The sequence below is a fragment of the Lynx canadensis genome, chromosome D4, assembly GCF_007474595.2.
Source record: "Lynx canadensis isolate LIC74 chromosome D4, mLynCan4.pri.v2, whole genome shotgun sequence".
In the NCBI taxonomy this organism is placed as follows: domain Eukaryota; kingdom Metazoa; phylum Chordata; class Mammalia; order Carnivora; family Felidae; genus Lynx; species Lynx canadensis.
In genome coordinates, this window is record NC_044315.2 from 986,261 (window position 1) to 1,122,198 (window position 135,938).

Below are 135,938 nucleotides of genomic sequence, written 5' to 3' on the forward strand. Positions count from 1 at the left end.
TACGCTAAATGGAGATGTTTGGACAAATAGGATCGTTCTGCTGTACGAGAGTCTAGGCTGAGTGTCAGGGGGTGGCCTGTGCAGTAAAGGGTTAATTCAGGGGGCTTGGGATGCCCTGCTCACCCCACAGCAACGGCCCTGGCGGGCCCTCACCTTTGTATCCCGCAGTTACGCTGCGCTTACTAATTAGCCCTCCCAGTTTCTGTGCAGACTTCGTCATTTCGATTTCCGTACAAACATATCCCCACTTTCATTTCAGGTTTTAGTAGTTTGAGGTCTTCCTTATTTTTTTTTCTTAGTCCTTCTAGCTGAAAGCTTGTCAATTTTGTTGACCTTTTACAGAACCAACTTTCGGGGGCACGTGGCTGGCTCAGACAGTGGAGCATATGATGCTTGATGTCAGCTGGTGAGTTTGAGCTCCGTGCTGCGTGTTGAGATGACTTAAAAATAAAATATTTGGGACGCCTGGGTGGCGCAGTCGGTTAAGCGTCCGACTTCAGCCAGGTCACGACCTCGCGGTCCGTGAGTTCGAGCCCCGCGTCGGGCTCTGGGCTGATGGCTCGGAGCCTGGAGCCTGTTTCCGATTCTGTGTCTCCCTCTCTCTCTGCCCCTCCCCCGTTCATGCTCTGTCTCTCTCTGTCCCAAAAATAAACGTTGGAAAAAAAAATTTTTTTTAAATAAAAAAAAAAATAAATAAATAAAATATTTAATGGGATACCTGGGTGACTCGGTCGGATGAGTGTCCGACTCTCGATCTCGGCTCAGGTCATGATCTCAAGGTTCATGGGATCAAGTCCCATGGCGGGCTCTGTGCTGACAGCGTGGAGCCTGCTTGGGATTCTCTCTCTCGGTCTCTCTCTCTCAGAATTAATAAATAAACTTAAAAAAAAAAGAACCAACTTTTGATTTTCTTTCCTATTTTTCCATTCTCTGTTTTGTTGATCTCCACTGTAGTCTTTATTATTTCCTTCCTTCTGCTTTGGGCTCAGTTAATTCTTCTTTTGCTAGTTCCTTAAGACATACAGTTTGTTTACTGATTTTTTAGATTCTTGTTTTTTAACATGTGCGTTTACAGCTGTACATTTCCCTGTAGCTGTGCTTGTGCTGCATCCATCAGTATTTGTGTGCTGTGTTTTTGTTTTCATTTGCCTCACGATATTTTCCGATTTCCCTTGTGATTTATTCTTTGAGCCACTGGTTGTTTAAAAGGAAGGCACTGAATTTCCAGATGGTTTTGAGGGTCATGGCTTATGTTACCGATTTTAAATTTCATTCCAATTTGAATGAAAAAGATACTTTGTATGATTTTAATCTTTTTTTTTTTTAATTTTTTTTTTCAACGTTTTTATTTTATTTTTGGGACAGAGAGAGACAGAGCATGAACGGGGGAGGGGCAGAGAGAGAGGGAGACACAGAATCGGAAACAGGCTCCAGGCTCTGAGCCATCAGCCCAGAGCCCGACGCGGGGCTCGAACCCACGGACCGTGAGATCGTGACCTGGCTGAAGTCGGACGCTTAACCGACTGCGCCACCCAGGCGCCCCTGATTTTAATCTTTAAAAATTTACCAGGACCCGGGGCGCCTGGGTGGCTCAATTGGTTAAGCATCTGACTTCGGCTCAGGTCATGAACTCAGCGGTTTGTGAGGTCAAGCCTTGCATCCAGCTTTGTGTTGACAGCTTGTAGCCTGGAGCCTGCTTTGGTTTCTGTGTCTCCTTCTCTCTCAGCCCCTCCCCCCTTCATGTTCTGTCCGTCTCTCTCTCTCTCAAAAATAAATAAACATTAAGAAAAATTTACTAAGACTTATTTTGTGCCCCTTTGCTGATGCTAATCTGTGTGCTTCAGCTGTAAGAAACATTAACCAGTGCATAACTTGTGTTTCTGGGCCCTGTGAGTTGTCCTCATGAATCGCTGAACCTGAATGTGGTCATGGGGACCCGTAACACAAAGTCCAATAAAAATTTTTTAAGTAGACATGCAAAAAATGAACAAATGGAAAAACTACCAAGTTCTTGGGTAGGAAGACTCAAAATAATAAAACTGCCAAGCCCCACTGAGCTATTTCCTAGTTAACTCAGCTCTAGTAAAAAGGCCATTAGGAATTTTGTTGTCGTCGTTGTTATTTTAAACCAGCAAAGATGATTTCAAAATCTAAATCAGGGGTGGGAGAGGGAAAGCAAGGATAACCAGGATATTTTTTAAAAAGAAAAATAGGGGTGCCTGGGCGGCTCAGGTCATGATCTCGTGGTTTGTGGGTTTGAGCCCCATGTCGGGCTCTGTGCTGACAGTTCAGGCCTGGAGCCAGCTTCAGATTCTGTGTCTCCCTCTCTCTCTCTGCCCCTCCTCCACTCGCACTCTGTCTTTCTCTGTCTCTCAAAAATAAATAAACATATAAATAAATAGATAGATAAATAAATAGAAAAACAAATGGGGACTTGAGATATTAAAACAGAGCATAATCTTTAGCCCTGAAAACAGTGTGGAACTGATCTATGAATAGACAGCCAAATGGCACAGAATGGAAAGTCGGAAAACAGTCCCAGATAGGCACAGAATTTAGAATAAGATAAAGGTTGCAATTCAAATACATATGCTGCTTGGAAAAGTATCCGTTTTCAAGAAAAAAAGTGAATCCATGTATCATGCCATACAGAGAGGATACATTGCAAATGAATCTAAGATTTAAATGAAAAAAATTCATAAAGCTTATTGGGACTTACTTGCTGGGACTTGGAGTGGACACAACTTTTCTAAGGATGGCACAAAGCCTAGCAACTCTGACCAGAAAGGCTTGATACCTTTGGCTACATTAAAGTGAAAAAGCACTCGGTAAACATCCTATAAACAAAATCAAAAGACCATTTCAAGCAAGCCAAATGCTACTAATAAAAATGGAATTCTCTTTGTAGCACTTGGCATTCTTGAATTTTTCCCCCCCGTGTACCTGCATCGCTACATATATGCAAACTGCTTCACATACTGTGTGTATGTATTTGGGCACTGTATGAGTTGTGCGCGCGCGCGTGTGTGTGTGTGTGTGTGTACTACGGGTACGTGTGACGATACTGTGATACTCTAGTCGGTGAGACATCAAGTAAGGAAACTCTCCTCCAAATATATAGAAAAAAATATGGTGGTTCAGTCGGTTAAGCATCCAACTCTTGGTTTCGGCTCAGGTCATGATCTCATGGTTTGTGAGTTTGAGCCCCATGTGGGGCTCTGCGCTGGCAGTGTGGAACCTGCTTGGGATTCTTTCTCTCTCTCTCTCTCTCTCTGCTCCCTCCCTTCCTCTCTCAAAAATAAATAAATAGGGGCGCCTGGGTGGCTCAGTCGGTTAAGCGTCTGACTTCAGCTCAGGTCACGATCTCACAGTCCGTGGGTTCGAGCCCCGCATCGGGCTCTGGGTTGATGGCTCAGAGCCTGGAGCCTGCTTTTGATTCTGTGTCTCCCTCTCTCTCTGCCCCTCCCCCGTTCATGCTCTGTCTCTCTCTGTCTCAAAAATAAATAAACATTAAAAAAATTAAAATAAATAAATATTAAAATCTATATAGAAAAAATAATTGATCCTAGAAAAAAATTAAAAGAGCCATGGGTGAACCATACATTTCAGTAGAGAAAGGAACAGATTTAGAATTGGCATTGTTAAAATACGCAGAGACTCTTAATTCATGAATATCTGAGTTGATAAACTGAAGTTTAAAAGAGTCTTCAACTAAAAAAGAAATCAACTCAAAATGTTTTAGTTTAATTTACAATATACCCAAAAGATGTGGTTTCTCTTCTTTATTTTAGGTTTTGCTTTGTCTTTTCAAATGGGCCGCATAACGACCCTCCTTGGTGCCTTGTGATCAGACACAGAAGAGGTTGTAGGCCTCTGTCTCCTTTCACAGGGATGAGAGGGCCCATTCCCTTCATCCTGGCTGGCTCTGAGTGTGGGTCTTTCCAAGTTTTGCCAATCTGGCGTGAAAACAGTGTTGTGTCGTTTTGATTTGCGACTCCTAGGCCATAGGCGGGGTGTGTCTGAGAACACTTGGGCGGGGGGGGGGGGGGGGGGGGGGCGGTTCAGGGCGAAAGCTGAAATCGGTCACGACCGAGTGTGGAAATAGCCCTGTGGAGAATCTCCTCAGAAGGCACCACGTTGGAGGCTGACGCAACATCCGTGTGGATCGGGGTCAGACAGCAGGGAGCCAGTGTTCTGACACGCTTTACTCAGCAAACCGTGTTATCCAGCAACGTTAGCGGCACCGGTTCACCGGCTGACCTTCCGAGCTGAGCCATCCCCCGCGTCTGCAAAGCTGGCCGAGCCGCCGCCCGGGGTGGGGTGGGGGGGGCCTGGAGGCTCCAGGCGGGTTCGGAGCTGCTGCCTAGAGGCACAGCCTGGCTCGGCCCGTCTCGCCCCCTGTCTCCACACACTGACAGGCGCCAGCCCGCGCTGGTCTCTCCGTGGGGCCTTCCTGAACTGTTCCACAGGGTGCTCACTCCCCGGGCCGCACTAGGGAGAAGGGAGGGCCCCCGCGAGGCCGGGAGCAGACTCCCGCCGCCCCTCTGTCCCGCAGATGGTCCCTGCCAGGCCTAGGCGTCCCAAGAGTCTGTAACTGGCAGGAGACATCACTTTGGGGGGCACCGCTTTGGTATCAGAGGTGCTGCAGATTTCCAATGGTGGAGATGAGGGTTAGGTATTCAATGCTGCCCGGGCCTCAGACTGGTCACTCCGGCTGACCCTGTCGCCCAGCTCCAGTTTGCGCTTCACGGCTGGCCTGGCATCGGGCTAACGTCCTCAGCCCAAGGCCCATCCCAGGAGCCCATCTCACCGTTGATGCTGTGGGCCAGAGCCTTTCCAGCTCTGTGAGCCTCAGCGTCCCCATCCGCGTGTGGTAGACAACAGGATGTACTGACGGGTGGTCGTGAGGTTCCGCTGGGCCGCGATCGGTCCCATCCTACCCCACAACACGTCTGTGGGAGATGGGGCTTCCCCACCTGGAAGGGAGGACTGTTGCCTCCCGGTGTCCGAGGCTGCTTCTCACTGCCTCCTGGCTGTGTGACCCTGGGTGCTCTGCCTCACCTCTCGGAGCCTCTGTGGCCCTGAGAACAGGGAAGGGCGCGAGTTCCTGTGTGAAAGCGCCCAGCAGGCAGGGGCCATCGGGTGTGAGGCAGCCTTACCATTTGCTTGCCTGTCGGGGAAAGAAAGCACTGAGCAGCAAGAATTACTGATTCATCGGGGAGGAGGGCGCCCGCAGTCCAGCCTGGCACCTTTCTGGTCTGGAAGCGATGTGGGGAGGCAGTGCGCCCCCCGGTCTCCTCTGCCGGACTCTGTGTGGCCTGCACCCCGCGGGGGCTGAGCACAGCAGCATCAGGCGCCCACAGTAGCCGGGGTCCTGGGCAGCGGCTGATGGATGGGGACCCCCTGCAGGCCCCAGTCAGGTGCGTGTCACTACCCCCATATTACAGGTGAGAAACAGGGGTCCTGGGCTCACCCCACGGCCCTGCGGAATGGCTGGGCTCTGCCATCACCAGACTTACACCCTGCTGTTCCCTGGACCCCCACTCTTCCTCGCAATCACACATAAGGAGTGTTCTTGCCACCACTGCCTCCCCTGCTCCCACGGCACTGACTGCAAGCTGACCGCTGCACAAGCTGTAGGCCGTGGAGTCCAGGGCAGACACGGCCATCACAGCCATCGAGGCAGCGTTACTAGTCGAGGTTGTCCTCAGAGTGACCCCCACCCATCATCCCGCCCAAGATTGTTCATCGGCTTCTGTCCTTTCACATTCTGTTCCCACCTTAGAATGCTTGTCCCAGCGTTCCTCTGACTGATCACTGCTCATCATCGAGACTCAGGAGCCTTTCCCTGGGAAGCCTCGCTGCCTCGCCGGGCTGGTGTAGCGCCCCTGCCCACCTCTGCTGCACAGCTGTGCCCCCACCGCTGCTTCATGGCCGTGCCCACCGCTGCTGCACGGCTGTGCCCCCACCGCTGCTTCATGGCCGTGCCCACCGCTGCTGCACGGCTGTGCCCCCACCGCTGCTTCATGGCCGTGCCTACCGATGCTGCACGGCTGTGCCCACCACTGTACCCCCATGGGGCTGCTGTTACCTGCTCTGCCAGGACCCTGCTCTGCTCCCCGTTGCTCAGTCGGGGTGGCTGCGACCTTCGCAGTCCTCAGGCCTCTGTGCTCACCTGTGCAGGCCCTGCACCTGGCTGAAGGTTCTGCTGCCCAGAAGCATGTCCACAGCTGGCTCCAAGCTGGGGGCCCTCTCGTCCTCCTGCCGGCCTTCCTGGGCTCAGCGAGCAGGGCCCTCTGTCAGGAATGAGCATCAGAACACAGACTGCACAACTCCGTGTAACTCGAGTGAGTTAAGTGCTCTTCTATTTGCATTTAAAAGTGGCATTGCAGCCCGGCTAGCTCAGTCGGTAGAGCATGAGACTCTTAAAACTGGCATTGGATCCTATAAAGGTTAACGGTAAAACTCGTGCTAATAATTTAAAATTCAAACTTTTCGTTATTTTGAATCAAATTAAATAATAAATATATGACGTTATGGCAAGTCAAGCGAGGGACCATGGAAGAAAGGAGAAATTTTGTATGGCCCTCTACAATGCTTTTTATATTTATTTACTTACGTATGTATTTATTTAACGTTTGTTTATTTAGTTTAATGTTTATTTATTTTTGAGAGAGAGAGAGAGCACGCAACGAGTAGGGAGGAGCAGAGAGAGAGGGAGACACAGAATCCCAAGCAGGCTCTGCGCTGTCAGCACAGAGCCTGATTCGGGGCCTGAACCCACAAACTGTGAGATCATGACCCGAGCTGAAATCAACAGTCGGACGTTTAACCAACTGAGCCACCGAGGCGCCTCTTGGACTTTTAGTATTTTAGATGAATTTTTGAATCAGCTTCTCTAGTTCCAAGAAAAAGCCTGAATTAATTTTCTATTGCTACCATAACAGATTACCACATGCGTCATGGCTTGAAACAGCAGACTTGACCCGTATAGTCTTTATTTAGGTCGGGAGCTCGGTATGGGTCTCATGGGCTAGAACTCGTGTGGCAGACCCGTGCGCCCCCCAAAGGCTCCAGGAGAGGGTCTCTTTCCCTGCCCCATCTTCAAAGCCAGCAGCTTTCTGCTTTGTTTAAAAGTTTCAGATCCCGCAGGATCCAGCTACATCCGAAAGGTAAATTCGATGTGAGAACACAAGAGCTCCCAGAACGGCAGGAAATCAAGTCTAGCTTTGTGCCCGCGCGACAGGAGCGGCTTGTCAGTGGGCTCCGTCCTGTGGAGGGACCCTCAGCGAGTCACTGGGCCCCAAAGAGAAATCCTAAACGTGAAGCCGTTTCTGCACCTCATTTGCAGGCAGGACGTCAGCCCTTGGTCGTGGAAACCACCCTCTAAGCGTGCGAATAGAACAGCCGAGATGTTTCCTGCTGTGGAAGGTGTTGGTTTTCACAAGTGAGCAGCAGAACAGAATCACCAAGGACGCTGGTGGCTCAGAACCAAGAGGGCTTCTCAGCCCTCCTCCCTGCCCTCAGTTTTCTCCTGGACGAGTGCGAGCATGAGCAACACGGGCCCCACGTTTGCTTCCACATTTGCTCCGGGGCACCCAGCAGGTGCTGCGCTCTGGTTAGACTCTGTTCCAGGTTCCAAGTGTTGACAGTGACCTGGGGAGCTGCAGTGTTGGGCACGCCCACATGGTCACAGGGGCATGCCCACCAGCCTGTGGGGAGGTGATATCCTGGTGGCCCTGACAACAGGGGCTGTACTAAACCTCTTTTAATCCCCTGAACAACTGGGAGAGATCGGTACTCATTATTCTCATTATATGGATGAGGAAATGGAGCTCAGAGAGGGTGAGTAACTTGTCCAAGGACGCACAGCCCCTAACCGCTGCCCCTGGATGACATGTGAGCACAAAGAATAGCAGAGTGGGTGCCCACCCAGCGCCCCCAGGCTCAGAAGACCAGGAGGCTTGCCAGGTATGTGTGTGTGTGTGTGTGTGTGTGTGTGTGTGTGTGTGTTGTGTGGTGGGCCCAGGGGTCCATGAGGACGGCCAGGAGCTGGGTGTGATGGGTCAGAGAGGTCAGGTGTGGCCCTCAGGTTACCGGAGCCAGAGTAGCTTTCCCCTTAAAGGCCGAGCAAAACGGGCTGTTGCCTGGGAAAGGAAGGGCATTTCCAGCCCCACGGAAGGCTGGAGCCTTGCTGAGGAGCCTTGAATGCCAGGACAGGGCGTCTGTGCCTCATCCTGCGGGCCATGGGGAACCGCCGAGGTGTTTATTCCAAGCCAATGTTAGAGTTACAGGAAAGCTGGGGAACTGGTAGCCAGTCCCTGGCTCCTCACGGGGTCCCTGAATGTAGGCAACCACAGCACACCCGCCGAATCAGGCACAGCCGCCTTGGTGCCCCCCCGCCGTCTAAACTCCGGACCCACCCACATTTCACCCACTGACAGTGATTTTCCTTTCCTGCTCCGGATGCCACCCTGCACTTAGCTGTTCCTCCCCTGACTCTCCCCAATTTGCCACAGCGCAGGGCCCTCAGTTTGAGCTTGCCCTCCGTTTCCTCGTGGCTGCAGGCTGCTTACATTTGGGAGGAACCCTGCAGAAGGTCACACCGGGGCTTCAGGGATGGCACGCATCTGCAGCGCCTCCCTGGCGACCTGGCCTGGTCACTGGGTTCCGCTGGTTTCTCCTTCGCCTTCAAGGTTGCTAAGCATCTCGGGGGAGACGGTGCGGATCCGGTCTCTCCTGAGACCCCCGCCGTCTTCCCGCGTGTGGTCCTGTCCTCAGCCCCTGTTCCTGGCGCCTCCCAAGCCTCTGTGCAGCGTCACTGTGGGCTGGGGTTCTGGTCCCCCGCACGGCTGGCTGACTTCAGTTATTAACATCAGCTTGGACTCATGGATATTGACTCTGCGGGTTAAATCTGACACCCTTTCTTTTGTTGCTTAAGTGATTCCTGCTCTGGCTGCTGGGAGCTGCCCCAGACCAGGTCCTGAGTCCTGCTGACAAGTCCCACCTTTTTTCTGAGCATTTTCTTCCTTTCTGGGGCAGCACATGCTCCAGCCTCATCTTTCCAGGGGATGTCCAGGGACAGGAGGGCGTGGTCAGGGGGTCCCTGAGGGAAGGAGGGTGTGGTCAGGGGGTTGTTCTGGCTGGGCTGCCGTGGGCTGCAGAGGAGACGGGTCAGTGGCCTGAGGTGGATGGGGTCGGCTGCCCTCCGGTTCAGGTCCCAGGTCCCTGCAGGTGCTATCAGAATCTGAAGACCCATCAAGGCGGGGTCTCACCGGGTTTCTCTGTCTGTTGATGTTCTTCTGGGCTGAATGGAGGACGTGTCCAAAACTGAGATGAAATACGCTGTGTTCCAAGGGACAGCTGGCACGGGTTTTAGCACCATATTCCCCAAGCGCGGATGCACTCGTCATTTAGGCCCGTGGTGCCCCGTGTACGCAGCCGTGACAGAGAGGCAGCCTGCGAGAAGCTGCGTGCTCGTGTGTTCAGGTCTGAGACCTGGGACGTGTCACCGAGAGCGCCGGAGCTATGGCGGGGCCGGGCTGGGGCATCTTTCCCATGACACGGGTGAGGCCTCCGCAAACACACGGGGCTTCCGCCATCCTGGCCAGGCCCTGCGGCCACCTCCACCCCCTGCTACACCCTCTGTGTGGGCCAGGGGGCACCCCTGAGGCTGCCAGGGGAGGGGCTTCGTGCTCAGAGACCCCCTGTCTGCAGACTGATGGGAGAGCGGCCGGTCGGTCAGGGCCCCCTGGGAGAGGGGCTCACGGGCCCTGCCCCCTGGGTATGGCCAGCCTTGTCTCGGGGCCTCCACCAGCAAAGCCAGGAGACAGGCTTCACTCCAGGGCTGCCGGGATCAGATGGCACAGGTTGTGCCTGTCCTGCTGCTTCTGGAGGGCCACAGGCACCCCTCCCCGGGGAGGTGTCCTGCATCACCTTGGCTCACAGCAAGCTCTGTGCCAAAACAGGCCTGGAGGCGTGTCCCTGTATTCCTCCTACTGTCCTTTAGAGAATTCTAGGTGTGTTTGGGGGCTCAGTCAACTAAGGTCCAGCTTCAGCTCAGATCATGATCTCACGGTCCATGAGTTCGAGCCCCATGTCAGGCTCTGTGCTGACAGCTCAGCACCTGGAGCCTGCTTCCGATTCTGTGTCTCTGGCTCTCTCTGCCCCTGCCACGCTCACACTCTGTCTCTCTCTCTCTCTTGAAAATAAACATTAAAACATTTTTTAAGTAAAAAAAAGAATAAAGTATTTTTTTTTTTAATTTAGAACATTCTGGGTTTGTCACAGCACAGAAATGTGGGGTGGGAGCGTGTTATACACACTTGCATACGGTGTGTGTGAGCGCGTGCGTGTGTGTGAGCACACAGGTGTGTGCGCACACATGTGGCTTCCATCCACCAGCTGTCAGGACGAGAGCCACGGTGGCACCCATGCCCAGGCCGGTGAGCCAGGAGCCGGCAGACAGAGCTCCAGCCGTCTTGTCTGGAGGCGCTCCCGGCTCCCTCCCAAGCATTTCACCCGCCTTGAGGCTTCTTCATCTGTGACTAGAATTAATGATGCTCACCTCCCTGGGGGCAAGCGATGATGCCCTCACGTGGGGGCCTGGCGCCCAGCGAGTGTTCAGAGCAACTGATTCATCACTGGTCAGTACGTAAGCATTTAGTAAACAGTCCTTATTGGAGTTACACTCACCGTGTAATAGTAGCTTACTTGCCGTCCGTGTGTCTGGCAGGGGGAGTCAGCGTCTCTGCGGCAAGCGGCCAAGCTCCGGGCTGTGGGCCCCGCAGGTGCGATGCCTGGGTGCTGAAGGAGAGTGTTCGGGCACATCAGACCGGCACAGGAGGGGGCCCCTTCTCGGTGGTCACGCAGCTGGTGGAGGTCAGGGGAGAGGTGCAGGACCCAGTGTGCTTGGGGGCCAATGCTGCAGAGAAGAGTGTGTGTCCAGCTCGCTGGGGACAGGATGCCTTGCCTCTTGTGCTCCAGGCAGCACAGCAGAAACGTTTGTTGACAGGCCGTTGCTGGCTATCTTTAAACGCAGCAGATAAACGTTTGGGATTGAAGTGTTTCTGCCATTTCTTGCATGCCACAGGCCAATCACATGGCTCCAACCTCAGCCCAAGACACCTTTTCTTTACTGGGGTTGGCAACAGTCACCGTGGGTTCGGGACCCCGGGATGGAGTTACCTGGTGGCACCCGGAGGCACGGGGTCTCCTTCCGGGATGACCTTGGGGCTGAATCTGAAGCCCCCTGTGGCTTTGCACTGGGAGGGAGCCTTTCTCCGAGAGGCAGTCGGGTGGGAGTTTCGGGTGAAGAGACCCGGGTTTGGACGAAGAAATGCAGCCCGGGTGGGAAGTGCCTGAAAGCCAGCGGCCCCGTCCTTCCTGGTGGCTATTTGCCAGACTCTTCCTTCACGGCTGAGCGGGAAGAAGGGACACTTGCACTCGGTCCCTCCACGTGGCAGAAGGCATCTTTCCCAAATGGTGAGCCGGCCCCCACGGCTGCTGCACATCCTCCTAACCATTTAATGCCACGTAGCGCTCGCCTCAGGAGCCGATGACACGACATTCTTGGTGGACCACAAGCCTGTGTTTCTATCTGCAGATTTCCTGGCAAAGGAAAGGCCACATGGGGACACTTGGAGCTGTGTCCAGAGGACAGGACGACGGGCCCAGCATCTCCTGGGTGTCGGGGGCCTCACCCTGGCTGTCACCTCCTGTCTCTGATGCTACAGGCATGTTGCTGTCCTGTGGGCACGTGTGTGTGTGTGTGTGTGTCCCTCACTGACCTACGGCTGGTTTGGGGTGGCCTGGCAGGGCTGCCCATGTCTTGCCTGGGTCCTGTGTCAGCCACACACAGCATCACACACACACAGCGTCTCACACGCACACATGCACACACACACACACAGACACACACCCGCACGGCCTCCAAACAAAGCCCTCTGTAAGCAACTGTGTCCTCCCGGGAGCTTCCCGAGACACGTGCTAAGCGTGTACACACAACCGTGCTGGTGGAGTAAAGTGTCCTGTGGCCTCAGGACCTTGTAACAAGTCTGTAAGAGGGAGGGCGGGCCGCAGGGGGTTGCGGAACAATAGATAACACCTCTCTTCTCCCAGCCTGCCCCGGCCCGCTTCCGCCCGGCTCGCGTCCCACCGCACCCAGCAGCCGGCCCTCCGCGTTGCCACGGAGACGGTGGGCATCCCTGGGGCCGCCCCGCCCCCTGCTGGCTTTGTCGGGGCTGGAGAAGAAAGGGGCTGTGCGGGCGCCGCCCCGCCCGAGGGAGGGCCGGAGGGGGCAGGGCCGCCGTGCCCGCCCCGTGGTGGCCTCCCCGCGCGCGCCGGCCGGACGGGGGCTTCCTGCTGGGTCCCCTGGGCAGGGAAGGCGGTGAGTAGGTGCGACTGGAAAGGTTTCAGGTGGCGGTGAGGTCCCGGTCCCCGCGCTGCTCGTCCTGCAGGGTGGCGGGCAGGGACACAGCGCCTGCGTGCGCCCAGGTGACTTGAGGAGGGGGCCTGCCCCTCCCTCGGCGGGTGCCCGCCCCCGGCCTCCCGCCCCTGGATGTTTGCTGGGCACGTGCGTGTCTGTCTCCGGACGTCCCCACGTCTGGTTGAACCGCCGGGAGGGGAGTGGGGGTGTGCTTAGAAACGCCACGGCCTGAGGTTGCCACGAAAACGGGGACCCCGTTTCAGACGCCGGACAGTCTTTTTATAACAGCAATTTTTTTAGAGCAGTTTTAGGTCCACAGCAAAATGGAGGGAAGTTCAGAGATTTACCCTGCGCCCCCGGCCCACCCTCCCTCCCCCTCATGGAGGGGCGCCTGTGAGCCTGCATGGGCTGGGCGTCGTGGCCCGGAGTCCACACGTTGTTGGGGTCACTCTTGGTGGGCCTTCCGTGGGCTTGGGACAAACGTGTCCTGACACCTGTCCATCATTTCACACCCTAAGAAGCCCCTGGCAGCCAGGTCACACCGGCAGGACTGTGCGGGTGTTGCCTTCTAGGATTGGCTTCTGTCACTTAAGTTTCCAGCGTTCCCCCGCCCCCTACCCCCCGCTTTCTCTCTCTTCAGGAAAACCAGCCCCTCGGATGCATGTGGTCGAGGGTACCTTTTCTTGACAGAGAGGCTGAACACTGCACACTCCCGAGTCCTTGGGGACGCCAGGCCCCAGGCTCTTTGGAGGTGTGGACCAGGACATGGGCATGTAGGGCGACTTCCCAGCTCAGCCTGGAGTGAAGGGGTCTGCACACACGATTCCTCTTTGAACTAGTGTAAGCCGGCAGGCCCGGCCACAGTGCCTTCGCGGGAAAGTTCAACGTGCCTGGGGTGGGGGTTCCCTCCAGGCCTGGCTGTTGGGCTGCTGGGGCGGGAGGCTGAAGGCCATGGGCTCTGGGTGCAGGGCTTCTTCTGTGCCAGGCCAGGGTCCCATCGGCACAGAGACTCCCTCGGGTAGACCCTGGGCTGGGGCCTCAGTTTCCTCCTCTGCACCATAGTGGTTGCCACAGCTCGTCCCCGGGCCCTTGGTGGGCTCGCTCAGTGACCTCAGCCTGCGCCGTGGGGGCCTGGCCCTGCTCTGGGCACAGTGGACAGACGGGCTCTGGGGGCTCAGGGCAGGCCACGACCACCTGCTCCCCAACCATGTGACTGGGGCCCATGCCTCAGTGTCCCCAGCTGTCCAGCAGGGCTTGCTATGGGTGACAGGAGCTGAAGGGTGCCCCTGTGCACGCACATGGCTGGTCAGACTGCAATGGCTTCCCTGGGTGGCGGGATGCCTTCCCAGGCTCATGGTCGCCAGTCCTGCCTCAGTCCCACAGCCTCGGGCCAGCTTTGGGGGCTTCCTCCCACCCCAGGACACATGGTGAGGGACCCCCAGGGTCCCCGCAGGAACAGGGAGATGGGGGCAGAATGGGGGTGGCCGCCGCCCCTGCCTGGCTGAGTGGGAGGTGAGAGACCAAGGAGGCCAGGTCTGGCGTGTCTGGTGCCGAGGAGGGAATCCCCACGGGCTTTCTAGAGCTCCAGCTGGGGCTTTTAGAATGAAGTTGCTGGCGACATATGCCTGACCAGGAAACGAGAACCTTTTGTTTCCCAGTAATTAATTTCCAGTAAGCCCCTCCCGCTCCCTCCTTTCACACTGCGTGTTTGGGGGGGGGGGGCTGCCAGCAGATTCCCATCCTCCCTCCCCTGAAAGGCAGTCCCCTAAATACACAGAGCTATGAAGGCTGAATCACTTTGGTTCATCAGGAGCTGAGAGTGAGGGTCCCGATGGGAGAGGATGCGTGCGTGGGGCTGCAGTATGCAGCCGGGACGGTGGTGGGCCCCGAACTCAGGGCCTGGGCCTGGGTGCTGGTGGCCACCCTGTGTCACCCTACTTCTTGAATCAGAGAAATTGAGGGTTTCCTTCTAGACCACTGGGACAAAGTGAATGTTGCAATAAGTACTTAAGTACTGTTAAGAAACGCTAACCATCATCTGAGTTTTCAGCGAGCCACGATCTTTTTGCTGGTGGAGGGTCTTCCCTCAGTGTTGAAGGCTGCTGACCCCTCAGGGCAGTGGCGGCTGACCCCGCAGGGAGGTGGCGGCTGTGGCCATCTCTGGAAATAAGACAACTGTGACGTTTGCCACGTTGACTGACTCTTCTCTCAAGAACGATTTCTCTGTAGCACGTGATGCTGTTTGGTAGCATTTTACACACAGAACTTCCTTCAAAACCGGAGTCTATCCTGTCACACCCCGTCCGCTGCTTTGTCAGCTAAGTTCGTGTGATATTCTCAATTCTGTGTTGTCATTTTGACACTCTCCACAGCATCGTCACCGGGAGCACACTCCGTCTCAGGAAACCACTTTCTTTGTTCATCCACGGGAAGCAAGTCCCCATCCGTTGGAGTTGTATCCTGGGGTGGCCCAGCTCCCTGCCGTCTTCAGGCCCCCCTTCTGCTTCCGGTTCTCCTGTTGCCACACGTCTGCGGCGACTTCCTCCCCTGGAGTCCTGAACCCCTCAAAGTCCTCCCTGGGGCTGGAACCAGCTTCTTCCCAACTCCTGTTCGTGTTGAATCGTGACCTCTTCCCACGAATCCCCAGTGTTCTTCATGACATCTAGGATGGTGACTCCTTCCCAGGATGTTTTCAGTTTACTCTGCCCAGATCCATCAGAGCAATCGGTGTGTATGGCAGCTATGAGCTCACGAAAGGTGTCTCTTAACTAATGAGACTTGGAGGTCAGAATTACCCCTCGATCCATGGGCTGCAGAATGGTGGTGGTGTTGGCAGCAGGCGTGAAAGCAACAGTAATCTCATTGCTCGTCTCCATCAGAGCGCTTGGGTGACCAGGTGCAATGTCTTTGAGCAGTAATCTTTGGGAAGGAACCTTTTCTCCTGAGCAGCAGGTCTCAACAGTGGGCTTGAACCAGTCGGTCAACCGTGTTGTGGACAGATCTGCTGTCCGCCAGGCTTTGTTGTTCCAAGTAAAGAGCACGGGCGGGGGAGATTTTGCGTGATTGCTACGGGCTTAGGATTTTCAGAATGGCCAGGGAGCTTCCACCTGGCTTCCACCTCAAGTCACCAGCTGCATCCGCTCCTGAGCAGAGTCCGCCTGTCCCTGGAGGCTTTGAAGCCAGGCACTGACTTCTCCTCTCCAGCCATGAAAATCCTAGGTGGCACCTTCTTCCGGCAGAAGCCTCTTTCATCTGCATGGAAAGTCTGCTGTTTAGTGTGAGCACCTTCCTGAGTCCTCTCGGCCAGATCTTCCGGATAATTCCGGCAGCTTCTGCGTCAGCACGTGCTGCCTCACCTCGCACTTGGGCGTCACAGAGAGAGCTTCTTTCCCCAAACCTCCTGAACCAACCTCTGCCAGCTCCTACCTCTTCTGCTCCTTCCTTACCCCCTCAGCCTTCGCCGGATCGAAGAGTCTGGGCCTTGCTCTGGGCGAGGCTTTGGCTGAAGGGAACGTCGTGGCCGCTTTGATCTCCCATCCAGACCGGCCAGACTTCCTCCATATCAGCAGTCAGGCTGTTTCCCTTGCTTATCACCCACCCGTGTGTCCACTGGAGTGGCGCATGCGTGCGGTGTCCTTCAAGGACTCTTCCTGTGCCTTCACAACTTGGCCACCTGTTTGGCACAAGTGGCCTAGATTTCAGCCTGGCTTGGGTTTCGCCCTGTCTTCCTTACGAAGCTTAATCTTTTCTGGCTTGTGACTGAACGCGAGAGACGCGTGACTCCTCCTTTCACTTGAACGCTTGGGGGCCGTTGTGGGGTTCTGAGTGGGCCTAATGTCAGTACTGTTGTGTCTCAGGGAATGGGGAGGCCTGAGGAGGGGGGCAGAGATGCAGGGGGGGACAGGTGAGCAGCCAGAACGCGACAGTTCATCAGTTACCAGTTCAAGTTTATCAGTTAAGTTCACCATCTTATATGGCTTGGCTCGCGGTGCCTCAGCTTAGCATGGTAACATCAAAGATCACAGATCACCGAAACAAATATAATAATGGTGAACAAGTTTGGAAAAATGGTGCCAAAAGACTTGTTCCACACACGGTTGCCGTAAACCTCCCGTTTGTGAAAAACTGCAGGGAAGTGAGGTGTGCCTGTATACGCACAATGATTTTCTTTCTCATGGGGTTAAAAAAAGGCCCGTAGACACGGCACCCCCTCAGTGACGGGCGTCAGAGTGCTGTGTCACAGGCCAGGGGCCACTTCGCCTGGGGCGTTGCCCCCACTCACCAGGACCTCCCGTAACTGTCCTGTTCTGTCTGCAAGGCTCCCAAACGCCACCTCGGGTAAGGGACTGAGGCTGCAAGTTCTCCATCGCATCCCAAAGGCTCCTTTTGGCTGGGATGACTGAACTGAACTGTCAAAGGTTTTCAGAGCAATTCTGCTTCTGTGTTGTTTACGTAAGGAGGCAATGGGACTGCCCAGCAATCAGGCCCTCACTCTCTCACGCTGACATCTGGCGCCCAAAGCCAGGTGTGGGCTGCGAGGCCGTCCTCGGCCACTCGGTCGTCCTTTGTGCCGCCTGGCTTCCGGCTACATGCTCAGCAGCGCCCAATTTAGGGGGCATTTTCTGTCTTTGAACAATATGCACTTTCAGTGGAAAGGAACCTAGAGAACAGTTTGCAAAAGTGTGTTTTCAGAAAGCAGAATTACATTCCGGGTCCATTCCTCCTGGGTTTCTTGACCGCATTTTTCCTCAGAGAAATTTAAGACAGCTAAGTAGAAATTAAATTTTCCATGTATAAACAGACGTGGAGACAGTAGTGCCTCTGACGGCAACTGCTGGAGGTTTGGAATCTCGAATGAGCAATAAGAGTTTACCGTCTTATTTTTAAATAGGTTGACTGTTCTCCCAAATGCAAATACGATAAACGTTCTTTGTAAAAATGCATATATTCCTGAGAAGCAAGGAGAGGAAAATGGAAAACCCCAGAAGCCCAGCCCCAGAGCCGGCAAGCCCAGCGGCCCGCACGTCCGTGGGGAGTTTGCTGTTCCCTCCCGGGTCTTGTCCGGCACTGGGTGGGTGGGTGTTCAGGCACCTGCCGGCTGACAGAGCTGACCCCTCCAAAGCCCGTTGTGTCCCACCGCCTCAGTGCCCGACACTGTCCCACCCTGGCCTGACGGTCCTCCCCAGAGTAAGCAGGAGGGGCGGGGCGCAGGGAGCCGTGCAGGGATGAGAGGCGGGTGAGCCTCCGTCTTGGGGAGCTGCTGGGAGACTGAGTGAAGGCCTCGCGCATCCCCGAGCCTCGGTTTCCTCGTCGCCGCCGGTACCGGGATGCTCCCCTGCAGGGCCTTGGCTCGCCCTGCTGCCCTGTGCCCCGTGGCAGTGGCCCGCTGTCCCGGCCACATCCTCTGCTGGCTCCCAGCCTGGCCTTGGCAGCTGCTTGGCCTCCTGAGACATGGCTTCCCTTCTGGGAGCAGGGAGGCGGGGTGTCCCCGAGGCTGCTCCTCCTTCACTCTGTGGGGACGCAGGGGCTGCGATGCCAGGTGCCGACGTTGTGGGGAGGGCAGGAGCGTCCAGCCTGCGCCCCTGTGCTGGGTGTGGACGGTGCTGCGGGGGGCGCCCTGGGCAGAGGGCACAGGGTGACGGGCGGGGTGTGCTGGCTAATGTGGAGGAGCTGCGAGGACTTGGGGCTCGGCCCCACGTCCATTTCTGTTGTGCTGGGGATTCTGGGAGCTGCCCTGTTTCCCTGGATAAGTCACTGTTTGTCTTAACAATCAGAGGACTCCATTAGCCCCTTTTTCTTTGAATTTTTAAAAAATGTTTATTTTTGACAGAGAGAGAGAGTGCAAGTGGGGGAGGGACAGAGAGAGGGAGACACAGAACTGGAAGCAGGCTCCGGGCTCCGAGCTGTCAGCACAGAGCCCGATGCGGGGCTCGAACTCACAAACCACAAGATCATGACCTGAGCCGAAGTTGGACCTTTAACCGACTGAGCCACCCAGGCGCCCTCCATTAGCTCTCTCTTAAAAATTAACCTTTTTATTCTGCAATAACTAACTGTACGTTCACGTGTGGTTTACGCAGCCTCCCCGGAGGGTGACGTCCTGCACAACCGTGGAGTGCCGTGCACAGCAGGACGTCCGCACGGGCACAGCCAGGTGTGAACTGCCTAAGGACGCAGCTCGCCTGTGCTCCGTGAACGCACGTCCATGGACGATGCTCTGTAGGTGGAGCTTGGGGCTGTTTCAAATGGACGCGCCGGGTCTGCCGTGCACCCAGCGTGTCGGGGCTGCGGGCGTGCCTCAGCTCGGCCCTGCACCCCTGGGGCTCACGGGGCTGTGTGCGGGTCGGGGCTGTGGGGAATGAGGCTGCACATGTGCGTGCAGGTGTCTGCATGGACGCAGGACTTCACGTCTCCGTACGGACACGAGGCCACTGCTGTGTCCTGGGTGGTGGCCTTTTCCTTCTAGAAGGACCTGCCGGGTCTTCCCAGAGCAGCAGCCCATTTGTGAGCCGGGTGTGGGTGGCCAGTTTCAGCACATCCTGGACGCCGTGGGCTGGCGTGGCCTGTCTCCATGTTCTCCTTCCCACACGTGTGAGGGCATCGAACCCCGGCCAAGCTCGCACTTGTCAATTTTCCCATCAGGGCTCGTGGCCCCAGGTCCCGAAAGTTTTCTCCTGTTTTTCTTGAAGTTAGTTTACATTTTACGTTTGATCTATGACCCACTTTGTGCTGGTGTATCAGGCGTGTGGTTTAGGTCGGGTTTCTTGTTTGCCTGTGGAGGTCCCGTCCTCCGAGGCCATTTGTGGACAGGCTCTTTTTCCTCCCTTCGCACGGTTGGCAGCCCCCTACCCCCCCGCCCCCGCGGTGGGGCTCCCGCTGTGCCCCGTCGATGCCTGTGTGTGTCCCCCCGGCGCCACCCTGTCCCCTTTGCCGTGGCTACAGAGGGACCTTACTGTGGGGCCAGGGGCTCCTCCAGCGTCGTCCGCCTGCTCACGGCCACCTGCTGCCCGGGGACCCGTGCCCTCCATGTACCTTCTGGAATGAGCTCCTCTAAGGTCTACAGAAAGCCTTGCTGGGACCTTGATAGAAACTGAATTAAACTCACAGGTCATTTGTGGGAGAATTGACGTCGTTACTGTCTTGAATCCTCAGTCCATGAACACAATGTGCCTTTTTTAAGACTTCTGTTTCCTTCGTCATCATACTATACTTTTCAGCACCCAAGCTTAGCACATGCTTGTGCGTGTGTGTGTGCGTGTGTGTGTGTGTGTAAATGGCATTGTGTTTTTTGGATTTTGGCATCTGCACGTTCATCGCCAGCATATAAACATTCAAGCGATTTTCGTGAATTGATCTTGTGTCCGTGACTTGCTGCTTCTAAGTGTTTTTGTAGATTCATGGGATTTTCTTAGACAAGCGTGTCATCTGCACACATGGACACGTTTATTCCTTCCATGTGCTCCGCTCTGATGAGCAACAACAGTGACATCCTCTCCCGTTCCCACCCTGCAGAGGTGTTGTGGGATGAACGGTGCCCCCCAAATTCATGTGCTGAAATCCTAACCCCCAATGCCTCACAATGTGACCGTATTTAGAGACTGAACCCTTAAAAAGCTAACTAGTTAAAATGAGGTCTTGTGTGTGGGCCCTAATCCAGTGTGACCGGTGTCCTTATAGGCAGAGATGTGGACACAGACATGCACGGAGGGACGACCCCGTGAGGACACGGGAGAGGATGGCCGTCTACGCACCAGGAGGAAGGCCTCAGGGGAGGCCGGCCCTGCTCACGCCTGCCTCCCCAACTTCCCTCCCCCGGGACTGGGGCAGATGCATTCCTGTGGTTTCTACGGTATTTTGTTACAGCAGCCGGAGCAGCCCCCACCACAGAGGTTTTGCCGCCCCAACTTCATGCCCAAGTTCTGCCTGTTGATTCACTTTGCCTAGAATAGCCTTTTCCATCTGGCTTCTTATAAGACGCATCCCTGTCGCTGGTGTATCAGTAGCTGAGTGATGTTTCCTGTTAGGACCGTTCCACACTTGGCTGATTCATTCTCCAGTTGGTGGACATTTGGGTTATTTCCAGTTTTGAGCTATTATGAAGAAGGTTTCCACAGACATAGTGACCAGGTCTTTGTGGGGACAGGTGTTTTCTTTTCTCTTGGGGAGACCCCCCCCCCAGGAGTGGGATTGCTGGGTCGTAGGCGGGTGTATGCCAAGTGCTTCTGTCACCCCTCATCCTGTCGGCACTTGGTACCATCAGCCTTGGACTTTGGCCACTCTGATGGGCATGGCGGTATCTCAGTATCTCGTGGAGGCTTTAATTTACGTTTCCCTGATGACGGTGCTGCTGAGCCTGTCCCTGTGTGCTCCTTGTCTGTTTAGACAACGTTTGTAAGCCAAGTGCCTGGTCTAGTCTATTCCTCAATTTATTTTTATCAGATTCTTTGTCTTTACTGGTTCATAGGAATTTTTTTTTAACTTTTGTATCATTTGACTAGTGTTTACTATCACACTAGAAAAATGTGACAGATAGAATGTCTAATGTAGGAAAGAGGTGCTAAAACATTGCCAGAGGTGAAAACTAACCTTAACATCTTCCTGAAAGGTGTAGAAATAAAAGTAGGGAAAGAGAAAGGCACATTTCACAAGATTATTTCAGTAATAATATCTTGTCCCAGAGGCAACAAACAGCAAACTAGCCTTATTTTAAAACATGTATCCATAGGAATTTTTTATATATTCTGTACACAAGTCCTTTGTCAGATGGATATATTACAAGTACTTCCTCCTACTCTGCAGCTCCCCTTTGGATAAGCACAAGCGTCATGTCGGTGACGTTTGGTTTATCACGTTTTTTTCTGTGGCTTTTAGGCCCGAGACATCTGCATGCCTTGAGGGCGTAGGTGTCTCGCCTGCGTGTTTTTAGAAGCTCTCTAGTGCTCGCGGTTAAGACCGATCCGTCCCAGCTATTGTGTGTGAGGTGAGTGACGGCTGAAGTCCACCTGTCCGTGCGGTGTCCACTTGCTAATGCACACTTGTGAGGGGCTGTCCCGTCCCAGTGAGCGCTCACACCATCAGCCAAAACCAGCTGACCACGTGCGCGTGACTGCAGTTCTGGACTCCCCATCCTGCTCATTCATATGTTCCTCCATCCTGACCCGCCGACACTACCTGTCTTGTTTTAATTCAGTTTAATTTTGTTATTATAGGAATTATTTTACTTAATGAACTAAACCATTTTACTTATTATAGAAACCTCTGCACTGTGGTAATGGACAGAAGCGGTTCCCCATTGTCAGCCATTCATGGCTGTGATTTCCCTCCTACAGACACGGCCGTGTGTCATGTTCTTGTTCATCTGTGGGCACGAAGGACTGGCACGTGCAGGGGTCACGGCACACAGGGCTGTGAGCCATTTCGTCATCGTTGTTTTGGTGGAGGCTCCAGATTGCCTTCCACGAGGTGCAGGGAGAGGGGTGCTCCCCAACCACTGTTTGCACCTGTTCAGGCCTCCCTTCTTCTCCGGGGTAGCAGTGCCCCCATCCTGTGCTCCCCCCTCCTCCTCCCCCCTGTGCTCCCCCATCCTCCCCCCCGTGCTCCCCCATCCTCCCCTCCTGTGCTTCCCCATCCTCCTCCCCTGTGCTCCCCCATCCTCCTCCCCTGTGCTCCCCCATCCTCCCCCCTGTGCTCCCCATCCTCCCCTCTGTGCTCCCCCACCCTCCTCCCCCCATGCTCCCCCATCCTCCTTCCCCCCGTGCTCCCCCATCCTCCCCCCCGTGCTCCCCTATCCTCCTCCCCCGTGCTCCCCATCCTCCCCAACTGTGCTCCCCTATCCTCCCCCCCCCGTGCTCCCCATCCTCCCCCCTGTGCTCCCCCATCCCCCCCCCCCCGTGCTCCCCATCCTCCCCCTTGTGCTCCCCCATCCTCCCCCTGTGCTCCCCTATCCTCCTCCCCCTCTGTGCTCTCCCATCCTCTCCCTGTGCTCCCCATCCTCCTCCCCCGTGCTCCCCCATCCCTCCCCCTGTGCTCCCCTATCCTCCTCCCCCTCTGTGCTCCCCCATCCTCTCCTTGTGCTCCCCATCCTCCTCCCCCTCTGTGCTCCCCCATCCTCTCCTTGTGCTCCCCATCCTCCTCCCCCGTGCTCCCCCATCCTCCTCCCTTGGGCCCCTTCGTGCTCCCCCCATCCTTCTCCATTTATCAAGTGTCAATATTTTGCCCTATTTGTGGTCTCCCCACATAGACAGGTAGGCTTTTTTCTCACAACCATTTTTTTTTTAAATGCAGCACTCACAACTAGAACATTCTGTGGCCAGTACTTCATCCCGTTTTAGAGACCAGCCGGGTCAGCCCATGAGGAGTCCTTGCCACCCCAGCCGTCAGCCAGGTGCTTCTCTGTACTGACCCAGGACCGTGCAGTCCACCCGCCAGTGCTCAGGCCTTGGTTGTTTCCAGGCTTGCTCTTACCCGCCCTGGTGCAGGGAGCCACCTGGCCCTCGCCACCACGCACCTGTGCGGTACGCTCAGCACTGATTTTGGAGTGGTCAGTGCTGGGTCAAAGGGCAAGTGTCCCCTTCCCTCGCCCCACCCATCCTGTGGAGGGGTCTCTGCTAACCTGACGGGGAGAGAGGGTACGTGGGTGTGGGCCGTAGCTGTCCCATCACATGTGTGGCAGGCCACTTAGATTTCCTTTTCTGTGAGCTATCAGCTTCTGGATCATTCCACAGCCCACGCATCCCTCATTCCTCACGAGGACTAAATGACGGAGGTGACTCATCCAATGGAGGCCAGCTGTCTGAATCTTGAAGAAGACACAAAACCGAGCCAACTTGCAATGAGACGAAGTGCGGGCTCAGTGGAGGCCCTGCACGTGAAAACAGCAGACAGGTGGCTCTGCGTCCAGTGACCGTCTTTACCACCTGTGTCCCTCACGTTGCCTCCCTGGTTGAAGTCATTCAGGACATGAAAGGCTGTGAGAAGCATGATTCTGAGGGAAAACAGCGTGGCTCGTGGTCCCACAACACGATCGTTCCATCCATTAAAACATGAAGTATTGATTTTGGAATAATTTTAGAGGCACAGACGAGTTGCAGAGACAACACGAGGGGCTGCTGGGTAGCCTGGACACAGCTTGTCCCGATGTCCACGTGCACACAGTGGGCTCCGTTTGTCCAGAAGCTTAGCCTGGGGGAAATGCCACTGGCCACAGATTCAGGTTTACCCACATCCGATGCGGGGCACCACAATGTGTTTAGTAAACATGGAATTTTAATGTTTGTGCCCAGAAATCTATCAAAGGACAGGAGAGAGAATTTGGCTATCTTGGCAAGGTTTTTTTTCTTTGCAAAGAAATAAACACTTTAATTCCGGATGTTTTCAACAAGGGGCAGGACCGGAGGGGGCACAGGGCTCCCACCGTCCAGGGCTGGGTCATGTGAGCAGCGCCCGTGGAGGGTGGGTGCATGGAAGACGGGAAGGCACGTGCGGCCTTCCCCCAGAGAGCCTCGGACCCCGTGAAGCCCTCTGGGCTCACCGAGAGTGAGCAGCACAGAACGGGTCTTCACCGCCATCAGGGAGCCCTTCCGGGTTGAGGCCCCAGTTTGGTCTGTGGGGCCACTGGTTAAATCATTGGATAGAGAAATAGTGCCTTAAAACAAGACTGCCTGTTGGTGTCTCTCCCCCGTGGCCTGACACCCTCTGACCTTAGGTCACCCCTGGCCCTTTTTCCTGATGACCGCAGCATATCACCTATCACTGCATAACAAACAACCTAAACCACGTGGCTTAAAATGACAGTAAACACTTATCAATTCTATTGGCGTTGGTGGGTCAGGAATTTAGGTGCAGCCTGGCTCTGGTCAAGGTCTCTGGTGAGGCGGGGGCTGCAGTCTCACCTGACGGCCGGACAGGCAGGGATCCGCTCCCTCATTCTCCCTCGAGGCAGGCTGGTGCCGGCTGCTGGCCTAAGGGTCCTCACCACGTGGCAGCGGCTCCCCCAGAGCCGGCGGCCCAGGAGGGAAAGGCAGACCTGACCTTGGAGGTCGCCCTCTTCGTTTCTGGTGTCCCAGTGGCATGTCACCGGGTCAGCCCCAAGCAAAGGGCACAGGTGTGCAGTGAAGGAACACCCAGATGTGACTGTTCCCCGGCCATCCTGGGAGCCGGCTGTCACAAGTGTGTTCCTTGTTGGACGGTGCCACCTCCCTCTCCCTGGTTGACATGCCTCCCCCCCCCCCCCCCCGCCACCCACCACAGGATGTTCTCCAGCCAGGCCGCGCCCCACTGCACTTTTTGTTCATCACTCTTGGGTCTTTATACCTGGCCTGCTGCCGTGCCGTGTGCCCTCATCCCTGCCTTCTTAGGCCACTTGTGTGCAGCAGGGCTCCGGGCCTGGGTCCTCAGGTCCTGATGGGGTCCCACGGCCAGTGTCCTGGCCCAGGGATGTCAGCGGGCAAGGGCCACGCTGGGGGAAGGTGGCAGGTGCTGCTCTTGCCACACCTGAGCCGGGAGCATCTGGAGGGTTCCCCTGCCACGGGCCAGGCCCTCGTTCCACCCAAAAACCCCATGTACCCCGTATTCTCTCCATTTTATGGCGCAGGAAGCGGGGCTCTGAGAGGCTCTGTGGCACAGAGCTCTTGGCCCAAGAGCCGGGACGTGAGCCCAGGTGCCGGTGCGACACCGGCCACTGTCCTTCACCTGCCGGGTGGGGCAGTTCTGAGTCCTCAGTGAGGTGGCGGCGGGGGGCGGGGGGGCACACAGAATGCGCACCCGCCTCGGTCTTCACGTTCCCGGAAGGAAGTGTACCTGCGTCCATGCACACGGCGGCCCCCGCTGCGGGCTGACCTCGGTCGGCACCTTCCTCACAGACTCTCTCAGACCTCAGCTTAGAAGGAAGGCTATCTGGAGGTAAAGCCTGACCGCCCCCAACAGCAGGGCATGGGAGCGAGCGTGCTGTGTAGACCCCACTGGGGAGCCACGTGAGCTGTGGGGATGCACGAGGCAGGTCTTCGTGGGCCAGAGAACCCCGTTAGCTGCCCCTTTGCTCATTTCCTCACCCTCACGCGTTGCCTGTGTGTGCAGTGCTGCCCCGGGGGGCTCCACAGTGACCCCTGGCCAGCAACGAGGACATCAAGGTTCAAAGAATCACTTTGTCTCTAAAGAAGCATCATGGCGGGATGAAGAAGCCACCATTGGATGGTGGGCAGAACTCGTGGCCCGAGCTCTAGGACTCCACTTCTCAAGTATTTACTCCCCGAGGTCACGGAGTGTCGTGGGTAGGGTGGGCCCTTTTCACCGTTCCTCTGATGGTCTGTTGGCCCCTCCTCTCAGCTAGGGGACCCCACTGCTCACGTCTGCTGGACACCCCAAGATCGTGTGCTTGCAGATCTGTGCAGAAAAGCCCACAAGGCGAGCTGGAGGCAGGAAGTCTGGGGCCTCCGCCACGTCCGTGCCCAGGACAGTTCAGGGCACTGTGAAGCCACCGCAGGCCACGGTGCAGGGGCTCGGCGGGGCCTGGACAGCTCTCCAGCCGGTTCGGGCTGTACTTTCACAGAAGCGGCAGCTGGGGAACCAGTGAGCTTGGGCGTGTGACGACGCGGAAATGCAAAGGCAACGTCTTTGGTGACCTGTATTGCAAAACTAGCAAAAGGAAGTTGTGTTCGCTGCTGCCTGAGGTCCGCCCCGGACAGAAGCACACGCTCCCACGGAGAGCAGGTGAGTGGTTCCAGCTCCGGGGTCTTCGCCGGCCCCCGCAGCCTGTGCTGGTGCTGCACGGGGCACTCCCGGGGACGAGGGTGTGTTCAGAGCAGGGGCCGTTTGGGGTCGGTGGCTCCAAGGCAGGCACCGTGTGGTGGTGCGTGAGCAGCGTGTCGTGCGCACTCCTCTGCCCCCCCGGGGGCCTGTTTGTGAAGAACCAGGGTGCTGTGGGCCTCATCCAGCGGCAAGCACGCCGTTTGCCAGGACAGCACTCGGCATCGTCTGGGGCTGCTCAGACTGGCTGAGGTGAACGGAGCCCGGGAGGGGCCGGGGTCTGAGGCCCACCTGGCTCGGGGTGACCGCCCCCCTCCGTGGGTCCGGCCTGCACATTTGTCGCCGAGGCCCTGACCAGTGCTGGTCTTCCCTTGCCTGGGCTTAGGAGGCGGGGGTGGTCCCAGACACAGTCCCCGGGCGGGTAGGCCTTCCCACAAAATGTGGCTCTGGAAGGTTCTGCAACCTGCAATTTAGATGCTGACAGGGCTTGGCTGTGGCGGCCCTACTGGGGAGGAGGACCCCCTGGGAACCCCACACGGCTGACTCCTGGGTGGGGGCACAGCAGAGCAGGAGTGTGTCCAGGGGCACAGCTGCGCCCCGAGCACCCAGCTCCCAGGGCCCTCTGGGCTCGCGGTCGACTGGCTGACTACTCTGCCACTCGGGCAGGAGAGGAAACAGGGAGCTTTGGGCCTCGGCCTCGGGCCCAACTCAAACCTTCGGAGCCTGACAGCTCAGCCGGGTGGGGCCGGGTGCGCAGGGAGGAAGTGGTTTGTCTCCAGCTGGGTGTTTGCAGGATGTCGAGGGCCCTGGTTCCCCTCCTCGGGGCTGATGTCCGTCTCCCCACAAAGCCCAGCACCTCCTACAGTTCAGGGGCCTCCGAAACTGGACGGGCCCATATGCCCTGACACGCAGAGGCCTGAACCTCAGTTGGTCTGCTGAGGCCGGAGCTCAGACGGGTTAAACGAGGCTCTGAGGACACACGGAGCATTGCTGCCCTGAGCCCCTCAAGAGCCCAGGATTGGGGCTGTCCTTGGACTCAGAACGGTGACAGTGGTGCACCTGCTGGCCCAGTGCTGGGAGCACCTGCCCCAGGGGGATTCTGAGGATTCCCACTGACACACGACGAAAGTGAGGCACCTCAGTAAAGGAGGTGAATAGGGAAGTCAAACCGTGGGACAGATGTGAAGCCCAGCCTTGAATGGGGCGTCACCCACCTGCACAGCCCCCTAGCTGCCCACAGCTGGGAGACCCATTCTGTCTGCAGCCCTAAGATTCTACCTCCTCCATCTCCAGGCGCATGACCTGGTTCTCCGGATGGCCAGGTTGATGCTCGTTTGCCCTGTTTCTTCCATCAGGGACGCTGTTCCCTCTGGCTGGGACGCTGTTCCCTCTGGCTGGGACGCTGCTCCCTCTCGCTGGGACACTGTTCCCTCTGGCTGGGTGCTGTTCCTTCTGTCTGGAACACTGCTCCCTCTCTCTGAGACACTCTTCCCTCTCTGAGATGCTGTTCCCTCTGTCTGGGATGCTATTTCCTCTCTGGGATGCTGTTCCCTCTGGCTGGGACACTGTTCCCTCTCTCTGAGTTGCTGTTCGCTCTCTGAGACGCCATTCCCTCTGGCTGGGGTGCTGTTCCCTCTCTGAGACGCCATTCCCTCTGGCTGGGGTGCTGTTCCCTCTCTGAGACGCCGTTCCCTCTGGCTGGGGTGTTGTTCCCTCTCTGGGATGCTGTTGTTCCCTCTGGCTGGGATATGTTCCTTATCTGAGGTCTCGCATATGATGGTGATGATTGGTCGTGTAGGTGTCCAGGCAGGTGGATGGTGACTGACCTTTCCAGAGTGCTCTGCAGGCTCTGACGGGCCCACATGAATGAAGCCGTGGGCGCCCAGGACATGGCACTCTGGCTCGCCCAAGTGAGAGGGTTTGGGAAGGTGAATCCGCTGCCTGATGTCCCTTTCCCACAATTACCTGGCAGGTCACTCACTGCACAGAGACCTGTTGTCATGGGGAGGGCTCCACCGGGGCAGCAGGGACAGTGACTGCAGGTGGGGGATTCGTGGGGAGGCCTCCCCAGGGCGGTGTGGACCCGGGTGGGACCGGGGTGCACGCACACAGGGTGGCTCTCGGGAGCGCGGGGCAGGGTTTCCGTGAGATAGCTTTGGGAATGTGCACGTCTGCCTGTTTCACTAGATGTTTTAGTGAAAATTTCAGATATAATGAAAGGTAGGGCCACACATACCCCAGAAGCAGGTGGCTCAGTGCAGCACCAGCAGTTGGTGGCCCACCCCCAGCACGCAACCCTGCCACACAGCCCGGCGCCCGCATGGGCCTACACACCGGTGGGAAGGCCGGGCCTTCTTCCTGCAGCTGTGTGATGGCTGGCAAGGGCTGCGGCGTGCAGTGACGGTGAATACCAACAGCAGGAAACAGAAGTACGCGCGTATACAGAAAGTTCAAGGGGAAAACAAAATAGGAAGGAAAAGGAAACAGTAAGTAGAGGCAGCGGAGGTGGTCGGTTTTGCAGGCACAGCCAGACCCGCGTGCTGTGCGTCCCATGCGAGTGCCGTACACCTGTGTGGCGTGTGTCCCACAGGCTGTTTGTCCTGCGTGCCGTGTGTCTTGGGCGTGCGCCGTGCACCTGCGTGCACCGTGCTGTGCGTCCCACAGGCAGTTTGTCCTGCGTGTCATGCGTCCCTTGCGCATGCCGTACACCTGCGTGCCGGGTGTCACGCATGCTGTGCGTCCTGGGTGACGTGCGTTCTGGGCATGTGGGTCCCCTGTGCCACGTGCCCCGCGTATCGTGCGTCCCATGCGCGTGCGTCCTGCGAGCCGTGCGTTCTGTGCGCATGCGTCTCGCGCGCAGTGTTATCAGCGTCCCGTGCGTCTCGTGCGTGTGTCATACACCTGCGTGCCGCGCACCTCTCATGCTGTGCATCCCTGCGCGTGCGCCCCGCATGCTGTGCATTCTGTGCGCATGCGTCCCCCGGGCCGTTCACCAGCTTGCGGTGCGCACCTTGTGCCGAGCGTCCTGTGCGCTTACCGTACACCTGCGTGCTGTGCGTCCTTCTTGTGCTGTGCGTCCATCAGGTCCACACTCCCCCCTCAACCCCGGGTCTGTGTCAGCGTCCCCCCTCCCCGTTTGTGTCAGCCATTACCAAGTGTGCCCCCCCCCCAAGTCTGTCAGGATTCCCCCCAGGTCTGTGTCACAGTCCCCATCCCCCCGTCTGTTCGAGCCCCAGGACCAGGTCGGGGGGCGGGGGGCAGAGCAGCAGAGCAGTGGCTTAGCAGCAGCAGGTCAACAGGTTTTCAGGCAGCTGGCTCTGGGCCAAGCTCTCACCACAACCGCGTGTCCCCACGGGCCGAGGGGCTTCCGGGGTGTGGAGAAAAGGCCAAGGCACAGCGGGGGAGTAGGTTTTAGGTGCTTTTGAATCACTGTTGTCTCGACTCTGGTTCACACAACTTCTAATAGGATTTTCCAAAACACACCTTTTTTTAAAAACTGTGTGTGTGTGTGTGTGTGTGTGTGTGTGTGTGTGTGTGTGTGGTAAAATACAGGTGACATAAAGTTTGCCATCCAAGCCACTCTAAAGGTCTGGTTCAGTGGCATTAAGTGTATTCACATCTTTCTCCAACCGTCCCCACCATCCATCGTCCAGAACATTTTCATCCAAACTGAGACTTAAAAACACGAACTGCCCCGGCCCCACCACCACTGCCTCCGGCCCCGGGGTGCACCATCCATGTTCTGTCTCTGTGATTTGACGACCCCAGGGACCTCGCGTGGGTGGAATCACACGGGGCATGTCCTTCTGTGACGGGCTCACCGCCCTCAGCATCATGTCCTCAAGGCCCATCCGTGAGGTAGCAGGTGTCAGGGTCTGTCTCCTCTTACTGGCAAGTTATGTTCTGTCACACAGCCCCCGTGACCACTTGGGTTGCTTCTCCTTTTTGACTCTTGTGAATACTGCTGTTGTGAACATGGGTGTGCAAGTACTCGTTCAAGTCTCTGCTTTCAGTTCTTCTGGGAGGAAAGCATTCTTGAGGACAAGACGCATTCGTGTTGGAATCGGCATTGAAACAAAAGCATGTCTCTAAGAAAGGCTGCAGCCCACCCAGGACCCTGTTGGGACCATCCAGTCCCCAGGCGGCTGCCCACACGAGCATCCCAGTGCTAGGGTGACAGGGAGCTCTAACTTCCTTTCTGTTTTCCCACAACTTCTAAGTTTTCTGGAAAGGATGCATCAAACGATTTGCAAAAGTGCAGGAACTTTGAGTCAGGATGTAAGCTGGTGTGGGCATCCCAGTAGGCAGGGACAGCACCGTGTCGATCCATCTCCTTTCCTCCGTGCTCAGCTTGCCCTGGTGGCCCCACCCGCCTCCAAGACCCCACTGACCCCAGACGCGTGCCAGGGCCTGCGTGTGCTCAGCAGACGGGACGGAGACCGCAGGCTGAGGCCCCAACACAAGTGCCTGACCTGGAGCGGAGCACCCCCGGGTCACGGGCCTCTCTCACTGGCAGCTCGTGGGTTCTGCAGCCGTGTCTCCCAGCCTGGACCCGCGTGCAGGTGTGGTGGCACAGAGGTTCCTGGTGCCGCCCCATCGTATTTTCATTCTCGTTCAGGTCACCTGCTGCAGGTGACCAACCACTTGAGCTTGGTGGGGGAGAGAGCAGCCCACTGAATATCTCGCATAGTTTTGGGGCTGGCAGGGTGCTGCCAGGTGGCTCTCACTCAGGGTTTCTCTGGGGCCAGTCAGGGCCGGGACAGTTCCAGAGGCTTCTCTGGCTCATGCCTCTGGCGGCTGCTATTTGACAGGGTGCCAGGTGCCAGGTGGTGGTTCCAGCAGGGGTTCCTGTGCGGCTCCTGAGGAGCAGACCTCGCCACAGGGGAAAGTAAGCAGCGGTCGGCCCTGTGGTCCATCTGCAGGACCGTCCCTGCCTGTCTCGGGCAGTACTAGGGCCCCAGGCCCGGGACGACAGCGTTCGTGCCTCCCCGTCTGCTGGCTGCTGCGGTGGAGACCCTTAAATGGTCCCCAGCACCCTGCACAGAGGGGGACATTTGATCTGTCCGTACTTCTACATTGCCCAAACCTCCCCCAGCCCCAGTGTTGGCGCCTTCTCTGCTGGGTAGTGGCGGTCTTGGCTGTCAGGGGCCCTGGACCCCAGCTGAGTCCTGCAGTAGGTGCAGGAGCCGGCCTCACTCAGCTGGGGGGACTCGGGGCTTCTAAGGGGAGAGCCAGGGCCTGCTAGAGATGTGTCACCTCCCGTGGTGACACCCCCCCCCCCCCCCAGGCCCTGGACATGTCAGAATGAGCTCAGAGCCCAGTCCGGGGTTCAGAGCAGCGTGTCTGGGTAGAGGCTCCCAGGTGCTGCTTGTCTGAGACCCAGAGCATCACCCACCTTGGTGACTGGTGACTGTGACTGGGCAGGTGTGCACAAGTGCTCGGCACAGCTCCTGGCACGTGGTGTGTGTGTGTGTGTGCACGTGTTGTGGAAGCATGCGTGTGTGTGTGCACACGTGTGTTCCCTCCCCAAAGCCGTCTGGTCCCCTGAGCAGCGTGGAAGGTGGGCGGCAACTGGGCTGGCCCTCCCTGACCTTGGCCTCGACAAGGCAGCGGGGAGGCCAGTCCTGGGGTGAGCAAGGTCGTGGGCTGCATCCCAGGGCTTCCCGAGTCAGAGTGGGGGGCGGTGCTCTGCGTTCCCTGAAGGACGCGTTGATGTTGAGCCTTGGGCTTTCCTGTCTGGCTGAGCTGCTTCCTGCCGCTGCCCTTGGAAGAAGGGGCCTTCGTGGCCCAAGGGCCTCTGGGGGAAGAATGCAGCCCACTCCTCCGGAAGGGAACGCCCAGGTGGGCACCAGTGCTGCCGGAGCCTCCCTAGGCCACAGGCCTGGCCCTGTGCTCTGGCTGACTCTCCGTCCCTCCTGGAATGAGGAAAATGGCGCTTGGGGACATTGACTTGCCGAGCCGGAGCAAGTCAGAGGCATCACCATCTGTGCGGTGTAACCGACACAGGGAACTCCCCGTGTTCAAAGCGCACAACCTGATGTTTCCACGCGCGCCCATACCTGTGACTCGGTCTCCCCCGTCACGACAATGAGCCGCCCGGCATCCCAGACCGCGGGGTAGCGTGCGTCTCCCGGAAGTCCGCAGATGGAGCAGCAGATGGGGACCTTCCCTCGTGTCCATCTGCTTCCACCCTGCACGGTGTCTCCAGAGCCATCCGTGCGGTTGGCAGGCGTTCTCTTTCCCTCGGTGTTCTGGAAAGCTTTGTGTCGAGTTGATATCATTTCTTCCCGAATGTTGGACAGAATTCGCCAGAGAGGCTTTGTAAGCCGAGTGTGCTCTGTGGGAAAATGTTTAAGTGCACGCTTTTCTTGTGCTTGGCGTCGACGGAGCTGCTTAGATCCGTGGGTTTACAGCTTCTATTAAATCAGGAAACACTTTGGCCGTGATTTCCTCAAGCGTTTCCCGCTCAATCCCTTTTTTTGGCCTGCAGTTATATACACGGGGAGTGCAGGTACATGCACACTGTGCCGCTGGGTTTTTCCACATCCCGCTATCTCTGTGATTCGGTCGGGATGGTTTCTGTTGCCCACAGCGGGTCCGCTCCTGGAAGACAGTCCTGTGCGCCCCCGTCTCTGCTGACCTTGTGCACGGAGTGGGACGTGCGCCCGCAGCTTCCCTGGTCTGTGCTCTCATCACCGGTTGTGAACGTTGTTCAGGGACGCAGTGACGCTGCGTGTAAACGGGGGCTTCCTGGGACCTGAGCAGGGCTCCCCGTGGGTCCCCCGTGGCGACCGCATGGCCCAGCCCGCACCCGTGCCATGCCCTCCAGCGGCTCCTCCTCGGTCTCGTGGCGTCCTCTCGCGTGCGCTGAGCCATCCTTGGGGGCCCTGCAGCGCTCTGCTCCCTGACGGGCTCTCCTTCCAGCGCTCTGCCTGGTGACCGCCACCTCCTCTTCTCCTGGACTGTCGTCACCCAGGTCCCTGTCCCGCTGGGTGACAGTGCGCGCAATGCCGGTTCCCACCTGCTGGGGGCGCTGTGCTCTGCCGCCCGGTGGAGGCTGTCTCTCCACCCCGACCAGAGGCAGGACAGCCTGAGGTGGGGTTGCGGAGGCTGCACCTGGTGCGGGACGTCCCGCTGGACACAGGGAGGCCTAGCCTGCCGCCGGCATTCCAGCCACGCGTTGGCAGGGCTGTGTCCTGAGTGTCTGCGGGAACCTGAGTTTGTCTCCGAACGGCGAGCACAACGCAGGCTGGAAATCTTGGTATTTCCCAACCCCCCACCCCCACCCACCCCCCCCCCCCCCCCCCCCGCGTCAAGCGATCCGGAGCGTGGCAGCCAGGGCGTGCGTTCTGCTGTGGCCTGGCGTCCCTTAGGGAAAGGTCCGCTCGGGAGCAGTCCCGCCACACGGAAGCCAGCTACGCAGGTGGCAGGTGCCGTAGGCAGAGCTGGTGCCTCAGGACTTTGCCCTGAGGTCTTCCTGCCCTGAAGCGCCGCGGAGGGGGAGGGCCAGGCCCTGGATGCCTGTTGGGTTTTGTGTGAGAGCCAGAGGGAGCTGCGTCTCCACCGGTGGGTCTTTAGCCTTGTCTCTCGGGGGAGGAGGGGAGGGGGTGCAGAAACTGCTTGCTGGCCGCTGGGCTGACTGTGGGCGTGAGCCCTGGGCGCCGCGTCTGGGGGTGTTGGGAGGGTGCCCGCCGGCTCTCTGCACACCGGGTGCGACCCTGACTCCGAGGCGTCAGTCCTGGCCCTCGAGCCGCCCCTGTGCTCCCTCCGCCTGTGGCCGTGACCCTTGCAGGGTTGGCCGCGCTGGGCGGGGCGGTGAAGCTGCCCTTACACCCGCTGCCTTTGGAGCCGGCCTGGCATCCTGGCATCGGCGGAGCCGCGGTTTCATGATCCCTCTCCCACCGTGTTGTTTCAGGACCCCCACTTCTAACGTGATGGGCAGGAAGGAGACTTTCGGCCAGTCCCTCTCACGCCGGCTTCTGGCCTGAGCCGCCCACCGTGACCCGGAAGGAGTGCAGCCAGCAAGGAGCCAGGTGCAGGGCCCTCACTGGGGACCTGGGGCCAGGTAAGTGAGGCATGAGGAAGGTTTGGGGGGAATGTCATCTCCCCTGGCCCAGCCCCACCCTCCCAGACTGGCACCTGACTCCCTCTCCTCCAGGAGAGGTGGGAGGTGAAAGCAGGAAGTAGCTCCAGGGTGCTCTGGTGGGTGCGGGGGGGGGGGGGTGGGGGGTGGGGGGAGGAATCTGGGCAAAGCCCTGGCCTCCTTGGCCCCGGGTCTGTGGAAGGTGCGTGATCACCTGTCAGACACGCAGCCCCAGTGATGCCAAGGAGGGTCCCCTCAGAACTACATCATGGGGTACACAGCACCCAGAAGCCAGAGCACCTCGCAGACTGCTGGTGACCTCATGACCGTGACTTTTGTGCACATGGTTTAAATGTATGGAGCAGTGGCTGGCTTCACACTGCGGCACTCCTTCTCTCCCTCCTCCCTTCTCTCCCTCCTCCCTTCCCTCCCTCCTCCCTTCCCTCCTCCCTTCCCTCCCTCCTCCCTTCCCTCCTCCCTTCTCTCACTCCTCCCTTCCTTCCTCCCTTCTCTCCCTCCTCCCTTCTCTCCCTCCTCCCTTCCCTCCCTCCTCCCTTCCCTCCCTCCTCCCTTCCCTCTCTCCTCCCTTCCCTCCCTCCTCCCTTCCCTCCTCCCTTCCCTCCCTCCTCCCTTCCCTCCTCCCTTCCCTCCCTCCTCCCTTCCTTCCTCCCTTCTCTCCCTCCTCCCTTCTCTCCCTCCTCCCTTCCCTCTCTCCTCCCTTCCCTCCCTCCTCCCTTCCCTCCCTCCTCCCTTCTCTCCCTCCTCCCTTCCCTCCCTCCTCCCTTCCCTCCTCCCTTCCCTCCCTCCTCCCTTCCCTCCTCCCTTCCCTCCCTCCTCCCTTCCTTCCTCCCTTCTCTCCCTCCTCCCTTCTCTCCCTCCTCCCTTCCCTCTCTCCTCCCTTCCCTCCCTCCTCCCTTCCCTCCTCCTTTCTCTCCCTCCTCCATTCCCTCCTCCCTTCCTTCCTCCCTTCTCTCCCTCCTCCCTTCCCTCCCTCCTCCCTTCCCTCCCTCCTCCCTTCCCTCCCTCCTCCCTTCCCTCCCTCCTCCCTTCCCTCCTCCTTTCTCTCCCTCCTCCATTCCCTCCTCCCTTCCCTCCTCCCTTCCCTCCCTCCTCCCTTCCCTCCCTCCCTCCCTTCCCTCCCTCCTCCCTTCCCTCCTCCTTTCTCTCCCTCCTCCATTCCCTCCTCCCTTCCTTCCTCCCTTCCCTCCCTCCTCCCTTCCCTCCCTCCTTCTCTCCTTTCCTTCCTCCCCTCCTTTCTTCTTCTTTCCCTCTCTGTCTCTTCTCCTTCCTTTTTTTTTTTTTGATGTAAAAAAATTGTATTTTAAAAATAAAATGTTTTCCATTTGGTATTCTCTAAAAGTCTGTCTGGATAGGGCCTAGCTGGAGCTGTGTGGGCTGTTCACTCCACACTCAGTCCCCTCCCACCTCCTCCCTTCTCTGGGGGGACATGCCTGTGCCCATGGACTGGTCCATGCCTGGCTGGCACTGACCCTGCTCATTTCCTCCCACAGGAAGCCCCTGGCTGGTCCCCCACAGAGCTCAGCTTTGAGGATGGAGTCGGGAGAGGGGTCTTCAACAGCCCTGACCCCCGCTGCTGCCCTGGAGGAGCCGAACATCGAGCCTGACTGCTCTTCCCCGGGGCTGCCAAGGGCAGCCCCGGGGAAGTTCCAAGCACTGCCCCTTGGGCCCAGAGCCCCCCGCAAGGACCCTGACCCCGGGAGTCCCGGCAGCCCGACCGCAGGGGACAGGCCCCCGGATGCAGGCCCCGCGGGGGACCCCAGTGGTGGCGCTAAGATCCCTAATCGCGACAGTGGGATCGACAGTCCATCCTGCAGCGTGGCCGGCGAGCACTTTCCCTGTGAGGAGGGTGGTGAGGCCGGCCTGGGCCCCATGGTCCCGGGGCTACACCCAGAGGCAGCCCCAGAAGGTGGGGCCCTGCGGGAGGAGGCCGACAGCGATGACGTGGGCGAAGGTAGCGGTGAGGAGCCAGACACTGAGAACAGCCCGCCGGGGGCCCGTGCGGACACAGCCAAGGTAGGCCACCCCACCTCCAGGCAGCAGGGGTCTTCTGAAGGGTCTTGAGGGTCACGGTGGCATCGCTCCCGCCTGGTTCCAGTAGTGGCTGCACGTCAGCACGCTCAGACAGGCCCTGCAACAGGTCAGTGGGCAGGGCAGGGGCCCCAACACCTCAGGCGGCAACCTCACTGTCGAGCCTAGGTTAACATGTCCACACGGTGGCACGGGGACCCCACCCCCGGTGGCCGTGACGGTGCTAATGGAACCACCACCACACCCTTCATCAGGACTGGCTGCCCGCCTGGCAGAGCCCCTGTGAGGAAGGCAGCATGAGTGTCCCCTGTGCTAGGAATGGGGAGCCCCAAGGTCACCGTGGAGCATGGCAGGGGCGGGAGGGGAGCCTGGGCACAGGAGCCGAGCCCTGTGCAGATGCTCCGGGAAGGAGATATGCCCACAACATGGCGGGTGTGCCGTGACAGACCCACCCGTGTCCTGTCAGCATCTCGGGCTCTGGGCGCCGTGCGGGGATGTGTGGGGATGGGGAGATGAAGCAGGGGGCCCTTGGCTCTGAGAGACGCCTGTGCGTGGGGAGGGTGGCACGAGCGACCGGGTCCTACGAGAAGCCCAGGTGACCCCTGGTTGAGGTGACCCCCGACCTTGTGGCCCCGGTGGAGGGGACCCCCAGCCTGCTGGCCCCGGTGGAGAGCCTACTGGCTAACGTGACCGAGACAGAAGACAGGCCTGGAGGGTGAGGGGCCACCACGCGCCCTCGCTGTTGTGAGCCAACTTTTCGGGGGCAGGCGGGAGCTGTGGTTTAATCTAGGTTTTGTTACTGTTCGGGTGTGGTAATGCCAACCCATCAGGAGGCGGCAGCCGTTGAAAAAGATGGTGGGGAGTCTGGCTGGCTCGGCCAGTAGAGCACGTGAGTCTTGATGTCCAGGTTGTGCGTCAGGCCCCACGTTGAGCGTGGAGCTTACTTGAAAACGGATGGTTTGTTACTTATAGTTCCCAAGAAGAGGAGCAGGCCGGGCCACGGGGCCACACGGGCAGGACCAGAGTGGGTCAAGAGGCAGAGGGGGTGAAAACTGTGGCAAGTACACATTGTGGTTTCTGTGGGAAGGAACGGGAGAAGCAGGGTGAGCAAGTTTGGGTTGGTCAACTTGAATGACCTTAGTGTGCCCTGGGCACAGACGCGTTCCCAGATGTCTGGATCAGCGTGGCCTGGCTTGCATGTGCAAGACACGATTGCACGTGGGTCCTTTATATCCGCAAGAAACAGCCAGACCTGGGAGGGGCCCTTGCTGTGGGGTCAGCAAGGTCCCAAGGTGTCCAAACACCTGAAATACAGAAAATAGGGGCATCTGGGTGTCTCACTTCGTCTCAGGTCACGATCTCACCATTTGGGAGTTTGAGCCCCACGTGGGGCTCTCCTTCAGATCTCTGTCCCCCTCCCTCTCTGCCCCTCCCCCACTCGTGCGTGCGATGTCTCTTTCTATGTCAGAAATAAGTAAAATGTTAAAAAAAATTAAATGCAGAAAATAAATGATGTGGTTACTAAGGACCACACCACCTGTGGCTCTCAAGGTGTGTCCCGGGTGCTGGGAGCAGGTGCAGACCCCAGGCTTGTCCCATCCTGCCCACACGGGCTCTGGGGGTGTGCCCGGGGCCAGGGGCTTGCTGGAGAAGGCCCAGGTCTTCGTGTCTCTAATACGGAGATGCCAACACTTCTGGCTTTGTCTGCCTTCTCCATCCTGGGTGTCTGGTTAGAACATCACACACTGGCCCATCCTTGGGGTGAGGCACTGGACCAGAGCCCTGGGACCCTGTGCCTCACGTCCCCCCACCCAGGTAGAGTGAGGGCATGCTGATGTGGGAGGGTCACACACATCAAGTCAGCCTTTATTATGTGGAGGAAGTCCCCGTTTATTCATAGTACATTGCTTTTATCACAAAGGGTATTGCATTTTATCAAATGCTTCTTCTGTGTCAATTAAGATGATCAGGTGGGGTTTTTCATTCTGTGAATGTTGTGTGTTGAATGTTGATGGATGGAAGCACTCTGGCCTCCCAGAATAAATCTCTCTTGGTCATGGCATATGATCCTTTTAGGTAGTGTTGAATGAAATTTGCTACTGTTCTGTTGAGGACTTGCGCATCAGTGTCCTTTAGGGAGGTTGCTCTGTAGCCTCCTTATAAAGTCTTTGAGTGGCCTTGGTATCAGGGTAATGCTGGCCTCACAGAGCTCAGCTATGTTCTCTCCTCTTTATTTTTTTTTTTAAGTTTTTATTTTATTTTGGGGGATGGGGAGAGAGAGAGAGAGAGAGAGCGAGCACACACACACACAATTGGGGGAGGGGCAGAGAGGGTGGAGGGAGCGCGAATCACAAGCAGGACCCTTGATGTCGCCACAGAGTCCCACGCAGGGCTGGATCCCATGAACTGCAAGATTATGACCTGAGTCGAAATCCAGAGTCAGATGCTTAGCAGACTGAGCCCCCCAGGCACACCTGTTTCTCTCCTCTTCAATTCTTTGGAAGCATTTGAGAAAGACTGGTATTAATTTTCCAAAGAAATCATCTGGTCCTGGGCTTTTCTTTTTTGGGAAGTTTTTTATTTCTTAGCCAATCTACTTACTCATTGTTGGTCTATTCAGATTTCCTATTTCTTCATGACTCAGTCTTGATGTGTTTCTAGGAATTTATCCATTCTTGTAGGACATCCAGTTTGTTGGAGTATAAATGTTAATACCAATCTCTTGTGATCCTTTTTATTTCTGTGACATCAGTTGTAATGTTTTCTCTTTTATTTCTGATATCAGTAATTTGAGTCTTCTCTCTTTATTTCTTAGTAATTTAGCTAAGAGTTTGTCAATTTTGTTGACCTTTGCAAAAAACAACCCTTAATCTTGTTGATTTTTTCCATTGTTTTTCTATTCTGTGTTCCATTTATCTCTGATCTAATCTCTATTATTTCCTTCCTTCTGACTACTTTGGGTTTAGCGTGTTCTTTTTCTCATCTCTTGAGGCGTAAAGTTAGGTTGTTGATTTGAGCGGAGGGTTCTGTGTACGTCTGCTTGGCGGGTTGGTCTACTGTGTTGTTCACAGCCTCTGTTTCCTCACTGGGACTCTGTCTGCAGGTCCAGTAGGAAAATGGGGTACACAAGGCTCCTACCATCTCTGTGTTGCCGTGTCGCCCTTCAGTTCTGTCAAGTTTGCTTCCTATATTTAGGAGCTATGAGGCTTGGTGCATAAACATTTGTGGTTGTGTCTACATTGATCCTTTTATCATTATATCCTGTCCCTTGCTCTGTCTTGTAACAGAAGTTCTGTCTTGTCTTTTTTCTTTAAAGTCTGTTTTGTCTGATATTAGTGTGCCCACCCCTGCTCTCTCTTTGTCTCTATGTGCATGGAGTATCTTTTCCATCCTTCTCACTTTTAGCCTACGTCTGTCCTTAAATCGAGAGTGAGTGTCTTGTGGACAGCAAGTAGTTACTTGGATAGTATTTTTTTAATCCATCCATCCAGTCCATGTCTTTTGATTGGGGAGTTTAATCCATTTACATTTAAAGTAATTACTGATTGGGAAGGACTTAACCATTGCCATTTTGATCATTGTTTTCTACATGTCTTGTGGATTTTTTGTCCCTTTCCTACTGCCTTCCTTATTTTTCATTGAATTTTTGTAATGGTATGTTTTGATTCCCTACTCATTTCCTTTTGTGTATATTCTGTAGGAATTTTTTTTCTGTGGTTACCATTGAAGTTACAGAAAACACCATAAGTTATAGCATTCTATTTTAAAGTGGTAACAAGTTGACTTTGACTGCAAAAACCACGCCTTTACAGCAGCCCCTCCTCCCCACTCCATTACCGATGTCGTGAATTACACACTGATATACTGTTTACCCTTTAGTGTAGACTTCCAGGTTTTTAACGGTTTCTGTCGTTTAAATTTTATGCACCAGAATTACAATAACACAGGTTCTATCTGTCCATGTGTTTTCCTTACCAGAGCGCCTGTATTTTTGTAGAGCTGCATGACTCTCTAGCATTTCTTACAGAGCAGGTCTGGTGATAATGAACTCCTCGCCTTTTGTTTGTTTGGGACACTCTTTTTTAGTTTCTTCTTCATTTTTGAAGGACAGCTTTTCTAGATAGAGCATTCTTGGTTTACAGGTTTTGATTTCAGCGCCTTTCTGGTCTGCCATCTTGCTGACAAAGGCCACAGGATACTTTGATGTGGCCACTCCACCGGCTCTGTGGCCAGGGTCTCGGGAGGGCAGAGCTGTCTCTGGGCTGCAGAGGCTCTGAGGGGATTGGCGGGAGCTGCTGTGCCTTCCCCAGAAACCTCCCCGAAAAGTCCCAGGCCTAGCGGTCTCCTCCGGCCCTCCGGGACCCCTGGTCACCCCGCGTCAGAGCCGCCTCCCCAGGGAGCTGACGCTTTTCTCTCTGCAGTGCTCCGAGCCCCAGAAGCTGCTCCACATCGCCCAGGAGCTCCTGCACACGGAGAAAACCTACGTGAGGCGGCTGCACCTACTGGACCAGGTAGCACACGCGGCCGGGCCCTTCTTCACGCACGTGAGGGTGTCTGTGCGCAGTGCCAGAGGCAGAGTCCCCATCTCATGGCGCTGGCTAGGCCTTACGGTTGGAGTGTGAGTCTCGGCCAGAGACCCCTCCCTTTCGCTGTCTGAGCCTGGGGCTCTGGGACAGAGGTCTTGTCCTGTCACTGCGGGGTCTTTCTGCCTGGCAGTTGCGTTGTCTCAGCTCGTGAATGGCCTCTGGAAGTCTTTCTGCGTGAGTGGTCGGGACGGCGGCTGGCACCTCCCTGTCCCCACAGCAGCACGGGATTTATGGGCACAGGAGATAAACCCCTGGGGAACTCAGAGAGCGCTAGGTGCTGCTTCTGTCTGTAGCTCACGGAGCGGAGGAAGGCAATCGGGACCTCCCAGGTCCCGTGGCAGGTGGGTGGAGGGAAGATGGCCTGTCCCCATCAGCGGGAGACTGTGTCTGCCTCACCCACACTCCTCAGCCATAAGTTCGCTCGCTGTAAAACCATAGTTTGAGCCAGTTTGATGAGGAAAACGGGCAGCAGCAGCCTCTCCCGAACGCCTCACGGGGCAAGTGCGGTCGTGCTGTCTGTGGCAGCCCTCACTCAGCGCCCGCTCTGTGGGCCTCTGCACCCCAGGTTTTCTGCACCCAGCTGGCGGAAGCAGGCATCCCTCCGGAAGTCACCACAGGCATCTTCTCCAACATCTCCTCGATCTATCGTTTCCACGGGCAGTTCCTCCTGCCGGAACTGCAGACACGGATCACGGAGGAGTGGTGAGCGTGGCCCCGGGTCCCGCGGAAGTGGGGGCGGGCATCTCCCCAGGAGCGTGACCTCAATGCCCTGGCGACTCTGCCGTGGTGGTTTTGTGGAATTCTCACGACCAAGCGGCCTCTCAATGTGGTTTGTGTGCCTGAAAGACAAGGAGGCACCTGAGGGCCTGGCTCCTTCCACGCGGTGTCCCCACATCGAGGCTGCCTCACCTGCAAATCAAAGGGACTTTAATACCCACTCAGGGCTCTGTGGGATCTCAAACATCGAGTAAACAGTGCCGGCAGGTTCATTTCCCTCCTCGTGTATACTCCGCCTTGGCCTTAAAACCTGAGATGTTCCCCCTCGCAGTGCCCCTTGGATCCTCTGCTGCTGCCCCCAGGGGCGGTCCTGTCCCTCTGCCCCTCTGGGCGTTCTTAGCAGAGGGTCAGCTCGGCCGTGAGGCGTGGCCCCGGACTTGCCATTCTCCGCAGCATGTGCCTCCCCCCACTCCCCGCACCCCGGTTCCGGGTGCTGCTGCTTCGCGCTGGGGCCTCTGCTGCTCCCTCCCTTCTCTGGCGCCCAAGAGCCCACTCTCCAGCTGCAGCCAGGCCGCTGAGAGCACAGACGCCAGGACCCTTGACTCGGGTGTCAGGGAGGGTCCCTGGCAGTTGGTCGGTCTTTGTAAGGATGTACTCCACCTGCAGTGAGGGTTATACAGTCCCCAGGCCGCTGTCCACACTTGCTTAAAAGTGGGTTTTCTCCTTGAGGATCTAGAAAGACCACATGTGCACAGATACTCCCCAGGGGCTTGCCCGCCTGCCTTCACAGGTGGCCAGCCTTTGAGCGACATCCCCCCCCCCCCCCCCCCCCCCCGGTGCACGGTCCAGTGATGCCACAGTGGATGGCTCTCTGCACTTGCTTTCTGATCATCTCTTTAGGATCAGTTCCCCACAGTTCCAAGGTCAAAGGCCGTTGATCTCTTTTTCCTCTTGAAGTTCATTTTCAAATCCCCGTCCATGCCGTTTTCAGCACTGCACTCCTTCCCCTTCTTAGGCCAGCGCCTTGCTCAGCCCCTTGTTCCTAAAATCTGCTCATCTAACGGCTGAAATGGGCTTTCATGGACGCTCTTTGGTGAGTGCCTGTCATTTGAGCGGTCACGTCACCGCTGGCACCCCTGGTCTGGAGCAGCGGTCCTGTGCCTGCACTGTCGAAGGGCCCATGCGATCCTCTCGTTTACCTTGTGTAGTGTGCTGTTTCCCAGCCCGTGGGATATGGGAGGCGGGGTGGAGGTAAGGCTCCGAGAGGGTGACCGGTGTGCCCACCGTCACACAGAGCTGGGGGCTGGGCTGTTGGCCCACAGATTCCTGGTGAGTCCCTGTCCTACCTCTGGCCCCTTGCCCAAGCTGTTTCTCGGACAACCTGTCTCCCCCGCCCAGGGACACGAACCCCCGGCTTGGAGACATCCTGCAGAAGCTGGCCCCGTTCCTCAAGATGTACGGCGAGTACGTCAAGAACTTCGACCGTGCCGTGGAGCTGGTGAGCACCTGGACCCAGCGCTCACCGCTGTTCAAAGAGATCATCCAAGGCATACAGGTAGGGCAGCCGCCTGACTGTGCAACATGGCGCTGGGTCGCGTGCTGGCGCGGGGAAGTTCAGTGAAACAGCAGGATGTGTCCAGAAGCTCTACGCGGTAACCACGGGACGTGAACCCTAGTTGTCATTTCACAGGAGGGAAGCATGCCTCAGAGAGGTGGTGCGATGTGTTACTGGGTAGATTCTGGGTCCAGTGCCCGTGTCTCCCGCTCACCAGCCACGCAGGCATGGAGGGAAATGTGCATCGCTCTTCCTTCTGTCTTTCTGCAAGCCGCCTGGTCACGTCTCTGCTGCAGTAGTCTCTTCTATGTCACTTGTTTTTTGTTTAACAATTTTTCAGCTTTTTAATGTTTTGTAATGGAACTTTTTTCTCTCTTTCATTGTATAATTTTTTTAATGTTTATTTTTGAGAGAGAGAAAATGCGCACGTGCACAAGTAGGGAGGGGCAAAGAGGGAGCCACAGAATCCGAAGCAGGCTCCAGGCTCTGAGCTGTCAGCACAGAGCCCGACGCAGGGCTCGAACTCATGAACCATGAGATGATGACCTGAGCCGAAGTCAGACGCTCAACCGACTGAGCCACCCGGGTGCCCCAGGCTTTTATATGTTAAGAACATCTTCTGTGTCCTACAAGTTATTTCCCTCATTGATCTTTTATTTTTTAATTTTATTAATGTTGTTTGCCATACAAAATTTTTGTTTTTAAGTACTCACGTTTACTAGTTCTTTTTTTTTAAATGTTTATTTTGTTTTGGGAGAGAGGGAGAGCACGAGCAGGGGAGGGACAGAGAGAGAGAATCCCAAGCAGGTTCCACACTGTTGGAGCAGAGCCCAATGTAGGGCTCAATCTTATAACCTTGGGATCATGACCTGAGCTGAAATCGGGAGTCACACACCCCACTGACTGAGCCACGCAGGTGCCCCTTCACTAGTTTTTTAATATATTAACGCTTCAAGAAATCTTCAAAGTAATGCTTACAAATGCGTTTCCCATTCCACGGCTGTGTTATGTCTTCATTTTAAAAAATTAGAATTGCTATTCCAGAATAGTTTCCAAAAGGATTGTGGTAGGAGGTAAGAATCCAGTTTTATCTTTGTGAATAGTTAGCTGCTTGTCCCAACATCTGTTTACCCTGAGCGCCACACTTGGACACCACAGAGTGCATGTGTGTCACATGCCACACACACACACACACACACACACACACACACACACACACACGTGCATTCACACACACCTTACTCCACTCTGCATCTTTCCCAGATCCTGCAGCCATCAGGTCACCTGTGATTTCCTAGTGTAGAGTCCGAGATCCCCCTGCGTCCCAGCTTCCCTCCCGCCCCAGAGAGGACAGTGCTGATGCCGAGTCCTTCCTCCCCCCAGCAGCCGCATCCGCCCCAGCTGTCTCCACGGAATACCCCCTCCAGCCTCCCAGGCTGGGCCCGTGGCTGAGCCCCAGCCCCGGGTGACCAGCAGGAACCGGGAGCTTGTGCCGCCTGCATCAGCAGGGCCCGGAGGCCCAGCGGTGGGGCAGGCACTGTCGGCCCGAGCAGGCCATCAGGAGGGCGGAGTGTGCAGGTGCAGCAGTTCTGTATGCCCGCCTGCTAGAGCGTGAGTTGTGCCATGGTCTCCTTTCCCAGGAAGCACGTGCCCTCCGTGGTCCCAGTAAGTTTCTTGCAGGGAGCTACTTTGAGATTATGTGAACATCTGGTTCCTCCTCACCCCTGATAACGCCCCCCCCCCGCCCCGCCCCTGCCGGGAGGATCGTGTTCGTGACAGCTGCAGGCCAGCGTTTCTCCAGGCCTGTTGTGTGTGAAGCCTTTGGAGCTCATTTGAGCTGGAAGCCGTTCTGTTGTGGGCCTTGAGTGGGCACAGGTGACAGGTGGGGAACAGCGGGTGGACAGTGCACCTCCCCTGGCAGGGGCGAGGGGGACTCTGTAAGAGGCAAGCAGGGCCTCAACAGGGGTGCTTCCTCTTCATCTGCGAGGAAGAGGAGGTGGGCAGCAAGGGGAGGGGGCCCGAGAGGGGAGCACAGAGGTGGCACTGTGGGAGCAGAGGGTCAGGGGGTAGGGAGCCTGTGAGCCTTGCTGGGCAGGGGCAGGGTAGGGCCTGAGAGCCCACCCCTGCACGCAGGCAGGGTTGCATTTCTATGAGAACACACAGCAGCACTCAGAGAACTCCTGATATCTGGGAGGGGAGCAGGCCCAGCCCCTGATGGAGTGGGGGAGTTACCAGTGAGGGAAAGAAGCCGTCTGGGTGCAAGGACTCCAGTGAGGACGTGTATAAAGGAGCTAGCACTGGGAGTCTGGGCCCTTGCTCCATTGTGCAGCCTCTCCAAGCCTCAGTTTACCCCGCTGTAAATGTGGTCTGCAGTCAGCAGGGTGCAGGTGCTGTGGCACCATAAGCAGGGATGAGGGCCCAGGGTCCACGCGTGTGTCTGTCGCCCCCACAGAAGCAGGAGGTGTGCGGGAACCTGACTCTGCAGCACCATATGCTGGAGCCCGTGCAGAGGGTCCCCCGCTACGAGCTGCTGCTCAAGGACTATCTGAAGAGGCTCCCCGGAGACGCCCCTGACCGGAAGGATGCAGAAAGTGAGGCTCCTGGGCAGTGGGAGCCGGGGCCCCTGCTGGGAAGCCAAAGAGAGAGAAGAGAGACCGGGACAGAGCAGGGGAGACAGCCGGGTGCCCCCAAGCACGGCTGGGGAAGGGACTGAGTCTTTGAGGACAGAGAACCATCTGCCCCCCCTGCACTGTGAGGGGTGGACACCGGTTCTGGGGAGAGGGCTGCTGGATGCTGGCCGAGCTCAGGCCCCAGGAAGGGGCAGCTCCTGGTCCACAGGCAGTAACTGTGGCGGCAGGGGGAGTGGGGTGCCGGCCCCGGCAGACCCCCCGCAGACCCCCACAAAATGGAGTGTGTCTGCAGGGCCCCACCCTTCCCGAGCAGGGAAAGGGCAGGAGCAGGGCAGCACCTGGTGAGGTCAGGATGTGTGTGTGGCGCCAGCAGGCACCCCGCAGCCTGACTCCACGTCTTCCTCCCGCAGGGTCCCTGGAGCTCATCTCCACTGCCGCCAACCACTCCAACGCCGCCATCCGGAAAATGGTGAGTGTGGGGATCCTGGCAGATGCCTGAGGGCCCCACAGCGTGCACACCACCCACACCTCTGCCACGAGCTCTACAGGCCAGCCCCTTACTAACTCTAGGGTTGTTGGTAAGCTGTCTAGTGCCCTGTGCCTCAGTTTCCCCATATGTAAAGTGAGGTCACTGACAGGACCTGTCTCACTGGGCTGTTGTGGGATCAAATGAGTCACCCTACGTAGAGTGCTCAGAACAGGACCCACCATTCATTCATTCATTCATTCACTCGTGGAAGCTCTGTCTTAGCGCAGGCTGCTGTCACAAAATCCCACAGACGGGCTTACACAACAGTGTGTATGTGGCAGGTCTGAACACTGGAGAGCCCAGATGGAGGCACCTGCAGCTTCTAACCCAGGCTTCTGTCCCGTTCTCGTGTGTCTGCACATGGCAGGCAGATCGTTCTCTCTGGGGTCTCTCATCAGGGTTGTGGCCAAACTTCATCACCTCCAAACACAGCCTAGAGGTGGAGGAGGAGCCCATGCCCTGTTGTGACCCAGGTGGCTCTGTCCCTTGTTTGGCCTGCACAGTGCCTGGGCAGAATTTCTAAGTCCTCATCCAGCGTTGTAGATCGGGGCGGTTCACAGGAGAATCCAAATCCCTGGCCTCACTGGGAAACCCCATAAGCTCTGCACTGCACCTGTGATGCCATCTGGGTGAGCCTGTGCCATCAGCTGGCCCTAGGGTCTCCCGATCCTGAGACCTAATTTATTTTCACATGGGCACTGTTGTTTTTGAGAGGACAAGGAGTGAAATATTTGTTCGGCCCCACGTCTCTCACTGTGAGAAAGGAGAGGCAGCTGCTGGTTCCCATAGGTGCTGCGTTGCAGTCCAGCCCCACATCCTTACCTGCCTGTCCCCAGTTTGCTCTGGGGCCCCAGGGACAGATCAGTCAGAGATCAGGCCCACTGTGGGGTGCCCACCGCAACCTACACAGGTTACATTTCACCCTGGGTCCTTTTTGTCTAATTCCCCTTTCCGCCTCCCCACTAAGTCTGGTGGATGCCAAAGAGAACTCCATGGTCACAAGTAACATGGAGACTGTGGACGTTTGGGGGAGTGCCCACAGGTTTCCATCTCTGAGGGGTGTAGACGAGGCCTCCTCCTTGGTGGACTCCTGCCCCACCTGTAGCACACCTGCAGCGGTTCTCTCCCCTAGTCTGGTGAGGTCTCTGCTTGCCAGGGGTGGCGGGTGGTGTGGGGTCCTGGTCTGACCCCAGGGCATGGCATTAGGGAATTATCAGTGTGTGCTCACGGGAGCCTCTCCACACTTGTACCAGGCCCTACCCCTGCTCAACCTGGACCACTGCCCTGGCTTCTCCCAGCCTGAGAGTCTCCCCAGTTTTGATCCACACTTCTCCAGCTCGGAGCTTTCTATGGGGCACCTGTTTTGTCACTCTCTATTCAGAATCTTCTGGCCTGCTACTGCCTCCAAGGTGCACACCAGCTTTCCCACACGCCACGTATATACACAGCCCCTCAGTACACGCCAGTTGCATGCCCAGCCCCCCAGTACATGCCAGGTACACGCCCAGCCCCCCAGTACATGCCAGGCCCTTTGGCCATGCCCTGCCTGCTCCTGCTCACTCTCTATGCTGGCTCCCCCTTCTACCCCTACACCCACATCTGCCACCTGAGTTTGTACCAGAGACAGAGGGCTAGCCAAACGAGCCTGCTTCCGAGGCGTGCAGGCTGAGGTTGGCCAGGTCTCCGGGCCGAGGTTGCTGTGGCTTGGCAGGTCCAGGCTCTGTGTCACTGAGTTGAGGTTCCTGCAGGCTCAGCTCTGCCTTCTGCTGCATTCATTCCTTTGGTCCCAGCTCCAGCCCTGGTGCTGGCAGCGCAGGGCAGGGCCCATGGCCTCTCGGCTCAGAGCTGGGGCCACAGGTTGCCAACCCTTTCCTATCACAACCCGCGTGCCCATGTGACCACCCAAGCAGTCTTGAGGCCAGACGAAGATGACCTCCAGCCCGCAGAGGTCTGGCGTCTTGACGGCCCTGGGCCACGTGGTCTGAGAGGAACAGGAAACCAGGCAAGGTTACCACAGGCAGTGATGACAGTCCAGGGCAAAAGCTGCAGCCACCGGAAATACCTCCTCTGACCACAGAGGGACCGGGGGTGCAGTGTAGAGGTCGTGAGAGGGCCAGTCCCTGTTCTCTAGCAGAAACACCTTCAGAAACTCACTTGACTTCTCCATGCCTCAGTTTCCTTGTCTAAACTGGGATAAAATGACACCTACGTCATAGGGTCGGTGCTGGAATTGAGCTGATAACTGTATCGTGAGGAGCCCAGCCTGGCCCATCGCAGTGGTGTTAGTGGCTGTTATTCGTCGTTCTCTGCGGGGCGACTTCATTTCATTCTTTAATGCCCAGCCTGAGTGGCACCTGGCGTGTCGCTCCCACCTCTTCATCGGCATGCTTGCTGCCCCATCTTGGTTCTGGGCCGCACCTGCAGGGTGGCCACCACGGGCCCTTTGGTCCCTGTGCCCATGTGGTGGCCTAAGCCCTGTGTCTGTCACAGGAGAAAATGCACAAGCTGTTGGAGGTGTATGAGCGACTTGGTGGCGAGGAGGACATCGTCAACCCCGCCAACGAGCTCATCAAGGAGGGCCACATCCTGAAGCTGTCCGCCAAGAACGGCACTGCCCAGGACCGCCACCTCTTCCTGGTGAGGCCCCGCCCAGCCGAGCTCCCCGCCGCAGAGCCCCGCCCCCACCACGCCCCGGCCGCAGAGCCACGCCCTTCCCGCCACGCCCCAGCCACGGAGCCACGCCCCTTCTCGACACGCCCCCGCCGCAGAATCCCAACCAGACCGACAGAGCCCCGCCCAGCCCAGCTCCCTGCTGCGGAGCTCCGCCCAGCCCTCCCAGGAGCCCCGCCCCCACCACGGAGCCCCGCCCCCACGGAGCCCCGCCTACCGGCCACACCCTGCAGCAGAGCCCCGCCCAACCCCACAGGGAGCCACGCCCCTGCCCTTCCCGCCACGGGGCGCCCCCCTTCCCCTGCCGCAGAGCCCCCAACCTGACCGACAGAGCCCAGCCCAGCACGCCGCAGAGCCCCTGCCACAGAGCCACTGTTACAAAGCCACACCCCCCGCCACAGAACCCCAAACTGCGGGACAGAACCTAGCCACGGAGCCACGCCCTAATCACCACGCCCCCGCCAGGCCCCCAGCCATAGAGCCACATCTGTCTCTGGCTCACGCTATACTTGGCATGCTCCGGCTCTGCCCGCCTTGCTCGCACCCTGCACTGCCGCCCACGGAGCCACGCCCCTGCCACAGAATCCCGCCCCCACCACAGAACCGCGTTCTGCCCCACAGAGAGCCACACCCGCCACCATAGAACCACGCCCCCTTCCCGCCCTCTCCACAGGGCCACCCCCTGCCTGTCACGCCCCCCACCACAGAACGCCATCCTGACCGAGAGCCCCGTCCCCAGGCATGAAGCCACGCCCGCCGCGGGTTCACGCCCCTGGCCCCGCCCTTCCTAGCCACGCCCCTCCTAGCACGCCCTCCCCGCCCCCCTCGGCCAAAGACCACGTCCCACCCACCGTGCTCCCCGCCCTGCCCTCCACGGAGCCACGCCCAGCCCAGCCGCAGGGCCTTGCCAAGCCACCTCTCTGTAGTGCCTCCTTTGTGGGGGTACAGGCACCCCTCACCCGGTGCCTGTCCCTGTTGCAGTTCAACAGCATGATCCTTTACTGTGTGCCCAAGCTGCGGCTCATGGGCCAGAAGTTCAGTGTCCGGGAGAAAATGGACATTTCGGACCTCCAGGTGGGTGAGCCCCTCCCTCTCACCTGCTTCCCTGGCAGGGCATGGGACAGGGGGGCGGGAACACCAAGCTCTGCTGGAGCGTCACCACTGTGCACCTGGTCCCTCACCCACTTCTTGAGCTTCTCTGTGCTCCAGGTATGGCCTAAACATTTCTGGGGGCCACTCAGCCTGGCAGTGTGGGCAGGATCCCTGTCTCTGTACTTGGCCTGCCTGCTAGGGTGCTGCTGGTCTGTTTGCAGGATGAAGGACAGCACCAGAACCTGGGCCACCTCTGTCCCCGTGAGGTTGATGCTCAAGGCCCGTTTAGGGACCTGAAGGTGAAGCTTGGGGAGAACGTGGACAGGGTGCTCTCCCTGCTTGGTCCCTGGTCCCCTGGTTCCCTGGTCCCATACTGTCTCCTCTCCTGCACGGTCTCGGAATCCACATGAGGTTCTGAAGGCCCAAGGTCCAGACGACCTGTTGTGCTTGCTGTCCTGTGCTCCCCGAGCCCCTCACAGGAGCCACGGGGGCTGGAATCAGTGCCCTTTCCTGTCGGGGAGGGCTCTGAGTTAACCAGCACTTTGAAAATACTAAATCAAAAGAATTTTTTTTTATTTTTATTTTTTAACATTTATTTATTTTTGAGACAGAGAGCATGAACAGGGGAGGGTCAGAGAAAGAGGGAGACACAGAATCTGAAACAGGCTCCAGGCTCCGAGCTGTCAGCACAGAGCCCGATGCGGGGCTCGAACCCACAGACCGCGAGATCGTGACCTGAGCCGAAGTCGGACGCCCAACCGACTGAGCCACCCAGGCGCCCCAAAAGAATTTTTTTTAAGTTATTTACTTATTTTGAGAGAGAGAGAGGGAGAGACAGAATCCCAAGCAGGCTCCACACCCAGGCTCGATCCCATGAACCGTGAAATCATGACCTGAGCTGAACCCAAGAGTCGGATGCTTAGCCAACTGAGCCACCAGGCACCCCTGACTAAATCAAGTGCTTAATCAGTTTCATGAGGTGAAGGTTTGCCTTAATGATTCAAGAAAATATACCTCTTAGAATTCTTTGAATCCAGGCTTAAGAAAAAGAGTTAAAAGTAAAAACTGCAGAAAAAAACACATTTTTCTACTTTTTACAAGAACTCATTTTATAATGTTTCTGTGTAAGGAATCAGTGGCATATAATTAACTAGACATGTTAACGCTCAAGTTGTCAACCTTGGAGCATTTGGGAAATTCCTGCTATGAGGCCCAACCCCAGATTGGGGTTAGGCTGGTATCTCCCTAAAGCTGCGTTGTAGTTCTAACACTGGTGGGCCTGAGGGTCTTAGTGAGGGGTGGGGTATCAGAGGGATGAGGGTGACTTCCCATCACGGGGGCTGGCAGAGTGGTAGAGATCCTCCGGCTCCTTCTGAGATTCCCATTCTTCTCCCAGGGGCAGTGCCTGCAGGTGCTTTGGTGGGGAAAGGTTCCCCTCATCAGGGGCTGGTGGCTGACTTCCTGGGAAGCCCCACAGACAGGAGGGCTTGGCCGGCACAGTTCCGAGCACAGGAGACGAGAGGTCCTAGCCCTGTCTGGGCAGGACAGTGGTCCGCCCTCCTGCGTGGACCAGTTCCCCTAGTGTCCCACCCACTGGGTCACCTCTGCCCCCCTCTCAGGAGAGACCCCCAGTCTGAGAGCATTTGCCCTTGGCCCTGTGTCTCTAGGTGCAGGATATCGTCAAGCCAAACGCACCCCACACTTTCGTCATAATGGGAAGGAAGCGGTCCCTGGAGCTGCAGACTCGGTAAGGGTGGCCGTCCCAGCCTCTGCTGCTGTGGGAACAGCTTTGACCTGAGATTTTAGCAGACAGCTTTCTTTTTCTGAACGGGATAACCTTGTGACGTGTTGTTTTTGGCTTATGTGATTCACTTACTCGTGGTTTACAAGGTAACACTCTAAGGGGAAGTTGGTGAAAATTGAGCTGCCGTCTTCCTCCTCTTCTGCACCCCAGCAGACACTCTTAATCATCTTGGAGGTGTCTTTCCGGAACTTCTGGGTGTATGAACGTGTACTGAGTTTTAAAATCGCACATGGTTATTTATTATATAGCCCGTTCTGCCCCTTGCTGTAAGAAATCATTTCATATCCGAGCCCCGTTTCCATAAGCGGCATAATTCTCTGTTACGGACAGTGGCCAGCTCCTGCTGACAGGCACCTAGGCTCTTCCTGCATCTTGATACTGTAGAAAGTGCTAGAAGCAGCGTCCTTGTGCCAGCTCTGTGCATGTTTGTCAGCCTGTCTTTCAGGAAGTTTCCTGAAGTAGAATTCATTGGTCAGACAGTAGCACATCTGCTTTAGGCTTTGGTGGTGTCGTCACACTACCCTGTAACTGATGCCAGGCTTGTGCTCTGAGGGGCAGGAGCGTACAGGAGATCCCGCCTCTCGTTTCCATGAGGAACGTGAGATCTTTGTAACAACTGTTGTGGTCCAGGGAGGCGTTGATTTACATTCACTGCAGGGGGATCTGCATACCACACCTGGCCATATGTGATCCTGTCTAGACACATCTGACCCTATGTGGCCACACCTGACTCCACCTAGACATACCTGGGCACAGCTGACTCCTCCTGACACGTTTGACTCCACCTGGCCACCCCTGCCTGCACCTGGCCACCCCTGCCCCACCTGGCCACCCCTGCCTGCACCTGGCCACCCCTGCCCCACCTGGCCACCCCTGCCTGCACCTGGCCACTCCTGCCCCACCTGGCCACTCCTGCCCCACCTGGCCACCCCTGCCCCACCTGGACACACCTGCCCCCCCCCCCCAACCTGGACACACGTGACTCCAGCTGGTCTCATGTGACTGCACCTGTCCCACCTGGACACGCCTACCCGACCTGCACACCCTGACTCCAGCTGGTCTCACAGGACCGCACCTGCCCACAGTGTGCCAGAGTACTTGGGGATGGTCCTCCAGCCCTTGAGCTGCACTTGGAGGCCGTGAGCAGCTGGGGCATGTGCTGCGGGACTGACAGGAGCCTGGTGACTAATGGTGTCCAAGACCGGGTTGATGAAATACTGCTTTTGTTTTTACAGGACGGAAGAAGAGAAAAAAGAATGGATTCAGGTGAAGCTTTTAAAATTTTAAAGTAATCGACCAAATTCTTGGGCAGTGTGGCCATTTCACGGTGCAGCAAGGGATAGAGTGGCCCAGGCATTGCCCACCCATGTGTCCCCTCGCAGTGATGACGTGGCCCCCATTAAGTCCCTTCAGATGCCACAAGTCTTTCAATCGGCTCACGTGTTCGGCGCCATAGTGAACAAATAAACACGGAAGGCCTGGAGGTGGGCAGGTGGGCACGTGGATCTCTGCCGTCTGGTGGGTCCAAGGGGAGCCCACGGCCAGCCGGCACGAGCAGCAGGTCGCGTGGAATGGGGAGGTGGCCGGTGTTCTGGGGCAGCCAGAGCACACTTAGCTTGGATCAGCCACGGTGGGGACAAGGGGAACAGAGACTAAAGCCACGAGGGCAGAGGTCAGAGCAGGGGCTGAGGAAGGGAGCCCAGGTAGCGCTGACCCGGAAGGCCTGTGGCTTCCAGAATTCTTAGAGCAGAAATCGGGGCGAGGAGAGAAAAAGGAAATTCAAACAGAAACAAGGTGGGAATGCTCCTGTGGGAAAGGGATGTGCGTCTGCAGGTCCATACAGAATGTCCGGGAAGCGTCTGTGGCAGCCTAGACGCTGGCGGGCGGCGGGGGGTGGGGGCGGGGGGTGGCACCTGGCATGCAGGGTGGGCCTGGGACCTGTGGATGGGGAGTAGAGACTCGGTTGGCCATGGGTGACCTGTGTCGGGTCGTGGGTCAGAGGGACGCGCGTGGCCCTGGGATCCGTCCGTGAGGGCAGAGGTGTGCTGGCCCCTGCCCTCCCGGATGTGCTCGCTGAGGGCCCTGGTTCTCTGTGGTTTCATCTCAGGTCATTGAGGCCACCATTGAGAGGCACAGGCAGAACAGCCGGACCTTCAAGGCCTTCAGCGGCTCCTTCGGCCAGGATGAGGACCCCTCTCTCGCCCCAGAGTCCCCTGTGAGCACCAGCGCCCTGGAGGCACGGCAGGGACCCTGAGGGGTGGGCACTAGGCCTGATGCAAGAGGGCTGGCGCCCCGGGGAAGGACCAGGGGCCAGCGTATGGGTGACATGCACTCACTGCCTGTCCCTTACTGAGTACTGACACAGGGGCCATGGGGCTCAGCGAGGTGGGTCAGTGCTTAGCCGGGCAGGAAGGAAGAATGGGCCTGGGTGACGCTGTGCATGAGGAGCTCGCTTGTCCCCACACGCAGGAGGCAGGGCCCTGCCCAGGGCCAGGTGTGGGGCGTGTCAACCGCAGCCACCCCTTAGGGGCCACCTCCTGTGGGCACAGTCATGAGTGCCTTCAGAGGAGGGGTCCCTCCCTCCCACCCCCCAGCAGAGGCACCCTTGAAACCAAGGGAAGCCCGGCCCAGCCTGGCCCCACAGCCTCGTGTCCCCGTGTCCCCATCACCAGGCCCGGCTGGCCCTCGCACAGCCTCACTGGGTCTGCCTGTCAGACCCCTTAATATTTGCGTCATACCTGTCCTTTTTTTTCTGCTTCGTGAACACATTTTGAAAGAGAACTTTGCATCCGTCTCAGGCCCCCTTAAGCAGAGGCAGCCTGGACTCCGAACCCTCCCTGCGGCTACAGAGGGGCAGGAAGAGCCAGGCCCTCTCCCCTACCCTACACGGTGGGGCACAGACTCTGCAGGAGTGTCCCACGCTAGGCCCGGGAGGAGCGGTTCCCCAAAGTCCCAGCAAACACTGGGCCCCAGTAGACTCTTCCTGCCCCTGTGGTCAGGCAGAAGAGGTAGGGTTACGGCCACACTGGATGTCAGCGTAGGGCCGTGGAACCTGCACGCATGCCGACTGTCTTTGTCCCTTCCAGGTGGTGAGTGCCAGCTCTGAGGACCCTGCTGTGGCAGCCGGCGGTGGAGGGGGCACCATGGGGGTGAGTGATCCCTCCAGCTTCGGCAGGGGTGGAAAGTGGAGGGTGAGCTGGGACCAGGATGCCACCGCATTTGACCTGAGTCCCCTCAGTGACAGCCTCTGGCCCTGCTGGGAGAGGACTCGGGGGAGCCTGCTGGGACCCATGTGTCCATTGCCTGGGTTGGGTAGAGGTCACACAGCTGGGCTCTTTACCTCCTGTGAAAAGTGACTCAGGGCGGTGCCTGACCTTTAGGCCGCTGGGTCATCCAAAAGGGAAAGGTCAGCCCCCTGGCCCCAGGGCTCAGGAGGACAGGCAGGGGCGCTCTCAGGGAAGGCTCCTTGGAGGCGGTGTCTGACCCATGTCTTGGGCCTAGGAGGAGGGAGCGAGGTCCTCCCTGCAGGCCCAGGAAGACAGTGGTGCCCGAGACCCCCACTCCAAGCCTGCTCACCTTCTTGCCACCTGGGGCCAGGCAGGCAGGGAAGGAGCGAGGTAGCCTGTGTCCCTGTCCCCACCCACGGACAGGGACAGGCCTCCTCTCCTCTGGCTGGTTGGGGGGTTAGGTAGGAGGGTGAGTGTGTGTGCCTGGCACTTTGTGAGTGTGGTTGTTGACCACTGGCCGACCAGTCGTGAACCCTGATGACAGCTGTGACCCGAGACACCAGGGGAGTGTTGCACCTGTGTGCTGGAGGGGACACTCCTGGGCAGGCTGGTGGGGAAGGGCTGGAGGCCCACACTTGGGCTGGCTGCCCGAGGGTTTGCTCCTGAGTCCCCCACGTCACATTCTGCGACCCGCCAGCCTCTCCGCTCCTCTCCCACGCCCTCACCTTCCAGGCTCACGTCCCCCCTAGGTGCTGCCTTAAATTGCTATTGAGTCTCCCAAATTCAACGTTGAAGCCCAGAGCTTGCCCAGTGAGGCTGTGTGGCCCTTGTGGATTGGTCGTTGTTCTGGGCGGCCCCATTTTGGAGAGAGGCTTGGGAGGCAGGCCTGGCTTCTGGCTCCTTCCTTGAGTTAGGAAGAGGGCATCTGAAGAAACTTTGGGGAGATGGCAGTTGTCTCCTTGGCCACAGGGAGCAAGGTTCCTGTCATGGCCTGAATTTTTAGTAAGAATACATTAGTCCCCTCCTCCCATCGTGGCCCTTGCTGGGAGGGGCAGGTGCACCTCGACACTGCAGCCTCCTGCTGCTTAGGAGAGTGGAATCTGGGCCCCCAGCCTGTGTCCTCGGGTACCAGGCGCTGGGAAAACCTTGAGAAGCTCCTGGGCCCCCAGGGAAGGAGGGGGCATTTGGGGGTCATGAGGGGTGCAGGGGCCAGGTGACAGGAGGAACCCCCTTATTCAAGTGGTACATCTGCCTCATGGCGCTGGGGAACAGACGCAGTCCCCGGCAATTAGAGTAATTGAGTCAAGAAGCCTGAAAGGGGCATGGGCAGTGGGGAAGGGATGGTCTTGTCACCGCCCGTGAACTCCCTGAGGGACTTCCTGTGTCTGGCTTCACCCTCCTGACCCTCCCCTGGGCCTTTGCACCTGCTCGGGGCCCACGACATACGAACAGTGCAGCAGACTGGCAGCTCCATGCTTTTCTCACTGGTGCGTCCTATGAGCAGAGATGTTTCTGGACCTGGGGCAGCTCAGTGTGGGCAGAGCCCTGGCTGTACAGGGCCTGACTGAGACCTCCTCTGGGCACCTATACGGAAGGTGCTCAAAAATGAGTTTTCATTCTGACACCGAAAGACTGACCCTTGCTACAGACGTAAGCTTACTCTTAGCACATTTAGAGAGGATGGCTAAGCCCACGCGTGCTGTGCTGGTCTCATTTCCTGAGCCCTGGTGTCCTCAGACAGATGCTTCTGCAAGCCGCTTTTCCTAAGAGAAGCTAAACCCAAACCAGGAAGTTTCGCAAGTAGCTGAAGCCCTCAGTGTTCTGCAAGAGTCACGTGGCTCTTCACAGAGGCTTCCTGGGGCCCAGACGCATGGGGGGGACATGCAGAGCCCTCTAAGGGAGTTCCTTGCCAAGCAAGGCCCTGCCCCCACCACCACCACGACGTGGCGCTGCCCTTCCACCCCGAGCCCGACCTCTGGGCTCATGGGACAGAGCTGCCCACAGGGGGCAGAGGGGCCGGGCAGGGTCCGTGTCCACGCCCTGCAGGACCCTCGGACAGGTGTGAGGTTCTTTCAGGGGCTGCTTGTCACGGCCACCTGTTGGGGGCAAACGTTTGCCTGAACGTTTCTCCTGCTTCTATGCTGTGGGACGAAAAACACCCAGTGAATCAGACCCCAGCGCCCTGGGCAGAGACCCCCTCCCGCACCCACGTTGGCATGTGGGGTGCTTTGGGTGGAGCCTTGCGGGTGCCACAGTTCTGTACCTGCCTGAGGGCTTGGCCCAGGCCTTTCAGCTGTCGCGGCATCCAAACAGATGAGCACTGCTCTCATCCACTCGTCTGATAACCTGACCACAGAGGGAGCCTGGTGAGCCAAGGAGACCCAGTCCCCGGCCTTGCGGGTGGGTTCCTGACCCCTCAGTGTCAGTGTCAGTGTTGGGAGCTGCGCGGCCTGGGGCGAGCCGCATCAAGACCAGACCGAGGGTGCTGGCGTGGGGCTACAGAATGCTCCCCAGAGAAGGCTGCTCCCCTCAGCCCCAGCCCCCAGCCTCCAGCCTCCCTGTTGTGGAGCTGCCCTTGGTTCCGCTGACCTTCAGGTGGCGCCCAGGCGCTCCAGCCCCACAGCACTCGCCTCCAGCTCTTACGGGCCAGCCCTCTCCGGCCCTCCTCCTGCCCCAACCCCCTGGGACACCCTGGAAGCCCACTCGGACTCCCGGCTGTGATTTGTGGCTCTGGCTTTGGGCCAGCGCACACATCCAGCTGCCCTGCTGCTCTCTGCTGGCCACTTGTGCCTCGTAGGCCCTTGGTGGGTCACCCTGGGGGGGGGTGGAGGGCAGGGTGGGGGCTTCTGGGCCATGACCTGCCTCAAGGATGACCACATTCCCCTTTCCTCTCCCTGCCCTGTGCCCCCGACCCCAGACCCCGTCCCTCCCACATCTGGCCCTGAGCAGTCCTGAGATAGTCTCCAGGAAAGGAGCCCTGAGTGAGGTGGGGAGAAGTGGGAACATAGAAGGAGGGTTGGCAAAGTCAGTCAGGATCCACCTGCTATGATGGGGCTTAGGAGCCGTCGCTAACCCCACTGTGCAGATGGGGGACCCTGAGGCTCGGAGAGATGATTCGTTCATGGTCTCGTGGCTGATGAGGGGCAGTGCAGGGGCTGGGGGCTGTACAACTCCTACCCAGATGGGGAAACCAAGGCTCAGCCAAGTGGCCCTGCTGAGCCCCCACCGAAGCCTCATGCTGTGCTGTCTGCACAGTGTGCACCTGCTCACACCTGCCTCCTGCTGGTGAGAAAGCCTTTGCCTTGGGGGTGCTGGGGTCCTGGACACAACTGAAGTCGCGGTGACAAGGGGATGGGAGCCGAGCGCGCAGACCCCGCTGTCCGTGGTGCAGATGGAACCTGGTGGGGCCGGGAGGCTGGGAGGGGGCTGCTCACAGAGGCTGGTTTGCATTCTGCTTGTTTACTGGTTTCTTCCTCTTCTGTAAGATGTTTCTGGTGAACAACTGAGCAACTGCAGTCGGACTCGGGCTAGAAAGTTACCCTGGCCCCAAACAGCCAGTAGCAGCCCCCGGGCGTGCTTCCTGCAGCCTTGTCTCCGCTCACAAATAACCTTTCCGCTTGCCACCCTGCACGCGGGTCTTCTCCCTGAGCAGTGTCCGGGCAGCCTTCAGCAGTGCCCCCACTTGTCGTCTGACTGCACCTCTCACACAGGGGCCCCCTCCTTAGCGTTGGGCGACATCAGAGTTAGGAAGAAAAGTGGATACTTTCGACAACAAAATCCTCGTCTGCAATCACTAAAGCAGTAGAGTAAAATGAAAACCCCTGCCCTCGCCCTCCGGACCCGACGCAGCTTGTTTAGACGAAAAGCGCTTTATGGTGTTCGTGTGACTTGTCCCAAAACTGTGTAACCTCTGTGAACACAAACCACATTCGTTTCCTGACTTCCTGTTGATCCCCTGGCAACCCCTGGGCGGGAGGGCCAGACCGCTTGGTGGAGGCTTCGTGGAGGCGGAGAGGGTGCAGTTGCCGCCCACCTCCCTGGTGCCCAGGCGGGCCCTGTGTGCCCCTGAGCCTCAGGCCAGCGGCACGGGCGCCAGGCAACGCGGGCCACGCCGGGCAGACCCCCCGTCCCCACCTGCGTGGCTGGGCACCGTCTTCTCAGACCCAGCAGGTTGTCACTGGCCTCCACGCAGGCCGAGTCGATCCAAGCAGAGATCCAGACCCCTGACACCCTTCCTGTGGGCCACAGTGACCCCAGGGCAGCCTGGGGGTGGAGCTGGGCGGGAGCAGAGGCGACGTGCTCTGCTCTGTCTTCTGCGCCGCGAGCGTTTCACTGTGCGCGTGCGCTGCCCGCGTGCTCACCCAGCTGCCCCTGCGCCCTTGCCGCCCCCGTAGCCCGAGCCGAGGAGAGGGTCTGCTAAGACCAGGCGCGACAAGGAGAAGCAGGGCTGCAGGAGCTGCGGCGAGACCTTCAACTCCATCACCAAGAGGAAGCACCGGTGCAAGCTGTGCGGGGCGGTGAGTCTGAGCGGCGGCTGGGAGCAGCGTCCCCTCCCCGCCCGCGGAGCGGTGCCCTGGAGCAGGCAGGCGACGGCCCGGCCCGTCCCAAGTAGGGGCTCCCCTCCTTTCTCTGGTCCGCTCGCGGCTGGCCAGCGCTGTCGTGGCTGAAAAAGTGCCAGATTTGGAACCACAGAGCTCAGAGCTGGGTGTCCCGGGAGCTGGGGGATGAGGGTGACCTCATGCCCTGTGAGGAGGTGGAGGGGATGGGGTCGGGGGAGGCAGGTGCAGGGTGCAGGCGTGATGGGAGCTCCCTCCTGCCGCTTCGGTCCGGGTGCTCCAAGGGTGCTGACGGTTGGGTGGACCTGTGGAATGTGAGGCCACCTTCAACCGGCACCCTGACTGATCACCGTCTCCATTCCTCCTCGCAGAGCCCCCACGACCCTTTCTCTTGAGGGTGGGGTTTTGAGTTTAACATTGGAAGGGAAAGTTGTGCCTGGTGAAGTGTTCCTAGGTTAAGTCGTTAACATGGAATGTGTGTCAACAAGGGGTCTAAGCACAGAGCTGTCTTAGAACTGTTTTTTCCAGAACATACCAGCGGACTGTGCCTGGTCTGCTGTTCGCTGTCATGCCCTTGCATGAAACCTTGAGGCACTGGGGGAAGGAGAGGTAAATGGATGAGCCCTTAAGTGAACGGACAGGTGGATGATGGGTGGGTGAGTGGACAGAGGATGGATGGATGGACGGTGGGTGGGTGGGTGGATAGATGGATGAATGGATGGAGGGTGAGTGTGTGGGTGGATAGATGGGTGGATGGATGATGGGTGGATGGTAGGCAGATGGGTCGTCATCCATCCGTCCATTCACTTATTCAACCATTCATAGACATAGAAGTAGAAATCTAGTAGAAATCATGGAAATTGCTATGTCATAGGGTAACTTCATTTTCAAGTTTTTTGAGGCCCCGAATGTTTCTTTTCCACAGTACCCATACCGTTTTACATTCACGGCAACAATGCTGAAGGCATCAGTTCCTTCACATCCTTACCAACACTTACCTTCTGTGTTCTGAATAATAGCCATTCTGACTGATGTGAGGTGACATCTCATCATGGCTTTGATTTGCATTCCCCTGATGACAAGTGATGTTGAGCATCTTTCCATGTGCTTTGTGCCTCTTCCCAGTCTTCCTTCCGTGCACACACACCTCTTCCCAGTCTTCCACACAGACCCCTAGACCCTCCAGGTGAGGAGGCAAGTCCTGGATGCCCGGCAGGGGCCCGTACCAGGGTCCCTGTCCTCTGATGAGGCTCCTGCGGAGAAACCCTTCCCCTCTACATGCCGCATCTCTCCTGGCCCTTTGGCCCTTCCAGCCTCTTCCTGGACAGTCTTCTGTCTGGAAGGTGGGGTCACAGGTGCCCTCTCCCTTGCAGGTCATCTGTGGGAAGTGCTCCGAGTTCAAGGCTGAGAACGGCAGGCAGAGTCGAGTCTGCCGAGAGTGTTTCCTGACCCAGCAGGTAGCACCTGAGACCCCCAGCCCTGAGGCGGTGCCCGAGGACCCCAAGCACATCACAGAGGTGGGCGGGGCCAGTGAACGTCCTGGACAGGAGCCCCTGTCCCTGGCACGGTGTAGACTATGCTCCTAGAGCTGTTGGCTTCCCTTGGGCCGGGACAGAGGGTGTGTGTGTGTTCAGTGTGTGCTCGTGTGCACATGGTGTGTGCGTGTGCTCAGTGTGTGTGTTCCTGTGCACATGGTGTGTGTGTGTGTGTGTGTGTGTGTGTGTGTGTGTGTGTGTATGGTGTGTGCATTCAGCTGAAACACAGCCCTTCCCCGTGAGCCACACCCTGGTTCCTGCTGTTCTGTTCTTCCCTACTCTGTCTTTATTTCTCTCCTGGACCCACTGGTGGCCTCACTCTCCTAGGGGGTCCAGCCTGCTAGCAAGAGGCCTTGTGGTGACCTGGAGTGGGTCAGGCCAGCCCGGGACCTTCTCCAGTCTGCTCCCAGAAGGCCAGGCCTGGCGCTTTTACCCCCACCCCCGCCCATAAGGCTGCCACCTGCAGGGAGGCTGCGCCTGACCCATCCTTTGTGTCTCCAGAAGGCGGCGGCTGTGGACGCCCAGCCCAGCCTGCTGTGTGGTCACCTGCGGGTGTCAGACAGCGGTGACGCTTGGAGCGAGGTGTGGGCTACCATCCCCGCGTCGGAGCCCCTGGAGCTGGTGCTGCACCTGCAGGGAGGCAGCCAGGTGTGTGCCCGCCCCCCCTGCCCCTGGGGTTGTGCTGGGGGGCGTGTCCCGGTTCCCACAGCCCAGAGGGGCCTGGGCCACACTGCCCGGGACCAACCCCGCTCGGACTTGTGTGATCTGGGGCCTCTGTTTCCCCGGCTGCTCTGAGTCACCCCTCTGCTGCCCGCCGGTGGGAAGGAGTGGTCAGCGGTGCCCGGTCCACAGAGGCCCAGGTGCCAACCCACCTCTCCTTTGCTGCAGGCTGGCCGGCCGCCACGCACCATCCCCCTCTCGGGCTGCACAGTGAGCGTGCCGGACCCCACGGAGACTCTGGACACCGGGCATGTGTGGCGGCTACAGCAGGCCCAGCAGGCCCTGTACCTGAGCACCCCGTCGGCAGAGCAGCAGCAGCGGTGGCTGGAGGCCCTGAGCGCAGCTGCCCGTGGAGACCCGGCTCGGGCCTTCCCAGGGGCCCCGTGAGCTGAGCCTCCGCCAGGTGTCCCCGCTCCGCAGCCACCACGGTGGGGCCTGTTGTCACCTGGGAGGTGGCGTCGGAGGCCGCGTGCAGGTGCAAAGGGCTCGGACCGCTGGGGGTGGACAGGTCACGGGGCGCTTGACCCTGAAGGGACCTCTCAGAAGTGGAGGAAACAGGCGCAGAGGGGGCAGCTGCCCACCCAGCATGTCTCCGCAAAGAGCCTGGTTCTGCCCTCGGCCCCAGCTGTGTGGCCTGGAGTGAGGGTGCTGGCAGACTGTCTGGTGTGGGGCACCAGCTCTGGAAGGCAGAAGGAGCGACTTGGGGGTACCCGGGGCCTGGTGGAGGTCTGTAGTCCTGCCTTCCCTCTCTGCTGCCCACCCCCCCCCCCCCGCCCCATCCACACCGTCTGTACCCGTGAGCTGAACTGTGACCGGTGGTGGACTCCACCCCTCCTCCACCCTGTCCGGGCCCCGAGGCCCACCTCCCCATTCGGACTGGCTGGTGGTCAGCCTGGGCCATCCCTGCGGGACCTCCCTGAGAAAGTCAGCAGAGGCCAGCAGAGGCCTGAGTTGTGTGCGCGGCCAGCGGCAGTACCTGCTTGTCTGCAGAAATAAATGCTGGCAGCCAGCAGGTGGGCACAGCCTCAGGGCAGGGGCGCCAGGTGGGGAAAGAGGGTGACAGCACAGCTAGGCCTGGGGGGTATGGGGCCCACCCTGTGGCGCAGTGTAGGGCCTGGGGCCCAGCCGGCCCCTCCCCCTGGTCCCACCTGGTCCCCCTCCCCCCACACCCATGACTTCTGCTCTCTGTGTGGTGACTGAGCACCTACTCTGTCCGCAGGACCTACTGGGCCCTTCTCTCCAGGATGTGCCCACTTGACAGCTAAGGAAACCGAGTCCTATCACCCCAGACCCAGGGGGTGGCCAGAAGTGACCCACTGGGAATAGCAGCATTCCGTGGGATGGGAGGAAACTAGCCCCCCCCCCACCACTGCAGGTGCCCAAGGAGGGGTCCTCACAGCTGCCCCCCATGAGTTCTCTGAGCCGGGGCAGACCCGGGCCCTCTCCTCCTGCCCACCAGCCTGGAGTCCCCACATGCAGGTTTCCACAGTGATCCCAGTGGGGGGCCCTTTCCTCACTGGGCAACCTTGAGGGTCCGCTGGGAGTTATGTTCCACAGCAGTCCATCAGAGAGCCCCGGGGCCCGTGGATTTTGGACGAGACACTGGGAAGGACTCCAGCAGCCACAAGACACGGTGCCTCGGGGTTTGGGAGGAACAGAATCCGGAGCGGAGGACACCCCAGGGCGGGTGTTACAGGAAGAGCGTTCAAGCCTAGGGCAGGGCCACGAGGGGCCAGCAGGTCACAGGTGGGGAGCAGAGCAGGCTGGAGGCCCCAGGGCCTGGTCTCCCCCAGGTGTCCCTTGGTGTTGCTCTGAGAGGTGGGGGCCACGGGGCGGGCCTGGGAGCGTGACTAGATCTGTCTGGCAGCAGCAGGGTTGTGGGGGCGCAGGTAGAGACAGGGCCCCGGGTCCCCAGTGGGTCTCCAGGAAGACCCCTGTGATGGGCAAGTTGGAGGCTGCAGCTCCCGGCGTTTAAAGAGATGAAACGCCAGTGTTCTTGTGAAACATCCTGATAAAAGTTAGCAACTACCACAGTCTGAAGTCACAGGTGGGTGGTGGTGAGCAGCCCCAGGAGGCAGGTCTGTCCCCAGGCGCCCCTCCTGCCCTGAAGCCCAGGGCCTGGGCACACTCTCCTGCCCACCCACGGAGGGTCCTGAGGAATGCCAGACGGTACGGGACATGGTCTCAGTCCCTGCCTGCCTAGCCTGATGCCACGCCTAGGGGCTGTGGTTGGAGCAAGGGGGTCTACCTGAGCGGGTGTCCACAGGAGGAAGGGTAGCTAGCAGTCGGAGCCCAGGCTCCCATCGTGGGTGCCAGGGCCCACTGACCACCCCACCGTGGGAACATGTGTCCTCACTAGGCCCAGAGGGGGAAATACACTTGCCTGAGGTCACACAGTGAGGTAGGGACTGGGCTGGGTGTCGTCCACCTGTTCGTGCCGGGCATTGCTCGCATGCCTCCTCTGTGCCACCACTGGATTTCTGGGACTGGGGGGTCAGACGACACCCTGCAGCCTCTGGCCCTTCCACACGTCCAGCCTCATTTTCTCCTGTTCCCCACACCCAGGTGCCCCCGGCTCCGCCCCTGGACCTTTATTAGAACGTACCCGCCTCCTTCCCACCTCCCTGTCGGCCCTTTTGAGACCGTGCTGGATGTACCTGTGCCCGGTCTCTACTTTTTGCTTGGATACTTGCCCTTTTTAATTGTAGACATTTTTTTTTTATTTTTATTTTTTCAACGTTTTTATTTATTTTTGGGACAGAGAGAGACAGAGCATGAACGGGGGAGGGGCAGAGAGAGAGGGAGACACAGAATCGGAAACAGGCTCCAGGCTCCGAGCCATCAGCCCAGAGCCCGACGCGGGGCTCGAACTCACGGACCGCGAGATCGTGACCTGGCTGAAGTCGGACGCTTAACCGACTGCGCCACCCAGGCGCCCCAAGATACTTGCCCTTTTTAACCTGTCTCTCCATCCAGCACGGAAGCTCCCGGGGCAGCACGGTACACCCACAACGGTGCCTGCCTCCTGGCAGGTGCTCAGTTGGTATCTACCAACAGGTTGGTGAAGGCTTGGGGATGCTGTTCTTTCCGCGTGGCCCCTGAACACCTTGGGCCTGGGATCTTTGTTTTGCGGAGGAAACTGAGGCTTAGAGAGACCCAGTGGCTGCCTCCCCCATGGTCTCCGGGACTCAGGGACACAGCCAGCTTATCCTTGGGCGTCTGGTCCCATTGCAGAGATTGGCACGATGAGACCTGAGGGACCAGCGTGCCCCAGAACACTGGCAGAGGGGCATTTGGGTCCACTTGCAGCTATGCCTGTCCCCCAGGGGGACACTGAGGTGGCAGGATCAGCCCCTGAAGCCCCAGCTCATGCCAGACCCCACAGCTGAGGCCTTGAGGTGCTCTAGCTGTGGCTCCCACACCTCCTGGGGCCTGACGGTCCTGGCACCAGGCATCCAGGGAGAGGGCGGGCTCGGCTCCCCCAGAGCTGCTTGCATGCATCTGCAGGTGAGCCTCTTCGGATCCTTCCAGGAGGCCCAGCTGGGAACCGAGGCTGCCACGGACCCCCACGCCTGTTCCTTACAGGCACCCCCCCACACACACAGGGCTCCCGGTGGGCAGGGTCAGCTGGTGGTCCCCTCCGATCTCTGACACGGGGAGAAAAGGGTCATGAAGCCTCCCAGCACAGCACCTGAGTCCTTCACACCCTCCCCCCTGGGACTCTACCCCCTCTGCATCCTGGTTCCCACCCAGCCACCTAGTACACCCAGGAAGGAGGTCTGTGTGCCCCAGGTGCATGTCCATGTGGGCAGTGCTCGAGAGGCGTTCGGTCCAGGTGTATCCACCTGTCAGCACTCTCTCTTTCTCCAGATGATGCAGCTATGATCCCTAGGGGGCTCCAAGTGGTCCCCAGGGGAGTCTCAAGGGTGCCAGGGGGCTCCAGGCTGTCCTGGCAGGTCTCCGGGTGGTCCCTGAGGGGTTCTGGTGTTCTGAACACCTGCTGTGAGGAGAGGCACGGCTGCTCCCTGACCAAACACCCTCGCACCCACCAGGGCTCCACTTTATGAGGGAGAGAACTGAGAGCCCAAAACGGTGAGCGGGGTCAGGGCAGGTTGTGGGGAGGAGCCAGGCGCCCACCCCACATTCTGCACCTTCCATCCTGGAAAAATGGCCGCCTCCGCCCTGCTGGCTCCCAGGACTGCCAGGCTAGGCCTGGCCCCGCCGGCTCTGTGGACTAATGGGTGTGGTGCCCGCTTACGGGTGCGCAGAGCGGACGGAGGCGCTGAACCCAGGAAAGCGCAGCCCCCCAGCCTACTCGTGGGAAGCCTTGTGTGCAGCACTCCTGGTTGGTCCCAGGGGGCCCAGCCTTGGGCGTGAGGGGGCCAGAGGGCCCTCCTGGAACAGGAAGGAAGGGCCTCCGGGGGCCCAAACCAGGCCTGGGGAACAGAGCCATCTCCAGCCTCACCTGAAGCTGCTGTGGGAGAATGAAGCGTGTGCCCTAAGGTTTCCTGCTCTCTGCTGCCTGCCTTACCCCACAGCCACCGTCTGTAGGGACCGGCCTGCGGCCGCCAAGATGTCCCCCGCCAGAATCCACACCGGCAGTACCTCTGAGGGGGACAAAGTTGTCCCCCTTCCTGCCAAGGCCGCTCTGCCTGCTGTGACACATGTCCCCCTCCCTGACAGGCCCCCCCCTCCCTGTGCCTTATCAAAACCTAGGCAAGCAAGTAATGCCCCCGAAACACAAGGTCTGCCCCCAAAGGGGCCCCAGAAAACTGACAACTGAGCAGCCCATCCAGGGTCATCCCCAGAGCAGGAAGTGTGTGCGGCCCTCGGCCCAGAACCTACAGCAGCCTCTTCTGTGTCCTCCCAAAACCTGGACCAAGGGGCCACCGCCCTCTCCCGCACACAGGGGTACGCTACGGCTCAGCACGGGGAGGTCCCCAGGAGATCAGAGCAGGGGCTGTGTCAGGTTTCTCTCAGTAGCAGATCCTGTTATGTGGATTGAATGCAAGGAGTTTATTGAGGAGGCCACCTAGAAAGAGCTGTGTGGGTGGAGAATGAGATGGAGAAGGGCAGAGAGCCAACACAGGTGTCTCGGGTTGAATGGTGTCCGTTACCTCCAAATTCTCGTCCATCCGGAACCTCAAAAAGGTGACATTATTTGCAATAAGGTCTTTGCAGATGTTGCTGGTTAAGCATAGAGCAGGGCCCCAAACCCAGTAAGTGCTTATCAGAAGAGGAGAGGACATTCCGGAAGGCCCCCCACGCTCCCAGGGGGAGTGTGGCCTTGCCCTCACCCTAACCCCAGACTCCCTGCCTCCAGAACCAAGAGAGAGTAAATTTCTGCTGTTTTAATCCCTTAATTTCTGTCGTTGCCAACTTTGTGGCCATTTGCACGGCAGCTCCAACAAACGGGTTCCGTGCAATACGGGACGGGCTGTGTGACTAACACCCCAAACTGAGTGGCTGTGGAGTTGCGGACGGGAGGAGTGTGGGGCGTGCTCCCACTAGAAACGCGGGCGATGAGGGCACCCCCGGTGAGAGCTGAGACAGGACGGAGGGGAGGCCACCCTTGCCTCAGGTGGAAAGTAGAGCTGGATGTTAGCTGAGGACAAATCGGGGAGGGGCCCTTGGGCAGAAGGGAACCTGCTGGGGTGTTGACTCAGGAAATGCCCTGTTCAGAGACTGTGGTCTGAAGAGACCCGAGGTGCTGCTGGAGAGATCGGGGCTGCTACCCCCCGAGTCTGGCAAAGGGGCAGAGCTGGGATCACCAGGCGAGGCCTGTGGGGCCCCTTGTCTGGCGGCGTGAACCCCTGTGCGGCGCCCAGGCTTGTGAGGACAAAGCATCAGGCCCTGAAGTCTCTGCGGCTCACGCTGCTGGGCTTCCGACTGGCGGTTCGGGTAATTTTGGAGGCCGTCTGATACCCGGCCTGGGGTGACTAGGGCAAGTGGACAGGGCCAGGGGGCAAGGAGGTGGCTGTGGCTCTGCACGGGCTGGCCTGCAGGTGAAGGCAGCCCCGGGGGCATCCTTTACCATCTCCAAGCACTGGTGGGGGGGGGCGCCCCCAGGGTCAGCACGCCTGGCAAAGCCTCAGATCACAGAAAATGAAAGGCCCTCGGGAGGAGCCTTGGGGAGCCTCGGGCCCCGAGGGGCTTGGCTGGGAAGCCACGGGGCGGAGGGGGGGTGCACAGGCAGCCCCTGCCACAGACAACCTGCCCGAAGCACCACAGCAGCGCCAGGGTCTGAGCTCAAGGTCGCTGATGGTCTGGGCCAGAGCTCCACCTGGTGAGTGGAGAGAAAGAACAGAAGGGGAGTTTGCCCGAGGTGCCACCAGCACTACCCACCCGAAGCAGCTCTCGTCCGTGGACTCTGCTGGTGACGGCTGCCCTGTGCCTGGCAGAGATGAACCACGTGTGGTCCCTGCACTCCGGGTGGAATCTGTCTGCTCGTGGCCTCCTCAGCCCAGCCCAGCCAGGGCAGTAGGGAGGCCTTCTTGCAGGAGGTGGTGCTGAGGCTGAGATGGAAACACCAGCAGAGCCACAGGGCTGGATGAGATGACAGAAGGCTTCGCTCCCAGGCCCTGTGGACCCGGGAGATCAGGGACACGGCAGCCAGAGCGGCTCCAGGCGGCACTCCATGACCGGCTAAGAGGACACAGAGGCAAGAGGGCTGAGCAGGCACCATGCAGCCTAATCACCCCTTTGAGGCTGGCTTGCAGAGGGGAGGTGATGGCCACCCCCTGTAGGACCTGGGAGTCTCCAGCCTCTGAAGACTGCAGCAGCACGCTTCCCACAAAGGATTGCTGTGCTCAGTTGAGCGTGTTGTCCACTGTGCAAAGGCCCCGCTGAGCATGTAGCCACACTGAAATCCAGCCTGTGCTCACCATCAGGGCCTTGGCCCTCACCGACTGGGTTAGCCTCAGTGTCTCCCCTGGCCTCTGTGAGCCTCACAGAGGAGCTGGGAACGAGGTGGTCTCCAAGGGTCTCAGGAGCATGGTGGTGCAGGGGACAAGGGAGAAAAGAGAGCAGCAAAACCCGGATGGCCGTGAGCATGGAACCACCCAGGCTGAGAGGGGCCACTGTCAGGAATGCAGTCAAGAGATGCCCTCATCTCTGGTCGTGGGCTGTGCCCACATGCCCTCAGCCGGCCTCGCTCCAGGTGGCTAGATGGACAAAGTACACATTCCTCTGAACAGTCTAGAAAATACAGATGAACATCTGGACGATGTGACCCGCGTCCCCTCCAGCGCTAACGCCCAGTCCTCCGGAGCCCTGGGTCGGCTGGTGCGTGTCTGTGTCCCTCGGAACTCAGCGGGGTCGCACCCACATTTGGGGTCTGAATCTGATCCTACTCTGTGATTTGGGGACAGCTGCTGGTGTGCCTGGCGGATACGCAAGGAGCGTTTGGGACAAGCTGGCCCAGTGCCCGGGCCCCCACGTGGCTCTCAAACTTGCTGAGGACCGTACCACTGAGAGGTGAGGTCTGTCTCGCTCCTTGAACCCGAGCTCCACGGCCGCTTGATGGACAGAACAGAACACAAGCGAGTTCCAGGCCACACTTACAGAAAGGGGCAACTCCCACTCCCCGTGTCCTGGGACACGTGCTCCCGGGAGCCAGCACCATGCCGCGTGGAAGCCCCAGCAGCCCCCGGTGAGCCCTCTGCAGCCGGGCCTGGATGCAGATGCATGAGCAGAAATGACCGTCGTGAGCATTGCCACTGCCGTGCAGCGGCACGTCCCTGGAGCCCTGGAGCCCTGGAGCCCTGGAGCCCCGGCAGTGGTCAGGCCCGTGGCACGCCTCTGCCTCACTGCAGCAGGTGGCCCAGGGACAAGCGAGCACGTGGTCCAGCGCGTCCCTGGGAAGCAGTGTTTGGGACGCTGGGAGGGTGGCCCCCCTGCCCGGGGACCCAGAGCCCCAAGGGCTTTCAGAACTCGTCCCCATGGCCCCCGGGCCAACGCTGGGGTTCTGTCTCTTGTAGCCGCCCGGGGCAGCCGCTTAGCAAAATGCGTCAGTCACAGTCTTGAGCCTCGGTTTCTCACCCATGAAATGAAGACAGCACAGTGCTCAAGGTGGTTCCTGGCAAGCGTGGTCATCAGCACAGAGAGTGCTGGGGCAGGGGCAGGTGTGCAGCCTGGCCCTCCCCACCCCGCCCTCTGGCACACTTCTCCAGCGATGGCATGAGCCCCTCCTACCAGCCGTGACGGTGGGCCGCATGCGCTGCACGTCTAGCGCGCCCATTCTACAGGTGGGAAAACAGAGGCACGGAGAGCCGGACAGTCAGGCCCCAGCGTCTGGGCCTTGGAGCAGAAGTCCGGGATGAGCTGTGTCACTAGAGGAGACCCCTCCCCCGCCGGCTGTGTCCCCATCTGTGAAATGAGAGCCCTCTCAGCCCCTGCCAGGGTCCGGGGCTCTCTGATCTATCCATTCGGATGGCCTTAGCCAGCCTCCCCGGCTGTGTAGGGGGCCCCAGCAGTGCCTCCCCAGGCCGTGAACCGGGCCCCAAGCCTGGGCCTCTGAGGTGCCTACCAGAGAGAGAGCTCTGAGCGTCCACAGGCACAGCTTGGGGGAGGTGGGAGCCAGACTGGAGCCCAGAGAGGGGCGGGGCTCGTCCAAGGCCAACCACAGTGTGACAAGGGGGACTGACGGGGGCCACTGGGCACTGGGCCTGCGGAGCATGAGGGGCAGGCTCTCACACTTCTCTGGTGACCGGGGACTCCCTGGGCAGGTGCAGGCTTCAGAGAAGCTTAGCCAGCTCATGAGCACTAAGCCCCGGGATCGCCCTTGACCCTCCCGTGCACTTGCTACAGCTTGGCTCGCCTGAACCCTGCTCGAGGACGAGCCCCCGCCCCCCGCAGGCCCCACACCCTCTCATTCTGGTGAGTGGCCTTGGATGGGACAGTCCCCTTCTCCGTGCCTCAGTCTCCCCTTGTGCAAATGAGGGAGTATCACGCGTCTTTTCACAGCGGAGCCCCGACTGTCCTGTGAATGTGTGCAATCACTTACGGGGACCCCACCCTTAAAGGTTTCACTAGCTTCCTGTTTTCTGACTAGACAACGGCTTCATGCTTGTTGTAGAAACTCCAGCACAAAGAAGCCGCAAGAGGCAAGAAACGGTTGCCCAGCGGTGGGGGCGGAGGAGCCGCGGGGTCAGCCCCGCAGGCTGTGTCCCTCCTGTGAGGGCTGTCCTGCAGGAGGGGCTGCTGGGATCTAGTCGGTGAACCCACCACCTGCTCTCGCCCTCCAGGGAAGCATGTGGCCCCGAGGCCTGTGTCCCCGCAGGAGCCCCCCACGCCGCCGTCACTGTCACTGTAAACCTGTAGGCAGCAGCTGGGTGTCGCCTGGGGTGACTCCCCCACCCCCCTCCCGAAGGCCCAGGCAAGCTGGCTTGCGAGGCGGCTGGCCAGGGACGACAGCCCAGCAGTCAGAGCTGGGGCCTGACAGGGAGCAGAGTCTCGCCTTCTTGCGGGGCAGCTGAACGGCCAGTGTGCGCACGGGCACCAAATGGCCTGACAGAAAACATTTGGGGGAAATTCAGCCCAAACATTCAGCTCATTGGAGCTACAACCTCAGGTTACTTTTTTGAAAATTGCTTTTGGGGTGCCTGGGTGGCACAGTCGGTTAAGCGTCCGACTTCAGCCAGGTCACGATCTCGCTGTCCGGGAGTTTGAGCCCCGCGTCAGGCTCTGGGCTGATGGCTCGGAGCCTGGAGCCTGTTTCCGATTCTGTGTCTCCCTCTCTCTCTGCCCCTCCCCCGTTCAAGCTCTGTCTCTCTCTGTCTCAAAAATAAATAAACGTTGAAAAGAAAAGAAATTAAAAAAAAAAAAAAGAAAATTGCTTTTAATTTAAAAAAAAAAAAGGCAAAGCCCATTGAGGCCACACTGCTTCCCTCTTAACCATCTTTCGATAGAACTTTCTGGAGTTGGTCCACGGTAAAAGATTTTTAGGATGAATATCTCACGTTTCTATCAACTAGAAACAAACAAACAAAAATCAATAATATTTAAAGAAGGGACGCCTGGCTGGCTCAGTCTGAAAAGCATGTGACTCTTGATCTCGGGGTCATGAGTTTGAGCCCCACACTGGGTATAGGTTTTACTTAAATAAATTAAAAAAATATATATATATATATGTATATATATATGTGTGTGTGTGTGTGTGTATATATATATATATATATATATATATATATGAGCACCTGGGTGGCTCAGTCGTTTAAGCATCTGAATTTTGATTTTGGCTCAGGTCTTAATCTCACAGTTTGTGGTTTCAAGCCCCTCATCGGCCTCTGCCCTGACAGCATGGAGCCTGCTTGGGATTCTCTCTTTCTCTCTCTCTCTCACTCTGCCCGTCCCCCGCTCTCTCTCAAAATAAATAAATAAATAATAAATGTTAAAAAGAAAATATTTGTTAAAATTTCTTTTTTTACATTTTATTTATTTTTGATAGAGACAGAGTGCGAGTGGGGGAGGGGCAGAGAGAGAGGGAGACACAGAATCCGAAGCAGGCTCCAGGCTCCGAGCTGTCAGCACAGAGCCCGACGCGGGGCTCGAACTCACAAACTGCGAGATCATGACCTGAGCTGAAGTCGGACGCTCAACTGACTGAGCCCCCCGGGCGCCCCCCCAAGAAAAGAATATTTAAAGAAAATAAACAGCATTTTACATTTCTACAGTTATTATCCGATTTGAGGGAAACACACCAAAAACCACACCTGCCCCCATCCAGGCTTATGAACAGCCCCCCTCCCCCAGGCCACCAGGGCCCATGGACACCACATCGGTCAAACTGGGGGCTGAGGAAGGTGCCCATGGGACCCCTTCAGGAAGAGGAGACCCCCAGGGTAGATCCTCCCCATCCCCTTGACAGGTCTGGCAGCACAGGTAGGAGCCCACTTTACAGAGCAGAACACGGAGACCCAGGGCCTCAGACCTCTCTCCCCTCACTGCCTTCCCTGGTTCCTTTCCACGAGTCCATTCATTCCACAATGTTCCAGCGTACTGCCTGCTCCCAGTTGTAAACTGAGATGGGCGGGTGGTAGGGTGGGGGCCAGACCCCAAATGCAGAGGCCACGGCTTCAATCAGCTGCCCAAGGCGTCCGTGTGGGTTCTTGCTGCCTCTCCAACAGCCGCCCACAAGTTCCTTCCTGGCCCCTTACACCTGCACAGGGGGAGCCACAGTCCTCTCTGAGATTCAGCACAGGCTTTGAGGTCGCTGTAGGGGCCGTTTGCAGGTAAACAGGGAGGGCTCCCTGGAAGGGGGGCTGAAGCCTGAAGGTAAGAGACCCTGGCATAGCCCAGGCACTGCTCCCAGTCTGGGCCAGGACGCAGAGAGGCTGGGGCCCTGGGCAGCTGGGAGGGCGGAGGGGGGCAGGGGGAGGTGGCAAGGGGGTGGGGCCTGAGGGGCCCAGTTCCAGCCTTGATCACCGCAGGGCCTCCGTGATCTCAGGGTGATCTCAGGAAGGTGGCAGAACCTTCTCTAGCCCCCAGATGAAAACACTAAGCCTCGTGGCATCGGGGTGGGGGGGCCTGTCAGAGTCACGGTCTCAGCCATGGATGAGGGGACAAGGTTTTGGGGCAGGGGGTGGCCCAGGCAGTCTGTCATCTGAGGTGGGCCAAGTGCCTTCCCCACCTGGGCCTCAGTTTCCCTCCCTGCACACAGTCAGCGTTGCCGGGCTCTCCAAGAGGCCCCGGAAAACATGGATGGATGCAGCAGCCCAGCACATGGCTCATATCAGCCACGGACCCACCTCTAGAACCGACCCCAGTGCCTCCTGCTGCTTCTGATGGCTTTCGTGGCAGGTGGGTGTCCTGAGCTGTGACAAGGGACACGGTTTCCCGTGGGATGTGGCAGAGGTCTTGGGCCACCCCAGCTGCCTAACAGTACAGGGGGCCAGCACCACATGCTTGAACGCCCAGAACCCACTACCCAGCTGTAGACCAGCGAGAACAGTTTGTGTCCCTGACCTCGATGCCATCTGTCAGGGGCTGAACTGTGCCCAGACCCCCACCCCCCAAATTCAAGTGCTGGAGTCCTAACCCCAGTACCTCAGAACATGCCGTTTTTGGAGACAGTACCTCTCTACAGGTAACCAAGTTAAAGTGAGGTCAGAAGGGCTGCCTCTAATCCAGTTAAGACTAGTGTCCCTATAAAAAGGGTAAATCTGGGCAGCGACAGAAATGTACAAAGGGACAGACGGCCATGTGAAGTTTGGAATGATACAGCCACAAGCCAGGGAACTACAGGAAGCTGAACAGAGGCCTGGAATAGATCCTTCCTAGGGCCTTTGGAGGGGACACATCTGCTGGCACCTGATCTCAGGCCCCGAGACAACAGGTGTGCAGTTCTAAGACACTCAGCCTGTGGCGCCCTGTTACAGCATGTACCCCGGAACATACCGCCCTAAGTGGCCAGGCTCAATCTGGCATTTGGGACTCCTGGAGGCCTGGGCCAGCCGGTGCCACCTCCCCTCCCACTCACAAGCAGAGACCAGGGTTAGCCCTGTGTGCAAGCCCTGGAGATGGGCTGGGCGCCTCTGGCAGGGAATTCTGGGGCTCCAGCCTAGTGTGGTCTAGAGGGAGCAGGGATCACAGCAGGCCCTGTGGGCTCACCTGGCTTTCCCAAGTGGCAAACGGGATATACTTGCTTGGTCAGGGGAACTGAAGAAACTCATCATGTGTGGTCCACAGGTCTGAAGTGGGGACCAGATATTATGGGGTGACCGCAACTCAGACCCAGGAGAGGGGAGGGTCCCTCACGTATTCCACTGGCTCTGAAAGCAGAGGTGGGGATGGGCTGCCCTGCTGGGACCCTGCTCTGTGGTTCCAGGAGAACACTCACCTCTTCGTGCCACCTGCCAGGCCCTCCAGAGCCAGTCCTGTCCACCTGGGCCACCTTCTCAGGCTTCATGAGCCAGGGACTTCGGCTGTTCTTCAAGCTTCCAAAATATTCCACCTCAGGACTTTTGCATCTGCTGTTCTTTCTTCCAAGATCACTTCCTCCAACTCCGCAAGAGACAAGCCTGCTTGGGAGCAGCCCTGAGCCACCCAGTGCCGCCTCTGCTGGGAAGTAGTCTGAGAGCCCCCTGGGCGAATGGCCAAGCAAGGACGCGGCGCCTGGGCGGGGTGGGGTCAGCGGGAGAGGAAGGGGCGGGCTGCAGCTCCGGGTCCAGCCCGGACCACGACCCGGGGAGCTGGGCCGGGGGCTGAGCCTGGAGAGGGCAGGTGCCCCGCCGCGTTCGTGAGGGCACAGCCAGACCCCAGGGGTCTGAATCTGCCCCCACCACCCGGGGCTCCTCAGTGAAGACCTACAGCATCGACCCCCCAGCTCAGAGGGCCTGGCCCACAGGGACACGGATGGGGTTCACATGTGCCGCTCACGGAGGACACCTGGCCTGGGGAACCGGGGTTTTCAGAGGGGCGGGAGCCGAGGGCAAAGCCCGTGCAGAGCCCTGGAGCGAGACTTCCTGCACCGCCAGCTTTGCCCCCTGGGGGGTTGGGGCTCCCGCGGGGTCGGCCCCGCCCCCGACCTACGGGGCGGGGCCGGCCCTAGGGGACGTGTCCCGGGCCGCCCCGCCCCTCCGGCTCAGGCCCCGCGGTCCCCGCCGAGCGGCGAGGAGCGCAGGGATGCACGGGGCGGCCTCGACCCCTCGCCGCAGGGCGAGGCCCGGGGGGCGCGCGGCGGACGCCGAACCCGCCCCGGGGAACGGCACAGGTGAGCGCCGGGGCTGCGGGCCACGAGCGAGGCTCTGCACCCATTTCACGGACCGGGAAGCCAAGAGGCGCGCGGCGCAGCGGGAGCGGGGAGGGGGTGCGCACAGCCGTGGCGGTGGGGGCGCGCAGCCGGGAGAAGGGGCGCACGGCCGCGTCCGGGGAGGCCCACAGCCCGAGACCCGCCCGAGGACGACCCTCTCCGACCCTCCCCTCCCGCCCAGCCGGCGCCCCAGCGGAGCCGAAGCCCGGCTGCAGGCGGCCCGAAACCAGGCGGCGGCGGCCAGCCGCCCCTCCGCGCAGGTGCGCGCCCGCTCCCGCTGCGGCGCCCGCCCCGCCCGCGCCCCGCTCGGAGCAGGGGAAGTCGGTGCGGCCGACGGGGGGACCCGGCCTCGCTTAGCGGGGAGGCGCTCCGGTGCCCCGGCTGGCCCCCACCCCCAGTCCACAGGTGAGGAAACTGAGCCTGGCGGGGGAACGGCTCTCCGCGGTCGCCAGGCTCCCGGGCCAGGGACGAAGTCTGGGGTCTCCGGAAGTGGGAGGACTGGCACTTAGCGTACTTTGTGACTGATTTCGAGAATGTTTTGAAGAGGGTTCACCTTCGTTCTTTGGCTGCGGTGTGGGCAGCTCGTCCGAAGCCCCAGGTTTGGAGGCTGGCTTTGCTGCATGAATGCGCCTAAAGCCTAACTGAGAAACAGAACCAGAGGTCCCCGAGGCTCACTTTAGCGGACACTGCCCCCTCCCCCTTATGCCTGAAGGTCTCTGCACACCTGTGGCCCAGGCCAGGCTCAGGACTGGGCTCTTCGCACGGGTGGAAGCGGGGCCTGGAGAAGCCCCCCTGGGTGCTGCCAGTCCTGCTTAAAACAGTGCCCACCCTGGGGGCCCTGGCGGGCAGCTCCTTCCAAATGGGGAAACTGAGGCCCAAGGAGGCAAGTTGCCGGCAGAGGAGGGGTGCTTGGCTCTAGGGGCAGCCTGGCCTGGTGAGGTGGGTTTATTTTCTTTGACTCCCTGTCCCCCTAATACCGAATTTGGTGCGTGTGACGACCGAGTGAGTGTTGCCCCACTGCCGGGGAGGTGGGTGTTGACCAAGAGGTGGAGAGACTTGCACAAGAGCAGCCTAGGACGGGGAAGGGGAGGCCCTGATGTGTCTGCATACAAAAGACTGTTTGCTGAGAATCCTGGGGGTGGGGGGTGGGGCCTCAGAGGCCAGTCCCCGCCCTCAGGCTTTCCCCGCCTCCGATCTTAGGGCTCGGACTCCTCTGGCCGCCCTGGGGGTCCCAGCCCATTAGCCCTTCCCCAGCATTTGGGGTTGAAAGACACCTCTCACCTGGGATGTGTCGCTCTGCTTCTGGCCTCAGTTTCCCCCACGTGCTTAGTGGGCCCTGCATGCCTGTCCCCGGCCTTGTGGACCAGTCAGGGGGAGTCAGGAAGGGCCTGTGCACCCCCCACCCCCGCCACAGTTGTTCTGCTCCAGAGTAACACAGTCACCCCAGACCCCACCATCCCCCTGCCCCATGGCCCCAGTCTTTTGAGCTTGAAATGTGTACCCACTTGTCCCTGTGGGGTTGTGACAGTTTGGCACACGCTACAACCTAGCAGTGGGGGCGGGGGGCGTGTTTTTCCTTGCCGTGGTAAAATGGACGCATCACTCTGCTCTTCCAACGTCTAGCCGCACGGACCTGGCGTGCCGGGGTCCACGTTCTTCCCTCTTCGCCCAGGTGTGGCTGGTGAAGGGCAGAGGCTGGCTCACAGCAGGGGTTAAGTGTTTGTTGAGTGGAGGCCGGGTGTCCAGCTCGCCATGGAGGCCCCCTTCCGCTGCCCACAGGCCCCCGCCGGCCCTGGCCCGCATCCCGGGCCGCTCCAGCACTCCCTGATGGGGGAGATTGTGCAGGAACGCAGCCCTGCGGGAAGGACACGGTTCCAGCAGCCAGAGGTGACCCCCTCCCACTTCTGGAAGGGCCTTGAAGGAGATGCCTGGGAAGGGGGCTGCAGGAGGACCCGGATGATGAGGGCGTGCCAAGGGCGTGACTCCTATATCCCTGCGGCACCGGTGACCTGCGCCCACTTCACAGAGGACAGACCGAGGCCCAGGGGGAGTGGTGGGAATTCAAGCGTGGCCTCCGTGTTCGGAGGTCCAGCTCCGCCTTCTGCCTTCACGTTCCTTCCCCCGCCCCTGGAGCTTTGGGTGGCAGCTCTTCTTGGGTGGGAACCAGCCTGGGTCTGCTCTGAAACACACTGGGGATTCCGCCAATGTGGGCTGACCCACCAGCTGGGGGGCGTGCCGGGAGACCCTGTCTCCACTGTGGCCGAGGCCCGAGGCCCGGGCCTGCCCTCGGAGGGGACAGGAGAGGTGCTCAGAGAGGGCGAGTATCTAGCCTGAAGACACACAGCCGGGGCTGTGGGCCCCCCCACGTGTGGCTGTCCCCCCCTGCTGGGGTCTTGGGGGTCCCACCCTCCATAGAGCACATGTCACCCTTTGAACTCTCCTCCTTGGGTTTCCCTTTCCGTTTGGGGGAAACCCAGACGCAGATCAAGGAAGCAACTCTCCAGTGTCGCAGGGACCCAGGCCCGTGGTGAGCGGGCCCAGCAACCTGTCTCCCCGTCCCAGTCCCAGTGCACCTCTTCCCAGAACGGAAAAAAGTAACTGATTTACCAGGTCCGGCGGGGGGGGGGGGGGGGGGGAGGTCAGGGTTTGAGGGCAGTGTGGGCTCCGGGAAGGAGGAGGACGGAGCAGGCAGGCCTGTGGCCCAAGGTTCCAGATAAAAGTAACAAACAGACTTGTTCTTCACCCTGCTGGCCATGCGGGGCTGGGCTGGGGAAGCACCACCGCAGGCCCTGCACCCCACCTCCCCATGAGAGGGAGCATCCTCCTGGACCCGTTGGGGCGGGAGCTGGGGACAAGGGGCGTTCCAGGGCAAGTCTGCCCTTCACTGTCCAGGGAGCCCCTAGGGTGTGGTTTGGGTTTGTGTCTTCTTTGCAGTGAATCCATTTACTTTGTTTTTCCTGCTTTAAGATTTATTTGCACCTAGTAAAAAAGAGGTCGTAAAAAAAGGCCACGAAGGGCCCAAGGAGCAATGCACCCAAGGTTGAGGGGTGCATAGGTCCAGCCAGAGAAGGGCTGGGGGGGTGCAGCGCCAGGTGTCTGGGCCAGCCACAGGTGGGAGGGGCCTGGAGGAGAGGACAGCGTGAGGGTGTCCTGCCGGATGCCCAGGGGCAGCGGGGTGTCTGTGAGGGTTTTCAGCAGCGACAGGAGGAGGTGGGATTTGCCTCTTAGATATCAAGGGAGGGGCTGTCGGGAGCCAGTGATGGGGTCTGGGGTCTCCAGGACGGGGAGGGGTCAGTAAGGGCTGTGAGCAGAAGCTGGGTTTGCCGTGTCGAGGGCCATGGTGTCAAGGGCCCGCTGGCCCATCCGCCAGCCGTGGTGATTCCTCAGGACGTCTCTGGGAGGGGGTCTTGGGTGGACGTGACTACAGCCCCCCGCAGCCCTTTGGCACTCAACCACCTCCCTGCCCTGGCTGTGTGTCACCAGTTCTGTGGAAGGGTCTCGTGGGGACCCTGCCAGTGTACACGGGGGACATCAGTTTCCTCATCTGGAAAATGGGCTCAGCCCAGAGATGTGTTCGCTGGCCTTCTGGGCGCAGGGAAGGGATGCCGGAAGAGACCCATAGGAGCCTGGGGGTGTCTGGGGTGCCATGGGCTGGGTGCTCAGAATGAGGCATTGAGCCCCCTCCTGGGGAGTGTTTCTGAGCTCAGGCACTGCTCTGAGGTCTCCCTGGGGTGGCCTTACTCTTCTCATGACCCTTGCGGGGGGTGGGGGGGCAGTTCACCCTGTTTTGCAGATAGGGAAATTGAGTCTGAGCAAGGTGAGGCCCAGGTCCAGGACTCAAGTCAGACCCTGTGGAGAGGGCCTGAGGTTTGGGGGCTGGGGGCTTCCCAGCAGGGGCAGGAGCACCTTCCCACCTCAGCATCCTGTCCAGGACGTGGGGCTCCCGGCCGGCCCCCCAGGGAAGGCATTCCCCTCTTCTGGGCAGGTAGTGGGCAGGGCTCCTCCCCCTCCTCTCACCACGATTATGCCTCTGGCCCCGTGTTTCGCCGGCCACACACTGATGCTGTGGCTCTTGCCTCTGACGGGTGTGAGCTCGGCTCGCTGCCTGGAAATGCAGAGTGTGAGGCCGCAGGGCTGGGGCACGGAGCCAGGACTGCACTTAAAGCCCCCCACTCTGAGTCTCTCGGAGACCCGCAGACCCCCACCCCACAGTGTGCTCACTGGGTGGGCTCTAAATCCTGTCTCCTGTCTGCGGGTCGGTGCCGCCCCTCCCCCTTCCCTGACGGACCCCTCTCTCTGTCCCCTTTATGGCTCTGAGCACCTTAGGGAGAATCACTTCTCTCCTTTCAGATGTGTGACCCATCCCCTGGGTGGAGAAACCCAGGATGGGCATCCTGGCCACCCCCACGGGAACCGGCAGCAGCACAGGATGTGAGTGACAGCGGGGCCCTCCCCCAACCCGTGCACACAGGGCGAAGCAGTTCCTGAGATGGCAGTGCTGTCTGGGTGCTTCCAGATGGGTCATAGGTCCAGAGCAGCAGGTGCGGGGGGCGGGGGCGGGGGGGGTGCCGCAGAGCCCGAGGGGTCTGGGCTGGGCCGGGCCCTGGCTGCCAGGCGGCGACATTCAGCAGTGACACTGGCTGGAGGCTCTCTCCCCTTGTCTTAAATATCACAGACGCACCCGCAGAGCTGAATGGATTTATTACCACACCTCCCAGCCTGACCCTGCCCTTGACACTTCACCAGGCTGCTTCATCACCTCTGCTGCCGCTCTGGTCCGTCCCTCAGGGCTCCTGACCTTCTTGAGAAAGTTCTAGGTGTGCAGGCCGGGCGCTTGGTGCGGGTGCTGTGAGCGCTCCCGGCCTCTCCCCCTGGCCAGCCCCCTCCCCAGGCGGGTCACACGGGGCAGCACCGAAAGAGGCTGCTTAGCGGCCCCAGCCCCAGAAGCAGAAGTGGCGGCTCTAAATTGAGGACTAGGAAGTGTTGGCTCCCTGGTGACCCCGGGGGAGGGGCCACGTGGCCGGCCTGTGGCTGCTCCGTCTACCGGTTCCAGAATGCCCCGCCCGCCTCCTGGCGGGGAGGACAGCCGGTGTCCGTGTCCACGGGTCCTGGTGGGGGCGCTGGCTGCAGCCCGGTGGCTGGGACAGCCTTTCCGTCGCTCCTGCCTTGGCGCCTGTCGAGGCCAAGTGTGGCGGTCAGTTAAGAGCCCAGAGTCTGCAGTGTTCAGTCCCAGGTCAGCGAGCGGAAGCGGGCAGCGTCCACCTTGGGGGCACAGGGTGGGTCCCCTGCCCTCCACGCCGGGGCTCTGCGCGCACACACACACACCGCACCCGCCCCGGTACGCCAGTCTTTTCCATCTTGACCAAGCTAAGGGGCCAAAACAATACCTCGCATTTCAAATCTGCACTTCTTTGATTGACACAAGTATTTTCCTGGAATTTCTAGGAGCTTTATTGAGATGTCACTCACCCATTTAAAGTGTGCATTTAACGTGTGCAGCTCAGTGGCTTATAGTACGTTTTCAGATAGGTACGGTCATCACCACAGTCCGTTTTAGAACATTTCATCACCCCGGAGAGAAGCCGCGCGCCCTCCAGCAGTCTCCCCCCCACGCCCCCCGCACCCCCCGCCCATGGCTAATCTGCTTTCCGCCTGTGAGGATTTGCTTGCCTCTTCCAGACACTTCCTATAAACAGAGTCTGACAACATGAGGTTTTGTGACTGGCTCAGGCACCGAGCGTCCTGTCCTCATAGGGTTCGGCCACACCGTGGCCTGTGTCGCTGCCCCTCTCCTTTTTGTCGTCTGGTGCTGTTCCAGCGGGGCTTGTACCATTTTCTATTTATCTGTCCACTCATCCGTGTGGACGTTGGGGTGGTTTCCACCGTTTGGCTCTCGTGAGTGACGCTGTTGTGTGTGTGTGTGTGCAAGTCTGTGTGTGGGTGTGTTTTCATCTCGGTTGTGTTGCTGGGCGGGGCGGCGCTGCACCGCGTGGTAACGCCCCGTGTGACTGTCAGGAAGGGGGCTTCACGTGTTGTGTTCCCACCTGCAGGGCACGCGGCTCCAGGTTCTCCACCTCCTGGGGACACCTGGTCCTTTTCAGGGACAGGTGCTTGCTGGATGTGAAGCAGGGACTCCCTGGTGATTTGATTTGCATTTGCCTGAAGGAAGGACGTTGAGCATCTTGTCATGTGCTTATGGGGGCCACTGGTATGTCTGTCGAGAAATGTCTGTCCAGATACTTTACCCATTTTTAAATTTGGTTATTTGTCTTTTATGTTGGAGTGAGCGTAACGGGGCATCTGGGTGGTTCAGTTGGTTGAACGGCCGACTCTTGATTTCGGCTCAGGTCATGATCCCAGGCTGGTGGATCGAGCCCCGCCTTGGGCTCTGCACCGAACAAGGGGCCTGCTTAAGAGTCTCTCTCTCTCTCCCTCTGTCACCTCCCTCTCTCTCTCTCCCTCTGCCCCCTCCCCGCCCCCTCCCCACTCTCGCACGCACTCTTTCTCTCTCTCAAATAAAAATTTTTTTCATTTATAATTCAGCATAATAACTTCCGCACTCTAAACACAAGTCCTTTATCAGATGTACAGTTGACAAATATTTTCTCACACTGTAGCTTGTCTTCTTTCTTTCTTGATCATGGCCTTTGAAGCACAAAGATTTTTAATTTCAGTCAAGTCCCATTTATCTATTTTTTGCTTTTGTCGTTAGTCTTTTGGTGTCGAATCAAGGTCGGGAAGATTTATCCCTCTGCTTTCGTCTGAGAGTTCTGCAGATTTAGCTCTTACGTTTAGGTCTGGGATTCACTTGAAGTTCGTTTTTGTGTCTGGTGTGGGGAGAGGGCCAGCGCTGCTTTGCCTGTGGATGTGGTTGCCCAGCGCTAGCTGCTGGAACACCGTTCTCTTCCCGCCGAACGGTCCTCGTGCCCTCATCAAAGTTCACCTGACTTTAAGAGTTCATTTCTGCACTGTCACTTCTGCACCGTTGGCTCCGGGTCTGTCCCTTTCTCACCGTAGCTTTGTGGAAAGTTTCGAAACAAGAAAGTGTGAGTCCTCCAACTTTGATGTTTTTCAAGAGAGTTTTTGTTGGAACTGTCCTAGGTTTTCTGCATTTCCTTAAGAATTTTAGGACCCTTGGGGCGCCTGGGTGGCGCAGTCGGTTAAGCGTCCGACTTCAGCCAGGTCACGATCTCGCGGTCCGTGAGTTCGAGCCCCGCGTCAGGCTCTGGGCTGATGGCTCGGAGCCTGGAGCCTGCTTCCGATTCTGTGTCTCCCTCTCTCTCTGCCCCTCCCCCGTTCATGCTCTGTCTCTCTCTGTCCCAAAAATAAATAAACTTTGAAAAAAAAAAAAAAAAAAGAATTTTAGGACCCTCCTGTCAGTTTCTGGAAAGGCAGCAGCTGGGACTCTGGGAGGGGCTGTGGTGTGTCTGCAGAGGAGCCGAGGCTAGTGTGGCGGTCAGTCTCCCGGCCCGCGGGCACGTGCGACTTCACCTCTGGGCAGGACCTTTATTTCCGCCCGCAGTGTCTTGTAGTTTTCGGGGTTTAAGTTTTACTCTTCTTTTGTTCATTTTATTCCTAAGCGATGTATTCCTTCGGACGCTCTTGTAAATGGAATTGCTTTCTTTATTCCACTTTGTTCCCTGCCACTGTGCTGAAATATGATGGATTTTCGGGTGTTGGGCTTGCATCTTGCAGCCTTGCTGGACTTACGAGTTTCTGTAGGTTTTTAGTAGATGCCTGGGGATTTTTGGATTCGAGATGGTGTCAAATGGAGGTTTGCTTCTTTTCTGATGTGAGTGCTTTTTATTTAATTTTTTTTTAAACTAATTGCCCTTCCCCTGGTTTCTGAGACATTGGTTTTTCTTTTCTGATTTACGTGTTCTTTTCTTTTGTGATTGTTGACACCGTCTTAGTAATTTGGTAGTGCCGTCTATCAGGGAAAGACCTGCTCTGGGACAGGTACCCACACCCCCTGCTCTGCTGCTGACTTAGTCCCGGGCCCCTCCCCTGTGGCACCTTGGTTTCCTCGCGGCAAAACGGAGACGATGATTCTTCTCCGCTGTCCTCTGAGATGGTTAGGAGTGCTGCACGAGGCTAGGAGTGAGGGTGCTTCTTGGCCAGAACATTCTATCAGAGCTGCGTTGCTGGTGGGGGTAGTGATGCTGGTGTCGGACACCCGCAGACGGGGGCCCACATCCTCCCAGCCGCAGGACAGACGGGGACAGCTGCGGCCAGTTCCCGCGGTGTGTCACCCAGCCTTGCTGTGCCTCAGTTTCCCCATCTGTAAGGTGGTGATGGACTGCCCTGCCCACAGGGCTGTAGCCAAGCACCCACTAGGTTCCCAGTGTTAGCTGATCCGGGAGTCAGCGCCCCACCCCTTGCACAAAGCATGAGGGCCCCGGGCTCACATTCTGCCCCACATTTCGGCCCGTGAGCCCCCCTGCCCCCGGTTCTCGGTGGGGCAGAACAAGGGGTGGACTAGTGCGGCGTGGCAGAGCACAGCCAAATGCTGTCACTCACAGTCACTGCCCGTGGTGAGGCCTGGGGCAGCCGCGGCTCCTACTGTTTTCCTGACAGCACGAAGCGGGGCCGATGCTCAGGCTGCTGCCCCCTTAACAACCTCGCCCTGAGTGGGGCAAGGCCAGCACAGCTGGACAAGGGGTGGCTTGACCTCCCCCTGCCTTGGTTTCCCCTCTGGACAGGTGGGACGTGCCAGGCATGTGCGTGTGTGGCTGTCCCGAGTGACAGCCGCTGCCCCGGGCGGTCCTGGGCGTGCTCTCCTCCCACAGCCTATGTGAAATGGGGTGCCATGGTGGCACGCATGGAGCCCCCGGGGCTGTTTCCAGGTGGGCGTGGCCTTGGGGGGCACTCTAGCCCCCGGGGGGTGTCCTGGGTACAGATTTTGAAAGCAGGGCCCGCAGGGTTGGCTGGCGAGTTGGCTGTGGATCAACAAGTGTCCACGTGTCAGGGCTGGAGCACGGAAGGAGCCGGCCTGGTGCTGCCGTCCGAGTGAACACGGGAAAGGCCACGTGTCGCGCAGCCTGGCGAGTGCAGGAGCTTGGCTGGGTCACAGCGTGCCAGGCTGACGGCAGGATGTCATGGCTGGTGCCTTCCCTGGGCACTGTGCTGAGCAGGGGAGCCGGACACAGGGCACGTGGCTGCGTGCATGTGTCCGTGTGCACACACGTGTTCAGAAGGTAGCCTGGTGCCGTCTTGCTGGTTCCGAATCCCTGCCCTGCAACACAGGAGCTGTGTAGCCTCGGGAAGTGACTTAGCCACCCTGTGCCTCGGTTTCCTAACCTGTCAAGTGGGGAGAATGGTGGCTCCCCAGGAAGGCACTGTCCAGGTTGACGTGTCAGTGCACGTAAGGCGTGCGTTCAGCATCCGGCACTCCGTAGGCTCCCTGTAAGTGCCAGCTGTTGTCATTGTGGCGGTCTTGTGACGGTGCTGCGATTGCCACTCCGTTCATACCGTCTCTGTACGTCCTTATGGAAGGACGGCTGGCTGGCATTTGTCACCAGGCTATGCCTTGCTTGGCCGCACAGGTCCACGGCCAGGCACATTGGTGGTTTCTGTACACGTGGGGGTGAACATCCTGGTGTAGAAATCCTGGCTGCAGATTCGTAATTCTTTCCTTTGGCTAAATTCTCGGATGATCCACGACCCAAAGCTCTTCACACGTTTTCCCACCCAGAAAGGTTTGGATCCACGCAGAGCGGGCGTTCCCTGGCCTCTTGAACTTGGCACATGGTCTTTTTTCTCTTACGATTGGCCAGCTCGAGGGGTGAGAGACGAGGTCTCTGAATCCGCACATCCTCAGCTACTGTGAGGAAACAGATTCTTGCTTCTCGGCTCCTTGTGTTTTTTCTGTGAAGCGCGTGTTCCCACGTTAGCCGTTGTTTTTTATTTGGGGTCAGCTTTTGTGGATGGGTACGAAGATGCCAACCAGCAAGGGGGTTGAACCTTCGTCCTGCGCTCTCCGGATCTCTTCCTGGTTGTTTCATCCGAGCTTGTTTGTGTCTCAGTTATTGGAGCAACGAAAGTTCTCCTTTCTTACTTTTCACGCACACTGCCCGTCTCTCCCTTCCCCTGTTTTTTCCTTGCTTCTGCCTTTGGATCTACGCTTAGATACTAATTGTGTGCAGTTGACCCCTGACCAACACAGGAGTTAGGCGTCCTGACCCCCATGCAGTTGATATTTGGATATAACTTCTGACTCCCCGAAAACTTAACCACTAATGGCTACTGTTGGCCGGAAGCCTTACTGATCACATCAAGAGCTGGTTCACACCTATCTCGCATGTTAGATGGGTTATGTGCCGTATGATTACAGTAAAGTAAACTAGAGAAAAGAAACGTCATTAAGAAAGTCCTAAGTAAGAGAAAATCCATTCACAGCCCTGTCCTGTAAAAAGTCCACCCTTGAGCGTACCCGAGCAGTTCAAAACCGAGTTGTTCAAGAGTCACCTGGGTTTGCTTTTCTTGTCTTCTGACACAGATTCGTTTTTTCAACACTGTGGTCTTTGGAACCTCTAAAGTTCACTTGATGTGGGGATCTGTCCGCGTCGGCCCCCAGGCCACCGGCCGAGTGGCTGCCACGCCAGATGGCCTGGGCCGTGGCACCTCACCCAGGGCGTCGTGTGGCTGTTGGAGCATCAGTGCCCTTCCCCGCCGGGGCTCCTTCCCAGCCTCTGCGTCCAGGGTAGGGTCCTCATCTCTGCTCTCTTCTTCCCTAGGCACGTGCACACGGGTGCAGCCGCCCCCGCGGGGCACCCTTCAAGTCCTTCGTGGCGACGGCACTTCTGTGGGGACTGTCCTCGTGTTCCACTGCCCCTCAGGCCACCAGATGGTCGGGTCCGGCCTCCTCACCTGTGCCTGGAAGGGGAGCATCGCCGAGTGGTCTTCAGTGAGCCCCGTGTGCAAGCGTGAGGCCCGCTTCCCCTGAGCACCCGCAGGGGGTGGGGGGCGGCTGGTCCCGTCACGTGGGGCGTGAGCGTCCACGGAGGGGATGCGGTGGGTACAAGTCCCCGCTAGGCCCCTGTAGGGTCCCGACCCCGCTGCTGGCAGCTGGACAGCCCCCACTGGGCCCCACGTCTGCCCACGGACTCCAGGCCCAGCAGCCTCAACCCTCGCTCTGCCACCGACTTGGCCTGTCAGCACCGAGAGCTTGTTTGAGCTGTTCTCGTCATCTTTTAAGCGGGCAGGTCTGTCTGTTCGTTCATTCATTCTTTTATGCACCCATGCAGCAGACCTTAATAGGATATTGTGTGTGCTATGGATTCTAGAACTGGGGACACTGAGGGCCAGGATGCTCGCAGCCCCGGGCTCCCCGTCAGGGGACGAGATGGCTTTCTAGCTTTCGAGTTGTATTTGTTGTACAGGGTGGCGAAGGGTTTTCCAAAGGGAGGTCACTGTATCGTGTTGACGTGTGTCGGGCATCAAAGAGGGCTTCGTAGCCAACACGGTTTGGAACATGCTGGATTAATAGGCTAGAGCACTTCTCAGAGCCTTTCAAATGCTCATGCGCTGGATCAGTCTCTGAGAAGGAGGGCGCCCATCCGGATTAGGCTCCAAGATGACAGGGATTCACTGACAAGGAGCTTTCTCTCTGAGGGCCCATAGCCCTCGGGATGGGCATCTCATACGGCACTCCCTGCGGAGGGGGGACCCGGGCTGCGCTGGCCCCTCGCTCTGGGGTGGGACTCAAGACAATGGCACCTGTGTTCTGGGTGCTTGTCGTGGCCGGGCAGGAAAGGAAGGCCCTAAGAAGTGCCCCACACGATTCCCCTCACCCCCACGGGCCAGAAGATGGATATACAGCTGCGGGGGCGGCCGGGAGAGCTCTTGGGTCTGGGTGGCCTGTGTTCAGCTGGGGCAGGGGATGGGGGTGGAGGCGGGGCGTGAGCAGTGTCACCGCAGGGCAGGGTGTGCAGTGTTGCTCAGACTAGGACCCTGGGCCTTGTCTTCCCAGGATGCCCGTTAGAAGGCGGTAGAACACTGCTCGACCCATAGCTGAGGTCACACGGCTGTTAAGCAGCAAAGGCCCTTTGGCCTCAGACACAGGCATTCTTCTTGCTTTTGAGCCTCCTGGAAAGTGAACTGAGAAGGCACGTGGGCCCCTGAAGGGTTTACCAGCCTGGAGCACGTGGAAGCAGGCCACGGCTGGCATGGGGCCGCCATGGAACCAGGGGGCTATCACTGAACTCCTTTCAGAGCTTTTCCGGGTGTGCTGCTGTGAACTCCTACACACCCTCCGAAACCCTGCCCAAGCACCCCCCCCCCCTTTAGGGGACAGTGTTCCCTGACAGCCCCAGCCACCAGCACCTACCTCCCTGCCTCCCCCACGGAACGGGGTTGCCGAGGGCCTCGCGAGCCCTGTGCAGGAGGTGGCCCTGTCTCCCTCACAGCCGTGCCGCCGTACGAGACCTTCGGCTTCAAGGTGGCCGTGATCGCCTCCATCGTCAGCTGCGCTGTCATCCTACTCATGTCCGTGGCCTTCCTCACCTGCTGCCTCATGAGGTGCATGAAGAGGAGTGAGCAGCCGTCCGACAGGTACGCTGGCCCCAGCGGCCTCCAGCCCTCCCTGCCGCCCGAGCCTGAGGGCAGAGGGCGCTCCATGGGCACTTGCCATCCGTGCCCTGGGCCTCCGGCGGGTGTCCAGGGGCGCTGGGGCTGCCCTGGCTCCTCAGGGAGCCCGGCTACCGAGTGCTGCCCCGCAGCAGCCTGCGACTCACAGAGCCTCGCGGCTCTGGAAGGTCTTTCCTAACCAGGCCGCACACATGGGTCTGGTCTGGGCCTCCTTCAGTCTGGGTCCGCTCGCGGCCTGGGCTCCGCGGTGCTGGGTGAGCAGGGCGAGGAGCCAGAGTCCGGCTCATCAACCGCCTTGCAGAGGATTTGGCATCCTGAATGTCCTTCCCCCGTCTCTCCCCAGGGCAACCCAGCTGTGGCTCCAGCTGAGAGCCGGGGACTTGGATACGGTGCAGGCCTCCTACCTCGGCCTCAAGGGCCCGAACAATGGCGGCGGTGGTGGCAGGGACCCCGGGGTCCGCCCTGGCCAGGCGCACGACAACTACAGCTTCACCACGTGGGCACGGGCACGGCGAGGGGGGCATTGGGCGTGAGGGTGGGGGGCCCAGCTCGGTCGGGACGCCCGTCATCCCACACGCTGTCCACCCTTACCTGGGCCTCAGCTCCCACCACCCAGTGCCTTTATCCTGGGAACTCAGACCTGCAGAGACAGGAGGTCCCCTCCCGGGGGACGCAGCAGGGCTCTGGGTCTTGTGTTTCTTGCACGGGCACACAGACTTTCTGAACCGTTACGGGGACTTTCTCTTATGTCCCTTCCTCTGACTCCCGGAGTCTGGTCAAGACTGCACGTGGGCTGCAGATACAACAGCTCCCGGTGTTTCTAGCTTTCAGCATGTGCCCTCTGACCCCAGCGCTGGGGCTCCGGGCGCCTTCAGTGGGGCGGGCTGTTTGTTTTTGGCAGCTTTGTCTCTTGCGGGTTCTGGGACGCCAGGCTTCTGCATGGCCACACTCAGGCTGCATCTCCCGGATGTGCCCCCTGGTGGCGCTGCTGTGGGTCACAGACGCAGGTCAGGCTGGCGCCCCGTGGTCACGTGCTCTGGGGCCTCTCGGTTGAGGCGTCCACGTCACGTGATGAGGAGGGGACTCTGCAAGGGGCCATACTGCTCCCCCCACGGCCCTGACCTGTGGCCTGGGGGTTACACGTGGTGATTCTAATTGTGCCGCGACTCTGTCCTTCCTGTTGTGAGGAATGAGGATGAGCTCTGGCTGTTTACTCACTGTCTTTTTGGTTTTGCTGTTTGCACGTCACTCTGAACTCTTTCCTGAACTTTATTTTGGGGAGATGTCAGGAGCACACAGAAGCAGACGGAAAGTGTAATGGGCCCCCTGTCATGCTCACGGTCACCGTCCCCGACCTCATCTGGGCTCACGTTTCCACAGGCTCTAGTCCTTTCCGTCCACCTGTCCCCGTCCGGTGGCCTTGCCGCATGGCGGCTGCTGCGGCCTCAGGGTCCTCTGTCAAACGGCCAGGGTCTTAGCAGTGCCTGGGCCGGCTGGACAGGGCTCGGGGAGTGCCGGCCGTCACCGTTCATCCTGCCCTTGTCTTGAGGCGCGACTGTGGTGCGGTGGTCTGGCCCCGTGTCTGTTTGCGACCTCCCGGGCCCGGCGATGGCTGGAGTGTGGAGTCTGGCCCACGGGGAGGCGCTGATTTCCTGTCTCCCTCCCTGGAGCTCCAGATGCACCTTAGACACACACTAGGCGCACGTCACGGTGGCGTGGCAGAAATGCTGCCTCGCCCCCTTTCCATCCATGCACCACGTGGTCCGCGGTCCCCAGAGCGTCGCCCCAGATGCTCCAGCCACTGCACTCGGGTTTGGGTGAATGTCTGCACTTACTTAGAGTGGTTTTCCTTTCTCAAGATGACATTTGGGACCACCCAAGAATGGACTGTTGAGGTCAACAGTCTGGATGGTTTCATTTCCACGTTCTTTCCCCCGGAGCCCAGCACAAGTTATCTGAGCCGTTTCACAGCAGCTGCACCGTCACCGGGTGTCAGGACTTGTCTCCCGCTCACTCCCTTAGCAGGCGCAGCTTCATGCTCCTCGGCGGCCCCTCGGTTAACGCTGAGGTGTTCCCCACACCATCGCTGTCAGTTGTATTGTTGGCTTTAGTCCTTCGGGGTTACTCTGCGTGTCGCCTGCTGGTGACGGCTGTTCCGGGAGCTCTGTGTGTCCTTGGGACAGAAGCGTAGCCACGGCCGCAAGTGCCTGCCTCTTTGCTCCGGCTGCACCGTGGGGTCTCGGCTGATGCGTTCCCTTCGCGGACGGTCAGCACCCCCCCTCCCCCCGGCAGGTCTCAGAGCTTTTCCATCGCCCCCCACCCGGTGGCACCTTCCCTTCCCATTACAGACTGTGACACACCGTGCTGTGTCTTAGCTGGGGACGCACGAGTTCGGTGGGGGAGGAACGGCTGTCTCTCGGATGTGCCTTCCTAGGTAAGGCCCAGGGCCTCGAGCCCCCCATCTAGGTCAGTGGGGCTGTCTGGAGGAGGCCAGATGTGCCCCCGGCATTCCTGTTTTCTGTATGTTTCCCAGCAACTCCCAATAGGCCAGGTGCTGCTCTAACCTTAGCAGCGGGCACTGTTTCCATCCCATTTTGATAGAAACTTGTCCAGAATCGCACATAACTGCTAAGCGTGAAGCCGAGTTTGGACTCTGGCTGTCTGGCTCCAAAGTCCACAGCCTCACCCACCAAGCAGTCTTTCCTCTCCGCTAATTAATTAACTGGTTCATTTACTTATTCATCAAACCAACATAACTTCTTAACTCCTACTACTTCCTAGAGCTTTTCTGAGAGTTAAGTGTGGGGGGAGCAGAGATCCAGGCAGGCTTCCTGGAGGAGGTGATGCCTGTGGTGAACAGATGGGGAGAGTCTGCATTTGGGGGAAGGAGAGAGACAGCATCTTAAGTGGGGGCAGGAAGCAGCAGGGCAGTGTGAGCAGGAGACGACCCGGTGGATGGGGGTGCAGGCTCTGGTCAGGCTGAAGAGTGTGATTGGTTTGTGGCTTGGAGGTGGGATGCACAGAGGAACCGGAGATACAGGCAGTGGGTGATCTGGCCCCAGGCCACCGGAGGACAGCCTGGAGGAGCAAAGCTGTCTCTGCCCCCAGCAACGGGGCCGGGGAGAGGCCCGGCCCCTGTGCTTTCTGCACACGCTGAATAAGCCCCCTTCCCCAGCACCGCCCCAGGAAGCCCCTTCCCAGCTTGGAAGGTGGGCAATGCTGCTCCTTGGACCACATACCTCATACGAGTGAGGGGTCTGAGGCCCAGGGAGGGGCCTCCTCAGGCTCAGGGCAGTTCTGACCCTGCCCCGAGCCCACTGAAGGCAGGGCCCAGGTGCCCGGCATGGGGGCAGTGTCGGGTTACACGGGGTCCCCGCTCTTCCCCCAAGCTTTGCCTCTTCTTCCTGCAGAGACCCGGGTGAGGGCACCAGAGAAATGGCTGGCATGGCCCGTGGCGTGGACAAGGACCCCTGGACCACCCGTCCTGCTGGCTCACCCCGTGCCCAGCTGATGGCGCACACGGCGGACCCGGGGCACGCCCTGCCTGCCTCCTGGCCCGCTGCGGGAATGTCCAGGCAGCATGCGGCCTACGTCCCGGGGTGACTGAGGCAGAGGCCAGAGCCTGCCCTCCACACTGGGAAGACCAGGCCAACCCCACCACCCAGCCACCTGCATATCCACCTGTGCCCAGCTTAAGAGTGGTCAGTGAAATCACCTTCTGGGGTTAGGGATCCCTCAGGGTGCTGAGCTGGGGACGCCAGTGGGGTGTCCTGTCCCGGGGACGCCCAGCCAGAACAGTTTTTATAGATAGGCTCCCTTGGAACCGGCACGAAAGGTTCTGGAACCAGGTGCAGCCCTGCCTAGCCTGCTCCTTTAAAGAAACTGGAGGACGTTTTAAGCAAATCTCGTTTATAGCAGAGCAGGAGGCCGGGCAGCCAGCCTCTCAGCTCCTGCTGGCTGCCTCATCTTCCCCGCGGGCCAGGCCGGGGCCTGTGAGCAGGGGCCCAGCTGGGGTGCTGCCCCTGTTACCTGCACAGTAGCCACGAGGGGTGAGAGGTGGGAAATAAACCATTCTAACACTGGGAAAACAAAGATAAAGACCACTGTCTTTTTTTTTTTTTTTTTTTTTTTTTAATTTTTTTTTTTCCAACACTTATTTATTTTTGGGACAGAGAGAGACAGAGCATGAACGGGGGAGGGGCAGAGAGAGAGGGAGACACAGAATCGGAAACAGGCTCCAGGCTCCGAGCCATCAGCCCAGAGCCCGACGCGGGGCTCGAACTCACGGACCGCGAGATCGTGACCTGGCTGAAGTCGGACGCTTAACTGACTGCGCCACCCAGGCGCCCCAAAAGACCACTGTCTTGATTTTCAATCTCTGTTGTACTCAGGGTGTAAAACAACTCCCTTATTGTCACTGCCGCTCAGGGCCCCGGGCTTGCTGGGGCTCCGTCGGGCAGCGCCATCAGCAGCCTGCTCACAGAGACCTCAACGGCAGTGGCCGTCTCGAGTGGCCCGGGTCTCCTTGCACTCGACACTGGGGGCTGGTGTCCACGGTGAGAGTCCTGAGTGCCAGCCATGCCCTCCGGGGCCTGGGAAGTCCTGCCGGGTCACTGCTGCTGCATGCCAGCCAGCAAGGGGGCAGCTGAACTCCACTTCTGGATGGGAGGAGGACCGGGCACGGGGGGACACCTTCAAAGCCATCACAGTCCCCCAACCCCGAACTCGTCAAAGCAGTTTGACAAGAAGATGTCCTGTCTCTTACCACCCAGCCCCTCTTCCTGAGGGGACAGACAGACAGCTTACCTGTATGTCCACACCCATCAGGTGTGGCTCTAAACGTTTGCACCTGCTGCTCTGCTCCTTCAGGGCTCACTGCTCAGCCACGCCTCTGAGTGGCTCCTGGGGGCTGCTAGGTCCCACCCTCCACGTCCACAACTGTCCTGGGCCGGTTAAGATCCCACCTCCAGTCTCCTGCATTTTGGGGTGGGATCTGTCTGGCCATTGAGAAAAGTCACTTTGGTTTGCCCTCTGACCTTCCCTGCTTCCTGCCCGGAGCCTCCGCAGCCACACTGGGGCCGTGAGGAGGGCAGCCTGTGGTCCTCAGGAGCCTGGGCTGCCCCCCTGAAGCCGTGATTGCGGTGTTTCCCATCACTTACAAATATATCCTGATGCAGGCTGCCCGGATTGGTCTGTCTGTCCCTTGGCTCTTTTGGGAAGCCACCTGCTGAGGGACCCTTGGGTGGTTTTCAGCTGTTGCATTTGGTGCCAACATCCTTTCTGTCCTGGGATGCTGTTCTGTAGGGTGGGTTTCAGGGTGGGATCGTGAGGCCAGAGGGTGTGTGCAGCCCTCACCTGGGCACGAGGCAGCTTTCACGCCGCGCTCCCATGGGGGGTGCCGGGGGACACCAGCTGGGCAACGTCGTTCCCAGCCCTCAACCTGAGCGGTGCAGGCTCCACATGATGGTGTCCCCGGCAGACCTGGGCTCTCCCCAGATTCTCTGGCAGTGGCAAGCCGTGCCCCTGGGCCACGCGCCTCTGACGAGTCTGCAGGCTCAGCTGCGGGGGGCCGGGCTGGGGTGACAAGCTGCCGTGACCCCACAGAGGGCGGCCGTGACGCTGTCAGAAACTGCTGTGCTCCTTGCGGGCTTTCAAGTCCTGCCGAGGCAAGTATTTTGTCCCCGGGTCCTGACCCGGGGCTCCCGGAGCGCAGGACGGGAAGACTGGGGTGAAGCGGCCCAAGGAGGGCGGCCCCGTTCTCCATTCCTAACAGCTGAGGGTGACAGATGGGGTCCGGCTGGGGCAGGTGCACGAGTGTCAGAGTCCTTGCCCGGGAGACCTGGGGGCGGGAGGCCTCAGCCGTGTGGCACGCTGGGCTCTGAATCCGTGTGCGCCACAGCCAGGGGTCTCTGGTGGGTTGGGAGCGTCCCGGACGGTTCAGGGCAGAGAGGCGTCACCCAGCTGCACAGGACAGGGAAGCAGCCAGCCCCAAGCCCCCCAAAACCAGTCCCACCTGGTACTGGGAAGAGAGGAGTGAACACCTTTCTTTCTGCTTCTGGAAACCCCAAGCTCACTCCCACGGAGGGGCCTCGGCACCTGCCACCACCCCCACCCCCACTCGTGCCTGCAATGCTGCCAGGCCAGCTTCTCCACCCAGGTCATCGCGGTGTTCAGGAAGGGTCCTGCTGCTGCGAGGAACAAGCCCTGTGCCAGCCCCAGGCCCTGGGGTGGAGGCACACCTCAGAGATTTATCTCCCGGTCCTGGGGGCTGGGAGCCCGAGACCCACGTGCCAGCCCACGTGGTTCTGGTGTGGACCCTCGTGCTCGCACACAGCCACCTTCTTTGTCCTCACGCGTGCTGGGTGACCAGGGCGGTGGGCTCTCTGGTGTCTGGTTACAAGGACACTAATCGTAGGGATCAGGGCCCCACCCTTAGGACCCAGTTTACACTCAGTACTTCCTCAGAGGTCCATCTCTAGAGACAGCCGTGGGGCAGGGCCTCGATCCACGGATTTGGGGGACACGAGCATTCAGTCGGGAGCAGCCCCCTAGCCTCAGGGTTTATTTCTTGCTCGCGCAGTGCGGTCACAGGCCCCCAGCTGGGGGAGCAGCCCCATCCCAAGGCGGGGGTCCATGACCTCTGGGAAGAGGAAGGGATGTGAAGGGTCCCTCAAGGCAGGGCTCTGGCCTGGGGGGCACGCACCTCACTCACGCGCACCACGCGTTGACCAGACTGACGTCACGGGCCAGGAGGGTGACTCTCCTGGTGTGCCCTCCTCCTCTCCACCGCACGTGCTTCGAGGCCTGCCCCGGCCCTTCCAACACGCGAGACCCGCGGTGTTGAGGTGCTAGGATAGCTACGCCATCAGAGAACACCAGTCAGCCCTCAATACTGGGGCGCTGCCGTTCCTGTCCCCAGAAGAGGCTGAGCAGCGTCAGGCAGCACCCCATCCCAGGTAGAACGTCCCCCGCTCGGGGGACAGTGGCTGGGGGAAAACTGCCTTGTGAGCCCATTTCTCGGCAACTTGGTTATCTGTGTGTACCATTTATCCACTGCTGGACAGCCAGCCACCGGGAAACTCTGGCTTAAAACCACAGCCGCCAGGTTACCATTTCGTCTCCTGGTTCTGTGGGTTTGCTGGGCACATCTGCCCCGCGGCCCTTGTCAGCAGAGGCCGGGCTGGAATCTTCCAGGGGTATCTCCACACATACGTCTGGCAAGTGGCTGTGACTCAAAAGTAAGCGGCCCGGGAAACAACGTGCGAGCCGTTAGCTTCCTCAGGCCTGAACATTCAGGGATTTAGATGCACTTCAGCTTCTGGACTCAGCAGAGAGGAACTCCTGATTCTACCTGCCCCTTCCGCTCCCCCAGGCCCAAACACCGATTCCACTTTCTCTGAGACCCCACATCCAGTCCTGCAGCGAGTCCTTGTGACTCAACCTCAAAACCCATGTGGAACCCACTCGGTGTATCCAGCCTCTGGCTCCTGTCGCCCCGACTGTTGGAGTAGCTTCCTGGTCTCCTAGGCTCCTTGCCTCCATCCAGGCACCACCCTGCACACACGTGTGAATTTCCACACAGAAAGAACCCTACCACAGGGTGGCTTTGGGGTTTTGAATTTCTAATTGTGGTAAAATATGCATAATATAAAAATTTACCATCTTAACCACTGTTAAGCATACAGTGCAGGGGCATTAAGTACATTCACACTCTTGTACAACCATCACCAACATGTGTCCAGAACTTTCCCATCTTCCCAGACTGAACCTCTGTACCCCTTAAACACTCCCCTGTCTCCTCTCTCCCCAGCACCTGGCACCCACCATCCCACACTGTCTGTCTATGGACTTGGCTGCCGTAGGGATCTCACGTAAGTGGAATCCTCCAGTATTTGACCTTTTGTGTCAGCTTATCTCACTTGGTCCTTAATGTTCTGTGCAACCAATTTCCAACGTGTGGAGGGGGCTTCCCCGCACACCAACAAGCAGTTCTCAGAAACCAGCAGAGTGGCCTACAGTTCAACTCACTGCTGACCCTGTCTGCCAGGAGAATTCGATCCCACAAGCTGCGGGCTGTCCTAGAGTGTCCCCCACCTGCCATGCTGCAGACGCCAGCCGTAAATCCAGGTTCTCACCTGTGCATCTGACCAACTGGTTGTAAATCAGAGGTTCCCACCATCCCTTCCTTAGATTGGACTAATTTGCTAGAGTCGTTCACAGAACTCAGAAAGATGCACAGGGCAGCATGTGGAGAGAGGACACGGAGAGTCCAGGCACTCTCCAGGCAGACCACTCTCTCACACCAACGCGGAGGCTCTCTGAACCCTGTCCCTTAAGGCACGGTTGATCTATTCATTGGCCCTTGGGGATTGACTCAAGCTCCAGACCCCCTCCTCTCTCCTGAGCCTAGGGGTGGATTGAAAGTTCTAACCCTCCAATCACATGGAGGGTTCTCTGGGCCACCAGCCCCATTCTTAGGTGACCCGGGGACTTTCCAAAAGTCGCCACATTAACATAACAAAAGGCACCTTTTTCTCTCCTTTAGGAAATCCCTAGGGTTTTAAGAGTTCTGCCAGGAGGAAGACCAAATATGTATTTCTTACTGTAAATCACAATATCACATTCAACATCATGTCCTCAAGGCTCATCCATGTTGCAGTAGGTGTCAGAATTTCCTTCCTTTTTAAGCCTGAACCCACTGTCTGGACACAGCATATATACTAACCCGTTCCTCCGCTCACGCAGACTGGCTGGCTTCTGCCTCTTGGCTACCGTGAATAATGCTGCTCTGAACACGAGTGTGCACACGTCTCTTGGAGACCCTACTGTTAATTCTTTCGTGTGTACAGAGGCTGTTTTCAAACATATCAGTCAGAGATCACCACGCCCTCGTCTCAGCGCATAACCTCAAATACTGGGCCCTGGCTGCCTGGCCTGCGAGACTCCGCATGACGCCCCGGTCACCTCCCGACCTCACTGCTATTGCAGAGTCCAGTCCAGCCGCCCAGACTGTCTCTCAAGCCTAGAAAGGTGGTCTGTGCTTGGGCTCCTGCATGATACTGTTCCCCAGCCATCGTGTGGAGTTCTGCTTCCCTTTGGCCGGGCGTCTGCTTGGATGTCTGGTGCATTCCGTGTATAACTGCCCGGTAACCAGTTATCCTGAAACACAGTGGTTCAAAAACAATCGTCATTATCACCTGTTACTACAGCTCTCTGTTTCACGTGAGGTTTGGCAGGGTGGCTCTGGCTCTCTGTTGAGGCTGGGGCTGTGGTCTCACCTGACGGCTGGACAGGCGGGGATCCATCCCTCCTCACTGTCCAGGTACTGCCCCCTTTAGGCTGATCCCTCCTGGCTACTGGACACCCACCGGCCTTTATCCCAGGCTTGTCCTTGTTCCTCCTACAGACTGACCTGCGTGACCTTGGGTAAGTCACTTCCTCTCTCAGAGCCTCAGTTTTCTCATTCGGGCATGGGGCGCGGTGGCGCGGGGCGGGGCAGCCTACTGCGCCCAGCGTGGCTGAGCCACCTACTCCCGGGCGGGGCCATCTCGAGGGCGGGGCCCAGAGGGGGCGGAGCCTAGATAGGGCGGAGCCAGTAGGCGGGAGTCCGCAGTAGGGGAAGGTGCGTCAGGGCCGGGGGCGGGGCTGGAGTGGCGGGGGGGGGGGGGGGGCTCAGAGTCCTGGTCGTCGCCGGAAGGGGCGGGGCCATGGTGGGGGCGGAGTTTGGAACCCTGGGACAGGACGGCGGGACGGGACTCATTGAGGGGCAGAGCTAAGGGCTTGTGAGGACACTGTACCCTATGCGGGTTGGAAACTCGAGACTTCAGAAGGCCCCTAGGTGGCGGGGCCGGGCTCAGTGAGGGTCGTGGCTCAGGGCTGTAGAAGCGACCTAACAGACGTCAGCAAGGGTGGGGCTCAGTGGAGTCGGAGCTTAGGGCCCTCGCGTAGGCGAAGACGCCTGCGGCGCCCGGGATGGAAGGGCCTCAGCGAGGGGTGGGGCCAAGAACTCTTGCCAGAGCCGTAGGTGCCGCCAGAGGCGGAGGTGTTCAAGTGGGGGCGGGACTTAGGACCTTCGCGGCAAGTCCACGGGTCTAGGGGCGGAGCATAACGTCCGGAGGAGGCGGGGCTCGAGTGGGGAGCGGGCTTTGGGCCCTCGCGGCGCCGCAGCTGCCGCTGGGGGCGGAGCATAACGGGAAGGGGCGGGCTCAGTGGGGGCGGGGCCTATAACTTCTACGGGTGCCGTAGGTGTCTCGGGTGGAGGCGGGGCTCGAGCGGGGGCAGGGCTTGGGACGCTCGCGGCGCTGCCGCTGCCTCTGTGGGCGGAGCATAACGGGAAAGGGCCGGCTCAGTGGGGACGACTTGGGACTGTGGCGGCGACACCGCCGAGACCGGGGCGAGGCCTGCCGGGAGGCGGGCCTGCCGGGAAGGGGCGGAGCGAGTGGGACCCGGCGGGCGGCGGACAGACGACCTGACGGGTGGACGGCGGCAAGGGGACGGGCCGGGCCCGGCCGGGCGCGCGCCGTGCGTCGCCATGACAGGTGAGAGCGGGCCGGGCGGGTGTCCAGCCTGCCAGCCCGGGACCGGCGCGCGGCCGCGGTGACCCCCCCCGGTGCTGCCCCGGCGGCAGCTCCTCGCGGCAGCGGCCAGTGACCTTGGTCCGTGACCGCCTCTCTGTGGGCGGGACGACGACCGGCCGGGGGCGGTGGTCGGAGCCTGGAGGGGCCGTGGGCGAGGGGCTGGGGTGATGCTGCGGCCTGACAGGGGGAGGCGAGGGTGAAAAGGGCACCAGCAGTCTTCGCGGGGGTCATCCTGGCCACCTGACACCCGTGTATAGTACGAGTGGGACTCTTGTTTGGGGTCAGGCCCAGGAGAACCCGGGACACAGACTCAGCCAGCACCCCTGGGCTTTGTGCTGCGTGCAGGGCGGCCCTGCCCCCTCCGGATTCTTCCAGAGTGGGGTCTGAAGTGCAGCCAAACCCCCAGAGCCTGTGTGGACTGCAGAACCCACCTCCCTCCTGGTCCCAGCTGAGCAGGGTCACCTTGTTGTGTGGAACTTCCACTGATGGAGAGACCTGGTGATGGAGATGGGTTGGCCAGGGATCTCATGACAGCATGGTCAGGGAATGTTCTTGCTCCCCAGGGCCCCACTTTTCCAACCTCCGGGGTGGCAGAGGGCTCAGGGAGGCTCCCAAGGGTCCTGTTCTCTTCCCGGTGCTCACTGGAGTCCCACAAATAGGATTTCATGGGCTGGTACCTCGTGTCTTCTGGGACACCAGTGTCCCAGCGTAGGTCAGAAGAGACCCCAGCTGCACCCTATTCGCCTGTCATCTCCCAGAACCCTTCTCATTTGTGGCTGCTTTTTCTGAGAGCCTGCCGTGCCCTTGGCCCTGTGTCAGGTGTAGAAGGACATGTAGGATATTGTCTCTAGGTGGATGAGGAAATAAAGGCTCAGGTTGGACAGGTGCCAAGCACCAGGCTACCTGGGTGGTCAGGGGCAGAACTAGACCTGTGCCCTGCCCAGGCCCCTCAAGGTCCTGTGGGAGCCTCTCCACAGCCCCCTTCTCGCAGCCAAGTCTGAGCGCTGAGCCTCTAGAGATCCCTCCTGTCACAGCTCCTCATTTTTGGGGCAGGAAGCTGAGGCCCAGAGAGTGCGGGCAGCTTTGCCAGGCTGCAGGGATGAAATCCTTGGCTCGTTGTTCCTGTGCCATGACTGGGGGGGTCTGCCTTGTGCTGGTTCTGGGGCCTTCATGACAAGTTGCAGGGTGAGCATTTGGACCCGATATGTCTGCACAGGGCCAACGCTGGCCAGGTGTCACTGCAGCTGTTACTGTTCTGTGGACCCAGGTGTGCTGGGGAGTGAGCCCTCTCAGCGCCACACCTGAGGCCAGGTCCAGAGCCCCAAACAGGAGGGGATTCTGAGCGGGTCAGGGACTGCAGTGGGGAGGGAGCCGTGGAAACTCAGGGAGGCCTCTTGAGGGGAGGATGGTGAGCTGAGTACAGGTTAGCCAGGGGGAAGCCAAGGGACAGGGTTCTCATCCTTCGGCAGGTGTCCCAGGCAGCATGGTGCCACGGCAGGGGCGGGGGGCGGCTGCTGTGCAGGACAGCTCAGGAACCTGGGGTGAAGGCACCTGGGGTAGCTCCCACAGGGCCTTGAGTGCCACGCAGGGGTAAGGGGTTGGGGGGTCTGTGGTTTTGGCACCAGCTGAGCAAGTAGGTGGGGGAGGTGGGGCTTGGCAGAAGTTGCTGGCAGAGTCGGGTGGGTTTGTGCCAGAACATTCGACTCCATCCTGCAAGAGCTTTCTGGGGCTGTTACTTAGGACCCGGGACCAAAGTTTCCTGTGCATTTTCCTTCCTGGGTGTGGCCATCTGGGTGTGGTTTCCCTGCGCGGCTTCCAGCCACCACGGAAAGCTTCAGCCCCAGGCTGTGTATGCCCTGTGCCGGGTGACTCATGCTTGCTGCGGTGGAGACTCCACCTAGCTAGGGCTGCAGCCGGAGGACCGCCAGTGTGCTGGCCGCGGTCCACTGACAGAACTCTTTAGTGAGCGCCTGCTGTATGCCTGCCCTGTGCACGAGTGCACACGCTGTAGAGGCAGTGCTGGGCAGAATAGCCTGGGGTCAGGATGCAGCTAATTGCACAGTTAATTAGTACGTTAATTAGGCGAGTGGGAAGTCTTGGATGTCAAGAGGCAGTGGCTTCACACAGCCACAGAGCTTTGGATGCCACAGAGCTGTGCCTGGCTCCATCCTCCATCTTCACTCTCTAGTGGCTGAGGTCTTGGGCAGGTCCCTCATCTATTCCCATCTGGAAATGGGGGCGATGGTCTTGCTAGAGCCGCAGAGCTGATGGGGCGATGAAGATGATCTGCACGCAAAGAGCCTGTAGAGTGCCCGGTCACGGGGCACACGCCGTCAGCCGGATCAGAGGGGCTACGAGAGGTGACGCCAGGTGACCGGGAAAGTCCTGCCCCTGTGGCCGTGGCAGATCTTTTGGTGTCCCTGGGGGTGACTTCCTCACCATGGTGGAGCTGCTGGCGAGTGCGTCTGCCAGGTAGACTTTCAGGACCTGGGAGGATTCAGAAGTTAGAAATTCATATTTTTGAGGGAAAAGACCAGCCAGGAGGAGGTGGCAGCGGGAGAGAGAGGTGAGGAGGACAGATGGTGTGTTGAGTAGGCCCCATGGCGGAAATCTAGGAGGGGCCCTTCTTGTTCCCACATGATGACCCCATTTGAAAAAATCAACTTTATTGAGGTAGTATTTACTCACAACAAATGCATTTATTCTTCTTAGACATTTTTTAAGTTTATTTATTTTGAGAGAGAGAGTGGGGGAGGGGCAGAGAGAGAGGGAGAGACCATCCTATGCAGGCTCTGTGCTGTCATCACAGAGCCAGACATGGGGCTCCATCCCACAAACCGTGAGATCCTGACCTGAGCTAAGATCAAGAGTCAGTTGCTTAACCGACTGAGCAACCCAGGTGCCCCCAAATGCACCTATTTTTTAAAAATGCTTTAATTTTTATTTTAGAGAAAGAGTGCACACACATAAGTGGGGGAGGGGCAGAGAGAGAGGGAGACACAGAATCTGAAGCAAGTTCCAGGCTCTGAGCTGTCAGCCCAGAGCCCGACTCAGGGCTTGAACCCACAAACGGTGCAATCATGATCTGAGCCGAAGTCAGATGCTCAACTGAGCCACCCAGGTGCCCCAAACATCCGATTCTTGATTTCAGTTCAGGTTATGATCCCAGGGTTGTAGGATCAAGCCCCATGTAGGACTCCACGCTGGGCATGGAACTTGGTTAAGATTCTCTCTCTCCCTCTGCCCCTCCCTCCCACATGCATAGGCTTGTGCTTTATCTCAAAAAATAAGCATTAAAAAAAAAAAACGAGTCTGTATGAATTTTAGAATGAAAAACAAGAAACATCATTGGAGTTTGGATAGGAATTGTGTGGACTCCATAGATCACTTTGGGAAGTATTGTCATCTTCACGACATTAAATCTTCTAATCCATGAACAGAGGGTATATTAATTTGTATCTTTTAAATTTCTTTCAGGGATGTTTTGAAGTTTTCAGTGTACAAGTCTTTTACCTTCTTGGTTGAATTTATTCCTAAGTATTTTATTAGTTTTGATGACATTGTAAGTGGAATTGTTCTCTTATTTTCTTTTTTGGATTGTTGATTATTAGTGTATAGAGATGCAACTGGTTGTTGTGTATTGATTTTGTATCTTGCAGCTTTGCTGAATTTGTTGATTAATTTTAACCTTTTCAGAGTTTTCTAGATAGAAGATCATGCCATCTGCAAAAAGAGATCATTTTACTTATTCCTTTTGAATTTTTTTAAATGTTTTTATTTATTTTTGAAGGAGAAAGAAAGAGACAGAGCATGAGTGGGGGAGGAGCAGAGAGAGAGGGAGACACAGAATCAGAAGCAGGCTCCAGGCTCTAAGCTGTCAGCACAGAGCCCGATGCGGGGCTCGAACCCACAAACTGTGAGATCATGATCTGAGCCGAAGCCAGACACTCAACCGACTGAGCCACCCAGGCGCCCCCCCCCCCCTTTTTTTTTTTTTCACTTATTCCTTTTCATTTGAATAACTTTTTTTTTTTCTTTGTCGAATTGCTCTGGCTAGAACTTCCAGTAATGCATTGAAAAGAAGTAGTGAGGATGGGCCTCTTGCTTGGTTTCTGATCTTAGGGGAAAAGCTTTCAGACTTTTACCATTAAGCATGATATTTGCTGAGTGTCTTTCATATGTGACTTTCATCATGTTGAGGAAATTTTCTTCTAAATTTATTGAATGCTTTTTTCCTTTAATCAAGAAGGAATATTGCATTTGTCAAACGCCTTTCTGCATCATTTGAGATGACCGTGATCGTGTGTGTGTTTCTTCATTCTATTAACATAATGTATTACATTGATGGATTATCTTATGTTGAACCACCCTTGCATTCTGGTGTATAATCCTTTTAATATGCTGCTGAATTCAGTTTACTAGTATTTTCTTGAAGATTTTGGCATCTGTGTTTATAAGTGATATTGGTCTGCAATTTTCTTGTAGTTATCTGTGACTGGTTTCGGTAACAGGGTAATGCTGGCCTCATGGAATGAGTTAGGAAGTGTTCCCTCCTCTATGTTTTTTTGGAAGAATTGTAGAAGTTTTGGTATTTAAATGTTGGGTAGAATTCACCAGTGGAGCCATCTGGTCCTGAGCTTTTATTTGTTAGGACAGTTTTGATTACTAATTGAATCTCCTTACTAGTTAGAGGTCCATTGAGATTTTCTCTGTGTTCATGTTTTGGTTATGGTAGATTGTGTGTTTTTAGGGATTTGTCCACTTCATCTAGTTTGTCCAATTTGTTGGCTTACACATTTTCAAAGTATTCTTTTATAATCCTTTTTATTTTTGTAAAATTGGTAGTTCATTTCCTACTTTTATTTCTGATGTTAGTAATTTGAGTCTTTTTTCTTTGTAAGTCTAGCTAACAGTTTGTCAATTTGTTGATCTTTCCAAAGAACCAAGTTTTGTTTTTGGTTTTGTTTTTTCTATTTTCCATGTCAATTACCTTTGCTATAATCTTTATTATTTTCTCCCCTTCTGCTATTTTGAGTCTAGTTTGCTCTTCCCTTCCTACTTCCTTAAGGTGTAACATTAGGGTGCTGATTTGAAATCTTTCTTCTGGTGTAAAGTGTGCATTTACAGCCTAAATGTCATCTTCCAAACTGTTTTCATGGGATCCCTTACATGTTGGTGTGTTGTATTTTTATTTTCGGTTGTCTCAAGGTACTTGCTAATTTCCCTTGTGATTTCTTCTTTGATCCATTGTTTCATTTTCACATAAAAGTGAATTTTCTAGTTTTCCTTCTGTTACTGATTTTTGGCTTTATTCCATGTGATCAGAAAGACCCTTTGTATGATTTCAGCCTTTTTAAAGACATTAAGACTTGTTTTGTAGCCACATTTGTTTTATGGTCTGTCCTGGAGGATGTTCTATGTGTGCTTGAGAAGAATGTACAGGTCCACCTTGGAGCTATTGTGAGTTCGGTCCCAGACCACCACAGTAAAGCAAATACTGCGATGAAGTGAGTCCAGTAAAAAAAAAAAAAAAATAGTGAGCCCAGTATATTTCTTGGTTTCCCAGCACATATAAAAGTTATGTTTAGGGGCGCCTGGGTGGCGCAGTCGGTTAAGCGTCCGACTTCAGCCAGGTCACGATCTCGCGGTCTGTGAGTTCGAGCCCCGCGTCGGGCTCTGGGCTGAGGGCTCAGAGCCTGGAGCCTGTTTCCGATTCTGTGTCTCCCTCTCTCTCTGCCCCTCCCCCGTTCATGCTCTGTCTCTCTCTGTCCCAAAAATAAATAAACGTTGAAAAAAAAAAAAAAAATTAAAAGTTATGTTTACATTATGCTGTACTCTATCAAGTGCACAGTACATTATGTCTTAAAAATAATGTGTATACCTTAATTAAAAACATTTTATTGCTAAAAATGCTACCAATTATCTGAGTTTTCAGCAACTCATAATCACTGATCACAGATCACCATAGCAATTGTAATAATAATGAGAAGGTTTGAAGTACGGTTTGAAGAATGAAAAGTTTGAATTGCAAGAATTATCAGAACGTGACACAGAGACCCAAGTGAGTCGATGCTGGTGGAAAAGTGGCTCCAGTGGACTTGCTCGGAGCAGGCTCGGCACAGACCCGCAGTTTGTAAAATCGCGGTATCTGCAAAGTGCGGTAAAGGGAGGTGCACCTGTATTTTCTGCTGCTGTTGGGTGACTGCAGTCCGGGTGTGTTGGCCCTCGTTGGTTATCATGTGGCTCACACCCTCCGTTCCCTTACTGGTCATCTGTGTGGTGGTTCTGGCTATTACTAAGAGTGCGGTACTGGGGCACCTGGGTGGCTCAGGCAGTCAAGCGTCCGACTTCAGCTCAGGTTGTGATCTCACAGCTCGTGAGTTCGAGCCCCGCGTCGGGCTCTGTGCTGACAGCTCGGAGCCTGGAGCCTGCTTTGGATTCTGTGTCTCCCTCTCCCTCTGCCCCTCCCCCACTCACGCTCTGTCTCTCTCTCTCTCAAAAATAAACGTTAAAAAAATAATAAAAGTGTGGTACTGAAATCTCCAACTCATACTATGTTTCATTATTACTAAATCTTTACTATTATCTGGGGGCTCTGATACCTGGCTCATGTGCTTATTAGATCTTCTTGGTGAACTGACTCTATTATCAACGTTGATGTACTTCTTGGTCTTTTGTAACAGTTTTTGACGCAAAGTCGATCTTGGCTTCTATTCGCAGAGCCACCCTGCTCTCTTTGAGTTGCTGTTTGCAGCGACATCTTTTCCCATCTTTTCACTTTCGGCCCATGTGTGTCTTTGGATCTGAGTCTTTTGGGGACAGCTCATAGTTGAATCATATGTTTTTAATCCTCAGAGGACAAACAACTCTGTTTCCCCTCTGCTCCTACACGCAGCACTCATACCTCTGAGGACTCCTGGCACTTCTGGTCACCAGGTATGCGGTCCCTCACCGCCATCAAGCAGTCCCCTGACACCAGCTGGGGGTGTCACAGTTCACCTCTCGACGCTGTCTCCCTGGGGATGGCCTCAGTTCCCACTTGTGAAGAGCTCAGTCCTGTACACCGTCCCCGCTACAGACCCCGGTCACAAGGCTTCTCACTGACTGGCTGTAAACCGAGGGTCCTGTGACCCCCTCTTTTGGTTCAGTCATTTGCTACAGCTCACAGAATCTGGGAGAGCACTTTCCATACTAGTGCTGATTTATCACAGAAGGATACAAGTGAACATCCACACACACAGGGTGCTTAGAGCAAAGAACTCGGGAAGGGGCCCAGCGCCTCCATGTGCTCGGCAACCCGGAAGCTCGGCCAACTCCATCCTCTCGGGGTTTTACGCAGGTTTTATTACATAGGCGTCATTGATTCAATGATTGGCCATCGGTGATGGATTCGGCCTCCAGCCCCTCTCCCCTCTAAGCCTCATGTGGTTGGCTCCACTGGCAAGCAGTCCCATCTTGTGGTTATTTAGGGGCTTTAGAAGAGTCACCTCGTGCACACGGCCAGATGAGGTTGAAGGGGGCTCGTTAGGAACAAAAGACACCTTCATCTTCATGGCTCATCTCTTAGGACATTCCAGGGGGTTCAGGAGCCCTGTGCCAATATGTATTTCTTATTAGAAATCACAATATCAAAATTCCATTTTGCCAATCTGCGTCTGTTAATCTGTTTACATTTTTTTTTAATGTTTATTTACTTTTGAGACAGAGAGACAGAGCATGAGCATGGAAGGAGCAGGGAGAGAGGGAGACACAGAACCGGAAGCAGGCTCCGGTCTCTGAGCTGTCAGCCCAGAGCCTGACGTGGGGCTCGAACTCACAAGCCGTGAGATACTGACCCGAGCCGAAGTCGGAGGCTTCACCGACTGAGCCACCCAGGTGCCCCTGTTTACATTTATTTTTTTGAGAGCTTTTGTTTTCTAAGTAATCTCTACACCCAATGTGGGGCTCGAACTCATCCCGCGATCAAGAGTTGCATGCTCCACTGACTGAGCCAGATAGGCACTCCTTAATCGGTTTACATTTAAAGTAATTACTTCAATCACTGGGGTGCCTGGGTGGCCCCATTGGTAAGCCTCCGACTTCAGCTCAGGTCATCATCCCACGGTGATTTCAGGCCCTGTGTCCACCTTTGTGCTGACAGCTCAGAGCCTGGAACCTGCTTCGGATTCTGTGTCTCTCTCTTTGTCTCTGCCCCTCCCCCTGCGCATTCTCTCTCTCTCACTCTCAGAAGTAAACATTAAAAAAAATAATAATAAACTAATTACTGCGATTACTGATAATGAATCACTTGTTTCTGCATTTTTGCTGTTTGTTTTCTGTAGGTCTGGTAGCTTTTTGTCCTTTATCCATTACTACCTTCTTTCATGTTCAGTTGATTTTCTGTAATAACATTTTTTATTTCCTTTTGTGGATATTCCACGGATATTTTCTTTGTGGCTACCATGAGAGTTCCACATAACATCCTAAAGTTATAACCATCTAATGTGAATTGATATCAACTTAATTCCAGTCACACACAAAAACTCTCCTCCTTTGCAGCTCTGCCCTCACCCAGCCCCCGTGTCCACCAGCAAGTGGGACAGGCTGGCACTAGTGGGGGGGGGGGGGATGTACCTGGTCACGTAGTGGATGCTCTGGGATTCAGCACCCTTCCTTGGGGATCCTGTCTCCCACCAACCACTGACCCGCCCCTGGGCTTTAAAGGCCTGTCATTCTAAAGAACATTCTTAATGGGAAAAAAGGCATGGCAGTGATGCCGTGATGTCAGGACCCTGGCTGGGCACGCCGGTCTGCTTTGTGGCAGCCTCACAAGGCTGGGCAAGCTCACGTGTCCCGTGGCCACGTCAGCACGGGCCACCCAGCCCTGCGCCCCTGTGCCTGTGGGAACAGCAGCCGTGGGAGCTGCAGGGTCGGGCCTTCTCCAGGCTGCTGTGTCCCTGCAGCAGGCCCTGGGGGGGGACCCAGGGACAGCGGACTCGGCCCGAGTTTATCTCCCGCTGTAAGCTCTCAGGCGTAGAAGAGAAGAGCCGGAGTCTGTAGTCCCGCACACTAGTGCGCCCCGTCTCTGGCAGGGGGGCGGCAGGACACGGGGGTTCCGGGCTGTGCATAGCCTGCGCGGGCGGGACGGCTTGCAGCTGATGTGCCGCCCGGGGGCCTGGGGGCCATGCCGCGGGTGGCGTGTGGGCCCCGTTGCCGCTCCTCGGCCGTGCGGGCTCATGCCCTCCGTGTTCTCTGCTGTTTCAGAGCAGACCTACTGTGACCGCCTGGTCCAGGACGCGCCTTTCCTGATGGGCCACGGACGCCTCAGTGAGCAGCAGGTGGACAGGATCATCCTCCAGCTGAACCGCTACTACCCCCAGATCCTCAGCAACAGTGATGCAGAGAAGGTGCTGGGGTGGGGGGAGGCGGGGGGGGCGGCACATCTCTCCCTCCCTGTCCCTCCCTCCCTGGGCTGGGAGAAAGCGGGTGGGGGGTGGGGGGGTGGAGAAGAACAGTGGAGGTGAAAGCCTGACTCCTGGCAGTGACGTTGGGCCCGGAACACCGGCTCCTTGAGCCCTCAGTCTCTCCCTGTGTCCTCGGGGCCTGCCAGTCCTCCAGAGCCGCTGGAAGCATCACAGGAGACAGGACAGTGCGCCACTGCACGTGACAAGCCTGGGAGGGGAGAGGGGGCGGGGGCGCTGGCCGGGCTCACCCCAATGCCGCAGGGCTCCGCACCCCGCCCCTTCCAAAGGTTCAGAAGTGGACACCGAGGGAGGTGGGTGCACCTCGCCTGAGCCGCCCTTTCCCTGACTCCCCCTCAGGCCCAGGGCTTTGGGGTGTGGGGCCCCCTCCAGCCGGGTCGCTGAGTGAGCCCCACTCCCGGGGCTGCAGGGCTGCCTACAGGGCTTGGGGCCTCTCCCGGGCACAGTGAGGCTGACCCCCAACACAGCTGGAAGGCTCATGGGCCCTGCCACTGGCTCAGATGCTCAGGTGGTGAAAGTCTACAGCAAAGGAAAAGTACGGATGGAGTTCATACCTTATTATTGTGATTAAAAGTCTAATACACGTTTATTATGTAAATATTTGAGAAGTCTCAGACGTTTATACAAGAAGAAGGAGAGTCCTGCATGCGCATTGCCACGCTGTCCTGCTCCTTGGTTTCTCTGGCTCCCACCATCCACTTGCAGTTTCTGTTCCACTCTGGTTCTGAGTGGAACGGTACGCTGCCACCAGGTGGCAGCACCAGGCCACAGCCTCCAGGTCCGGCATCAAAGCCACCTGCCGGCTCCCTGACCTTTAGAACCATACGTTTCTCCAGGAACTCATCAGAAGATTCTGGGTTATGTTGTTTTGTTTTCCTGCTTAGCCCTCCGTTTTTAAATTCCTTGAGTCACATTCCTGTTGACTATAAACTACTAGAAGTTATTACTTATGACATCACCTCCTTGATTCCTTGTAGCCTTTTTACAAGTGAAGAAACAAAGAGTCCCAAGGTGTAAAATGACCTGCCAAAGTCACATGGCAAACCATCAGCTTTTAACAGTTGGAACAATGTCACCACTGTCTTTCTTGATGACCTGTCCTGGCCTCCACAGGGAGGGGGCTCCACAGGGAGGACCAGTGGCTGTGCTGTGACCACAGCACCGGCTTGGGCGCCACGTGGGTGGGCTGTGGCCCTGGTGGCACTTGATGCTCTGTGCTGCCGCCCTCGCCGCACCCCGGGCAGGGGCCCCTCTGATGCAGAAGCTGGAGCCCAGGGCAGAGCCAGAGCCCCCAGCCTCCTGGCCCTGCCCCTCCAGCCTGACCTTTCCACGCACCCTTTCCACCCCCAGTTCCGGAATCCCAAGGCGTCCCTGCGAGTGCGGCTCTGTGACCTGCTGGGCCACCTACAGCGGAGCGGCGAGCGGGACTGCCAGGAGTTCTACCGGGCCCTGTACATCCACGCGCAGCCCCTGCACAGCCGCCTGCCCAGCCGGCTGGCCCTGCGTAAGTGTGCCCCCCGCGCCCCCAGACAGGAGCAAGCTGTCGGATGCGGACACTGCCGCATCTCGCGTGCCTGCTGTTACACAGGAGGAGGCGTCTGGCGGGTGTGGCTCCGCCCTCCCTCCAGCCTGGTGCCCTGGGGCCCGTCACCTGCGGGCTGGGGGCCGCTCACGGCTGTGCCGGCCTTGAATATCTGTGCCCCCGTGGCAGAAACTGTGGTCGTGCCCACAACTGAGGGTGCCCTGGCCGGGGGTGGGGGGATCCCCATAATGTGGGCGTTTCTGTAGAACAATGTCAGGCACGGTGGCTGGTCTGAGGCATGCGCGCTTTGGTTTCAAGGGTTTTGCCCGAGAGCTCAAGAGGCACGTGAGTCCCGAGGGACCCTCTGAGCTGCGCGTGGGGATGGAGGAGACACAGGCGGGGATGGCAGTCCAGGCCTGAGACCTCTGTGCCCTGGTCCCCTGGCGGAGGGGCCGGTGTCCCTCGATCTTCTGATGGGAAGCCGGAGGCCTGAGGGACAGGGTGGCTCACCCTGACTGCTCAGCTGGGACCCCGGGGCAGGTGTCCCTGACCTGAGGATGAGCTCTGGTCCAGGACCCGTGTGTCACACCAGCCACCGGGGGGCCCCACAGTCTGGCTGGGCATCAAGCACCTTCCAGGCTCCTGGGCCACCAGCAGGTGGCCGGTTGGGGAGGTCTGGGAGAGAGTGTGCCCTGTCCTCGTATGGACAGCACCAGACTTGGGATGCTACGCTCGGTGCCTGCCTCCACACAGAGCGATGCCCCCTACCCATGGCCCTCGGGGTCTCAGGATGTGGACAGAAGGAGATCCAAAACTCAGGGTTCTGTGACGCTGATCCCACGGTTCCCTCCCTGGTGCTCGTTCTGCCACGCCTGGCCCAGAAGGCTGGGTGGGTGTGTGTACAGCCTGGTCCGGCCCAGCCTAGGGGTTCCGGGGGTGGAGGGAAGGAGCCTGAGCAGCCCCTTGGTTTCCTGCAGGCGGGGCGACCACCCTCCTCTGGCCGGCCCACAACTAACCGAGCCCTGTGATTTTGTTTCCAGAGAACTCAGATTGCACAGAGCTAGACTCCGGCACCGTGGGCCGCGAGCTCAGTGACAGGGGTAACGGCCTCCCACGTCCCCCACCCTGTCCCCCACCCAGGGCTCCGTCTCTGCCTCAGGGTCTTCTCCTTTCCGAGTCAGGCTCGGTCCTGCCTTCCCATTGACTGGTCCCCAGGGTGCTCGCTGGGGCGCCCGCCGTCCGGGCTCAGGCGGCCATGTGCCCACATGCCCCCTTTCTCCCCAGGACCCGTGGCCTTCCTGGCCTGCCTCGGCCTGGCCGCGGGGCTGGCGCTCCTCGTCTACTGCTGCCCTCCAGGTGGGTGCCGCCTGCCAGGCCCAAGCACCGAGCCACCTGGCCTCCCTGTGCCTCAATTTCCTAGCCTGTGTGGTGGGACGGCAGTGGGGCCCAGTTTGCAGGCACAGTTAGAAGAGGGAGCATGGGGGCTCCACCACCCCCAGGGGTCGGAGGGTGACAGCCCCTGGCAGGAGGCAGGGTGCAGCCGGGGCTCTGGGGGCCCCTGTCCTGTGTGGGGCCCGGAGTAGGGTGCCCACCTCTGGCCCCCATGTCACAGCCCTGGCAAATGGACGGGGGCCCGCAGCCCAGCATGGCAGCTGCCGTCCCTGCCTGGCCACACCGGGCCTGTCACAGCTGTGGACGGGGAGCCAGTGCCGCACAGGCCCACTTGGCGGGGACGCCCCACGCCGCTTGGCTGTGGGGCTGCACGGGCACGTCGGTGGCAGTGTCTGAGACCACCTTGTCTTCCAGACCCCAAGGTGCTGCCGGGGACCCGGCGTGTCCTGGGCTTCTCCCCCATCATCGTCGACAGGCACGTCAGCCGCTTCCTGTTGGCCTTCCTCACAGATGACCTGGGAGGGCTCTGATGACCCTGCCCCCACCAAAGAACCCCGCCTGCCTGCCGAGGGGGCCCCACTTTTCTAAATGTTTATTTTTCACTATTTATACTTTTTTAAGAAAGTTACCTTCGCCTGACAAAGGTGCTCAACATTAAATGTTGGAGTCTTGTCGCTTCCCTTGGGAATGTTTTCTGGATGATTCTGACTTGAGACCCTGTGGTGTCTTGGCTGGCGGGGCTGACTCTGAGGGCTCTCGGTGTCCCACACTCAGCCCGGGGCCAGGTCCTGCTCAGGCTGCCCCAGCCCCCACTGCCCCACAGCACCCACCCCCAGCATCCCCCCACCTCACCGTCTCCCCAGAAGGTCCCTCCTCCCTTTCCCCTGCTCCCTCCCACCGTGCCTCTCCAGAGCCCACACCTCTCACTTGGAGCCCCTCTGTAGTCGTCTGCCTGGCACGCGGTCAGCCCCCACACCCATCCCCCCATCCCTGCCCGTCACCTCGCCCTTCCCAGCCACCAGCCCAGGTGGGAGGGCTGGGTGGGGGCACTGCCCCGCCATCTGTCAGCCCCGGCCTGGGGCCACGGGGGGGCACCAGCTGCACATACCAAGATGCCCCAAGAAGCCCCATGCCCATATGTGTTCACTCCACCCAGCGACCCCAGCAGGTGGGGGCTGCATCCCTGCTTTCCTGAAGAGGTTACTGAGGTTACTCGGCCAGGAAAAGGGGGACCTGGCACGCGAGGGGGTCTAAGATTCACCACTGCCTTCATTCTCTTCTGTGATGTGTCCTAAAGGGACCCTTCACAGCCCCTTGTCCCCATCGAGTCACCAGAGCCAACACCCGGGTCCGGGGCCCTGCCTGACCTCACCCGCCTCTGTCCTGGGAGTGGAGTCCCTCCCTACCAGGAGGTGAGACCTGGGCTTAATGGGTCTGGGGTGGGTCCATTGGGCCTAGAAATGAGCCCAAGGTCTTGTCCCAGATTCCAGGCAGAAACCCAGAACAAAACAGTCCACAAAACCTTCCAGAACTTTTAGAGTTGAGAAATGTCATCGTGCCATCCAGGGTCCTGGCCTCTGGCTCCTCCCCACTGCCCCCACCAGCCTGGGGTTTGCACCACCCCCCTCATCCTCATCTTGGGGACACTGGCCTATCCCCTCAACCGGGGTGTCTACACCTGTCTCACCTGCCAGCCTCAGGCTCAGGATCCCAATGTGGAAACTTCCCCTTGGACACGGGAGGGTAAGTGTGCAAGTCCAAGAGGGCCTGGTGCCCTCGCCTCGGCATTCAGTGTCACCACCCTGAGGGCCCCGTAAGCCGACTGAGTCGCCTGCGGACTCGCAAGCAGGACCTCACGGCACCGCGTCGCCTCCGGGCGCCGTCATTTTCAGTCCAAAGCCAAGGACCACACAGCCGCCGAGATGGGCGTTCCGCCCGGCCTCGCCACGCATGCATGTGCACCAGGCACAGGCTGGCCCCCAGGGGTCCCTCTCCCAGTTGCCTCCTCCATCAGCTCCTCCCCCACAGCCCCTTTTTGGGGAAACAGAAGCGTATTTGTCAACCCAAGAATCACCATGAGTTTGCATTTTCCATGGGAGGTTTCTGGAGATGCCAGGGCAGGCCACCTCCAGGGACGACAGCTGCTCCCAGGTCTCAAGGTGGCAGGGCACGTGTAGGGAAACGGGTGGGGGCAGAGGGGCCCGGCTCCGGGACGTGGTGTCCCACCCACGCAGCCAGCTCCTGGGCTAATTCCCTCATTCTGGCGCCCCGGCTGGATGCCGTGGGACAGCATGGCCTGCGCTCACTCTCCACCTCTATGCTGCAGGCCCCGGGGTGTCTCCAGACGGAGCCTCGGTTTGCCCATCTGTACAATGGAGACGCTCCTGTGAGCACTCCTCGAGCAGGCCCTGGACGGCACTGCTCAGTCCCGTGCTCTTCGCCAGAACTCTCCACGGTTTCGCCACTTTGTGGGACCGTCACATGCAGATTTCTCTCTGGGACGTTGCATTGGGTGGAGCGGACACGGCTGCTGGCGCTTGGCCGTGAGGACGCAGGGGCTTCCCTGAGCCACCCGAGCTGAATGGAGTCCCCACAGCCGAGCCCCACGCAGAGCCCCTCTTGACCTTTCCCGGGGCCCAGGAGAGGGACCTGCAGACCTGCCCGCTTCCCTACGGCGCTTTGGCGCCTGACCAGGGCTGGAGAGACGTCCCGCGTGCCAGGTCCTCGCGCAGACTGCAGAGGCTGGACTGGAGGCCACCTTCCCGCTGGCCCGCCACACCAGAGGCCTGGTCCCTGCACCCGCTCTGGACTCTGACATCGGGGGCGCCGGAGGTTCCGGAGGTCAGACCCCGAGGCTCAGCTGGGCGGGTCCCCTCACGACGGAGCAAGATCCCGATTCCCAGGTTAAATTTCTTCCTGGGCAGGTGCCCTGGGGTGTTTGTTTGTCCTGCTCCCTGAGAGACACAGCTGGCAAAAGGTGACGGAAACGCCCTGGTGAAGGTGACGGACACCTGGGTACAAGGGGTGGACGCACCCAGGTCACGGTAAATGAGGCCACTGCGTGAAAGTGCGGGCACGCCGGCCCTCAGGGGCAAAGAGGTTCCCGCGGGGCTAGACTTTTGCCTCAGCTGAAAACACCTGCCATGTTCTGAACAGCCGTGTCCCCCCCAAAATCCGTAATGGTGAAACCTAACCCCCAAGGTGATGGTGGTGGCAGGTGGGGCCTTTGGGGTGATTGGATCACGAGGATGGAGCCCCACATGGGACTAGTGACCTTGTAAAAGAGACCCCAGAGAGCCTGCCACGTGAGGACACAGCGAAAACAGGAAGCTGGTTCTCACCAGACACCGAATCTGCTGACGCCTTGACCTCAGATTTCCAGCCTCCCGAAGTCTGTGTGCGTATAAGCCACACGGTCTATACTCTGTTCTAGCGCCCAAACCAGGACACCGCCTCCGAGGAGATATCCCAGAGGCAGGCCCACAGGCCTGTGGCAGGTAAGGTCCTCCTGCTGTGCGCCACCCAAGACCTGTGAGGCCGCCACCCCCGAGGGCCCTGCGGTAGGGTTCCTTCCCCTGAGCAGGGGGCGGCCGGTACCTGTCACAGGCCTCAGGACCCGTGGTGAGCCGTGGTGGTCCAGGGCGCCCGTCCCCCAGCCCTGGCCAAGCAGGCTTCTTCTGACTGCTGACTTTCTCCTCCTGTCCGTGACCCGCCAAGGCCTTGCCCCTGAGCCCGGGCTGTCTGGACCCCTCCCTGGCTACCAGCCTCGACAGGCCCTCCTCTATGACTGGACTCCATGCCGATGGCCGAGGTCTGCGGTGGCCCAACTGCCTGCCCCACTGGTCAAACCCTAAAAGGCCTCCCCTCCTAGGCTGAGGCTTGGGGGAACAGTGGGGCATCCTCCCCCCCACCAGGCCCCTGCCCTGCCTATACCCCCCTGGGCGGTCAGTGCCGGCGACCTGGAATGGACGAAGTCCATCGGGGCACAGAAGGCCCCACACGTCACGCATTCCCCCGCTCCCCCTGCCCTGGCCACTCTAAGCCCTCACCGTTTGTCCCTGTGTGCCCACCGCCACACATCTACAAGCGGAACCGCTCATGACCCGTGCGTCACACCTTCCACGTGCTGTGCCCTCAGCTGGAACGCTCTTCCCGGAACCCCCTTGGGTTTAGCCTGAAGACGTAAGACGTTGCCTCACTAGGAAGCCCTTCCAAATACTTCAGTGGTCGGTCGTACTGGAGGGCCGCTCCCACCTCAGGAAGAGTGCAGGGGCTGCCCGGGGGCAGAGGATCGTTCCCAGGATTTGAGAAGCGACAGGAGTGTGAGGATAGCCGAGGAGAGTGAGATGAGGTGTGAGGAGGATGTGAGGAGGTGTCTGGAGAGTGGTGAGGTATGTTGAGGCGGGGGGAGGGTGTAAGGGAGTTGTGGTGAAAGGGCGTGTGACGGAGGCTGCTGGAGAGGTGTGAGAACAGTGTGAGGGGGTGAAAGACAGTGTGACGCAGGGCGCTAGCGAAGAAGGAGTCTCCTGGTGGAGGGAGTTTGGCCCCGGATCCCCCTGCCTCGGGCGGATGTGGTTACGGGCCAGGCGAGGGCACGGGCTGGTGTTTGTGGAGCCGGAAACGCGGCTGCATCTTGCACAACCCAGCGCTCCCTCCGGGGACAGGGCGGTGTTGACCCTGCAGGTGTCCGGGCGAAGGCGCTGACGCTGTGGGATCAGAGCGTTACTTCCAGCCCGCCCGGGCCAGCGTTCTGCGATGGGCTGAGGGGTCCTGCTGACCCCGTGTCCTCCCAGCCCTCGGCTCGACCCCAGGCCCGACCAGGCCCCCCCGATCAGCCTCTGGCCGGTTGGGCCCTACGACCCGCTGTCACAAGGACGGGGGAGGGTCCCTCGGCGGTAGCCAGGTGGCGGCCGGGACCCTGAATCCTGTGCCGCCCGGAAGGGGAGGCCGGAGCCCCGTCTCCCCGCTGAGGGTCTGGGTGGGATCGGGTCGGGGCAGCTTCCTCGGCCCCCACACGGGTCTCCTTAAGTAAACGCTCGGGAGAAAGAGAAAAACCGTCAAAACGGAGTGACCGGACCCAGAGGACACATGTTCCTGGGAGAGGTGGAGGGGCGGGCCTGGCAGAGCTACCTCCTCGCGAGGGGAGGGGACGCTGCCCAGGGATGACCCATCTGTCCCCTGTCACCTAGCCTCTGTCGACCACCTGCCAACCTGTCATCCTCGTCCATCCACCCATCACCTCTCTCTCGGGCTGAGCACACGCTGCTCTGGCCCCCGCGGCCCCGCGTTCCTGTACCACGGGCCGTGCCCCTCCCCCCTCCAGGTCCCGAGAGGCCCCCTGCCTCCCACCTTCCCCAGTGTCTCTCCAAGGCTGCCCTCGGTCTCCACAAGCTCATCTCCTCCCCACCCCCGCCCCCTCACTCACTCGTGACCGGACCCGCCTGGCTCACCAGGACCAGTGAGGGAGGAGGTCTGCAGCAGACATTCACTGGGCACGAACTGTATGCCAGACGTGGTGCCAAGGACACAGGCCACAGGTGGTGGCACCTGCTGGGAGAGCCAGCCAGACCCGTGGCCCAGAAACAAGCAGAAGGGAAGGCGTACACGGGGGGGGGCCCTCTCCTCCCCCAGTTCAAGCCTCTCTCTCGGATCCTCAGGGTGACTGGCCTGTAGGACCCTCCCTCTCTGGGGGCCGCCCTGGACTTGAGGCAGGCCCGGCCGGGGTGGGCAGGGCTCAGACGCGGGCCCGGGGGGACACTATGGATGGCGATGCCAGCCCGTGGCACCCAAGTTGGAGTAGACCCGAGCGGCCTCTGTGACAGTGACTGGCGGAGAGGGTCAGGAGGACCTGCAGGACGTGAGCCCCGCCCTGGAGAGCGGCCACATGCCGAGGCCTGAGATGGGAGCGCATCTGGAGTGAGGGCCGGGGGGCCAGAGGGGCCGCCGAGGCTCGAGCCTGGGAGCCGGCGGGTGGGGAGGTGTGGGGTGCCGGGGACGGGGTGCTGGGGGGACCAGGGCACACAGACCCACCCACCCCCCCTTGCTGTCCCCGGTGCCCCAGCACCTTCGGAGGCCAGCCCGGCTCGGTGACTGGGGCTCAGTCCAGTCATCTGGGGTTCACCCCTCTGGTGGTGCGCTGACGGACTTCCTGTCCTGGCCCAGGGAGGGGCTGGGCCACCTGCTGGCCACGTGCATGGTGCCACCCCACGTGACTACCGGCTAGTCCACACCGCAGGCCGCAGGCCACTCTGGGCAACCCCAGGGGCGTTGTGCAGGGCAGGACTGGGCCAGGGGAACATCCCGGGACGCTGGAGATGGCCGGGGGAGAGGGGCAAGGGAGACAGAGGGGGTGCACCGGGTGGGCTGGCAGGAGGGCCAGGTTGCGTAGACAGGTCACAGACGTGAGCCTGACCTCCTGCTGCTTCTGGCAAGAGCCGCGTCAGTCAGCGCAGGTGAGCCGGGCTCCCGGCAGCAGGAGGAGTGAGCTAGCTACCCCCCCCCCCCCCCCCCCCACCGCAGGGCCATTCCCAGGTTTGTGACCTCGGCACCGCCAGACCCCAGGGCTGCCTGCCCCTGCCCGGCGGGGCCCCATCAGCTCCTCTGCGAACACACGTCCGCGCTCCGCCCACCTGCCCCTCATGCTTCTTCATGGATTTTGTCTCACACGTGGCACGCTCGCGGGAGCAGCTCCGAGGCCACCAGCCCTTCTCGACCTCGAGTCATCCACTTCCTCGTGCTTTTTCCTGAGTAAAGCCCGGGACTGGACCACCTTACCCACCAGCACTTCTGTTTATCGATCACTTTGTGCGAGCTGACCACAGTCACCCGAATATTTTTAGGGAGGGACCTGGGGCCGGAAGGTTTCCCACCTGGAGGACCAGGTGAGGGTCCTGTCACATCAAGGACATGAGGGGGTGCCGGTGTGGGCTGGGAAAGGGGACGAGGGGGCAGAGCGCGAGGGCTCAGGCCCTGGAGTGCGCAGGGGTGGACCGAGAGAAGAGGGGGCTCCAGCCAGCATGGGGACCCTCAGGACAGACGCCCTGGAGCCAACACTGGCGCTTCGGGGGTCTCTGCGGGTCGCGGCCCGCCCAGCACCAGCCCCCCTTCCCTCAGCCCCCTCGGCCTGATTGGCCGGCAGCACGGGGCACCCCGCAGTGAGCCAGGTTGTAGGTGCAGAGAGGCTGCAGGAAATCCGAGAGCGCTGGAACTTTCCATGAGGCCAGGGGGTCACGGGCCCAGTGCCCTGAGGGCATATGGTGACACCTGGCTGTCCCTCCGACCCAAGGTCATCCTGCACACTGTCCTTCCAACCTCTTCAGAGGGTCCAGGTCTTGGCTTCTGACCCCAAAGCCACCGAAGTGGACGAGGGACCAGCGTCCCTCCTGCGGCACTGACACAGCCCCCCAAGCCAGTGGTCCTACACATGCCCCCGCCCCCGCGGGCCTGAGGGAGCACCTGGAGGCCCGGGCCTGAGCAGGGGAGTGCGTATGCAGGGTCTGCTCTGCTGTGAAAAGTCTGTGGGATGCCTGGCAGCAGTGTAGACGAGAACACAGCGCACAGACCCGTGGGGGGTGTAGATGAGAACATAGCACGCGGGCAGGTCTGCAGCGTAGACAAGAGCGCAGCGCACAGACACATCTGCAGTGTAGACTGCAGGGCCCAAGACAGGGGAGGAGGTGCATTAGCTTTATTGGTCACCGGTGCTTATAAAAGTGGGGGCTCTGCCCCGTCACTGCTGGTGGAAGGCATGGGCAGGGCCCGTGGCCCAGGGCGCTTGAGGTCCGGAGTCCCGGGTCAGGAAGCACAGACGCCGCACGTCATCGGCACGGGGGGCTCGAGGCCAGATGCTTGTTGTGCTGGCAGAGGGTGGGGGTCTCCCTGTCCCTCCGGAAACGTCCTGAGGCCAACGCCGGCCGGGCCTCTCACCCCCATCCTCGGGCCGCTGTGTGTCCACGCCAGCCACGGCGCTTCCCCGGTTCGGCCTCCTGGGCCCGACTCCGGGGGCCCTGCGCTGGCCTGCAGGGGCCTAACCACTGGCGGCTCGTCCCAGGACTCGTCTAGCGGGCCCGCCCGGGCTCTTCCAGTTTCGGGAGGGGCCTCTCACGGGGACGTGGGCCTCAAGGGTGAAGCGGCTCCTGGGACCTGGGTGGCTGTGGCCAGGTGCGATCTGGGGGCATCTGCCGGGCAGGGAGAGGAGGGGGGTGAGGGCCACCCTGTCTGGAGGGGCCTCTGGCTCCGTTCTTTTCAGCCCCTGTTGGCAGCGTGTCTGGCATCCAGCCCACGAGCTTTGGAGCCACTACAACTCCAGAGCCAGAAGGGCCCAATCAATTCTGCCTTGGGCAAGCCTCAGTTTCCCCTCCTGGGTCACTGTCAGGGCTTAAAGGGGGGCCTCAGAGAGCAGACCCGTGTGACCCTCTCTGGGCTGATGCTCAGGGAGGGCCAGGACTGTGTTTAATCACAACTAATAAACGGCCTGGTCATCACGCCATGAGCAAGAAAGCAGGCCGGCATCCAGAGGGTTCTGGGGGAGACGGACTTAACGACAAGGCCGGGCCAGCAGGCAGGCAGTGAGCTGGGACTCCCATGGCTGGCCAGTGGGAAATGGACACTCCCAGCCAGGCCACGTGTGGGCCCTGCTCCCGCGTCCCGCCTCAACCTCCGGCTGGCCCCCTGGAAGTTTTCTTTCATGCGCCCGACACATAGGCAGTGTTCAGGCAGCCTGCTGTCCACTCGGCCGCGGTGCTGGACTGGTGGCTGTCTGTCAGCAGTGCCCGCCCCTTCTCTGGGGCGGGCCTGACGAGCAACCTCTGGGCCCGAGGCCACACGTACCTGTGGTGTGCGGCCCGGCCAGGGCCCCACGTGCAGCACACATGACACACGCTGGGCCTGCTGACCCGCATTCGCCCTTGAGGCAGCCCCCAGGCCCCCAAGAGTGCAGGGGCTTCTTTGCTGAGCGTGGAACCAGGGTCCCCCGGCCATGGCAGCTCCTGCTCCTGGGTAGGGCAACCCTGGGTGGGTGCTCGCCTCCGAGCAAGGACAGGGGATGTGCCCGGGGACGGTGCACACGGCCGGAGGCGCCCCACAGGACCGACGCGGGTCACGAGGGTCTGCTCATGGGTCAGCGGGTGCCCGGGCGGCCTCGCGGCGGAGACGGGCCCGCCCGGGGCCGGCAGGTGGACGGCAGCAGGCGGGTCCCTCCCTGGCTCACCTGAACCCCTACTGCCGGGGTGCCGCGTCCATCACGGGCTTCTGGACGCCAAAGGCGGTGATGAAGATGTTGACCACGACGATGATGAAGACTAGGCCGGTGGCCAGGTTGTTGAGGAAGTCCAGCTTGGCATGCTTCGCAGGGTTGTTGAGGTCGTACCTGACTGTGGGCGGAAGGGAGCCGACGCTGCACCGGGGCCTGCAGCACCTGGGGCTCGCCGCCACGCTCGGACTGCCTTCCGGGCCTGCGGCCTCAGCCCCGCAGCCCCCTCTCCAAGAACGGAAGCTCAGAGGTGTCCGTCTGGGAGCAGAAGAGACGGCCCGAGGCCCAGGTGTGGATTTGAGGGCACAACGCGCTGGCGCTGAACGCACCCAGGCAGGCGCCTTTCTGAGCACTGCGGGCAGGCAGCGGCCTAGTGACCGTCACGTGGGCCCAAAGCCCTGCCCTTACCCCCACTTCATGGATGAGGCAACTGAGGCCCGCGGGGGTCAGGTACCTGCCCGAGGTCACACAGCCAGCCGTGGAGGTGAGCCCCGGCCCTCCCCCCCGGGGGAAGGACCACCAGCTAGTCCCCGTAGACCACATTCTCCCGCAGCCTCGCTCGGGTGGGTGGAGGGACAGAGACGGGGGGCCACCTCCTGACCGCGTGGCTGAGTGGGGGCTGCCCCGGGGCCCTCCCCCGCCGGGGCCCCAGCCCAGGCTCACACCGAGGAAGATGAGCAGCACGCCCACGCCGATCTGCAGCACGAGGGAGATGGAGATGAGGACCACCAGGGGCACGAAGAAGGCGAAGCCGGGGCCCTGCTCGATGACGGCCTTCAGCTGGGACGCGTTGGCCATCAGCAGCGCGATGTCCAGCATGCTCTCCGCCGCGCTCTTCTTGTTGGCGTAATGGTTCACGTTAATGGGCCGGTTCCTGCCCCAGCGGGATGGCTGCGGGGAGGGGTTGGTCAGCCTGTGCCACCCCCCCCACCCCGGCCTGTGCCCCTCCCCACCGCCTGTGCCCCCCCCCCCCCCCCCCACTGGGCAGGGGGTGGGGCTCCGTGGGGCCTGCAGGCGAGGCCCGGGGCCCCAGAGGGAAGGGCTCCTTGACAGATCGGAGTCCGGACAGGGCTGTGCAGCCCCTGTAAGACAACCCCCCCTGCCCGAATCAAGTCCTCTAGGAGACCAAGCTGCAGCCTCAGCACATGTGCTGGTCTGGCCCCGGGTGGAGCCTCTGGCCCCCTGCCTGGCACAACCCCACCGGGGCCCCCGCCTGCCCTCCTCCGGCCCGGCCGGGGCCGGGGGCCAGGGCAGGAAGTGAAGTGTAGCCACCGGAACCCTGCTCGCTCCCCCAGCCACCTACCAAAGCGGGGTAGGGTCAAACTGAGCTGCTTCTTTAATTTTTATGTATTTACTTTTATTGTATTTTTTTTTTTTAAGTTTATCTATTTTGGGAGAGACAGAGCGGGAGGGGGCGAACATGAGTGGGGGAGGGGCAGAAAGAGACGGAGAGAGAGACTCCCAAGCAGGCTCTGTACTGTCAGCGAAGATTCCGACCCGCGGCTAGAATTGTGAACCGTGAGATCACGACCCGAGTTAAAAGCAAAGCGTCAGGTGCCCAACCAACCAACTGAGCCACCCAGGCGCCCCGAATTTTTATTATCATTATTTTTAATTGTTTTAATGTTTGTTTTTGAGAGAGAAAGAGAAAGAGACAGAGACAGAGCACGAGCAGGGGAGGGGCAGAGAGAGAGGGAGACTCAGAATCGGAAGCGGGCTCCAGGCTCCGAGCCATCAGCACGGAGCCTGACGCGGGGCTCGAACCCACGAACAGTGAGATCACGACCTGAGCAGAAGTCAGATGTTTAACGGACTAAGCCACCCAGGCGCCCCCCTAATTTTTATTTTTAAAAACGATTTGAAACCACTTTACCGAGGTGTCATTCCCACCCAAAAAGCTGTACACAATTAACGCAGACAACTTGGAGCCTCAGGAGTTAAGCGCACACACAGGGCACCCTGGCGGCCCCCAGAAGCCTCCTCTTGCCCTTTCGTTCATTACCAACATCTGTGACGAGGCTTGCCCTCACAGTCCCTCAGGGGTGACGCCTTCTGTCCAGGAGGTGCCTCTGCCTGAGAACATCACTGGGCCTCAGGCCACTCCTGGAGCCCTCCATGCCCCGCCCAGGGGTCACCACCTCCAGGAAGCCCCTCTCTCCTGGGCACAGCTGCCCCTGGCTGGCCCCTCCCCAGCCCCCCAGGACGCACCCGCACCCCTCGGCCCTGAGCCACCAGGCCCTGCACCGCGCCTCCTGGGGCACGGGGGAGATCGCGTTTCGGGAGTCGTGAAAGATGCAGGCTGGAGGCAGGCTGCAGGGGAGGGGCGAAAGCAGCATTCTCTGCCCCCTGTACCTTCCGCAGCTGGAAACTTCACCCTGGAAAATGCTGAACTACGGGGGCGGGGGTGGGGCGGGGGCGGGGCGGGGCCGGGCAGGGGTCGTTTTTGCCGGGTGTCTTACTTACTAAACTTAATCTCATCTAGAGTAGTGTGCCAGGAGGAAGGGAGAATGGGCGTGTGCAGCAGCGGCAGTCAGGCAGCCCCGCCTTCCCTCAGCCCCGGAGGCTAAGTAGCAGAGGCGCTAGGTTTAAAATTCCAGATCGGGGCACTGGGCCCTCAACCCAGCCCCGCCTCGACCCTGCACTGCTGACTGCGGCGCTCCACACACAGCAGCCCCACCGGGGTCGCGGCTTGGCCTCTTCACGCGAGCCTCCGGCTGTGCCCACGGCTGCGGGGGGGGGGGGGGCCAGCCCCAGGCCGCACACGCCCCAGCCCACCGCCTAAGGGCCTGTGTGCCCGCAGCGGGCGGCTGGGCTGGCCACGCCTCATCACGTGTGCGCTGCTGCGAGGGGCGGGCGTCCCTCGCCTGTGGCGGGAACGTGCTCCTGTCACAAACCAGAAGTGCCAAAGCACCTTCCCTCGAGGCCACCACAGTGCTGTCCTGGTCTCCAGTCCTGGAGAAAAGAGCTGGGCGCAGACCTTTGCAGGGGCTCCCACCTGCTGGGGGCAGGGTGGCCAGGTACATATACGCCCAGGAGCACACACCCATAAGCACGTGTATGTGTACGCGTATATAAACACGTAAACACGCATGCACGTGTAAACACGCACAAGCAGACACACGTGAGCAAATACGCACACATGCTCGGTGCACACGCGTGTGGGCACATGCACATATTAACCTATAAACAGGCACACGCACACACGCGCAGCCAGGCTGACTGTGCTGGCCTCTGGGCTGGAGGAAGAATTCCCTTTTATTCTGAGCCTTCCACAACCGTTCGAGCCCTTTACAGCCAGACGCACACTCAAATACAGAATGACACGTCAGTGCCCCCAGCACGGGGACCCTGTGTCCCCGCTCTCCCCTGTCCTGGGTGCCCCCGCCCCGTCCTCACACTCACTGTGGGTAAACTGAGGCTAGCACAGGAAGCGCCTTATCCAAAGCAGAGACCAAGGGAGGGCTGCACTTTGACCCGTGTTCCCCTCAGGCCTGCAGAGGGGGCTGGGGCTGGGGCTGGGATCAGGGCCGGCGAGGTGGAGCTGTGCACTCACTCACTCGGCCACTGTTCCGCACCCCCTACCCCCACGGCTCCAGTGGTGTGACCTTAGGACAGCCAGCACCCTCCGGGCCTCAGCCCCCCGTGTGCGCGACCCCCTCCGGGCCTCAGCCCCCCGTGTGCGCGACCCCCTCCGGGCCTCAGCCTCCCGTGTGCGCGACCCCCTCCGGGCCTCAGCCTCCCGTGTGCGCGACCCCCTCCGGGCCTCAGCCTCCCGTGTGCGCGACCCCCTCCGGGCCTCAGCCTCCCGTGTGCGCGACCCCCTCCGGGCCTCAGTCTCCGTGTGTCTGACAGGGCCAGGAGCAGGCATCCTAAGGTTCTGGTGGATCTGGCCACTGCCTCAGAGCCCCAAGTGGCAAGCACGCCCCTCCTGGTGCAGGGCACTTCCTGCCCACGCGGCCATCTGCTTCCTGTTCAACCCGTGCAGGGATAAGGGGCGCCAGCCAGGAGGCCAGTCAAGCCCCGCTCACCACAGCCTGGCTGTGTGGCCTCGACAACGTGCTCCCTGCAGCTGGCCTCAGTCTCCCCATCTGTGTGCCCCGGGCTGCACTCTGGGAAGCTCCCCTCTAGTGGACAGGGAGCATCAACGCTCCAACCTGGCCCGTCTGCCCCAGAGAGCCCGCTGTCCCGGGCACAGTCTAGCGGGGCAGGGTGGGAAGGCCGCCGGAGCCCTCGGTCTGAACTGCCAGCCTGGCCGCCGGGAGCCACGCTGGGAACCTCCCACACGGACCTCTGCCCGTGACCTGAGTAGCGCAGGGAACAAACACCCTGGTTAATGTGTCCCCAGGGCCAGGAGGACTTCCCCTAAACCTCAACGGTGGTATCGGGAGCCGGGCGAAGCGGCAGGTGAGCTCTGGAGTTCTCCCCCTAAAATCCAGGAAGGAGCCTTGTGGGTTGGGAGCCAGAGCCCAGGAGGGAGGCCCGCCTTCTGTGGACAGAGGGCCTGGGGGCGTTCGCAGCTAGCCCAGGGCCACAGTGCTGTCCTCAGCCCGGACAGGGAGGGAATTGGGATGGATGTGAGCCCAGATCTGCAGCGCCCAAGTGCCTGCTTCGGCCGTAGCTTCACGGAAACACTCCAGTCCAGCCCAGGCTCAGGTAGAGGAGACGGCGTGCCCGCCCCGGCCTCCAGCTCCCCGGGGAGTTGAGGCCAGGCCTGGGAGGAGCCAGGGGTGTGGGTTGCTGACCGCCCCCATCCTGCCCTCCCTGACTGCTGCGTGGAAGTGTGGAACGGGAGCCCCTGCCCAGAACCCACCTTCATGTTTTCGGAAGAGACCAAGGCCCCCACCAAATCCGTGGGGCGTCCATTGGCTGCCCTGTGAGGAGCTAGGGTAGGACTCCCGCTGGCACCTCTCCCCAAGACCCCTGAATCCCACACCAGGGTTCTGTGCCTCAGTTTCCTCATCTGCAAAATGGGCGATCAGACTGAATGAGGGGTGCAGAGGCCCTTTGGTCTGTTGGAGCCCAGCCAGCCAGGGCAGACGGCCTGCTAAATGAGCTGCACGGATTTGGAACAATAGATCCGAACAACAAGAGAAAGGACAAGCCCAGGAAATGGCCGTGTGCCCTGAGCAGGAGCCAGGGGCCTGGCCCACCACAGCTCCTCTGCTTGGGCACAGTAGGTGCCGGTGGGAACGGGGCTCTGGAGTCCTTCCCTCTGGGGAGGGACCTGAGAACCGAGGTGGGTCTGGCAAGACCTGGAGTATCCCTCATCTGACCCACCCATCTGGCCATGTGCCATCACTCAAGCCTGGCATGGAGGCCACAAGGCCAGCACTGAGAGGTGTCTCGCTCCACGTCAGTGTCCCTGTCAGTGTCCCCACAGGAAGTCTCGGTGCGGGGGGGGGGGGGGAGGGGGGGTTTCCCACAGCAGCTGGGCCATGGGCTGGGCAGACCTGCTTCCTGTGGGCTCAGCACTGGCCGGCAGTGACCCCGAGGCCTTTTAGAACTTGGCCAAGACCCTGCCAGCCTCAGGATCTTTCCGGGAAAGCAGAAGTGAGGGAGAGAGCCCAGATGCGGCCCCCGGAGCCACGCCCCACCCCCCTGCTCCCCCCCTGCTGTGTCCTCCGCTGGCTGTGGCCCCAATGGCCACCACAAGGTCCAATGCAGCTGCCCCCAAGCCGAGAGACACCCCGGGCAGGACACAGCCGAGGGTCATTTTCACACAACATTCAGGTTTGCTACTCGTCCTGCCACCGGCCGCAGGTGAGAGAGACGCCAGCTCTCTCCTGCAGGGGCCCCGGGCAGCCTGGCCTCCGTGACGGCCGTGGGGGCACAGGCAAAGGGTGAGGAGCACCTGCGGGGTCCATCTGCTCAGCGGTTGCACGGAGGGCTCTCCCCTGAGCCCGGCCACCCTGGGAAGCGAGTGACCCTGCCCTGCTTCCCACTAGAGGACACTCCAGCCCTCAGTGGGTGTCCTGAGGCTGACAGGGGCTTTCGGCCTGGGCCCCCCAGTCAGCACCCCCGGCCGCCAGGGCTGTGCTGGCGACACGGGACCAACCTAGCCCACCCACTCTGCCGTCCAGGGCTCCTGTTGCACTCGGCGCATCCCAAGACCCCAGGGGTCGCCCCTCTCGCCAGTGAGACCTCCTCACACAGGCGCCGGAGGCTCAGATTTGAGCAGGTGCTGTGAAGGAAAGGCTGTGCCTGTCCACAGGGGTCCTGCCACGGGGAAAGGCGCCACCCTGGAGTCATCACCAGCAGCGGGCAGGAACGCGGACACTGTGCCCAGCACACGCACGAGCCCGTGTGGTCCTCACCACGATCTCTGACGGAAGACATTGCTACCATCCCACATCACAGAGGAGAAACCGAGACAGAGTAACGTCCCGCAGACACAACAAGGCAGGTCCTGAAGGTGGGAGGGCGAGGCAGAGGCTGGGGAGTGGTGCTTCGTGGGTCTGGGCCGCAGGCACGGTGAGATCCTTCCAGGAGACACCCACACCCACACCCACACCCACACCGGCTCTCGGGGGCCATGGAAGGGCCTGACCTCCTGTCCCACACGTCCTCCCCAGACTTGCTTGGGCCTTTCCCTTGCTGTTCTCTCTGCTTGGGATGTCCTTGCCCACATGGCAGACGGCCAAGCCGCACCACAGTCGGGTCCTGCAGCACGCAGCGCCAGCAGCCCCCTGTGCAGGAGCCCTCCTGCCCCCCCCCCCCCCCCCCCCCCCCACAGCAGGGCTCCAGGCTCCGGCCTTGGTTTCTCCGCCTGGGCTGGTCTCAGCACTGACGTTGCGGCTCAGTGATGATGGGGGAGGCATCTCCCACCTGACGCCCCCGGGCCTGGGGTTCACGGGACCCTGCCTGCCAAAGCTGAGGGGAGCAGAGAGAGGCTGGACTGGATGGCGCAGCCACAGGTTGGGAGGTGAGCAGGAGCCCTCCTTTCCAACTGGGGTGTGGGGGGGGTCGGATTATTTCTCCCTTTCCAGACCGCGCACGGGAGGCCCTGAGAGGTGAGGCAGCCTCCCCGAGTATGCACACCCACAGCTCTGAAGGGCGTACATGCCAGGGCAGGCCACTCAAGGACCTTCTCGGTCCTCAGTTTCCTCACCACCAACCCAGGGACAAACATCCTGTGCCACCCTAGGGCGGTCAGGCTTTCCTGAAGGGTCAGCACAGAGGCTGGGCCCCAGAAAGCCTCGGTCAAGAACAGACAAGGATGGAGACAACGGAGAGGATTAGTGGGGTCACCAGCACACAGGGGGCCTGCCCTGCCATCGGGGTCTCGCTCACCCCGATGTCCTCCCCCACCCCCAACCCGGCCTATTCCCCACAGCTGAGCCGCGCTGCCCCAGCCCGGTTCACATGGCTGGGAGACGGCCATCCCTGCCCCCATCGCCAGGGGGTCAGAAAGTGAAAGAATGTTCAAAGTCAACAAGTCACCAGAGAGCCATGCCCAGGACTGCATCACAGACAGAGGTGCTGGGGAAGTTCTGGGCCCAGGGAACAGGGCACGGACAGCGCCCCCCCCCCGCGCGCCCCCCCCGCCCCCCCCAGGACCCAGGGGCAGCGGGGGAGCCACCACTTGTAAAGTGGAAGTCGGGACCACTGCCAGCGCCTGTCCCATGCCCACGGCCGTCCGAGGCCAGGAGTGCATGTTTTGCAGAGGCCGCGGTGGAGACAGGAGCGGAGCCACAGCGGCCTCAAGTTCCCCATCGGGGCACGCACTGGATAGTGCGGTGGCGGCGAACACAGCGGGTGACGTAACCGTCTGCCCGCTGCTGGCCCCGGGCCCGGAGGCTGGGATCCTGCGCGTCCGGGCGCGCACGAGCGGGAGGGGATGCGGGGGCCGAAGTTAGAGGCCGGCACGGGAGGCGGGGGAAGGTGGCGCCCAGGCCACCCCGCCGCGCGGCTCGGCGTACGCACCTGCCGGCCCGCCCGGCGACCCCGCCGGCGTGGCCCTAGCCCCCGGACCGCACGTCGGACCCGACGGGGGGGGGGGGGGGCGCACGCGGAGCAGAGACCCCGGCACCCCGCAGGGCGGAAGCGGGCGCGCAGCCGGCCGGCGACCCCCGGTGCCCGGGGAGCAGCGGGCGCGGGGCCCAGAGAGGGCGGGCGCCGGCCAAGATCGCACAGCGGCGAGGGCGGGGCGGGGCTTACCGGGGCGTCCGGGGAGCCGGGCGAGCCCGGGCGCAGGTCGCCGTTGAGCTCGAACTCCTCGGTGCCCGATTCCATGGTGCGGCAGCCAGAGCCGCCTCGCTCGGGGCCTGAGCGCGGCCCGCGCCTGGGCCCCGGGGACCCCGCTGCGCTCCCGCCCCCGGCCCGCCCCCGGCCCGCCCCCGGCCCGCCCCCGGCCCGCCCCGGACTCCGCCCCGGACTCCGCCTCAGGACTCCGCCCCTCCGCCCAGCCGGGGCGGGCCCGCGGGACCCCGAGGACCCTCCCTCTCGCCGCGCGGGCGGGGGCGGGCCACGTCCGGCTCTGCCCACGTCTTGGACACTTTTAATCCACGAAATGAAGCCAAGAACCATCCTTCCCCGGGCCACTTCGCAAACTGCTGGGCGCGCCAGGAAGGCGAGCGCGCCGCTGCCAGGGAGTGGGGGTTCTCGGGCGCCCCACGCCCCCGGGGCCGACCCGCACGCTCAGGAGGTGGGGGGCGGTGGGGGCAGCAGAGAGCCGCTTGGTGCAGCCCCCGCCCTGTTGGCGCAGCCTCCGTGTTCCCGGGCGGGAGACAGGTCCTCTGGTCTGGGGTGGCGCCCCGTGCCAGGGCGGGCCGCTGCGGGCGGCCAGAGCGCGTTGGCTCCCCCAGGCCTTGGCTCAGTCGGCCGCTGTTTCCCAGGGCGCCTGGCAAGACGCGGGCCGCTCCCAGGCGTCGGAAGCCAGGCGGGTGCGCAGGGGCCCGGAGGAGCCGGGCGTTACCTCCCGGGGCCACGGTGTCCTCGAGTCCTGACCCTGAGCCTGCTGCCAGGCCCAGCCGCTTTTACCACTCCCACTTCTCCCGCGGTGTCTGCCGATGTCTCCGCCAAAGCACCCTAGTGTCCGTGAGCAGGGCCACTGGCCCCCTTGACCCTCCCCACGCCCCTGGCTGGGGTCCCTCCAGGCTGCCGGACTCTGTAACGCTGAACCACCGTAGCTGTGTGGGCTGGGGCAGGTGACTGGACCTCTCTGTTTCGGCTTCCCCATCCGTGGTCTGGGAATGGTCTTCTTAGGCCCTGTGGGCTGATTACCCCCCCCCCCCCCCACCCCAAGAAGGTAAGTAGCAGTGTCCCAGGTCAGGAAGCAGCGAGTTAAGTGGGTGAATTAGCTGGAGTTGGAGGCTTGTTCATTCATCAGGTCATCATGGAACGACTACTGTATGCCCGGTCCTGTTCTAGACACAGAGCTGCGACAAGGTGGGGGGGGGGGGCAAGGTTTGTGGGACAGGCAGGAACCAGCCCCCAGCAGCCCTGCGTGGGGCCAGGTACGTGGCTTTTCTTACAGCCTCGGGAGGTAGGCTCTCCCCCGCTTGCCTGATCGGGAAAACTGAGGAAGGGGGAGGGGGGAAGGCCGAGGAGGAGGAGCTCAGAACTTCTGGGGCCTTTGCAGGCCGTCTAAGCGGTAGAATGGATGCCCCCCAGCAGGTCTGCGTGGCCAGCAGGAGGGCACCGTGGGTGTGGGAATCCAGTTCCTGGTTTGACCAGGAGCCTCACCACACTCCAGGCTGAGACCTCCCCTCCCCCGCCCCACGCCTCATCCCTGCTGGCAGAGGAGTTTTATAAGTGAAACCAAAGGCGTGGAAAATGCAAGTCACCCAGGGGATTTATCAGAAAAAGGGATCTTCCGCTAAACCCTGGTCTGGGCCTCCTGTTGACCTTTCTCTCCTCCCTTGTGTGGGGGAGTAGCAGGGCCGGCAGGGGGTAGCACTGCCCAGGTGGGGGGGGGGGGCAGCCATCCCAGGGGATGTCGGTCCTGCCAACTTACCCCATACCCAGGTCTGTGAAGGAGCTGCCGTTGGCCCAGTTCGAGGCTGAGGGAACTGAAGCCAGGACAGGTGGTCGGTGCCTCAGTCCTGCTTTGGGCCGCCCTGAGCTGAGCGGGGACTCTGCAGTGCCCCCCGGGGTCTGGGCAGGCCTGGGCACAGGGCCCCGTACAGCAACACACAGTTGTTCTCACAGAGCCCACACCTGACTGTTGACAAGTGGCCGGAAATGCAGAATTTTAAATGTTAGCACCTTTCACACAGAATGGCATAAACTCCCACCCCAGGGGCCACGCTGGCTCCTGGAGGGGCCGGGGAGAGGGTGGCCAGGAGGGAGGAGGGTCCTGAGGGTGCAGGGGAGGCTGGGAGGTGGGGAGAAGAGCCTCGGCCCCTTCCGCAGGTGAGAGGGTCTTGTCTTGGTGGGCCGTGTGGGGGCTGCGGGCGGGAAGGCTCCGGGGGCCCTGGGTCCCCCATCCTGAGCTTGTCTCTCCTGTGGGCCCCATGGCCGCTCAGAGCTGAGGTTCACCATTCCCTTGGTCCAGAAGGAGGATGTCAGGAAAGGTCCCGGTGTAAGGATTCAGCACTTCACCTTCCGGGGGTCAAGGTCACAGCCCTCCCAGCAGGGTCTCGCCCTCCAGGCCCACCCCCCACCCCGTTGTGTGTCCTCGAGAGGGGCTTCCTGGACGGCTGTGTCATCCTCATTTGCCTATGAAGTGTCTGCTTCCCTGACTGCTCCCAGCACGGACCCAAAGGGGCCGGGCCATCTTGCTGTGTGTCCTCACTACCTGCTTTCAGATTCTCCTGCAGAGACCGGATGCTGAACTGAAGAGAGGGTCCGTGGGCAGAGGATCACGGGGAGTGTCCCGGGCTGGCCGTGCTCCCCCAGAGAGGCGCAGAGACGTGGCGGAGAGGCTGCACGTACCAGCAGCACACGTGTAGATACACCCGCACACTCAGAGTTAACCTGGCCCCACCGAGCTGCGTGACTAGGGAAGCACTTCCCGGCTGACAAACGGGGTCGCTGAAGGTGAAGCACCCCAGCCCACAGGACACCAAGGCCAGTGCCCAGTGTGGGAGGGCCCTGGAGCCCCCGTGGGCCCCTGTCACCTGGAGCAGGCCCCCGGAGGTGAGAGCTGAGCACAGGAGCGGGGCAGCCCTGGAGGCAGCTTCATGCCCCAGGCGGGCAGAGAGCGGACGCCTGAGCAACACCCCTCCTGGCCAGGAAGGACACAGGCCTCCCCGCCGAGAGGCCTGGCACCCCGGCCACCGCACCCGCCCTGGAGCCAGGGAGGAGCATCACCTGTGCCCCCGCGTTACCGCGGGGAGGGCTCCACCCGCCGCCTGGGGCCTGGGAGGATGCGCCTCCAGACAAACCGCATTTTGTGGACCGGAGCCTTAGAAGGCCGCGGGCTCCTGGCCGGCCTCCCTCTCTGAGAGGCGTGGATCCCTGCCGGTGGTGTTTCCACATACGGAGGGCAGGAGCGGTGGGGGGAGAGGTGGCATGACCTGCCCAGACCCCCCCAGCCCAGCGAGGCAGGCTTGCGCTCCGTCTGCCCGGGAGGCCCCGCCCCTCCCGCCTCCAGCAGGGCCCGGTCCGCCCGCGCACGCCCAGCGCCAGGCAGAGCCCGGGGGTGACAGACGCGCCTTGGGAGCTGGTGGCCCATGCCCACTGGCCCCCCTGGGGCACCATTACCTGGCGGCGGGTGGGCCGGGCTCTGCGCTCTGTCAGGTACTTTCGGGGACCACGGCTCCCACCAGATGGGTGCACGGGGCCAGGGGGTGGAGCAGGGCTGACCTTCCATTTCCAGAAGGACAGGGAAGGGAGGTCAGGCCTATGAGGAGGTGCTGTGCCACCGCCACACTTTATTTATTTGTAACTTTTTAAAAAGATTTTCCTTCAACATTTATTTGTTTCTGAGAGAGAGCGCACGCGTGCGTGTGCTTGCATGGGTGGGGGAGGGGCACAGGAAGAGAGGATCCCAAGCAGGCTCCCCGCGGCTCCCTCCCTTGAACTGCGAGATCACGACCTGACCGGAAATCGAGTCAGATGCTCAACCCGCCGAGCCCCGCGGGTGCCCCTTCTTCCCCACTTGAAAGACAGGAGCAGAGGAGCTTGCCAAGGTGGCACAGGCATGCCTGGGTCAAGGATGGCAACGGGCCAGGTGGTGTGAGCGGGACGCCCACGCAGGTGTGTGCACCACCTCCCACAGTCCCCCAGCGAGTCGCGACACGCCCAAGACCACCCAGTATGGCGCAGCTAGCCCTAGAGGGCCCCCAGCCCCAAAACCAAGTGAGCGCCCACCGTGAGGGAGACACTGAGTTGTGGCCGCCCGTGTTTTGGAATGCCTTGTAGCCATTTACAGAGCAAGTGGGTGGCAGGCTGGCTGGCCTGGAGGGACCCGCCCGGTACCATGGAGAGGGAGCAGTGACAAGTGGCTTCTTCCTGAGGCCCTGACCCCCCGTCTGTCCTGCCCGTTTGTGCACTGGGTTCTCCCAGAGCAGGGTGGGGCTGACTCACTTGTCATCTCCAGGCATCTTTACCCAGCAAAGCCTTTGTCCTCAGCAGCCAGGGCAAAGGGGGCAGGGTCCGCGGTCACCCCCACCGGCAGTCTTCCCTTCTGTCTCTGTCACAGACTCCTGATTTTTAGCTTAGCAAGTGGCCTCCCAGAATAGAAGCTGTGCTTCCCAGCCTCTCCTGCGGCTAGGTGTGCCTGTGTGGCTACATTCTAGCAGTGGAAGGGGACGTGCAACATCAGGGAAGAGACCTTAAACAGAGGGGTTTTATTTTTTATTTTTTTAATTTTATGTATTACTTCCTTTACTTTTTACTTCCTCTTTCCTGCTGGGTGGAATACAGTTGTAATGGCCAGAGCTCCAGCAGCCATGCTGGCCCACGAGGAGAACTTGGGCCTGGGAGTCTTACACAGCAGAGCTAAAGACAGAAGAAGCCATGGGGCGCCTGGGTGGCTCAGTCGGTTAAGCGGCCGACTTCAGCTCAGGTCATGATCTCACGGTCCGTGAGTTCGAGCCCCGCATCGGGCTCTGTGCTGACAGCTCAGAGCCTGGAGCCTGTTTCCGATTCTGTGTCTCCCTCTCTCTCTCTGACCCTCCCCTGTTCACGCTCTGTCTCTCTGTCTCAAAAATAAATAAACGTTAAAAACAAAATTAAAAAAGAAAAGACAGAAGAAGCCTGTGTCTCCAGTGCTTGAAGTACAGGCCCTCCCTGGGCTGCCCACCTCAAGACTTCTTGAGTGTGAATAAGAAAAAAAAAACCTATCTTGTTTTGAGGGTTCCATAATTTGGGGGCAGGGTGCTTGTGATACAGTTGATCTGGACCCTGGTTTTTAAATACGTGTTATGCTTTTCATTAATAATAGATTTCCTTTTTTTAAAGTTTATTTATTTTGGGAGAGTGAGAGAGAGCAAGTGAGCAGGGGAGGGGCAGAGGAGAGAGGGAGAGAGAATTCCAAGCAGCCGTCAGCACAGAGGCTGACCAAGAAGGTCCATCTCACCAACCGTGAGATCGTGACCTGAGCCAAAGTCAAGAGTCAGATGCTTAACTGACTGAGCCACCCAGGTGCCCCTCGATTTTCTTCTTTAAACGCAGAACATATAACAGGTTGAATCGCTTCCCCCTCCCCCCTCAATTCCATTTTGAAAAATGTGTATCCAGACCATGTCATCGGCCAGCTTACTCTCTCTGAAGTCTTCTTGAAAAAATCCTCACTCCTGGACCCTGAACACATAACCCCTGCATCCGCCCCTCCCTTCAGCCTCCCCAGTGCCCTTCTCTTTATTCCATGGACTCTGTACCTCAGGGCCTTTGAGCTCTCCATTTTCCCTGTCTGAGGATCCTGTCCCCAGGCCTCCATGTTGGTGGCTCCTTCCTGTCACCTGATCACAGACCACCCTTCTGCAGTGGCCCCTGGCCCCCCTCACTCTAGCCCAGGGTCAGCTCCCGAAAGCACCATGCTTGCTTACGCGCACGCTGTCTGCCCCCTCCCTGACGCAAAGCCCCAGGCACCGCTCGCCCTCAGCCCACACCCGTGCTGCCCAGGGCATGCCCTAGCCGTCGCTTTGTCCAGCCTCCAGGCGTCTCTCATCCCGGCTAGCCCTGTCCAGCCCGTGCTCCGCCAAACCACTAATGACAGAGCTGCTGGGCTCCAAATTCTCTGCCCTGACATTGACCGCTGACTCATACCAGGAAGCTAACGGGCCACAGGTGGTCGGGGGAGTGAGGAGTGTGTCTGGAGCCCCGGCAGGGCAGGTGACCTGTGGTTTGGTGAAGAGACATTGCCGGCAGGTCAGGTCTAGGCTGGGTTCCTCCTTCCTCTCCAAAGGTCAGCTGCTGACCCTGGCCGGTCTGGCGGACTGGGCTGAACCGCAGGCCGAGAGGAGGCCCTCTGGGCGGGCAGTGGCTCCCGCTTAGTACACCAGGCCTGAGAGCTCTGCCCCTGGCGCAGGTGCTCAGAGAACAGGTGCTGAAGGCCCCGGGCGCGCACCGCACCCACCCACATACCCACAGCCTCCCAGCTGAGGGCCAGAGCTTCTCATTCTCCAGGTCTGGGAGACTGAGGGCAGCCCTGATCCTGCCCTCCCAGGGACACTCCCCACACTGAGGCTCACGGCAGCTCCCCAGATGCTTCCCGCCCCTGCCTTTGGGTCCACGGGTCTGGCCAGGAGCCCACGGTTGTGGCCCAGTGGAGGCACTGCCACCAAGGGGCCGAGGACGGCACTAGCAGGCGTTGCTGAGCCCCGGGCTGGGGGCTTGGTGCGTGCCCTGTCTCACTATGGGGTGCTGCACCCTTCTGCCACGGGCAAACTGAGGCTCCCAGAGTGGAGACTTGAACTCAGTTCTCCCCAGCCCACCCCACCCACCCCAGACGGGTGCCGGGAGCTCCCTGGAGGCCGTGGTGGGGCGCGCGGGGTGCCCGGCCACCTCAGACCCCAGGCTGACAGCACATTTGCTTCTCCTCAGGGAGACCTCTGCAAATGCCCCAGGAGCTGCGGCGGGGGAGGGGCTTGTCCCCGTCCCCCGTCCCTGCCCTGAGGCCCCCAGCCCTGCCTGACACCACGCAGCCCCATCCGGAGGGATATCCTTGTCCTGCTTCTGATTCGACCAGCGTCAGAAACACTGAGGGCCTCGGCTTTCTGGCCCACGCCGAAGTCCCGGGGGGGGGGGGGGGGCTGGGCGGCTGGTCTGGGGACCCAGGTGGAGCCCCGAGGTGGAGATTGAAGTCGAGTCATGGATCCGACCGAGGAGCATGGGAGAGGAGGGCCCCACACACGTGCCGTCACTCATTGCCCTTAGCGTGGGCACGTGTTTCTGCTGTGGGAAAGCCAAGGCTGGTCAGTGCGGCGCGTTAGGAATGAGTCTGCGTCCGTCCGGGAAGGAAAGAGGCCGACAGAGGGTCTGTCCGGGTCCCAGGGCCGCCCGACGTGGTGTTCGTGCAGCCGGGTCCCCGAGGACCACCTGTCACCGGTCACGTTGTGGTTGCTGAGCAAACTGGGTCCGACAGGCG

General features: G+C 59.5%; 4 protein-coding genes and 2 long non-coding RNA genes across 16 annotated transcripts; 5 read left to right on the plus strand and 1 right to left on the minus strand.

The window, feature by feature from the left end:
- Nucleotides 1-12,287: 12,287 nt before the first annotated feature.
- FGD3 (FYVE, RhoGEF and PH domain containing 3) lies at nt 12,288-63,956 on the plus strand. Of its 3 annotated transcripts, none has more exons than XM_030293287.1 (18): nt 12,288-12,388; nt 34,086-34,235; nt 35,765-36,287; nt 40,724-40,813; nt 41,454-41,590; nt 43,004-43,160; nt 45,613-45,751; nt 46,201-46,259; nt 48,810-48,956; nt 49,971-50,063; nt 51,749-51,828; nt 53,121-53,151; nt 53,993-54,100; nt 54,972-55,034; nt 59,507-59,629; nt 61,042-61,185; nt 61,705-61,851; nt 62,092-63,956. In XM_030293287.1, exons 3-18 carry the CDS (start codon nt 35,805-35,807, stop codon nt 62,308-62,310), a joined length of 2,220 nt encoding a protein of 739 aa, XP_030149147.1. In that variant the 5' UTR covers nt 12,288-12,388; nt 34,086-34,235; nt 35,765-35,804; the 3' UTR covers nt 62,311-63,956. The 3 variants fall into 3 exon arrangements, with proteins under 3 accessions (XP_030149147.1, XP_030149146.1, XP_030149148.1); XM_030293286.1 differs by lacking the exon at nt 12,288-12,388 and adding an exon at nt 26,032-26,134; XM_030293288.1 differs by lacking the exon at nt 12,288-12,388 and adding an exon at nt 26,032-26,134 and having other exon boundaries at nt 61,708-61,851.
- A 9,116-nt stretch (nt 63,957-73,072) lies between these two features.
- On the plus strand, nt 73,073-74,865 carry LOC116738436. The gene is made up of 3 exons (XR_004344381.1): nt 73,073-73,197; nt 73,583-73,722; nt 74,782-74,865. It is a non-coding gene; the product is annotated as an uncharacterized LOC116738436 (long non-coding RNA).
- A 634-nt stretch (nt 74,866-75,499) lies between these two features.
- On the plus strand, nt 75,500-92,349 carry SUSD3 (sushi domain containing 3). Of its 2 annotated transcripts, XM_030293289.1 has the most exons (5): nt 75,501-75,634; nt 86,410-86,598; nt 88,081-88,225; nt 88,605-88,757; nt 91,672-92,349. In XM_030293289.1, exons 1-5 carry the CDS (start codon nt 75,547-75,549, stop codon nt 91,862-91,864), a joined length of 768 nt encoding a protein of 255 aa, XP_030149149.1. In that variant the 5' UTR covers nt 75,501-75,546; the 3' UTR covers nt 91,865-92,349. The 2 variants fall into 2 exon arrangements, with proteins under 2 accessions (XP_030149150.1, XP_030149149.1); XM_030293290.1 differs by lacking the exon at nt 88,605-88,757 and having other exon boundaries at nt 75,500-75,634.
- A 4,498-nt stretch (nt 92,350-96,847) lies between these two features.
- Nucleotides 96,848-111,901, plus strand: CARD19 (caspase recruitment domain family member 19). Of its 5 annotated transcripts, XM_030294541.1 has the most exons (7): nt 96,914-97,407; nt 97,600-97,687; nt 108,082-108,224; nt 109,650-109,803; nt 110,862-110,921; nt 111,106-111,177; nt 111,628-111,901. In XM_030294541.1, exons 1-7 carry the CDS (start codon nt 97,315-97,317, stop codon nt 111,741-111,743), a joined length of 726 nt encoding a protein of 241 aa, XP_030150401.1. In that variant the 5' UTR covers nt 96,914-97,314; the 3' UTR covers nt 111,744-111,901. The 5 variants fall into 5 exon arrangements, with proteins under 5 accessions (XP_030150400.1, XP_030150404.1, XP_030150402.1 ...); XM_030294544.2 differs by lacking the exon at nt 111,106-111,177 and having other exon boundaries at nt 96,905-97,407; XM_030294542.2 differs by lacking the exon at nt 110,862-110,921 and having other exon boundaries at nt 96,912-97,407.
- A 6,982-nt stretch (nt 111,902-118,883) lies between these two features.
- NINJ1 (ninjurin 1) lies at nt 118,884-128,751 on the minus strand. Of its 4 annotated transcripts, none has more exons than XM_030294548.1 (4): nt 128,621-128,751; nt 121,129-121,354; nt 120,422-120,584; nt 118,884-119,390 (listed from the first exon to the last, which is right to left on the minus strand). In XM_030294548.1, exons 1-3 carry the CDS (start codon nt 128,693-128,695, stop codon nt 120,430-120,432), a joined length of 456 nt encoding a protein of 151 aa, XP_030150408.1. In that variant the 5' UTR covers nt 128,696-128,751; the 3' UTR covers nt 118,884-119,390; nt 120,422-120,429. The 4 variants fall into 4 exon arrangements, with proteins under 4 accessions (XP_030150408.1, XP_030150407.1, XP_030150409.1 ...); XM_030294547.1 differs by lacking the exon at nt 128,621-128,751 and adding an exon at nt 125,274-125,472; XM_030294549.1 differs by lacking the exons at nt 118,884-119,390; nt 128,621-128,751 and adding an exon at nt 125,274-126,010 and having other exon boundaries at nt 120,495-120,584; nt 121,127-121,354.
- LOC115500164 lies at nt 126,437-128,701 on the plus strand. The gene is made up of 2 exons (XR_003964415.1): nt 126,437-127,385; nt 127,797-128,701. It is a non-coding gene; the product is annotated as an uncharacterized LOC115500164 (long non-coding RNA).
- Nucleotides 128,752-135,938: the final 7,187 nt, after the last annotated feature.

Bases quoted from the DNA above. Each gene is read 5' to 3' on its own strand.
- NINJ1 (XM_030294547.1), bottom strand. From the start codon at position 125,423: ATGAGGAAACTGAGGCACAGAACCCTGGTGTGGGATTCAGGGGTCTTG. The intron at 121,355-125,273 runs GTGGGTTCTGGG...CCCTCCCCGCAG, and splicing joins TCTCTTCCGAAAACATGAAG to CCATCCCGCTGGGGCAGGAA. The intron at 120,585-121,128 runs GTGTGAGCCTGG...TTCCGCCCACAG, and splicing joins CGTGCTGCTCATCTTCCTCG to TCAGGTACGACCTCAACAAC.
- SUSD3 (XM_030293289.1), top strand. From the start codon at position 75,547: ATGCACGGGGCGGCCTCGACCCCTCGCCGCAGGGCGAGGCCCGGGGGG. The intron at 75,635-86,409 runs GTGAGCGCCGGG...CTTCTTCCCTAG, and splicing joins CGCCCCGGGGAACGGCACAG to GCACGTGCACACGGGTGCAG. The intron at 86,599-88,080 runs GTGAGGCCCGCT...TCTCCCTCACAG, and splicing joins AGTGAGCCCCGTGTGCAAGC to CCGTGCCGCCGTACGAGACC.
- FGD3 (XM_030293287.1), top strand. From the start codon at position 35,805: ATGGAGTCGGGAGAGGGGTCTTCAACAGCCCTGACCCCCGCTGCTGCC. The intron at 46,260-48,809 runs GTGAGTGTGGGG...TGTCTGTCACAG, and splicing joins ACGCCGCCATCCGGAAAATG to GAGAAAATGCACAAGCTGTT. The intron at 53,152-53,992 runs GTGAAGCTTTTA...GTTTCATCTCAG, and splicing joins AGAAAAAAGAATGGATTCAG to GTCATTGAGGCCACCATTGA.
- CARD19 (XM_030294540.2), top strand. From the start codon at position 97,315: ATGATACTGTTCCCCAGCCATCGTGTGGAGTTCTGCTTCCCTTTGGCC. The intron at 97,688-108,081 runs GTAAGTCACTTC...CTGCTGTTTCAG, and splicing joins ACTGACCTGCGTGACCTTGG to AGCAGACCTACTGTGACCGC. The intron at 108,225-109,649 runs GTGCTGGGGTGG...TTCCACCCCCAG, and splicing joins GCAACAGTGATGCAGAGAAG to TTCCGGAATCCCAAGGCGTC.